Below are 144179 nucleotides of genomic sequence, written 5' to 3' on the forward strand. Positions count from 1 at the left end.
GCGGTGCACCTGTCATTTGCAACAATGTTTTACTATGGGTAGGTGTAAACAATGTGAGGATTTATTCATATGTTGGGAGGTCGACTACTCCCACTGCTGCAGATGTCCAATGAGTCTTTTAATTGTATCTGCCTGTGTCTTAAAACGTGGGATTCAGGCGTCTCCTTCATCCTGGGCTTGGCGTCCTGTCAAGTTTGGCTTTGTCACGTGAGGTGGGACCGTGTTTGAGGCAAAATTCAACACAATTAATATTGTTTTTCCTACTGTGTGCCTGGTTTATCTTGCAGGTGCGACCTTGGCGTCGGCTTGCGGCGTGCGAGATTGCAACATCGTGCCCTTGGCGGTGTGCTTTCGCCGGGCTCCTTTTGCAGGGTCAGCAACCGAGCTCTTGCTCATTCAATGTTCATGGAAGCTTTTGCTTGCGGCCTACTTGGGCCTGGTGCATAGGTGGAACCGTTTGATGCAGAGCGCTTTAGGGTACGGTATCATATTGCTCTATCCTCAGTATCGTGTCTCCGTTATATTCTTCATTATGGTACATGGTTCTTAGAAGAAGCGTGAGCAAGCCTTTTTAGATAAGTTCATTATGCGTCTTGCGTTTCTGCATTTTGAGAGCCTATGTGGAAAATAATAAAGATGCACGTCCGTGGGTATGTCTGTCGCCTACGTCATAGCACTGAGTATGTTCTTCGTGTGGATTGGTGTGGGAGTGTCCGGTGTGCATGTTTGCACAGGTGTGCTGACCGTTGGCTAGGTCGTCATGGCATCTCTAAAGACGTGTCGGTTTAGTCGAGTTGATCCATACCGCAGGTGTCGGCATGGACAGGGCGGGCTGCTGGGCAGGTCGGTGGGCACATCCGTATGTTCCTATACCAGGGTATTTGGTCGTCTGGTAGATAGGCAAACTCCTCTCGTGGCGGGTGTCTAGGCCGTGATCCTCTAGGCCAAGCGCGAGAGGGGAAGGGCGGAGCCTGTTCTTCCATTCTCCCACTTCAGTCCCCCCTCTGGTCGACTTGTCGACCACAAACATATCCTTTTCTTTATCTCCTATTACTCTCCATATTTTAGTTATTCCTCCCAAATGTCCATAGTGGTTAACATGGTCTTCAAATGACCAATACATATATGCACAGGTTCCTCCAGGAGTGCAGTATACCCATTTCCCTATGTAGCTCCTTGGGTTTCTTGGGTTTTCGAGCTTCACAGATGGTGGGTCCAGGTGGTTGGTGATGATCTGGTTGCGCAACTTCTCTCTCTCTTTTATGATTGTGCCTGTGTGTTTGCCGTCATCTGTTGGCATCAAGAGGTGTATACCAACCATTTCGATCATCTCGTCTGTGGTGCGTGCCTTCCGGGCCTTCCAAAATCTTATTATGATCAGTGTAGCTCCAGCCAAAATAGTACATCCAACTATAATCTTCAGTCCATCTGACAGCCAAGATGGCATCCATGACCATAATATTGAAAACCAGCTCTCATCCTTTTTCACACCTTTACTTTCATCCATCATTTTGGAGTGCATCTGGGCCAATTGTGATACTGCTTCCGTGAGTGTACCATTGTCAGCATCGTTAGCAGGAATGAATGTACAGCATGATTGTCCTTTCTTTGCGCAAACTCCTCCTTCCATTGCTGTGAGGAGGTCCAGTACATATCTGTTCTGTAGTGCAACCATTCTTACTGCTCGCAATTCCTCTTTTATTGCGTTGAATCCATTTACTGTAGAGTTAATTGTCATCATTAGTTCCCACCTAGTTATCTGGAGCCATTTTGCGTTTGCGTAGGCCTGCAGTCCAGGATGTATTATTGAGGAGAAGAACATAGCTGCTCTGCTGAATATTCTGTGTTCCGGCGGAATTGAGGTGAGTGCTGTTTCCGACCTTCCCCACAGGTAATTTCCTGTCAGAGGTTCTCCTTGTCTTTTCCTTCTGTTGAGGACAGTGTTGTTGCCGTTGCGTCGGTTCTCTGGCCCTTCCCGAGGCTGTGCAGATCTCTTCTTCCTTTTGTTCCCTTCATCCATCTTGGGGAAATTCGCCATATTCACATGTTTCTGGGGCACCACTAGTGATGGTACATTAACGTGTACTATAGTGCATACACCATTCCACAAAGGGGGCAGTGTGTGGTACGCCTTGTCTCCACAGGCCCAGTAATGGTCCATTACTACTGCTGTTCCTGCTCCCCCCTCAGGTAACTCCATCACGCTTTCACAGTTGGTGTTGTATCCTACGTCCACCTCTCCTTTATGTTGGTAGCATACCTTAGGCGCAGTTAGCGGCAGTATTGTTATTGGGTCTTCATCCTTCTCTATCCACGTGAGCATGGGTACGTACTTGACCCAAGTCATCCAACATCTATGGTTGTGTCCACCAATAGTTGAAATATTTTCTCTTGTTACCATGTTGCTGCCAACCACTCCTATGTCCCATTTGTTGTTCGTGTACACCTTCCCTGTTATTATCACCAGTGGTCTTTCCCAACATCCGTTTTTACCAGGGACTTCAGAGGGGTACCAATCACATGGTAGGTACTGTAGTGTTACTTTCTTTGTTTCACCTTTTTCAGGACCACTTGTTATGTATCTGAATCCTTCAGCATGTAAACTGCTCTTGTGGTAACTCAAATAAGTCTTGAGGAAGTTGTTTTCATATGAATATGTGTCTCGTGTTTTCCACACCAGTTGCACCACTGTCCCTTGAAATCTTCCTTTCGTCTGGAACAGTGCCAGGTATATTATACATCGTGCTATTTTTCCATCTATCTCCGTGGCAACAAATGTTCGAGAAGCGCTCATGGCGTATGGAATTAATGAGCAAACGTAGCAGCTGTCTTCTGTTGTCTGCTTACCTATGTGGGTCATGTGTTGGTACCATATGTTGTTTGAGATGTGTGCTGAATCTTGTATGTAGTTGTCAATACCTTTATTATCTGAGTATGTGCTGCGTTTAACTCTATTTTCCTTGTGTGGGATTTTACTAGTACCACCTGACGTAACACCTGTTGCAGCTGGGGGTGGGGGCGTATTAGGTTTGGGTACAGCAATAATATTGATAGCATAGCCGTACTGCCATACAGAGGCAGCCAAGAACCCGGTGATCATTAAAATCCCTATCAATTTTATTACAAATGGTAATTTCACCGGCATTTTGCTCTTACCTTGCTGCATTCCGGCAGCTTATTCTTGCGACGTTACAGTTGCCCGCCTGAAAATTCTTAATATGCTTGTTATTGGTGTTAGTTGTCGTTTTTAAGCTCTCCCTATCAAGTAGTCATTCGTCATTCAGTGCCCAGGCGAAGAGCTGTTCCCATGCTAATCTAAGCGATCTATCTCTTAGGGCAGGCAAGTATGGTTGGAGGTGGGGCATTGAATGTTCTATGGCCAAGAGGAATGCTGTGTAGTAGACACATACCCTCCTTCTTTTCAGGTACGTTGGCCTTTTTATTTCATATACAAATTGGTGTGACAATTCTTCCAGGTAATTATCGTCTGAGGGTACCATCTACTCCTGGGCAGTGAATTGGTTAGTTATCTACTTTCTTAGTAGTACAATAATACGCTGTACCTGCATGTGCGAGAGAAAAGAAAGAGAACATTCAGGTGTTTACATGTGTATATGTGTAAGACAATGTCCTTCAGTTCAGTTATTACTACAGTGGGTAGGGGGTCAATGGGCAGAGGGTGTGGGGCTCAACTGGCGGAAGTCTCTTTACTCTTTAATCGTGTAACCATGGGGTGGGCGGTATGGGGATCACCCCTTTTTTTTCTAGTAGTTGTCTCTGGGGAATCTGAGGGGTGGCAGGGTATGGGGACACTTAGGCCGTTAGTTGTGGTAGAAGTCTCTTCCTCCGTTGGTGACGCTGTTGTTGTTCTTCCAGTGGCCCTGTCGGTGGCGCTGGGGCGGGTCTGGAGTTTGTAGATCTTTACGTCGTGTAGGTAGTTCAAGGCACGTTTGTCCTGTAGCTTTACTGCTCTCGTTGATACCTCCTCTACCAGATGGGGGCCAGTGAAGCGTGGGCTGTTCCACTTTCTGTTGAAATTGCGAAGTAGTACGTGGTCACCTTTAGCAACTTTGCACAGTCTTTCCTTTTCCAATTCTTTATCCACGTCTTCTTGTTGATCGCTGTTAGACCCGCCCCGTGTGCGCTCGAGCTGTTGAGACACAAACACTACACTAGTAATCAAAGAAGACACATATTGATACATTTCATCACCAAGTACATTTGCAGTACTCTCATGGTCAGTAAATGCTCTTGATGTTGGCGTTAGGGGAAGGCGCATTTGACGTCCGGTAACCACCTCGTGAGGGGTGAGGTGGTGGTCGGAACATGGTCTATTCCTTAGCTCAAATAGGGCTAGTGGAAGGCAATACAACCAACTCTTCTTTGTTGTTTGCTGTATTTTTGCAATTGCCTCCTTTAATAGGCCATTCAGGCGTTCACATACACCATTGGCCTGTGGGTGGTATGCACATGCAAATTTATGCTTGATGTTCAGCAAGGATGTGATGTGCTGGAACATTTCGTTTGCGAAATGTGGGCCATTATCTGACCGCAGTACCTCGCACACTCCCCACCTGGGGAAGACCTCCCTCACTAGGAATTTAGCTGCTCTGAATGCATCTGGGTGTGAACAGGGCCCTGCTTCAATCCACCTCGAGAATGGACATACTACTACAATCATATACCTATTTCCTTGACATACGTTGATCATATCAACATAGTCAATATGGAGATGTCGGAAGGGTCCCTCTGGCCGGGGTATAGTACCTCTTATCACCTTCAGAGTGTGACCGGTCGTAAACTGTTGACATGTGAGACAATTGCTGATAAAATTTGACACATGAGAATTTAACTCGGGGCAGAACCAGTCTTCCCTAATTCGTGCTGCAATTACTTCCTTGCCTGTTTGGGCTGGGTGGTGTAGTTGGCTCAGGGAGGTGTTCAATAGTGCCAGTGGTATTACCATCTTTCCAGTGTCACCCTGGCGCCATAGTGCGTCAGTTGGTGACATTGTGCATCCTCTTTTTACCCATATTTCTTTTTCTGCCATTGGTGCAGCCGCTTGTAGCTCCATTATCTGTGTGGCTGGGAGATGGGTGTACCCTTCTCTTATCAACATCTCCTTAGCCAGTCCCCTCCCTCTCCCTCTCTTTGACTCTGGGGGGTTCCATATCTCACCAAAATATGCAGCATACTTCGCATGTGCGTCTGCTGCTGCATTCCCTTTTGAAATGTGGTCTTCACCATTGGTGTGTGCGGTGCATTTGACCAAGGCTAATTCTTGGGGATCATTTATTGCTTCAATTAGTTCAGCCAATAGGAGGGCATGTTGCACTGGAGTGCCATCAGCTCTCCTAAACCCTCTTCTTCTCCATTTCGACAGCCCTGAGTGGACAGTGGGCGTAACATATGCGCGGTCGGAATATATGGTCACTCGTTTGTCAAAGCTTTCCTTCAACGCCAAAATTAGTGCAATTAATTCTGCTGCTTGAGCGGAATAATGCTGTGGTAGTTGTACACATTTCATTGCCACACACACCGGTACCTCCATCATTTTTACCACTGCTGCCCCAGTCCTCCTTATACCATCCCTTTGGTCGATAGTTGATGACCCATCAATGAACAGGAGCTCACCTCCCTCTAGTGCGTTCTCTTCAATCTTTCTAGTACATGAGTAGATTTCAGTTATTTGCGTACAGTAGTGGGCATAATCTCCTTCCTCAATTACTTCTGCTAGGAACCTTGCAGGGTTGACTGTGCTACATCTAACAATTGATAGTTCAGCTCTGGATAAAATGATCTCATAACCTGATGCCCTTTGCGTGGTTAGGGTGGACTTAGGTTTATTCAATATCGCAAATAGTGCATGTTCCACAAACAGTGTAGTTGGGCACCCCATGGTGATTGCTGATGCTTTCTCTACCGCAAAAGCAGCTGTGGCGAGACCTTGTTCGCAAGGGAAATGACCTAACATCACAGGATCTAAGTGGCTGCTGTAAAATGCTACTGGTTTGTAGCCCATGCTTGTTTTTTGAGCCAACACTGCTTTCATTACTGCTGAGTCGCAATGTGAAAATATAAAGAATTGTCGCTCATAGTCTTGGGTTGCCAGTACCGGAGCAGTTGATATCGCATCTTTCAGTTCATCAAAAGCCTCTTTCATTTCCATTGTCCACCCCAACTTTTTCTCCCCTTTATTAGCTTCCTTTAATGCCTCAAGCAGGGGTCCTATGTATGAACTGTAATCAAATACCCATGCTCTACAGTAGTTGCACAGACCCAGGAACTGCTGCAGTTCCCTCACTGTTTGTGGCACTGGTGTGTTTGAAATGGCCTGTGCTCTTTGTGGTGCAATCTTTCTTCCATGTTGGGATATGAGCTGACCAATGTAAAGTACCTGTTCTTGACAGTACTGTAACTTTTCCAGGTCTACCTTGTAACCTTTTAAAGCCAATATTGTCAACATCTTTAATGAGTCCTCTCTGCATGTAATTTCGTTTGTACTGCACATTATTATGTCGTCGACATACTGCAACACTGTGCTTTCCACTTCAATGTTACCCAAATCCATCTGTATTACTCTGTTGAAAATTGAGGGTGATTCGCAATACCCTTGTGGCAATCTGGTGTGTTTCCACTTTGTGTTTCTGTAAGTGAAGCTTGTCAGATCTTGTGAGTCTGGGTGCAATGGTATTGAGAAAAAAGCATTTTTAAGGTCGATCACTGTAAATCGTGATGCTTCTGCTGGAATGCCACACAATATTGTGGCCGGGTTTGCGGCTATGGGGTATTCTGCTTCTACTATGTTGTTCAAGGGCCTGAGATCCTGTATGAAGCGCCAAGACCCCCCTTTAGCCTTGCGCACTGGGTATACAGCCGTGTTACATGGTGATTCTGAGGGGACCAATATGCCATTATCTATGAGGGCCGTTATGGTTTCATATATGCCCTCATCTGCCTCTTTTGATAGTGGGTACTGTTTCACTCTGGGGAGTATTGCACCTTTTTTCAATTTTATCCTTACTCCCCCTATACTTTTTATGCACCCCACGTCATAGGGGCTAGTAGTCCATAATGATGTGGATACTTTTGTCATATCCTCCTCAAAGAAGGGAACTGGGGTGGATGTGGGTGCCTCAAGTGCCATTACAATTTTCTGTGCTACTTGTTTGTACGCCACTCTTAGCCATATTTCCACACTCATCATAAACACCATTTCACCTTCCTCCTTTTCTTCTGAGAACAGCTCCTCATCTGACACCTGGGTGAGTCTTCATCCTTCTGCTAGTGCTATCACTGCCCTCCATGCTCTTCCTTCTCTGTCTTGGGCATGTACAGCAATGTAATCAGCTGTTGCTATAATGCTCTCAATGTCCACTGGAACCACCTTTCCTTCTGGTTCATTGACTGGTGTTTCTGGTCTGAACAAATAGGCTGCTGGCCTCCTCCAGATCTTTTCCTCTATCCCTGGCATCCATGCAAATGCCATGTCTGTCCCGTACCGGAAGAGTTCGCCATCTACTGGCTCAGCCCTAATCGCTGTCTGTCCGCAGTATGCTTGCATAATCTGTCGTGCTGTGAGCATGTTAATTCCTGGAGTAGAGCAAATTATGCCGTCCTCCGTAAAGGAGATCGTCATATTCAACCTGTTCATTATGTCTCTCCCCAGTATATTTACTGGCGAGGCACTATAATATAAAAGTGGAACTGACATGTCATAATCTCCTATAGATAAGGGAATGTTATCAGTAAAAGGAACCAACCCTCTAGCCCCAGAGAATTCTTGGGTGTTCATGGCTTCGCCTGACATCTTAAATTTACCTTCCCTTATGCAAGACCGGGTCGCCCCGGTGTCAACAAGGAATGATAATTTTTTGTCACCTATCGTTACCTCTATGCGTGGTTCCTCCGCACTATTAGGTGTTACCGACAGGATGGGACACACCAAGGCCGTCTGTGGGCTGTCCTATTGAGGGTACAACGATTGACCATTTCCTGTGTAAGGGTTGTGTCCCAGGACGGTCACCCTACCCAGTTGTGTTTGTTGTGCTTGGGGTTGTTGTGTTATCGCTACCTGTTGTTGTGGCAGTGAATATGTCTGTGGCTGTTGTTGTGTTATTAGCTGTTGCTGATCATTTCCCTGTTGCAACTTCTGCTGTTGCTGTATGCCCTGCTGTTCCTGTGTGGGGCTTGGTTGTCCCTGCTCGCTCCATGATGGTGTTCCTGGTCTTACTCTACACGTGCGTGACATGTGCCCTACTAATCCACAACTCCAACACACCGGTGGTTCCCTACTCTGCCATGGAAAGCTTCCTGTGTTGTCCTGGTATACTGGTTGCCCGGTGGGGTAGGAATTTCTAAGTCCTCCCACCTGCTGTTGTATGTTATATCCGTATCCTCTCCCTCTCATAATTCCTCCTCTTCCCCTGTTGTAATTATAATACCCAGCTCCTGGCATTGAGTATCCTCCTCCCATATTGGTCGTGTATGGTTGGAGTGGCGGCACCTGTTGTGTTATAGTCTGTGAGGGTGGTATTTGGGAGGGATCTTGTGCAGCCACTACTTGTGTGGGGCTTTGGGTCATTGTTGTAGGTGTAGTTATTAGTGCCCCTTCCATTGTGTATTTAGTAAGTTTTTTCTGTACTAGTTTAGCGTCTTCCGTTTTCCTGTCCTCTTCCTTTTGTTTCATTTTTCCTTGCCATGTCCTGCAATGATGCACTATTGTCAGTTGTATTTCTGGCCATGCTTTTGCTTCCATTCCCACTACTTTCTTCAGTTGTTTCTGAACTCTTTCTGGGAGCCCTTGTACTAGTATATGATAAAATATTGCTGGTGTTTTGTCCCATTGTTCTCTAGTTTCCATGCGCCACTTCTCTTGGATTTCCTGGATATAATCAACAGGATCTTCATTCTCACGCATCTTGCGTGAGGTAATTGCTCCTATGTCTGATGTGTCTGGGTACTGTGCCCTCAGTGCCTGCCATAGTGCATGTCTGCAGTTTGCGAATGGTGCCCCATCGTGCGATGTGTTTACTATTGTTACCCCAGGGAATCCCGCTCTCTTCCAAATGTCATCCGCTGCATCCCCTAATATCGATATTAGAAGGCCCTTTACATCGCCCACTGCCAGTTTCTTTCCTGCGGTGTGTTTTTCCATTTCATATATCCATTTACCCGCACCTCCACTTAATGATGGGAGCCTGCACTTTATATTTTCTTTGTCTGTATGCTTCCAAGGGACGTACTGTGGTCTAACCCCTCCCCTCTCCAGAAGTGGCATTAAGTTGTGTCTCGTTTTACCCCTTGGGTTCCATAAAATCGAGTCCTCACACCCCTCCTCTTCTTCCCTCTCTCCTACATCTTCAATTTCGTCCGTATTTCCCCTGCTCGTAACTCTTTCTTCTCCATCTTTTCCCCTTCTTCCATCATTTCCTGTATTTAATGTGGGCATGTGTATTCGTCCTTCCTGCCTGCGTCTAGGGAGGTCTCTAAGCCGACCTACATAGGGTGTCAGTTCGTTTGTGAAGGGTGCAAGTTTGATTGTACGTAATGAGCGTGAGGTGGTTGAGCATGTAGGGTGGGATGGGAGAGGGTGTGATGGTGACGGTGTGGCTTCATGTGTCTGTCTTTCCGCTATTCCTTGCTCTTCCTCCTCACTTCTCTCCAGTTCATCCTTTCTCCTACAGATCCATGGTGAGTCTGTGTTGGTCCGGGTGGTGTATAGTTTATCTAGGCTTTCCCTTTCACTGTTTCTTCCTTCCTTCTCCATTCCTTCTTCCTCCTCACTGCAAAAGCCATTCATAAACGGCACCCCCCACTCTGTCTTTTTTCCCTTGATTGTTACTGTTTTTAAGTCTATTAGGTCCGGTTCTCCCTTTTCTCCTTTACCAACCGCTCCCCTTTGCGCTGATGTTGTTGCTACTTCTGTGTCTCTATATACATACCCCCTTACTTCACTCTCCCTTCTCCTATCTTCTCTTTCCCCTTCATTTTTCTCCTCCATCTCCCTACCATTTTCCTCCCTTTTCCTTTTTAATTCCTCCATTACTTCACTACTCACCTTTTCCAATACCCTTTCATCCTCTTTCTTCCTTTCCCATCTCACCCTCTCCCTTTCTAATATACTCTCTATCACCCTCCCTTCTTTGTATTTCTTAGTCGTTTCTGATAGTAATTTCTTCTTCCACATTGCCATTTCTCTTTCTTTCTCTTCTTCTTCCCTTCTCCTCTCTCGTAGCACTGCTCTTGATACCCTTTCTGCTGCTGCTTTTACCCTTTCAGCTTCTCTCCTTTGCTCCTCAGTTCGTTCCCTTATTTTTTCCAATTCGTTCTTACCTTCTTTCCTTTCCCTCGCTCTCTCTCTTTCCTCCCTCTCGAGCTGTTTGATCAGTTCATTCTGCTCATCCCTTAACTCTGCTAGTCGTTCCTCCAAAATCTCTTCCTTTTGTCGTAACAGCTCTTCCCCTCTCATTCCACTCTACCTGGTATTATCCTCGTCTATTTTACTTACTACCTCCTTCTCTTCTCCTGTTAATGAACCTCGTAGTTTTAATAGTATCTGCGCAGCTACCCACTCATCATGTCCTATTTCCACAGTTTGTTCTTCTCCAGTCCTCCACTCCCCTGCTGGCATCTTCCTATGAGCCACATATGGTGGCGGGCTGTATGCCGTGTTCGAGTACCCCTCAGCCGCCCTTAACTGTCCTCTTTCTATTTCTCCTAATTCTCTTAAAGGGTACAACCCCCCTCCCTCTGTTTTAACTACCTTTGCTAGGGGTATATCGTTGCTCGGTTCCTTTTTTATTTCATTTTCCTTTGAGTTATTATTCTTTTCTCCTCCCTCTTGTCTGTTTCCCGTGTTCTTTGGGTCTTCACTCCCCTTTTTCCCATTCTCTCCTTCCTCCTTAATCTCTTTTTCTTCCGGTATTTCCCCCACAGTGAACATTCCATTTGGTCCTGGTCGGGACCCTTGGAACATCCTCCATAAGTTAAACACCTCCACGTGGTGTGTCAACTTCTTCCCTTTGTATGTATTATGCAGATGGTTTAATAGTGAATGTTGGGTATATGGATCGAAGCTACCATTAGGCGGCCATTGTGTTATCATTTTGTTGTCCGTCCCCTGTGTCCATTCTATGCTATACTTGATCAGTTTCTCCCTATGGGGTGACAGTGTTGTACATATGTGTTGTAGTGGGGTAGTGAGGGTGTTCCCCCACCCTCCCGATCCTGTCCCGTATGACATAGTAGCGCTTCACTTGTTATTCTTCCCCTATTTTGGTAGCTATTATCTTACTAACACTTACAATACACAGCCTTATACCTTTACCTGGCCCCGTAAGTTTGGGGACTTGCGATAGTCCGCTAAGGAAAATTATTAAAATATTGTATTTACATTTGTATATTTTCTTCTTTCTTTCTTCCTTTACACAGCACCCTTACGGCTGCGTACCCCTTGTGACGTTCTTATACAGTCGTCCTATTTTCATTTGCTCCTCCTCCTTCTTCTACACTTGCCGTGGCCGGCGTTCTCCGTGCGCAGCCACCTCCCCCGTTTCGCCTTTCCCCGATCAACTCATTACCGTTTATCTCCGTTTCCACTCCCTTACCACAGTTCTCTTCCCCACCACTCTCAGAAAGAAAAATGCCTTGTGCTCGGGATATCCTATGAAAGCCCTACTGGTGACGTCACCGATCACTTCAAACTACTGGTAAGTTCTTCATATATTCTTTAAGTCCAAAATACACATGCAATCTACCCCCGTTAACCTCACAGCTGTCTTCCTGTCACTCCTGGAACAAGGTAATCAATAATATAATCGGACTGCGCACGCTGCATCGCCTCGCGTGTGATACGCCCCTCGACAGGAGGGCTTAACCAGCCAATTATCTTCCGTATTGGGCAACTAACTAGCTACCGCCTACAGGGAAACGTCATCTACCTATCGAGTTTCTTGCTCGAACAATAGGGATCCTCATCTACTCATTGATCAATAAATACCAACTCGTAGGAAACCACACACACACACCCTTACACGTAGTCGCGACCTAGGCCAATCAGTGTCTACGAGCGGCCGCACGTGATGTTTTCGTGCTCCGCCCCCCCTCTCTCGCGTAACGTAGCCGACTGCTCGCACTCGTTCGGCTACCATTCATTTCATTGCCTACACTAAATTGTCAAACCTTCGCCGCGCACCTGTGCAACACCTCCCACCTCCCGTATTTAATTCCTCCCCCCTCCCTCACAATTTCACATTGCTTGTTGTGCGTGGCATGCTCACCAAGTTCTCTTGATGCGGGGCCGCTCGACTGCGTGCACCCCTCCAAGCGGCTCGCCACCTCCCCTCGTCTGGACCACGTCTGGACACTCACCAACCGCGGGCGGGATACTTCTCAACCGGCTCCCGAAGGCCAATATCCGGATTGCGCTGTCCGGTCTTCTCGCAGTTCCGCGATGGTCCTGTAGTCCTCAGAAGGGGGCAACGGCAGAGGGGGCCGCGCCGCCGGGCCTCCTCGCAACGGGAGTACCTGGAAAAAATAAAAATAAAAAAGCAGATCTTAAACAGATCTCAGCAGTGCCTCCAACTTGTCTGGGGGAAATTCTGCCGGGGTCGGCCGGGCCGTCCGCAGACCTCCATACAGGGAGGCCCCAACTCCTCCCGTATATCCCAAAAGAGATAGAGTATGAGACACACGCAAGAAGCAAGGTGACTCTGCTGTTTATTAGACAAAACGGCAGGGATGGGTCAAGGATCGTACGCGTCCGTCCTGACACACACAATCGTGGGGCTCGCAGGCCCTTTTTACCTTAGTATGACGCGCTACTTGCGTCGTCTTGGAAAGTTTAGCAAAAAACCTATTTCCACTCTGGATTGGTTACTCGAGTGGTAGGGTTAGTATAGCATACATATAGAGAACGGTGTTAGTGGTTGAGGGTTAGTCAGGTGGTATACCTGGGCTGTCCCTTCAATTTGATACATGAAAATTGTTACATGAAGACCTCTGAGGATTGGTCAATGTTAATGGCGTCAGTGATAAGAGCCCCATGTTCTGATTGGTCCGCTCGCGAGCCTCCCAGTCTGGGACTATCGCTGTTCCCAGCTCGCGGTGCACCTGTCATTTGCAACAATGTTTTACTATGGGTAGGTGTAAACAATGTGAGGATTTATTCATATGTTGGGAGGTCGACTACTACCACTGCTGCAGATGTCCAATGAGTCTTTTAATTGTATCTGCCTGTGTCTTGAAACGTGGGATTCAGGCGTCTCCTTCCTCCTGGGCTGGGCGTCCTTTCAAGTTTGGCATTGTCACGTGAGGTGGGACCGTGTTTGAGGCAAAATTCAACACAATTAATATGGTTTTTCCTACTGTGTGCCTGGTTTATCTTGCAGGTGGGACCTTGGCGTCGGCTTGCGGCATGCGAGATTGCAACATCGTGCCCTTGGCGGTGTGCTTTCGCCGGGCTCCTTTTGCAGGGTCAGCAACCGAGCTCTTGCTCATTCAATGTTCATGGAAGCTTTTGCTTGCGGCCTACTTGGGCCTGGTGCATAGGTGGAACCGTTTGATGCAGAGCGCTTTAGGTTACGGTATCATATTGCTCTATCCTCAGTATCGTGTCTCCGTTATATTCTTCTTTATGGTACATGGTTCTTAGAAGAAGCGTGAGCAAGCCTTTTTAGATAAGTTCATTATGCGTCTTGCGTTTCTGCATTTTGAGAGCCTATGTGGAAAATAATAAAGATGCACGTCCGTGGGTATGTCTGTCACCTACGTCATAGCACTGAGTATGTTCTTCGTGTGGATTGGTGTGGGAGTGTCCGGTGTGCATGTTTGCACAGGTGTGCTGACCGTTGGCTAGGTCGTCATGGCATCTCTAACGACGTGTAGGTTTAGTCGAGTTGATCCATACCGCAGGTGTCGGCATGGACAGGGCGGGCTGCTGGGCAGGTAGCTGGGCACATCCGTATGTTCCTATACCAGGGTATTTGGTCGTCTGGTAGATAGGCAAACTCCTCTCGTGGCGGGTGTCTAGGCGGTGATTCTCTAGGCCAAGCGCGAGAGGGGAAGGGCGGGAGCCTGTTCTTCCATTCTCCCACTTCAACCTTCTGCAGTTCATCACTGACATATAAATTAAAAGGGCAAAGGGGCTGATTCTAGGAAAACGAAACAAGAAGATCATTGCCTATTTCTCTGCGTATAGAGCTATTGGTTATATGTCTAGGCCCCATATTGTTGAGCGAATCTTGTCCTTTTCAAAACACTCACACCAATGTATGATATGTTAATTTACTTGTTCGATGTGATGCAAGGTGCACAACCCAGATCTCACTGGCTTCTCAAATATATGAATGTTCACAAACATGTTCAACTTGCATACGGTGCTGAATGTATATAATGCAAAATGGTAAAGCCACACGGCTGTTGTAGATAGAATTCATCTTGTAGCCTGATACTGATGATAACCGTTAACGTGTAAATTATTAAGACCCTAGTTCACATATTGTCCGATGTATCCAGAACCACACCGGCCTAATTCTACCTCGCATTCTAATGATTCCTATGCACCCCCGCCAAGTAGACCAGCTACAGACCACAGGGCCCTCTATCCCTTCTCCTTCAGTGCCGCACACTCAGCCCCCACCTTCCTCCCTCCTCAGGCCGGGCTGACAGCTAAAGGCCCTTGTTTCATTGATGAAGTGATGCTACAAATGTAACCCCTCACCCTTCCGCTGAGCCTGCACCAAGTATCCACCCTCCCCCAAATCCCCAGACCCACAATAGCACCATAAACTTGCTCCACACCCCCAGACTCTGGTTAAAGGAATATGGGCAACAAACCTCTCATCCCACCGCCTTTTGATGTACCGGCTATGTGCCCTTTGACCAGGTAGTATCCCAGCTCACCCCAACCCCGACTGACCATGGTGACAATATAGTTACTCTTGTACTAACATACTATAAAGATGTCGCCGACTAGATCTTATGTAGACGAGTGATAGAGGTATTCCTGAAATGTGCCCCCTGATAAGCCACCTGAACCTGTAAAGGAGTCCATTTATTGTAAGATGAAACACGAACACCTAGAGGTATGTGCTATTTTTCTTGTGATGTTAGAATAACGATTTGTAGGATTTACAGGGCATTATGAATTATAGTCAACAATGAATGAGAATTCGTGGCCACAAGGGCAAATGTTAGTACAGCCGAGATTTATCAATTAGACATCGCCTGACCCAGCGCTCCACCCCGACGAGTCCAGCTGACCTACAAGCATCACTGGGACACCACATGGAGCCTCACCAATCCTGAAGCTTCGACCCTACATATTCCATACTGTCTACTCCTCATTGCCCAATCTCATCGATTCATGTAACCCCTAGTTCCCACGTCATAGGTGACATGGTTTTATAACGAAACGTAGATGATTTCTGTTGTTTGGCAGAGCGCTCTCGGAGTTTGCAGAGTTCACTGCTTACCCTATTTTGGTTTTGGATAAACTTTACTTTTTATCTTCACCCGCACTTGGTCCTGGTCTCATTCCCTCCTGGGGTGTGTCCGTTATTTACTTTCATTGGGGAGTTTGGTATTGCATTTTTGGGGACGCTTACTTTCACTCCCTTAAAAGCAGTCCACCATGCTGTAGCACGTGTTATAACAAGAGCACGGAAAGTATGCAAACTACATTGGCTTCCACTCCAAGCCAGGTTACTGTTCAAGACTGCAAGTGTCCTCTACAAAGCAGTCACGAGTAGCACACCAGTGTACCTGGTGGCTACACTACACATATCTGGTGCCACATGCTCCTCATGCAGAAAATCAACTAACCAGCTTGAGTCACAACCTGTCCGCAATGAGAGGACCTGCAAACAATCCTTCTCTTGTCATGCACCCACCCTCTGGAACTCAATCCTGGTGTCGGCTCAGAATGCCCGTACAATTCTCCAATTTCCCAAATCCCTCAAAACATGGCTCTTTCAACAACACCTGACCAATGACTAATTCCAATGGACGCACATACCGACGGACAGACCTCACAGTACCGTGTTACTGTTAAAAGATGCCAGCTCAAATTCTGGCAACCCCCACTCTGTACAGCGCTCAGCTACTCTCGAGCTAAGTCGGCGCTTTAAACAATCAAATAAAAAATGAAAATAAAATATGTTCCCACTAAATGCCAGTCGTTTAATCAATTTAGGGCTGGTTGTTGAGATTTGCCTTGAACCTGTTGGCCACAAGTTGGAATCCTGGCAGGGGTATATCAACGTTTCATCTTCCCTTCTTTGATAACTGTTTACCATGTAGTTGGAAAATAGTGAATCCTGTTCTTTGCTGCGGTACTAAATGACAAAAAGTTATTATTATTCTTCAATGGGTTGTCAAAAAGCATAGGTACTCTGTAATACTGGAAGATGGATGGTCCATGCAGTAGAAGGCGTCGGTGGAAGGTTCCAGGTAATGCTGCTTTCATCCAGGAGAGAATTTCTTTCGGAATGAAAGCGAGGCATTTATCATGCTTCACTTGCAGAAGCAAATCAATCTTAGCGGAGCATCTTTGATGTCAAGGCTCAGAAAGTCTGTCACCCTCCTGTGGTATATTTCATATCCTTTGTTGTCAGCTTAATAAGGATGTATGACCCCCATGCTCGCACAAATGGCTCAGAAAGGAGGGGAGGCCGGCAACTCTATTTGGAGTGCGATGTGAAGCCGCTGGCGTGGAAGGAGGGCGCAGTTCGGCAGGCGCGCCTGTTTGGGGGCGCTTCAAAATCAGACGCGGCCCTCTGCTTATGAAAGTATTAGAAAAGAGATCTGTTAATAACATGTGACGTGCAGCGGCGCCTTACAGTCACTTGATGAATTACTCTGGCCTGAAAGAGTCCCACTGTCGAAATGTACTTTATTCAATAAAAAAAAGGCTGCGAGTGATGGACGAGCGCCGATTCATCGCTGTTTCATTTATTCTCACATATGTCGGGCTCTCTTTCTTGTACGCGTCCCTCTCTTTGATTACCTGTGTGTTTGTTCCACCATCAATATGCCTCTTTGTCCATCTGTCTCTGCACTTGACAGGCAGATGGACAGCCTGGCTGTCTCTCTGCCTTCCAATCCCATCTGCAGTCCAGGCCTTCTAGCTACCCGTTATATCCTCATATCTATATGTCATCGACGTATCTATCCATCTACAATCTATCAATGCATTCTTCAATTCATCTATTCTTCTGACTACCCTCCAGTCCATCCATCTGTCAGGATTTCAGTCTGTCCATCTAGAATGTGTATGTTTTGGTTATCCTACAGTCTGCTTGTAACGTTTATTAGAAATCTGCGTATCCTCCTATCAAGAATTCAACAATGTTTTGGTCTAGCCTCAATCATTCAATTGATCCTTTAATCTGTCTAGTCTTCTTCCCGCCTTTCACTCTACTCATCTGTTTATCTCGTTATAGGTCGTGTTTTCATAGAGTCCATTTTTTAGGATTAGTTGCAATCTGTTCATAAATATCTAGACCATGTATTGGTCTCTCCTCGATCTTTCAGTTTATCCTTCCATCCACATATTCTCCTACCTATCCTGGAGCCAGATCTACTGTCTGTGTCTTTGTTTAAGGTTTTGATTTCTCTATAGTACATTTGTCTGGTTTACTGGCAAACCATTAGTGGGATGCAACAGTCTCACTGTATGGGAGCCCTACTCGTTTCGCTTTACCCTTCTTTATTTTGTGGTTTGTCTTTGGTGATCCGAGGCACCCTCTGCCACTTCATCCCTTTATTGCCCCTTAGGAGTATGTAGTCCTGGGTCAAAATACAGCTCCAGGCACAAGGATTCTTCTAAGGCACCCCCTTTGTGTCCTAGGGGGATTATTACACCTGACATTGGTGTTAGGGGGTAGGCTGCTGGCAGGTAATATTTAGGTTTGCGTTCATCAGGGATCAAAGCCGATGTATCTGATTTTGTTCCCAATGTACCTTTATGTTAGCCATTAATGTTGTTTTGCGATCCTACCCTCCGCCATTTTGGTTCAGGGGCTTCCTTTGTTCAGAGAAACAATCAGGCTGACCTAATATGACCGTTCTGTCCAAATGGGCCGTTTGTGAGCCTAAGATGGCAGCCTCCAATGTGCATTGAAATGGCTTAGACCGCTTCCTGTGGGGGTGGGTCTAACTATTTTGCAGGTTTTGGGGTACACCTGTTTCAATGGTGACCACAATATTTGCTTTAAAGCCCCTAATGAGATTGTGAATGAAGGGACATATAGCAGAAACCCTTGTTCCTACACTCAGTGCTGCTCGATGTTGGAAGAGGAGCAGGTTAGCTCACCTGCCAGAGGATTGTTCACCGTTCCCACCATTGCCCCATCTATAAACCCTCTAAGGGTCATACTGGGCAGATGCAGTGGTTGGGGCATATTTCTGGTTTGGATTTTGATTGCTGGATGTCCTTCCCGAGTCTTCCTCAGCCTTAGAGAGGGCGCGCACAAACTCGGGAGGATAGCTTAGGGGCAACATGCTCGCCTTAGAAGCAAGACGACACGGAACAATACGGGTTCGATTCCCGCATCCGCACTTAGAAACCTCTGGGTATTAAGCACGTTATAAATAACCAATCATATCATATCTGACACTGGTCTTCCTCATTTTCTGGGGCCAGACCTTTCACCCCAGGACAATGTTTTGGGCTGCTTTACCACTGCTTACTGCATTTTACCTCCAGAGGCTTCCTACGTGGCCTTGAAAGCTGCCATTGCCTGGAAGGATGTTGGGATTCTAGCACCCCGACACATCTTTTTTCTCTGGGCCATCCTGGTTTTCTACTACCTTTGTCCTGCTGCAGGAGACATTTATGTTGGTGTGCCATCCAGGTTTGCCTGCTGAGCCACCAGGGTCTGATGTGGACAAGTTCCTCCGTACTCTTGGATCCATCTCCGGCACTGATTCTGCTTCAGGATGGGAGCTCCCACTCATGTGAAGGATGATAGCTCTTTCTTTGGGTTGTTTGGGACTTCGGGTCCAAGTACCTGTGTAGCGGGATCCTTCTTTCCACGTTGTAAAATGAAGCTTTTATGTAACAGGTTGTTCTGCTTTCCTGGAACAGTGTTTTCAGGAACCAACAGTGTAAGTACTTACATCTGGGCCATTGGTTGTTGGTTATCCAAGACACTATAGGCTTTACTGCAATAAGCTAAGAAAAGACCCCTATACAATATTATCCACAGTAATAACTTCCCATCAGGTTCAAGGGTACCTAGTAACAGGTTTCCTGCTACTCTCGACATGAAAGTATGATGCCTAACGCATATGCACAAATAAAATTATATCATTCAGTGGTAGACACAGGAGAACACAATATTTCAAAAAAGGTAGCAGGCGCTCCTCTCCAGAAAGAACATGGCATGATAACCTGTTCTGAGATGAGAGTTTGCAGCACACGCTTTTTGCTCACTGTACCTTTCACAGATGGGAAATATCCATTTGCATATCAGTCTTTGTCCCGCCCACATGGGCAGTCCAGCACCGAAATGCTATGGCATTTCCTCTCTGAAGAAGAGTACCAAAAGCAACCCCATACACGTGTTTCAGCCTTGTTGGGCCTCATCAGTGAGGCGAAGCTTTGTCTCTGAGCACAGTGAGCAGGGAGACCACGTCTGGTTGCCCCCAGGCAACTCAGGGTGACCAACCCCAAGTTCCTTTCAAATATTTCAAAAAAGGTAGCAGGCGCTCCTCTCCAGAAAAAACATGGCATGATAACCTGTTCTGAGATGAGAGTTTGCAGCACACGCTTTTTGCTCACTGTACCTTTTTCACAGATGGGAAATATCCATTTGCATATCAGTCTTTGTCCCGCCCACATGGGCAGTCCAGCACCGAAATGCTATGGCATTTCCTCTCTGAACAAGAGTACCAAAAGCAACCCCATACACGTGTTTCAGCCTTGTTGGGCCTCATCAGTGAGGTGAAGCTTTGTCTCTCTAAACACAGTGAGCAGGGAGACCACGTCTGGTTGCCCCCAGGTAACTCAGGGTGACCAACCCCAATTTCCTTTCAAATATTTCAAAAAAGGTAGCAGGCGCTCCTCTCCAGAAAAAACATGGCATAATAACCTGTTCTGAGATGAGAGTTTGCAGCACACGCTTTTTGCTCACTGTACCTTTCACAGATGGGAAATATCCATTTGCATATCAGTCTTTGTCCCGCCCACAAGGGCAGTCCAGCACCGAAATGCTATGGCAATTCCTCTCTGAACAAGAGTACCAAAAGCAACCCCATACACGTGTTTCAGCCTTGTTGGGCCTCATCAGTCCAACACAGCCAGGAGGGCTACCAAAGTACAGGTTATATTTTAGTTAGACAGTCCCTAAGCCCAGGAGAGCAGATCACACAACAAGGAGGGAAATAGTAACACCACAGTGAAACCTGCCCAGTTAGGCATATTAAAGAGTTTGGTTGTGAATGGTAACAGTCCCTCCCGCCCATCCCCCTATCACTGGCAATAGTTTGTTTTCCCTGGGTGGCCTTAGATGTTTACAGATTAATCTAAGGGAAAAGGTCTAAAAGTTCACAGTTTATTCGGGTGGCTTGTGTTTGTCAGAACTAGTTTGCCCTGCCCTATTAGAAACATGTATGTTTGCTTCTTTTTCTGTTTCTCTAACTTTCTGAAGCCTCCTTCACCAGTATCTCTCTCCACCCAGTCTTTTTCTCCATCTCTCCTCCCCCGTCGTCCTGCCCCTCCTATCTATCATGCATGTGTTTGTCAGGAAGGCGCTTTGTCTCCTTTGGCGCGCCGTAGCCATTCAATTACTTCTCCCATTTCCTAGTCTGCCAAGGACATTTCCAAGTCACCGCTGGTATTATTATATGTCTGCTCGCAGATACGGTCTGACACGCTTGGACAACAATCCCATTTGCTACTCATAGGAATCCTGCCTTTTTAAAATGACCCCCTGATGGGATGCTCGGTCAAACATTCGAAGCTTCCCTTTGCTTTCTGTCTGAACGGCGGTCTTGTTATTGCCAATGCCTTCTTAATCATTGTCTACCAACAAGTCGATGGGCGGGGAGCCAGAACTGTTGCATTGCAGAGATGCTTAATATATGTTGGAGTCTATGCAAAAAAAGAACCACATGAACCAGTGCAACTATTGGTTTCTTTAAGTTATCGGAAAGTTGCAAGTTTGCTCAGTGGGCTGATTGCCAGCTGCTGAGATCTTTTTCTAAGTTCCAGACAAGAGGTTTGAAGCCCAGAAGGACAAACTCAGCCTTGTTGGATCGAAACATTGAGTTGGGAGAATTGTAATCCATGTCGTCCCACAGTAATGTTTTTAATGTCTGCAATTTCTCCCAGTTATGGCAATTTTTAAATTCTGCACTTAATTTCCGAGGAAACTTGACAATCTCTTTAAACGGAGATAAGGGTTTTTATCTGTCTGTGATATTTATTGAAAGTGACTAATTTCTATTGTTGAGTCTTACTTTTATGGTAACATGAAAGGTACAACGTCCTTTCATCGACAGCTGTTTTTTCGACAGGTTTAACGAAAATATTTCACCGGAAAAACCCATCAAAAAAGATAGGGGCGGTTGGAAATGGCATATAAAGGTTTGGGGGGCCGGGAATAGTACAAAAAATGATAGTGGGGTGGGGGGGAGGGTAACCCCCAAAAATAAAAATAAAATGTTTTCTATTTTTTTTCAGCAAAACATTTTCATAAAAACCCGTTGAAAAAACAGCTGTCGATGAAATGACATGGAACCAAATAAAATTACCTAAATAAATATTTTACATTGATTGATTGAGTTGGGTAACGATAGTACCTGCTGTAGAAACACTAAAAACAAAGACTGTACATTGATGATACTAGTTGCCAGGATAGGATGCCAGAATAGAAGCATTCGGCATCATTCAATGTTATTTATATTTTTATCTCTGAGGCTAAACGTGGGAATGCCTCTGTAAAATGTGCATAATAGTAGCTGCAAGCGACACCATGTCATTTATGACACTTTTCCCTAGTGCTGCATGAAGGGACTTGTAGGCCCGTGTCTAGAAGGCTGAAGAGAAGGAACCCCAAAATGCTACCTGCTGTTGTTTGAAAATGCAGTGCTCCAGAAATATGCCTATGTGTCCACTTGGCCTATATGCTAACTTGAGCTGGAGAGGGAATCATTGAAGAAGGACCATCATTCGCTTACTTGATCTCACGCAGATGCTATAGGTCAGTGGAAGCCAACATGCCACCCTCCCATTGTTTTGGCCTGCAACCCACATGATCCCTCACCACTGACTATGTTGGCTAGGTCTATAGGGATTTGTAGCCAAAACATCTGAAGTAGAGTAGGTTTGCTACCCCTGGTATAGGTAGTACTTGAGTAATTATAATATATACATATGTTTTTGTTTGTATTTCAAAATAAAATTTGCCTAGTGCAACTATTAGATTTCACACAAGTCCAAATATGCAATCAAATCAAAGAGAAGTGTGACAAACATTTTAGATTTGGTCATTAGGTGCTGCTGTAAGCGCTGCATATACGCCAAAACTATTGCAATGGGAAGTGAGGATGTGAAATGGGACACACAGCCTGTAGGAATCGCTTGAGTTTTAATCCACCCACTAACCCCCAAGGGCCATGCTAATCCCATTATCCAATCCCTCCCACTACCTGCCCCTCATCACCCACAACACACACCACTGAAATCCCTTTGAGCTAGATATGTGCTTTAAAGTGAATGCCACTGTTATTTCTAAGAAGTCTTCTGAAATGTAATGGCTTAATTGCAGCTGTAAACCAGCATCTGCTGTAAGAAAAATGCTTAACCATCTGTGCATTTGGCCAATTCATGTATAAACTGCATGGGTGACCTTGCATTTGTTCTTTGCACTGAATGCCTGATAAATCCAGCATTGACAAAGCCAACCGTCTTTGCTCTTCTATAGGCATCAGGTAGACATGCAATGCACTCTTTTATCATACGCCTATGTAACAAGACCATTTTATATCTTCTGTTGTCATCATATGGGTAGGTAGTTGCTTTAGTGTAATGCCTTGAAACTGTCCTTCCCATGCCTACACACAAGCCACAAGTAATGGCTTTGTCAATGCCTTTATTTATTTCCCCTGGGTAATGGACACAGAGTTATCATAGAAGTTGCAGTTGGCTATCTCACCCAGTGCCAAGAACTTGAAACCTTTGTTAAGGTTGTCTGTCTGGAATTAGCTGCAAATTCAGAAAATAGTCTCTGTGGTCTTGAGAGGGGTTGCCTTTAGGAAATGCTCTTACTGCCTGAAAAAGTAAGTGTATTAGTCTTCAGGGTATAGTATAGGAGTTTAAGGCAATATGCCTACGTGATAATGAGTTAGTCACACTAGGCAACACAATTTCATAGCAACATTTCTGAAAACAGCGTTATCACAAAATGTTCTAAAACCAATCTAAAATGTACTAAGTGCCAATAAATGCAGCTTCCTCCAGAGGGGACTGCAAAGTAGAACGATTGTTCATGCATCAAAGATACATTGAACAGTGGCAAAGTGGTCTGAGAATCCATGGAGGTGTCAGGCAATCTGTGGAATGCTTTTACTTGTCCACTCTCGGGTGGCCTCTCCACTAGTCCTGCATCACTCCCTAGCTATGGCTCACTTGACCAATGCCTGAGGACCACGCCCACATTGTTCGTGCACCCTGGTTTTTCTGGCCCTCTGGTCTGCCTAGGGGGCTCACTTTCATTTTCTAGTGCGCCCAGGCAGCTGTTGCAACCGTTCATCAGTTCTTGTGCATCTACATTGATTGCCTCCACTCCATGGTAAGTTGGTGAGTGGCACATCTTTTTTCGCAAGTAAATACAGACACAATATAGTATAGAGGTCTTGCGTTCACACATACTGCTTAGTTTTCCTTGCATGTGTTTCAGGAGGTGGTGTTACCTGACTTTTTACACTTGCATTTCTTCCACTAAGGTGCTGTTCTATACTTTGGATATCTGAAGGATGGTGTTGAGACATTTGCAGAGATCAGCCCCTTTACAATCCTCTGATAGCCTTGTACTTATCTTTGATGCCCCACTTCAGGGCCATAAAGTGCCTTCTCCTCTCTTGTGTATGAGCGCGATAGAAATAAAATATCAATATCAATATCTTGTATTGGTTGATAAATTCTGTCATTGGCTTTGCATATTTTGTAGCTCAGAATCATTTGGAATCAGATTCAAATCGTTGCTGCTGTATGCAGATAAAAGGCACAATGTTGATTATAATTGAGTTGATGTCTGTTTTTCCTACTGACACTACAACTATTGTATATCTGTGTATTGATTCTGCAAGAAAATCTTCCTTCTGCCTCAAAACTGACTCTGCTATTATGAAACTGACAAATGAGACAATATTTGCATGTCTAGTTTCCATATCATTCTAGTGCAGGAATTTGACCATGTATACTGTGCTGCCTACTACCTTTTGGGACTTCATCGGTAAGATATTGTGGAGTTCTGTGATCCTAGTGTAATGCAGAAGTGCTTGTCCTCATGGTAGATTTTAAAATCAATACCCTAAAATTATACATCTCTCCTTAAATTTGAGCTGAATCTATGGAAATGCTCCTCACACAGGCGATGGCCATTGTTTGATTTTCATTTATAATTCCAAATCTGCTTTCTTCAACTATAGCATACAATGCTTCGATTCAAGTAACTCCAGGCGCTGTACCACATCTCATACTCTAGGAAGCAACCACAGATGAGATTTAAGTTTTTTTTTCGGAATCAAGGTGGTCAGAGGCAGAGAGGTTGTTACGGGGGTAATAAGAGAACATATGGTTCATGCCATAAAAACTAGTCTCCTCAGTGAAATAACTGAATTAAATAAGCAGTTGAAAGAATGAATGAATTACTGCTTGACTGAATGAACGAACGAACGAACGAACGAACGAACGAACGAACAATGGGGTGGATAGATAGTTACACAGACTTAAGGATTACAGCTCTACACCATGAAACGTCTCAAGACTCTCTGCCGCTTGAAGGAGTGACTACTGTAGCGGGTTGCAAGATGGAGTCGGACACATTGAGGACATGTTACCTTTCTTTGAAGAAAGTATAAGGGAAAAGACCTACCTCTCCCTAATACTAAAGTTATCATCCTGCCTTTCTAAATTAACTAAAGGTGCTGGTCTGTCATCAGGAATTCAAAATGTATAATGTGTCCTCAGTCCTAACCTAACTAGTGTTGTCCCTACCACTAACATGAATAATTCAAAACAGAATGTCTCTGTTCTCCTGGCCATTTCTCTTCTTGGTTTCTTTCTCTTTGAGTCTGTATTTTAGCTCCTCTGGTTATTGATACTCAAATGCCTCTCTTTAGAATATAAGGTCTCTAAGTTATCTTCCATAATAGTTTCTTGAAGCTTCCTTCCCACATACTGGTGGGCCTTGCATTCTCTTTAATACCAACTTCACGGCACTTTTCTGTGAAACACTTTCTCACAGTCTGGTCTTTACTTGTATATCTGATATATTCTTGAGGGTTAAAAATACCTAGGTTTTGTAAGATCTTATCTAAATTAGGAATCTCCCTCTACTGGGTTCTTGGGAATTCCTTTCTCCTTTTTATGAATCTGTTTGCTTGACTGTTTGGTTTCACAATATTTGTTATACTTATTTGCTGTGGGTTCTTTCGTCTCTTCAACCCTCAGTACCTGGGGCTTCTACCTTCCTTCCAGGGCATTCACTTCGACTCTTTGTCTATTTACCAAATACCATTCTTCGTCATGTTCTGTACGGGTTCCAGATACCTCCAATTCTGTTCATTTAATGTTCAATTTTCATACACGTGACTTTGAGAGGTTTCTTTTGTCCCAAAACTTTGCCCCAGCAGCCAGCCACCTCTCGCATTCTCCCCAGTACCTTTTCTGATGCAGTCGAACCTCGTGGGACTCGGCGTGTACTCGTTGTCTTCTCAGATGCTCTTCCCTGTGTCGGGCTTCACCGGTGTGACGTTCTCAGATCCTGTGATGTAGGGTGCCATTTACCTATGAGGGTAGCAGGGAGCTGCCAGTACTCCCTCCTCCAATGGTTTCAGTGTCATTGGTTGGGTGTCTCACACCACCATCTTGAACCGGTCTTAGCTTCCTGCTTGGACAACGGTTCTCCCGTTGCCTGATTTGTCTGCTCTCCAGTGTCTCACTCAAGCATTCTTTACCTTTCCAAATGTTTCAGGCTCCACAACTCTGTTTGGCTCCGCCTCTCCAAGGCGTAATAACGTAAGGTGGCTTTGCTTGCATACCATACTCTCTCTCCTCACAAGAGCTAATTGTCCCAGTTCTGTGTATGGGTATTTTTAAAGAGCTATCTCTTCCTTCTTGGTATGGATGTTTTGTTTCCACATTGCCTGAAGCCAGACATAAGGATAACAGATTGATCTGCATTGCAGGAAGTCCAATAAATGCAGATATGGTATTGGGTCTCGGGAATTCCTCATCAGAATGGGAGTCCTAGTCTCCTAAGGTAGAGTCACTCCCACTGAGGTCCCACTTGCCAGCCATACCGCTAGAGAGGTTTTTGCCAAGTGGGCCCATTTCCACAGCCTCAAAGGGGGTGGCTTCCCCTTGGGGAAAAGGAATGAATCCCCTCGATTCGGCACACTACACAAAGAATTTAGGAAAGGTATTGAGTTTTCTTTCTCAATGACAGGTTGTGCATCTCAGCGCAGACTTCCACGTGAAGCACAATAGTGTCTGTGCTTCGTGGATCAGATACAGGCCCACTATAAGACTTGTGGTAGAGACAAAACTCCAGTTAAAGGACTTTTCCAGAACATCTTACATGGTTGTATATTGCAGGTTTTATGTATTAAGTTCTTCCACAAGGTATATACAAAGAACAGAAACATATGGTAGCACAGAATGTTGAAATGCATACAGATTCTTATTGCATCAAAATGAATATGAGTACATTTTCACAGATTTTGCCTAGTATAGAGCACCATCTGATACAAGATCAATCTCAAAAGGAGGATTGTGGAAAGTAAGGTCCTTACAATGCTGTATGCCATTGAACCTCATTGGCATGTACATTGCACATAGTAGAGATGATTTGAGGAGGTTCCACATGCATGCAATCACAGGCCCTAGACATCAGGACAAAGCAGACACATGTGATTACAAATCATGCTGACAGCAGAGAGTGTCTGGAATGCCAAAGAAATCCCCAGCCAACTTAAAGGAGATTGTGAGTGGTCTCCTATTTTGAGATGCTAAATGTCCTTAGCATATGTTACAGGCTTTGAAAGAATGAGCGATGATGTGTGGTCAAAGGTTCTAATTCCTCTATTAAAAAAAACATCTCTGGATATTTTGACTCTGACAAATTATCGTCCGATATCGCTGCTCCTCTTCCTTATGAAGGTTTTGGAGGCCGTAGTCACTCTTCAACTGGGGGACTTTTTGGAAGCACAAATTATACTGCATAGTTGCCAGATGGGTTTTTGGACTATGGTGGGTACAGAATCGGTTCTCGTATCAGTGCTCGATGACCTTACCATGATCAGAGACGAGGGCAGCACGGCAGGTCTTATTTTATTGGACCTGTCAGCCGCTTCTGATACTATGGATCATGGGATTATGGTATCTAGATTGAAGGAAGCAGGATTCTCTGGGGCAGTTTTGGATTAGTTTCAGGAGTTTCTGGTTTTCCGTTCTCAAATAGTCTCACTTTCTCTGATGGCGGTAACCTGTGGGGTACCTCCGGGGTCAGCATTGTCTCCTTTGCTTTATAATCTTTATATTCGCCCCTTATTGGCACTCATCTGCCTATTTGATTTTAGGGTGTTTTCATATGCAAATGACACCCAAATTCTGTTCAGGTTGCAGCCAGACCAGCCAGAAATTGCTGAAAGTCTTAGAAATTGTCTAGAAGCAATTTGGGAGTGGATGGAGACGAACTGGCTTAAACTAAATGGCGGGAAGATGGAGGTTTTGATTATCGGCCCATCAGAGACAACTGGTGATTGGACCTCAGCGTTTTGGCCAGAATCATTGTGATCACTCCCTGAGCCAGTTAAAATGGTCCGACATTTAGGCATCAAAATATTGCATTGCTTGTCTATGGAGGCTCAAGTGAATGCAGTATGTGGCCAGGAATTTTTTAAACTTAAGCAATTGAAGAAAGTGCTTCCTTTCGTGTCTGAAAAATGTCATGCTCAGATTGTAGCAGCAGGTATCAACTGCAGCATTGACTACTACAAAGCATTCTACATAGCTCAGCTGTCGTATCTTATCCATCGCTTGCAGGTGCTACAAAATGCAGCAGTGCACCTGGTGAAACATGCTCTCCCCCGGAAGTGGAGTAACCAGGGCACAGCAATCTCTACACTGGCTGCCCATCAAAGCAAGGGTCAAATTTAAATCATTATGTTTGATTCATCGTGCTCGTAATGGCAAAGGATGCCTAGCCATCAAGAGAAACTCTGTAGCTATAACCCACGCTGAACTCTAAGATCTTCCAACACTGCACTCTTGTGTGTGTCTAGATACCGAACGGAATGACTGTGTGGAGGAGCCTTCTCTGTGGCTGGTCCTAAGCTGTGGAATTCTTTGGCCTCGCCACTAAGAAACAACATTGATTTTGCATCATTTAGAAAGGATCTTAAGACCTTCCTTTTCATATAGGTGGCTTTTGTTCCCAGTCTCTCTGTTTTTTTCGCTCTCTCCTGTCAGCACCATGATGCCTTCGGCGATAGTGCGCTCTAGAAGAAACAAGTTGATGGATTGATTGATTGAAGGTGTCTGGTTCTAAATTGCATTAACGGTATGCACTGGTCTGATGACCAGCACCGTCCTATACATAAACCCTAAGGATAGAGGCTTTTACAGGCAGGAAAAGCTGACACAATGAGACTCTGCCTAGAAGAGAGGGGTGATACTGCTTTAGCTATTGCTTTAGCTTGGAAGCATACCCATATCTAGCTTACCCATCTCAACCATCTATTAGAATGGTCTCTTTGTTATCATGATGTTGGTGTTTCTGGGAGATAGGGCTCCTGGGTGGAATTGCAAATGTGGGCAGAAAAAAGGCCACTCTGCCCTTTTTCGATGAGATGAAGCAGGATTCCTTTTGGAATCGCACTCTGCCCTCGTTTTTTGAACACATACAGTCCACCAAAGTAGACGTTAAATTTTCCTTAATGCGGGCTATAGACTTATATGTAGGAATAGTTGCTAGTATTTTCAGTGGATGCATGTGTACATGATTTAAAGGGCTATGCGGGAGATCTAGGTGTTAACCAGTTATCAATGGAGTGCGGGCAGTGTAACAGAGAGAGGTTTCCAGAGCTCCTGTCCTTGCAGCAGGCTGGCTGTAGAATTCTGGAATTCTGTAGTCTAGCCTAGTCATCATAAGAGTTGCCAGGTGCGCTCACATATGCATGTTAGGTCACTCGGGGAATTAAGGGCAATATGTATTGGGTGGCGATAAATGCAGAAATTTATGATTTAAGCAGGAGGACCGATAGAGAAGATATAGTTGTCCTAGTTATGGGTGAGAAAATGTGTTTGCCCTTATTTCAAATCATCTCAATGTTGTCTGATTGGGCAAACTGCATTCTCTTGATCTTCCCACCGTGTTCAAAGTGATTCAGGCAAGTTCAAGATAAAATATCATGCATAACTCGTGCATGCACAGTTCAAGATCAGTTTTGTTGTCAGAGGAAGAGACATTAGGTTGCTAAAGCAGTTGACGGAGGGGTAAAACATGAAAAAAGGATTCCAGTTGAAGGAGTATGTAGACAGCTGAAAGCGAATTTAGTTTGAGAGAGATGTCAAATATTAGAATAAGCTTTTGTTGAGGGACAGGTAGAAAATTGAGATAAGAATTAGAAAATGTAAAAATTTTAGTTAAGGTAGAGGACGAACACTCAGTTAGTTTAGGACACCCTCTGTGACTGGAAGAAAGAATCCAAGACTTGCTTTGAAGCAGGCAGGAGATTGTAGTCCGTGGATATAACTAATTGCCCTTTTCATTGTGTGAGGTCCTTTGGTTTTCTTTGTCATAACAAGAGATTGGGGCACTGCCTCTTTTTGCTCACTTACCTGCGACACTTTGAACATTCAAGTCTATTGGGGCGCATGGTCCTGTATAGTTGACCAAAAAAAAAACCTTTTCACCCTATAACTAAATGTGCCATTATTTAGTGAGAGACAAAATACTACATTCAGAGAAAAAACGTTTATTGTTTCGGGACAGGAGAGTACCTTTAGTGGCTATACCAGGGCATGCCAACATTTCGTGACAACACAAAATTCCAATTGCAAAGTAAAAGTCTTTGAATTCTATGGAGACAGGAGATGCATTCAGTGCTGCAAAAGAGTGTACCAACTTTGTTTGTGGCAGACAAGACTAAATACAAGTTGTGAACTAAAACGTCTTGTATTTTTTTAGCGGGGGACAACCTTCAGTGGGAGTAATAGATAATGCCAAATTTATGTGACAGGCAAGACCACATACGAGTTGCAAATAAAAGGTTTTTGAGTTGTCTTGAGGCAGGCGATTCATTCAGTAGCTGTACAGTGTAGCAACATTTTCTGACAGATGAGCCATAATACTATTTGCAAAGAAAAAAGTCTTCACATTTCTTTAAGGCAAGAGATATGTTGAGCGGCTTTGTCAGAGATAGCCAACCTTTTGTGACGGATCAGACAATGCACAACTTCTGAAATAAAAGTCTGAGAATTGTTTGAGGGCACAAGATACATTAAGTGATTGTAATAGAGTGTGCCAAACTTTTGTGATAGCCAATATAATAGTTGCAAAGTAAAAATGTTCTAATTGTTTGGAGACAGGAGATACACTCTGTGGATTTAAAGGATGGTGCAGCATTTTTTTTTCGACAGACAAAACACTAGCTGAGAAGAAAACATTTAGAATTCCTTTCAGAGAGAAGAACTTCTCACTTATTTAGTATGTTTTTTTCTGCATGTGTCGCATGCCAACTATTTAGCGCCAGGGCACACAGAAAAAATACAGAAGAATTGCACAGGGAATAACATTTTATAATTAACTGCATTCATAACAGTTTGCCTTCCTGGTAATTTCATTGTCTGTTATAAAGTGTGGCCACATTTTTTGATGGGCGTGATAAAATGCTAGTTGCCAAGAAACACTCTGAGAATTGTGAGAGGGCGGGAGGATAAGCAGTGGCTGTGACTGAGTGTTCAAGACACATTTCATCTTCTGTGGCTAGCGAGGAGAATTCACTATTTTAAGTAACCCCATGTCCGGAGCTCCTAAACATGTGAGGGGGTCATGAAGACATGCGGCAAGAAGGTGTTTTACATCAGCAACAGCGAAAGATGTGCTAATCAGAGATTCCAGAAGCATTTGTGGTAACTTGAGTGTATCAATTTCACATTTAGCAGCAGCAACACCCCTTCAAATCAGTAAATCACTCAAGTGTGCAAGACAAAGTAGTATGTGATCATGTATTACAGAGGAGAAAGAGGGAATAGAAGATCAGTCCACTTTATCTAGGGAAGAAAAGGGTGTGGAGTTACATATTTAATCTGGTGATGATCCAGGAGAAACAACACACATTGTAGAGGTGCAGAAAATGGGAGGTTCCGGATCTCCCTATCAATCGCCACCCACATCCCCTGTTAACTCTAAATCTCCCTATCAATCTCCACCCACATCCCCTGTTCACTCTAAATCTCCCTATCAATCTCCACCCGCATCCCCTGTTCACTCTAAATCTCCCTATCAATCTCCACCCGCATCCCCTGTTCACTCTAAATCTCCCTATCAATCTCCACCCGCATCCCCTGTTCACTCTAAATCTCCCTATCAATCTCCACCCGCATCCCCTGTTCACTCTAAATCTCCCTATCAATCTCCACCCACATCCCCTGTTCACTCTAAATCTCCCTATCAATCTCCACCCACATCCCCTGTTCACTCTAAATCTCCCTATCAATCTCCACCCACATCCCCTGTTCACTCTAAATCTCCCTATCAATCTCCACCCACATCCCCTGTTCACTCTAAATCTCCCTATCAATCTCCACCCACATCCCCTGTTCACTCTAAGAACAACGATGATGATACTCAGCAAGATAAAGGTTATAACTCAGTTGAGTTCCATCCACAAGACATGAAAACCAGTGATAATAAGTGGGAGATGGAGAAGGACAATGCCATAGTTAGAGACAGAAAGGGCACAGATGTTCTTCCACCTTTAAATAGGGTCTTAGAAACAAACCCGTGTGGATATAAAAGCTCGATTTGTCAGCGTGCAGCAACCACCACATCAACTCAACCACCAGCATGGTGCTAGCAGATGAACGTTGGAGAACACGTCTCGGCTGACCAAGAAAATCCACAGTGTGTAACTTTTTTTTATAGAAGACACATAATGACAATATCTCACTTCCTGCACTCCGTGTAAGAAAACTGTGTGCCGAGAAAAAGCTGGAGCAAAGTTGGGTGGCAAATCATTGTGGTGCCATGTGACTCAACACCATGCACAGCACTGGCATGAATCCAGAAGACCTCTACTGCAGCCATTTCACCAGAGGTTAATGGTCATGCTATCCGAGCTCATTCCTTCACCCAAAAAACTCGGTAGCTGTGCAATAGCACGAATAAATGACATACAGTGGTGATGTGACTGAATGTGATAACATGAGATGACATAGGCACTTGTTTGACCACTGTTTTTTTAATCTGATTGTATTTCGCAACTACAGTAACATACAAAGAACAGCATGTTGACAGAGCAGACATTACCTCTCGCGAATGTGACCGTTCTTCTTGTTAATTAAATGCGAGTTGCAAACGTGAGAAGGATGTGGGTACTCCCAGCTACACAGCAACCAGAAACATTGGTATTTGAGCGCCTGATGTTCAACCAGCACTGAAGAACAAACTGAATTTTTTTCCAGGCTTGTATTACACTACATGAGTCAGTCATGAAGAGAGGTGAATGAAATGAGTCTGTCACATATTCTCATGAAACGTTATCTAATTTTATAATCCAGCGAGTTTCAACTGAAACAAGGTTTACAGCATTCACTGCATTCCTGTACAGTTTAAAAACTGTAAACTTCTGTTATAGCTCTTATGGCATGCCACCACTGGCGGCTGTATCCACATTGGATACTCTGACAGCCCTTCCCAAGATGGCGCCTGTTGTGAGTATTCTTCAGGAAACATCAGACAACACCTTTGCCGTCAGCTGTTGTGAGTAATCTTCAGGAGGCATCAGATACGTGGTAAAGTTCTTTATTATAAAGAGGGTCGTTAGCAGCGACCTCAAAGCTCGCCATCACCAGCAACAGCCAGCCCCGGAACCTGAAAGCTGCACACTCCACCCACACTCCAGAGGTTTCGGGCTCTATGAATACAAGTCACTGAGCTGTAAATGTATAATCCTGTATATGTATAATGCACACTCCTAACAGCTCCCATGCACTGACGCATCTGCATCACAAATGAGGCCGTGCACCGACAAATCCGCGTCACTAGCACGACATGATGCAAACCAGCAATAAAGCCGGTGGAACTTTCTGCTTGTCATCTCAATGATCCTCTCTTGAAGCGGATATTATACTCCTGGGGTTCCATACTTCCTTCCCTCTATTATCGTCCCAGTCCTTCTGTCTGTAAGGTTCATCCTTCCAGACCCTCCTGTCTTCTCTGCCCTTGTCTGGTTCTTGGATTGTCTTGTGCCAGACTTGTACAGCTCTTCCTTACTCTGTGCTGCTCCTGGCTGCCTTGTTCATCACTCCTTATGGATAACTGCAGTTTTCAGCTCGTTATGGCTCCATGTTGCTCCTTGTTGCCATCCTCACTACTGATGGAGCCATGTAATCTACAGGCCTTCTTCAGTTGTGGAGGTTTTTTGCACTAGTGACGTTTGGAGAGGAGGAGCCAGATCTTAAAAGCCTTGCCTGATCGTGGAGCCGAACGGAGTTGTGAGCTGAGTTGAGCAGTCTGTGCAGTCCGTGCTGCAGCTCTGTGACTGCGGCCAGAGAAGCTGCCCTGTCCTCGTACCACTAAGCAACTGTCTCTGGACTGCTTTTGAATCTTAATGAAGCGTGTCAGCAAAATCTCGTCAGGCATGCAAGGCCGCCTCAGGGTTAAAAGCTTTCGTTATCTGCAATCCACCTGGGGTGAGTAGATGGTGATCGGGCGCCGGGAATGTGGGTCTGCTGTTATCTTGCTTTCCCACGGACCTCTCTTCCTCTTCTGCGACATTAAGCTGCCTAACTTTTATTGTCTATGAAAGAGTGGAGGAGGGAGTGAGTTTTTTTTTCCTTGGGAAAGTTGTAGTCTGTCCCCGGGCACTGGGATGGACTAAGTAAGTAAGCTTCGTTTGGTGTGAGGGGACTACAGGACCTGGTCCTTTGAACCTCACTAGCGATGAGGAGTATCAGCCCCTCCTTTTCATCGACTATGGTGGCCGTTCTTCTCAGCATTCTGTAAGCACAGCAAGGCTCTGCTGATGTTTCCCAGGGTTTATTATTTGGCCACGATGGAAAGCTCCATGGCTCCAAGTGTACTAGCCCTGACCAGTGATGTTGCTCTCAGTACCGATAAAGGGCATGAATCCCCACCTCGTATAGGCATTATTAATTTAATTGCTGCCCATCTGTATATGATGAAATATCCCAGTCACTAAGACACCCTGCTGTAAACAGCCCTGAAAGAGTCACCACGGTGTGTACCACAGTTCATAAAATGCAGCACTTTGAAGAAACTTTAAAGTCTAGCTATAATATTGTCTGTGCTTTTCCCACTCATATTGCCCCATGGGGGTCTCCCCCTATTCAGCCTGAATCTGGTCTTCGGCAGGTGTTCATTTCAAATGAACAGGACCTAGCCTCTGATGTCTCTATCCTTGCTCCCACGATCAGTCATGAATTGTGGAAATGAGTGAGACTCGCCCGATTTTAAATAAAATCAGTGGGTATTTCTAGGCCCCATTGACGAAGAGGATGAAGTCACTGAGGTCATGAAATGTTCAGAAATGTTACAGCGAACCTATTACTGGAAGGAAAAGGCCCATGGGCCTATGGTGATACTCAAGTCCCTAGAAAGGGAGACAGGACGGTTCAATTGTTGACGGCATTAGCAAATCCCAGGAGTCGTGTGCCTGCCCAGGATCAGACAGTGGTCGACGAGCTATCCTTCCCGTTTTTTCCCATTTGTGCTGGACTCCATGGACAGGGGTTACGATACCCTTAACTAAGGGAGTTTCTGTCGATTTTAAAGGTTGTGCAAAGGTTAATTGTATTTAGGATTTTATTACAGGTAACTTGACCTCACCATTGGAGCGAATTCCAGAGAAAAGATATTGCAAGGCTCACAGAGTCCCATTTCGAAAGCCCCAAACCCTGATTTTAATAAGTGGCTAGCTGCTTCGCTACTGTCCGAGAATATCTTGGGCGTTGAGCCGCAAATTCCAACTAGGAGGATGAGTTTTATAAAATTGACTCCTGAGAAGGTGTCTTCCCCCATCATTTCTGTTCTTGGTCAAAATAATTTGGTCCCACAGGAGAGGGTAGGTGAATAAAGTAACAGCAGAATCATGGCCGTAATTCCAGAGGTGATCTCACACACACTGCCAAGTAGAGGAAAATCTAAGGAATGTAATTCTAAAAATCAGGTGATACCCAAACATTAAAAAAATGTGGAGAAACAAGCTAATAATGGCACCAGGAAATTCCTGCATAACTTAAGGTTAAAGGTGGATGAACTAGTTGTGAGTACCAGTGGGGGACCCAAAGTGGTAAAGTGTGGGATGAAATGTGGATCAAAGGGGTTGGAAGGAAAGAGAATTGTGTTATGTCCCTCCAAGGGTACGCCTGCCAATACCCGTGGTTCAATTTCCATTTTTTAGTCCCGGGATCTAAGACAAGTGAGTCTTTTGACTTAAGCAAGATCTCGGTGTATTCAGACTCTGAAAGCCAAGATCAAGAAGGGAACCATGCTCAGGATACTGTCCCGGAAGCGGGTGAAGAAAGTTAGACTAGAATTGGCATAGGGAAATGTCACACTTTGCCTGAATCTCCATTGATGGATGGGAAGGAAGGTTAGAACCAAGTTTGCTTGATAATTAAGGGCTTGAATAAGGAACCCCCCTCCTTTGAGGAAGAAGGTGTTTCCAATATTCAGGACCCTGGAGGAAAATAGAGGGGGCCAGTCCCTAAAATCACCTGTAATGGTTCACCATAAATTTTCAGTGGCATACAGCCCCAGACGTTAGCCTCAAAAAAGGGGGTCAATTCTGGCACAGAAACAAAGATATACAGGGGGTGGTAATTGTCAGGGAAACAGTAAGGTGAAATTTGAAGAGGAGCCACATAATGTCTTTTTGAGGCGCTTGTTTGAGAAATATAATAATCCATTAAATCATCTGCACATATTGTCTGTGTTGTCTGAAGTGCCAAGCCAAAGGCTAATTGGCTACAAAGACATTAGACAGGTGTTTGTTGTCTATGAAGACAGTCTTAATGTTGTAAAAGTGTGTCTACGATCAAACATAGTTAAGAATGTAATTCTTGCTGACGGTGAAGCTTTACTGTCAATGGGTTATGAGATATTTGAGAATGTAGTTGTACCTCCATTCCTACCCACTAGGGACAGTATGAATGCTAATTGGTCACCTAGAGGTCAAACGCAAGGTTTGTCAACAAATGTGTGCACTAAACAGTCCCAGGGGCCACAAAAGTATCAGTTTAATAAGGAGGAGGGTGAGAGAAAAGCCAATTATGACTGGGTTAGGATTGTGAACGCATTGCATGGGGAATCAGTTTCCCCCTATACCCAGGCATGATTGTCTTTAACATCTATGGTGTCTTGGAACTCTAGGGGTTTTACCAATATATAGAGAAACAAAGACAAGTTGAGGGCCTTCACTGTTGTTTGCCTCCAGGAAACACTAATATGTGATGCCCCCATCATGACGAATATGGTGGTGGGCTCCTGACAGCCATTAAGCATAACCAGGGAATTCAGGGCACACTACTAAATTCATCAAGAAAGGACATGCTGATTACACTATTCGCCTTGAAGCAATCAGCTTCTCAAAGTGCCTTATATTTAACATCTATTTCAATCCTGAACATGTAGGTTTGGAGGATTCTTTGTTGAACTTTTCTTATTCTATGCTTGGTGAAACCCCAGAGGATATGATATAGATGTGAGAGATTTCAACTCAGAACGTCTTGAGCAGTCATGATATTAAAAACAAGACCGATCTGATGTTTCAGCTATAAAACTCCACAATGAGAGCCTAATACGGCAAGAACTTCTGACATGAGATTTGGTCCTTTCAATGCAATCTTGCAGTCCGATATACCATCTAGATTTTCGTGGCACAACTCTTTTTGGCACTCGACTATTGATTATGTTTTTGTGTCCTCAGAGCTTCTAGCAAGGGGTGACTCTTTGGAGGTATGGCATGCCCAGTTAAGCAACCACTCTATGTCAGCATATACATTTCCAGCTCTGTGGTCATGATCCATCGGCCCTGAAGAGCTGCCAATATCGGTTTACCCAAGGGACCACAAGATCCATTGGCAACATAGATTTGCATGCCAACTCAATGGGAAAATGGATTCAAGGTTCCAGGAAAATCTTCCCTGACTATGCAGTCCTGAGAGCTTTGTACCCATTGTTCATTTAACTCTGGGTGTTTTATGCTCTGCAAGGTCACTGGCAATAGATGCTTGTTCTCATTTGATAGCGTAGTGATGCTACGTAAGAAAGAGCTGAGGCGTAATGTTACGGGTCTGAACAAAAATAGCCACTCATTCCCCGCCGATAATCAAGCTCAAAGACTAAATTTAAAATCTGGGTCTGAGGTCACAGGTTTCTGAGGTCGATTAATGAGGAAGAAAAAATGTTGGGATGTTTGTCAGGGTCAAATTCGGTTAACTTTTGGCAGCTGATAAGATCAAATGGGATGGACCCTTTTTTGCAGGTACAACCCGTATAGAAGTGAACCTGGGTTGACCATTTTGAAAGATTATACAAGGCAGATAATGAAGTCTGTCCAGCTGACTATAGGGCGTCTTGGTTTGGTGCCCTCATCAAGGATATGAACGACTTGCTGAGCCTTATTCGTTCTAGCAAAAGCTCGAATGCTCCTGGCTCTCATGGATTGTCAGTTATGGCACTGAAGTGTGACCCGATATTGTGGGCAGAGATTAATTCAGCCCTTTTTGCCAATGTGTCAACAGAGAGAAAGATCCCTCAATCATGGAAACTTGCAACAATGGTAGTTATCTTTAAAGGAGGGGATAGATTTTATCCCCTTTACTATAGGCCGATATCTTTGTTGGAAACAAGCTGTAAAAAGAAATCAAAGCTGGTCCTACAGGAATTGTTAAACTGGGCTTGAAACTTATTCCAATCTGGGTTTAAGAAAGGAGTGGGGATGGATCTAAACAGTTTTCTGTTAAACCTATTAGACGCCCAGGTGCGGGACCAAAAACGGGCTTTATATTTAGCATTCCTAGATGTAAGTAAGGTGTTTTACTATGTCAATTGGAAATTACTATGAGCAAAACACAGTTGTCCGAGTGCACTAATAGATATCCTTGTATCACTACATAGGGATACAAAGATTGGGGTCAGACTTGATGCTTACAGGTCCTGTACTGCTTGGATTGCTATGAATAGAGGACTGTGCCCGGGGTGCATACTGGCGCCTTTCCTATTTAATTTCTATATAATGGATATGGGCCTCTGTTGAGAATTTGTCTGTATTAATCCCCCTCTCTAATGGTATGATGGACACCGGTCCTGCTTAATCTTCAACCCATGTTAGTAACTTGACATACTTGGCCCATGACTTTACGCATATGTAATTTACTATTTGCACATTCTTTACTGGTTCATTATTCAATAAGTGTGCAGTGCAAGATAACATTCCTTCCGTCCATCCAGTGCTGGTGGCAACTCGTCCATATAGCAATAGCTGAGGTCCCTGCCAGCATCCTGGTACTCCTGCTTTTTCCTGTGTGTCTTAACATTTAAGCCTCTTCCTTTCAACAACCCTAACTCGTTCTCCATTCAGGGATGAATATGTAAGCATCTAACTCATCCAGCCTATCTCTTTTTCCATCTTTTGTGTTTTCACATAAGCATCTTCTTATGGAAATGATCTCCCTGATCGCCATCGTAGGGTTGTCCATTTTCCTTCTAATTGTTCTCTTGTTGTACACGCTGCTAGATGGCTGAGGCACTTCGCATCATGTGCTGTTATTTCTCTTGCATTTAATGTTATGGCCACGTTCAGGGCGTAAGGGAGGAGAGAACACACGTAACAGCTGTCCTCTGATGTTCTCTTTCCCAACTCTCTCATGTGCTGATACCACATATTATTCTTTAAAAGGGCAGAATTATCAAGATATGAGTTTATATCCTCATTATCTTTATGAGCATCTCTTTTTTAATTTGAACAATATTTTCAAACACATTAGGGAAAACATTGTTTGTACCGTTGCCAGGGATAATCATCAAAGTGTCATTACCTAATATTTCATCAGCATTATTAATGATTACCTGACTAAATTCCATAATAATGAGAAATAGAAACAAATCATGGTACAGAATGCTGATACAATAATCAGTCCAAATGAACGTATTGGTCTTTGTCTCATAGACATAGTACCTCTTGTACTCTGAAATATTCTCATTCTCTTCTTTTCTTTCAATATGTGCTTAAATCACTTTTATAGAATTGTGTTCCCTTCTTACAACATATATTGCAGAATAATTGCAATGACAATTCTGAGAATAATGGGACCATTTTTTCGGATCCCCAAAAAATGTGACAGAATCTACGTCTTGTCTTACTAAAGCTGGGTAAGACGGGAGAATATAGTTGAAAAGAGCAGTTAAAATGTGCACAACATTACAGTTATGGGCTTCATGAAGCGATATTTATATGGACATTATTGTTTTTCTTTCTGGCACATTGTTTTGCAATTGCTGTAATGTTTCAAGCAACGTACAATATATTGTGCACTCTTTGTTTCTTCTTGTTAATGTATAATCTGTTTTTAGTTCAGCGGAAATAGTTTCTGGAACTGCAGCAGGTCCATTCACTTCCTATCCAGGTTTCAGAAGTGTCATTTAGTTCCAGAATATTATTAATTTGTCAATTCTTTGTCCTTGCCCTTGGTAACCACTCTGGTCTGCATGCGTGGAACTTATTCTCTTGCTTCTTTCTCATCGCTGCTGGAGGGATCTGCGTCTCTCCTTTTTAGAGCTTTATCATTTTAATTTTAGCTATCCCCTCTTTAAGGAATACATTTAGACATTTGGAAATCCATTTCGCTTGTGGGTGATAGGCAGAAGAGAATGTATGCTTTATGCCTAATAAAAGAGTGACCTGCTCGAATAGTTAATTTACAAAGTGCTGTCCATTGTCAGACCGGAGGACTTCACACACACCCCACATTAGAAACTCCTCATGCACGAGGAACTTGGCAGCGCATATGGCATCGGGGTGTGAATATGGACCTGCCTCAATCCATCTGGAAAAGGGATAAACATCCACTAACATGTACCTATATCCATTGCATACTTGCAACATATCCACATAATATATATGTAGATTCTGAAAAGGATCATTAGGCCTTGGAATTGCTCCTCTCACTTTTCTCAAAGTGTGTCCTGCTGTGAACTTCGGGCATATAATGCCACATGTTCTAATACATTTGATTATAAAAACAGTCTTCTGCAATCTTAGCAGCAAGACTCTGGGCCTCATACTAAGTATGCCGGTCTGGCAAAAAGGATGCCGGTAAGCTCACCGGAACCCTCGTTTCCGGACAGGCAAACTAAGTGTTTGCCTGCCACAGCCACTGTGTCCTACAGGTCTGACCCGGCCGGGCGCAGCGGGCAGAGTAGGCAAACACTTCACGGAAGCGCCGGCACCATTAGTAATGGTTCCAGTGCTTCTGTGCCCCCACTCCCATAGAGTCCAAAGGGAATGGGGACTTACAATTTACCCTGAACCTGGCATCCCCGGGCCACCGGTAGCACCAGTAGGGTTATCGATGGACTCGTAATGAAGCCCTCTCTCTTGTTGTGCGCTGGGTAGTGAAGCTTCTCCAGAACCACCTTTAATAATGCTAGAGGCATAACCAGCTTTCCAATGCTGTCCTGTCGCAATAAAGCCTCAGTGGGGATCTAGAACACTGCAATTTTTTCTGAAGATCCTGTTCTTCCTGCGGTGCTCGACCTTGAAGTTCAATTAACTGTACAATGTATAACATATTAAATCCTTCCTTCATCATCATGTATCTCCCTGACAATTGTTTAACATTCTCTACATCAAAATTAGAAAGGTTTGGGAAATATGCTGCCCTTTTTGGCTTCTACATCTGTGACTTTGTTAGTGTGAGAAATCGAATCTGCCCTTTTAGTATGGGTTGCGCACTTCACGACTGCAATAGCCAATGAAAGTGTTAGTACTTTAATAAGCTTGTTCAATAGCAGTGCACATTGCACTGGTGAGCTGTCTGCATGGAGGATACCCCTCCTTTTCCAGCGTGTCAATCCTGCTTGTACGGTTGATGTCACATAGGTGGAGCGAGAGAACACTCCTACTTCCTCATCCTCGTATCTCTGGAGTGCAGCAATAAGCGCTGATAACTCTGCAGCCTGTGCTGAACAATGAGAAGGTAGTCTTGCACTTGTCACTACCTCAAATTTACCCTCACGGTTCAGCTTTACTGCTGCTGTCCCAGTATGATATTATAGGTTATTTATAACATGCTTAATACCCAGAGGGTTCTAAGCATGGACCCGGGGATCGAACCTGTGGTGCTCTGTGTCGTTTTGCTTCCAAGGCGAGCACATTGCCCCTGAGTTATCCTCCCGAGTATGCCTTTCGTTTGGTCAATTTTTGAAGAACCATCAATAAAGAGAACCTCTTTCCTGCGGGAGCATTTTCCCTAACATGGGGAATATCATCAGAAAATTCAGTATACATTGTACAATCATGAACATAGTCCTCTTGTCCTACCAATTCTGCTACAAATGTCACTGAATTCACTGCTCTGCATCTAACAATTTCAATTGCTGGATTCAAGATATTCACCTCATATCCTGATGCTCTTTGTATAGTCAATGTACTTTTAGGTTTCTCTACTATGGCAAATAAGGCATGCTCGATGAACAAACATCATTGAGCACCCCATCATAATACTTGTAGCCTTTTCAATCGCAAAGGAGGCAGCAGCTAAAGCTTGTTCGGAAGGATATTGTCCTTGCATTACTGGGTCTAAAATCCCACTGTAATATGCTAATAGTATGTGCCCATGTCCTAAAGTAGTTTTATGTGTAAGGACTGCTGTCATCACTCCTCCATTTGAATGTGAGAATAAATAAAACTCTTCATTATAATGTGGTATTCCTAATACAGGAGCAGTGCAAATTGCTCTTTTTAATTCTTCAAATCTGTCATTTCCTCAGTCCATATTATGTTTTTCTTGTCCACCTGTGCTTCCTTTAGTCCTTTTAAAAACTGTGGAATATATGTACTGTGGTAAAAATAAAACGCAGGCCCTACAATAATTGCAAAGGCCAAACAATTGTTGCATCTCTTTTACTGTCTCTGGTGTAGGAGTCTTTTGAATTGCTTCCGCTCTCTCGGGTGTCACTTTTCTCCCCTCTTGAGAAATCAACTGTCCTATGTACAGGACCTCATTCTGAAAATATCGTAACTTTCTTTTTCTAGCTTATATTTGTTTCTGTGCCAATATGGCCATGAGTTGAATGGAGTCTTCTCTACGTCTTGCTTCTGTCTCACTGCAAACTAATATATCATCTACGTATTGAATTGTTGCTCTCTCCAGCTGTACATTTTCAAAGTCCATCTGAAGGGCTCTATTAAAGATTGAGGGGGACTCATAGTATCCCTGGGGCAGAGGATGTTTTAGATGCTGATTTCTATATGAAAATGTAGTCAAATCCTGTGATCACTCATGAAGGGGAATTGAGAAGATGGAATTTTGCACAAATATTGTAGCTGGATTTGGGACCAGAGGAAGCTCTGCTTCAACAATATTATTAAGGGGGCAGAGATCCTGAATAAATCTCCATGGCCCCCTTTAGATTTCTTTCCAGGGTTCACATCCGTGTTGCATGGGGAATCAGATTGCATGAATAATCCTTGCTGCATTAAAGCGGAAAAGGTTTCAAATATGTCCTTATACGCGTCTCTTGATATGGGATACTGTTTTGCTCGTGGTAGAATAGCCCCAGGCTTAAGCTTACTTTTAACTGCACCTACTCCTTTTAGTATACCTACGTCATAAGGACTATTGGACCACAAAAAAAGGCTTGGCACCTTCTCTAAGTCTTCCTGGAAGAATTACGGTTTCATTCACGCAAAAACCATTCCCTGTGGGTTGTCTCTAATTTCTATTTTAATCCAGTAAGTGAGATTTATGAAAAATACTAGTTCATTTTCTGAATAATCATCTCTAAACAATTCATCATCTGTCAAATGTGTCGGTCTGTATCCTTCACCAAGGGTTCTCACTGCTCCCCATCCTCTTCCCTCATCATCGTTCCCATGAACAACCACTGTTTATTCTACTGCTTCTTCTAACTCTACGGGAATTACTTGTCTGTCTTCATTACCCATAGGTATTTCTGGTCTAAATAAAAAAACATCTGATATACTCAATATTTTACCTACTAATCTGGAGAGCCATGATAACAAAATAGTTGCAACGTATAAGAATACTTCTGTGTCTAAAGGGACCTCTCATAAAGCCTTGTGTTTTGCAAATGCTAATATGAACTCTTTTACATTTAAAGAATGTATTCCTGGAGTGGAACACACAATCCTTTTGTCAGTGAAGGAGATCATCATATTTAATTTTGTCATCAAATCCCATCCTAATATGTTAACTGGTGTCTGTCGAGAGAACAATGGTGGCATAGATACATCATGTTCTCTCATAAAAATTGGTAGCTTTTCAGTAAAAGGAACTAAAGTATTCACTGCAGAGAATCCCTGCTCATTCATGGCAATGCCAGACATTGGGTATCTCCCCTCTCAAACACAGAAATGAGTTGCACCGGTGTGTACAAGAAACAAAAATATCTTGCCTCTTATCATCAACTTGACCCTTCTTTTCTCCTAGGGGTCTGGTGTTACTGATAGTACTGAACACATCAAGTCACTCTGTGGGCTCTGCTATTGTGAATATAAATTCATCCCAGTACCCGTGAAAGTATTTCCTCCTACAACGGTCACACTCCCAATCCTGGGTTTAGGTGCTTGTTGGACACCTGTATTCGTATTCCATTGCTGTGCTGCTACTTGCTGAGTCTGTACTTGTGTCTTTATAGTTTCTCGCTGTAGATCCTCTTGTGGCATCTGTACTTGTGCTGGACCTTACTGTGCTTGTTGTATTTTCAGCGCACGCGTCTAATTCTGTGTGTGATTGTGGGCATAATACTCCTGTGGTTCTTCATTATACTGTGGAGAATAACTCATCCCCCCTCTTGAAACTTGCCAGTTATGTTGCAGGCTCCCTCTACACCTACAGGATCGGGGTTGATGCCCCATCCTCCTGCAATTCCAACAGTGCTGTGGCTGTCCTCCATTAAAACCTTGTCTTCCTTGAACGTTTTGTAATCCCCCTCGTCCTCCTCTAGGTACATTCCCTCTGCCTTGTGGCCAAAGATTATACCCACTTGGATCCATAGGATAACCTGCATTACTTTGCTGTGCTGGCTGTGCTTCTTGTGTTACCACACATTCACCACATGTCAATACCACTCCTTCTATGGCAAACTTGTTCTGAACCAACTTTGCTTCCTCTTGATTTCTACTCATGGCTTTTTTATTGTTCTTCTCTTGCAATAATCGACAATAATGTACAATAGTCAATCGTATTTCTGGCCAGGTCTTTGTTTTCATTCCCACCTATTTCTTTATTTGCTGTTGTACTGTCTCGGGCAACCCATGACACAAAAAATGCTTAAACAATGTCACTGTTTTATCCCATGGTTCTCTCATCTTGAGCCTCCAGCGCTCTTGAATCTCTTGAATGAAATCAACAGGGTCTTCAATCTTACCCATTTTCCTTGTCATAATCACACACCTATCTGATGTGTAAGAATATTGTACTGTAAGCACTCTCCATACATCTACTCTACAGTTATTGAATGGTGCTCCATCATGTGCTGTATTCTGTGCAGTTACACTCGCATACCCTGCTTGATTCCAAATGTTGTCAGCTCTCTCCCCTAGAATAGCTGGCTGCTAGCAGGTCTTCTACATCACCCACTGCTAACTACATTCCTGCTGTCATTCTTTCTATCTCAAAAATCAATTTCCCTGCACCTGCAGTCAAACTAGGCAATTTACATTTCAAAATGCTTTACCAATTTGTGGCCATGGAATATATTGCGGGCGTCCTCCCCCTATCTCTAATAATGGGAATTGTGTGTACCCTTGCCCATAGTCATACACACCTGCGCTTCTCATTTTCCAGGTGGGGCTAGTTTCACCAATCTGTCTTTGTCCTGGCAGTGACCTTAACCTGCTTACATATGTCGGGGATATAACCCCTTTCACTGCACTGCGAGATCGTGATGGTGGTCATTCAGAATATGGTGTCAGTTACGGTGTTTACTCTTTAGGGTCTTCTAAATCAGACAATTTTACCCCTTTTTCTATACTCAGGTCTGTCGAAAACCCACATGCACCTTCTCTTTGTGCCTCATTTTGTTCCCTTTCTTCATCTGGCATCCATATGCCCAAGCTAGTATGGCTATTATCGCTTTCCTCATCAATATGTAGTCTACTTAGGGGCAGCGCTCTATGCTCATCCATTAACGTTTCATCTGTTCTACTTCCTGTTTCCTTTGGCAGAGATCCTGTGGTGCTTCCCATAGCCTCGTACCCATCTTTCTCTCTCATCTGTCTATATAGAGGTGTCTATATAGAGGTGGGGTGGATGAGAACTAGAGATGATGTCACCTGCTCCTCTACCTTCATCTGCTGGAGGGCCACCTCTTTCTTCTCTTTCTGTTGCTCTTCTGCCTCCTGCAACACACACCCTTGCATTTCTTCCTCATTCTTCTCTGCTTCACCCTTTTCCTGCAGAGTTATTACAATCACCTCTGCAACTCCATGGGTGTACAACTCAGATACATTGCCCAGAGAGTTCTTTGGTTTATCTGCAGCTGCCATGATGACATGGCATTTTGATTATATTATTAATGGCCTCCCAGTCTGACTTTCGAGTCACCTCTGGAGCTCCTTCCGACACCTCTAGCACATGGACTCACCTCACTGGCAGGGACCTGAACAACAACTCTGTCTCCAACCATTTTATGCTCTTCCTGTGGCAGTAGCAAACCCTCCTTTAGCATCCTTACCTTCTCTCATCTTCCTGAGAAATGTCCTAATGGCTCTCCCACCAACGACAACACCTTCTGTGGTTGATTAGCAATATTGGCCACCTAAACAATTATAAGAGTCTCACTATTCTCTCAGATATGGAAAAAGGTTCTCGTCCTCTGACACGTGAACTTTCTCATTCTACTACACCTCGCCAGCCATGTACAACACCCTGTCTGGCTTCAAAATTGCAATGCTTTTTCACCAAAAGCAAGTGACTAGGGCATACCTATGGATGCATGTAACACTTGTACAGACAGCTGAAAAGATTTCTCAGACTCACAAACTAATATTTACCCACTTGAAATATTCACTGCTTCACACACACATGTGATTTTTGTAGGTTTCCAAAACAAGCAGGAGTACAAAATTGATTTTCTTTGGGGGGAGGGGTAAAAGGCATGGTTTGGGAAACAAATGGACAAACACACAGACAATTGGAATTAGGTATACAAATGAGCAAAGGCCTTGTTATTTGCTTTTTTGTTAAAATATCAGGTAAACAACGGAAGGGTTCAGGGGACAGGGCAAAGGACGCAGATAACTTTATTTCTTGTTCTGTAAATGTTTTATAAGGAAAACATGTTAAAAATACCGCTAGCAAAGGGGGATTAACACATATATGAGAAACATGAGAGCAATTCAGGATGAACAAGCACTAACAACTCCTACACCTTTTTGAAAAGACCACCATACTCCACAACAGTGCACCAAAGTCCACAAAAATGGATCTAAAACACACATTGTGAGTCTGCACTATACTCTCCCACGTATGTAGCCAAGAAAAAAAACTACAAAAGACAGGTGAAAACGAGTTGCGACTTTTATAGGGCCAACAAACCTCTTCAGAGACAGAAGGGCTCTGATTGGCCTCTCGAGTTTTGATAAGACTCCATAACCTAGGACCCTCTTGTCTAACTTGCGTGTTAGCTTGAACGCTGTTCTTAATCATGCAAGATCTCATCGGTCCACCGAATAAGGGTACGGAATTCATTTCCACCTGAAAGACTGGCCAGGTACAATTTTGACAAACCTTAGTCTTAATGGTAATTGGGAGAAAGGCAAGGAGCTGTAGTAATATATAAAGCGCTTTATAAGAATATATAGCGCTTTACTAAGTGTGATGGCATTTTTGTTGTTGCCAGCGGTAATGTGGCTCACACATACAGTCATTTTTGTGTTGCCAATATAACATGTGAATATGTTGCTGGTGGCATGCAAGGTACAGAATTCATAACACAGCAAAAGCCCAAAGTGAAACTGCAGAGAATAAAGTGCACCATTTTTATTTTCTCTTGAATACCTCATACATAGAAGACTACATTATTTATATAACTGACTAACTTTAATTGACATTTACTAAACACTAACTCTAACTCCCTGAACATTATAATGTAGTCTCATGTACAAAATGAGGTGAAAACACATATTTTGGAATTCGTTTTTAAATGTAAACTGGCATTTTTTTTCTCTTTCTGTGTTAGTGCAGAAAGCAGAGGGGAATGCAAAAGGAAACCAAAGTGATACAGTTATTATGCTCTGAAGCTCTCATTGTTTGGAAAATGAGGGTGGTAACAGAACACATTTTCTGCTAATATGATTGGAAGAAAGGGTCTGCAGATATGCCACATCAAATGTGGGAAGGCTCTGAGTTTTTCTAATGGGAAAAATTACAGAGAGAAGGCAGTCCGGGTTGACTGGGCTTTGAAGACAGAAGTTCATGGTGTCACTGGGCACTTGCTTGAGAATTTCTTGCCGTGCATTCCAGGCACCCAAGATTACAGGAGCAGTTCATGTGGGAGAACTTCAAACAAATACTTCTGGTAAGCAGATAAGTTTAAGTGAGGTCACTGTGTACGGTTATATGGATGACTGAATTAGAATGTCGTGTAGGCAGGATAGCAAAGGAAATCCCCTGCATTTTACTTCGTCATGTTTAGAATGTTAAAAATAACTCATGTTTTCAAAAGGCTTGCTTTCTCTGTTTCTTTTTCTTGTGTTACAGATGATGGTGTAATGTTCATGGTAAGAAATGATAATTGTGAATTGTATTTGCATATAATATAATCAGAATATAAAAACGAATTGTTTAGTGTCATTTTTGCATTTGGGACTTTATATCAGGACATAGGGGAGATTCATTCTCTTTGGTAATACATTTGTCAATTTTCCCATGCAGATAGAATAACAACCCAGAATAAGCAGTGATAAACTGGTCTGTGTGGGTGTGCCCTCCTTGCATGATGTTGGAGGGAATCTAATATAATATATAGATTGCTGGAGGTCCATGAGTCAGCAATGCCTACGGGTGCATAGATCGCTGGTGTAGATAAGCCAGTGATACCGGCCACAAACTGTAGGTGGCGCTCTATATAAAATTGTTGGGTTTCATTGTATGCATAGGTCCAAGGCTCTCTATATATCACTGAGAGATATTCTAATAGAAAGGAAGGTTTTGTTTTATGATTGGGTCATAATATAGGGAAGAAAACTATGTTCACTACTAAATATTGCAAACAATACACTATCACTTAATACCGCAAATAATATATTTCAAGATTCCCCAATATAATATAACAAGGTATGGTCACTAGGATAATATGAGGCCAAACCCAATCTAAATGCGAGGATAATTTACCACCAAACTACCTCTCATATTTTGCCAGTAAGAAAATACAGCCAAACCCCAAATTTACACAAAATATCCGACATATATGGTGCGTTGGCCAGGAAAGTGGCTATTGAGAACCTACTGGGCGTGGCAAGTGTGTCTCACACTACCATACGTGCATTAGAGGGAACCCATTTTATGAGAGCCGTGTGACACTAGAAGTGAATTTCAGAATGTCTCAAATGGAGGCCACATTCCCAGAGCAAGTGCAATATCTGGAGGCAAAGCTATATGCACATGGGACATGGTCATCAAATAATGCCACCGAATGGCATGACCGCATATATGGTCACTACAGTCTGCTATACCGAAGCGTACAGAGACGCGCTGCAGAATTATTGTTGTCCCATTGATGGGAGATAGGCACTGTGTCACCAGAAGACGCCGTTTGGAATTTTCCTATTTTGGAGATACATTTTATGAGTTCCTATGTTAGGAACCTGTAGAGGTCGGCCAATGTATTGGCTCTCTATGGCATATTTTCTGATATTTATTTTCAGTTGACTAGGCTCTCTCCCTCCCATATCTCATTAGCATTATCTGTGTTTTCGTTTGATTTATAGGCCCCATTGTTGTGCCATCACGCGTGCCAGAAACAACCCAGACAGCACGGTGTTGAAGAGATCCACGGTTTTTACTAATAATCACCTGAAGAATGTTCTCCCGAGATTGGGCTTGATGAACAGAATCATGTTGGGATTGATATTTTAATGACACATTGAGTATTTGTATTTTTGTTATTAACATCTTTTGTGTCTTGTTGATTTGTATGATTGTTTTGTGTTATTGTTTGAGATTCAATCGCCTATAATGTATGTATCACCTTGTTGTGTTAGGGTTGTTTATATATGTTTAGGGTTGTCGATATTTAATTGAATAAAAATATATATAATTTTTGTAATTAATCAATGCACCTAGTCCATTTTCTCAGGACATGAAGTGCCGGGAGATCACGCAGAAGTGCTAAGTTCGGAGGTATTTATTGAATGAGTAGAGATAGGAATCATCTGACTCCTTATTTTATCATATCAATCTATTCCCCTGTTGGTGGAGTGAGATGAGTAATTCAGAATAAGGACTTTTTTACCTATTTGTATATACTGAAGTACAAAAAGAACCATTAGACAGCATCTTTGCAGAAGGCAGCCTAATTCAGGTCTGTCTTTTGAGACTATTAAATGCAGCTGATAAACATGCAGAGAAAGATTGTCTGATACGGCTATGTGCCAAGACATGGTTTATACTAAATAGGTCTCTGCGAATGCAAGAAAAGCATGCCAAGATGATTAGCAGATAAGAAATTGAGCTGGATAGAGCTAATGAACAAGAGGAAAAATTAAGAGCAGAACTGGAGGTATGTCAAAGGGACATGCAGTCAAAATGTCAAGGCCTCGACAATCAATTGTCTCAAAGAAAGAAACAGTTTGAGGATAGTGAGCACGAATTAAAACACTTGAAAGCTTTGGTAGATCATATTAGACAAGATAAAGATGAAGTTGTTTTGGAAATGCAGGTTTTACAAAAACAACATTTTGATAAACAAAGTGATCTTCAAAATGCCGAACAGGAAGTAGTTAAAATGTTTCAAGAAAGAGACAAGAGAAACAAAGAATTCAATAAATACCAAATGCAAATGAGCAACATGCAAGATGTGATTAATAAGATGGGTGATGAAAACAAGTATTTGTGAAAGGAGGCAGATGGGCTCCTTAAAAGGTGCAAGTATTTGGAACAGCAAATGTGCATTTCCAGGTCCCAGGACAAATGCAGGGCACCACATTCAGAGAACTAGTGCCCCAGTGACTGGGCCGGTGATTGAACTTGGTTGCAGTGCCCTTGGGGGTTTTGATACACCCATTGGAGGCCGCCACCAATTCCATGCACCTGAAACAAGGGTTGAATCACAAAGTAGTGCAATTCCATGCATAGCAACGAGGAGCCCCATAAAAATAATGAAATCAATCAAGGCTCTGATCAAACCATTTAAAAAAAGAGGGGAGTGCTGTATAGAGGACCACTTAAAAGCAGTGCACAATATATTTAAAGCCCTCCAGATACCTAAGGAACAATACAGGCAATATTTTCACTTAACTCTGGATGCTCCCAGAGACAGTATCATTAGAGGGTTAAATGAACAGCAGAACATGACATGGGTAGAATTTGAAAAGGAAATTAGACGTCATTTTTCTCCTTTCCAATCATTACAAGAGGCAAAAATGGTTGCTTACACAATTACGGCTGGGCCTAATACGTCACCCCGCCAATTTCTGCAAGACTTAAAAATAGCTTTTTCTCGCTTTGATGTATCTTTTGACCCCAATTCCAATGAGTTTAAAACTGCCTACTTCTATGGGCTACAGAACGACATCATATCACAGTTAATCTGTGAATTGGACAGTGATAAGTCCCTTGAATGGATTGTACACCAAAGTACAAAACTATATGAAGCACTCTATTGTCAGGGTAGAGAGTGTGATAAAATGAAAGACGCTAGATCAGGCGTGTCCAACCTTTTTGAATGTGGGGCCGAAGCATTAACTTTTTGTCACCCTGTGGGCCGGTGAGTCAAAAGTCAACAACCTCACAGCAGTATGTTAAAAAGCAATATTGTGTGACCTTTGACACAATAGCATCACAGGCAGTGATGCGCCATGCAGTCCCAAAGATAGCTTTTGGTGTCAGGGGCAGTGAGTATCTAAGGGAGGCCCTCCATCAAATTATCCGAGGTCAGTCGCTTGTGATTTCTTTCAGTGTGTATGTGTTAATATTTTCCTGAAATAGTGGGGGTGACTGAGCATAGCGAGGGAGCTATAGGGATCTATGGAGGGTTTGGGGGGGTTCCCCTTCCAAGAATTATTTTTCAAATATGGGGTTGAAATGGTGCATTTTACAGCAGAAAAAAATGACCATAAAGCCATACGTTTATAATCAGTTCTAAAGGGGCACATGCAAATTCCATGTCACCAACAGCAGACAGAACATTTTACAACACAACACATTTTAATGATCTATGTGTCCACAGTGTAAGACAGCACTGTCACTATTGTAACACATTGTCATGCTGGTTGTGCCCAAAATATGCCTCTGCAGTAACATGTTTATCCTGGCTGTTCCCAATTTAGGCCAACATTGTCCTTTACAAAGCATGATCGATGCTGCCTGAGCATGTGCAGTGTGCCCAATACATATGCCAGCTTACCTCTGAAATACACAGTCATGACACATTCATGACCTCTGTCTTAATGATTGATGCGGCCTGTGCAGTGATGTGCCCAATACATGTGGCAGCTTTTCTCTGTAATACACATTCATTATTTCGGTGTAAATGAGTGATGCTGCCTGTGCAGTGTGCCCAATACATATGGCAGATTATCTCTGTAATACACATGCATTACTTCTGTGTTAATGATTGATGCTGCCTGTGCAGTGTGCCCAATACATATGCCAGCTTATCTCTGTAATACACATTAATTACTTCTGTGTTAATGATTGATGCTGCCTGTGCAGTGTGCCCAATACATATGCCAGCTTATCTCTGTAATACACATGAATTACTTCTGTGTTAATGATTGATGCTGTGTGTATATTGCGCCCAATACATATGGCAGCTCATCTCTCTAATACACATTCATTACTTCTGTGTTAATGATTGATGCTGCCTGTTCATTGTGCCCTATACATATGGCAGCTTATCTCTCTAATACACATTCATTACATTTGTGGTAATGATTGATGCTGCCTGTGCAGTGTTGTGCCAATACATATGGCAGCTTATCTCTCTAATACACATTCATTACTTCTGTGTTAATGATTGATGATGCCTGTGCATTTTACCTAATACAAATGGCAGCTTATTTCTGTAATACACATTCTTACTTCTGTGCTAATGAAAGAAGCATAATCCAATTCAACAGATAAAATGGGGAAAAGCGATCACCCAAAGGTGAACCTAATTGAAGAAGCGCAATGTGAGCACAATCTTAAAGTATGAAGAACTAGACATGGCCAGGTGCCCTCATCTCCCAGTGCCCAGGGGTGGCCGGTGCTCCGGTAATCGGATCACCCCAGCTGAGCTGAGGGCCATGTTGTAGGAACCGGGGAGGGAATTGACCTCATGCTGTCTGCTGTAAAGCCCACAGTGCATTGGATCTGGTGCGCTACGGTGTTATGCGCTCTGAAAATTCACTCCCACAGCTTGCCTTCCTCAGACAGGGGCACAGACACCTCCCAAGGGCTGTTTTGCCTCGTCCAGGTTAGCACTTGACAGTTGCAAAAAACAAAAACTGGATAGAGCCCCAGGCATTTTACCTGCTGTGCTGCTTTTTTTTTTGGATGGCGTGATTGTGTTGCCCAGCCATTTTGGCAAGGAATTAAATCCCACATGCGGTAAAATCATGTGGGAATTCATTTATTTTGTGACGCAATTTGAACAGTACCCAAGGAGTAGGTTTTTTCAAAAAGTGATGCAAATTGTACCCTCACTCCCGAGGCGGAATGTTCAAACATTAAGGCAGCCCACCCAGCTTTTGAACCTCCGAGATACTGCTGGCCAGATACCTTGTGTTTCGGTGTATCTGGCCAGCAGTATCTCGGAGTTTCAAAAGCACTGCATGCCGCAAACATACGTCGTAAAATATGGCAGGCGGTATGTCCCACTGCTGGAGGCAAGAAGAACTAGGCCTCGGTGAGCACCGCACGTAGCACTGTGAACCTGGGCTGGGTTGAGCTGCTGGCTCACGCAGGCTTTGCCCTGGGCTCAGCAACGCAGATGTGTGAAGGTGGCGCTGTGTGCCCGTCACTCCACCCACACACATTACGTGATTATGATTTCCATTGGCTGAAAAACAGGCAATGGAAATACTGTTACCATGCAAGCCAGTTATTAATTTTATTTATTTCCAATACTACAACGTGCCTTGCATGGTAACAGTATTTCCATTGGCTGTTTCTCAGCAAATGGAAATCGTAATGGGTGTGGACTACAACTCCTACCCTGAAACTGCAGCCACAACGCTTGCTGCGTATAAAATAAATACAAAACGTGCAAAAGTAACCCTAATGCTTTGTCTGTGCTCTTGGGCTTCGAGGGCCACAAAAAATGGCTTGAAGGGCTGCATGCTGGACAACCCTGCACTAGACCAAAATCTAAAGAACACTCAGCAACAGTGATGGAGATCAGGTCAGCCAAAATGTTTCTTGAGTCCGCTCAAAGTCCAGGTAAAAATAATTTGACACCTGACAAAGGGGTAATCAACAGAGATTGTCACTCCCTGCACCGATGTTTCAATCACATGATCCTAGTAATAGGGAGAGCTACATTAGCCCTAGGTACTTACGAGACAGACCCCGAGCAGGATATCGGCCTGACATGTCAGGTTGAATAATAATCAGAGAAAAAAGCCAGGATCAAAGGAACAATGGTCCCTACCAGACATTGGAGACACAAAGCAGATTTGATCCTAATACCATGATATATGGTAATCAAGATAGACCCCGATATGTGGATCGATTTACTGAAAATGGGAATCAGCATAGGGGACAATACTCACAAAATGAGAGACAGGACATGAGGCAGAATATGAATTATGCCCCACGTTAATACAATGAATCACCACCACCAGGGGACTACAACCAAAGGATGGGTGCAAATCGCTCCCCTCCACATATGAATCAAGAGTTCAGGAACAATCCCAATAGAAATCACTCTCCTGAGAGATATCAGAACAGATTCAATCAGGGGGAAAACAACCAATATTGATCTAGGCCGCAGAGAAGAGATTCTAGAGAAATTGAAAGATTCCAGTGTGTTGAGGCCCACGTGAAAATGTTGGCTGAACAAAGAGGAAAACTATGTACGGTTCAAAAACAGTCATCAAATGAGGGGGCAGAAGGCCATAGCAATGACCGGGTGGTTCCCGATAATAAGTGACTAAAAATTAATGATACCTGCAATGCTAAAAAGACAGATTGCCTTGATTTAGTTTTGCATAATGACACTGAGGTGCTTAATGATTTAAAAACGAAAATATCTGCAAATGAACAGGTGACAGAAAGTGCAAATACATCTAAAAAAGAAGTTTGGTTTAACCTAGAGTTAAATCAAATGTTGGAGATTTGTACAAATGAAAAAGGAAAACATGAAATTCCAAAAGAACACAAGGACAGATTTAAGAAAGTCAACTCATGCATGGGGAATAAAAGTGAACAGGGAGCAAGTGGGGATGCTAGAACACTTTCCCTGGACAATCAAAACACTAACCAAACACAGGCAGAAAAAATAAATACTCAAAAGGAGGGTACAGATCAATCAACTGAAGAGTTCTTTGAGCCACAGATTTTTGAAGAAGTTATAAAGACTGGTACCATACCAAATAACCACAAATGCACAGAATTAGAAAATGGCAAATTATCAAGTTTTGTTTTTATTCATGTTCAGTGGGAGGATTGTAGTGTGAACTCTGATGATCCCCGGATGGAAGGGCAAACAGTGGCCACATTCCAAAAGACCTCTGAATATGGGGAAATGAATAAAGTCTCTCACACAGAAAAGGATAGAAAGGAGGGAAAAATGTCTTTCTATTTACCAATGTGCTTAGCCAAAAGTGAAAAAGGTCTGAGAAAGGTGAGTTCTGAAATCAGTAAGAATTCACACTTTTTGTGTGTATTAGACATCACTGTGGAAGAGAAATGCAATAAATTTGAGATGATTGACACGGCGCACAGGCCACAATTATGTCCAAAGAATTGTTAAAAAGTATCAATGAATGGAGATCTCCACAGAATCAGATCACAATGCGGCGGAATGAAGGCCCAGTGCATAATTTTAACGGTGAGTAGGTGCCTATTATAGGTGTTAGTGAAGTTGACATACAGATAGGAAAACACAGAATGAAACAGGAAGTATTGATCACATCTATTTTTGAAATTCCATTTTTGATGGGGACAGATTGCCTGAAAAGATTATCTCCTCTTATAGATGGGGTAAATGGAGTACTGTAGTCCTTAACCAAAAAACCACTGAGACCTAAGAAAATAAAATCACAAAACAGCAATATAAATGAATGCCACACTGTTGCCAAAACAGATGATGCAGTGGAGGTATACCTCCAGAATAGCTGTGTACCTAGCGTTACTGTCATTTTGATGTGTCAGGATAAAATGCAAAGTGAAAAAGAAAAACAATCTGTGCAGATTTATTTAGATCCTAGGAAGACATGTCAAACTGAAATAGATGAGCACACATTGTACTTCTATTTAAAAGAGAAGAAATGCGAACAGAAAACAGACACAGAAAAACACATTACCACTCTTGCTGAAATACACATGGAAGAAGAGCAACCATGGGTTCACATTGGTATAAATGATCATTCTAAAATAATAAAAGCCACTTTGGCATTTGAACTGGAAAGGAGCTTTATTAATGAGAAATTACTGCAGAAAATAATGGAGAGGGGAGGAGATCCCAAAATTTAGAATTAAAAACCAATATGTCTCTGGTTTGGGCAATCCAGACTTTGAAAACCGAATTGCAGGAAGATGCATGCTAAAGATTAACATTGGACAGAAAACAATTTACCACATGTGTGGATAGTGAGTGGAACACAAAATGATTTTTACATGGACAATGATATCATGCACAGAATCTGTATGGTGTTAGATTTTCTTAATAAAAAAAAATGCTCTCGGCTAGGTGGGCCTGCACCTGAATTTGAAGACAGGAGAAAGGCTTATCATTGTGCACAATTGGTCCCATATGCACTTGAATTACAGGTGAGGAAGGATAGTATTGTGCAAGAATGGACAGCAAATTAAAGATTCTGATGCATTTGTGTGCTTGAATGAATCCATAAAACAGCAAGGTGTGGATTATGAATACATCCCATTGATAGATGTTGGAGAAGGGTCTATCAAAATTATGGTGAATAATAAAGGGTGTCAGGATATTCATTTAGAGGAATATTCCTCTTTAGAAATGGCCATACAAAAATCACATTATACTGCAGATTTCAATAACATGGTAATCGGAAATATCCCTGAGAGGTATGTAGATGCACAGGGTGTGTTGCCAGAATATCTGGATTCTAAGCCCAAAGGGATCTTTAAAATTCAATCTGTGTACCCTTAGGATTCAAATGAGACAGTGTGCTATCACCAAGAGTATTGTAGAGTATTTGACTTAAATGAAAATGAAATAGAAAATCAGCACATTGAAGTGGAGGCTAATATGCCAAAATATTTAAGAGTGGCAGCTTTACAGAGAGACACAGCCACACAGTTGGAAGAAAGCACAGAGATTCCTCCACTGGAGGATTTCCCAGAATTCTCAAAAATGGTAGAGGAACAGATTTTGTTAGCAGATGCATGTGATAGCGACGAGGATAAAAATGAATTGAGGAAAATGTTTATGGAATTTAAAGATGTTTTTGCTAAAGATGCATATGATTGCGGCCTAACTAATTTACATGTTGCCACATTACCGGAGGGGTGTGGTAGAAATCCAGTATTTGTGCGCCAATATAGATTACCACTAGCATGTTTAGAGTCACTGGCAGAAATAATTAAAAACTTGGAGTCTCAGGGAATTATCAGGCCCATTCATAGTACATCCAACACTCCTATTTTGGGTGTGTTAAAGCCAAATTGTCAATGGCATCTGTGTGCAGACTTGAGAGAGTTAAATAAAAGAGTACCAGTGTCCAGATGGCCACTGCCATTCATTGATCAAGGCCTTGCTCAGGTGCATGGCTCAAAGGTGTTTACTACATTAGATCTCACGTCTGGATATTGGTGTGTGCCACTGCCAGAGGATATTCAGAATTTGTTTTCATTTTCATTTGATAAGACGCAAAACGCATGGGCTAGAACACCATTCGGGTACGTCAATAGTGGCAGTGAATTTGGCATATTTTTGAGAAAGGCTATGCCTGATGCAGCGGAAAGAGGAACTATAGTTTATGTGGATGATGTCCTGATAAAAAATGAAAACTAAAAAAGCCATTTTGATGAAATTAGACATGTTCTTGGCCAATTGCAAAAGGCGGGTGCCAAAATATCTTTACAGAAAGCACAATGGTGCAAGGAAAAGGTGAATTATCTAGGCCATGAAGTGACTGAACATGGACTAAACCCACAAAAGAAAAAGGTGGAGGCTATACAGAAATTAAAAGACCCTAGAAATGTGAAAGGTTTAAAAAGTTTATTAGGAATGACGGGATATAACAGGAAATGTATTGAAAATTATGCTGAAATTACTCAACCCTTAACTAAACTATTGAACCTGAATACGCCCTGGAAATGGGAAAAAGAGCAATCTGAGGCAGTGGCTAAATTAAAGGAAAGTCTCATAAAGGCACCATGTTTAGCATACCCCATAAAATACAGGTATTTCTTTATAGAAATAGGTTTCACTGAACAATGTATGTCAGCAGTGTTATCTCAAAAACATGATTTGAATCACAAAACCATTGCTTATGTAAGTAAGGCACTTTCTCAAGTTGAAATTAAATTCAGTGAATGTGAAGAGGCCCTTTTGACCATGGTGTGGGTGGTACAGCATTTCTGCTCCATTGTTCAGGGAGAAAAGGTAATCATTGAGACAAATCATCAACTATTACAGTTTTTAGAGAGTAAAAGAATTAGGTCAGGCAACCTAGCACAGTCCAGAATTACTTCATGGACATTGGCATTGCAAGGCTTTCCTGTAGAAGTGAGGTATGGCCAAAATAAAAAGAGCCCAGTTGCACAAGGATTGGCAGATCTACATGACTGTGCAGCTGAGCATATATCAAATGAAGTAGAGGTGGAATCTAGCTTGCAGGAGTTTGAACAATCACCACACAAAGCTTTTGATGAAAAAGCATGCAAGGATTTGCCAACTGTATATGTTGACGGTTCTCCCTTTCACATTGAAAATGACAGTAATTTATTTTTCTTTCTTTTTTTATTTAAAATGTTTTGTTTAATTATTCTAACTTTTTATTTACAGTTATTTTACATATCTAAAAAGTGACATTATATGACTTCATTTCAGTCTTTCAAGTTGCTGTCTTCATTGATCGCAGTCCAGAATTTGATTACTGTGAAGATTAGACGTTTGTCTTTTCCTCTTAGTAAAGAGTCCCATCTTTCTTGGGTTGTCATTTGTTTGTGGGATATCTCAAAGAAATCTCTATGTAGATTTCTTTTTTCCTTCAGAGCCGGAAAGATCATGATCAGATGAAAAAGTGTTTCCGGGATATTTACTGATTTACAGAAACGGCAATCAGAGGTTTTATTAGCTGATTTGTCTGTCATGGTTAAGTAATCACGGGTCGGTAGTATATTAAAGCGAAAACGCAAAAATAGGTCTCGGATGGTACGGTACGGAAAGTGGTTCAAGTAGCCTGGTAGTTCGTAGAGAGCCCTTGTTTCAGATTCACATTTGAGATGACGCTTATAATTACTTTGTTCGGCTACAGTTTTGATACAGTCGTTATTCCATAATTTGCGTTTCGCATGCTGTGGTCCATTTATCAGCATTTCTTCAGTAATTTCTTCTGTATGCATTTTCTGTTTAATCTCCGAAGTCCACTTGGAAAGGGCTGTGATTTGAAAGGCTTGTTTCTACTCTTTGAGGATTTCTAGCGATGGTATTTTATCTTGAGAAATTACTATTTGCTTCCAGAGAACTATAGATTGAATGGATTGAAGGGCTAATTCATAGCAGCCTCTTGGCATCGGGAAAGATCTCGGAAGAGCTAGTGTTTTCCTCCAGAATAAAGCCTCATGGCGGGGCCATTTTATTGTTTGCTGGTTGATCAGTGATTCACTGGCATAGATCAGGATCGGAATTACTTTTTGCTTGTACAGAGCAATTGTGGCTTTTATTGAGTTTGTTCTGAATTTTAGATGAAAAAATCGACCTTGCCTCGCAAGGGATCTGGCTTTTTCCTCTATGTGGTCTTTCCATTCTTGTTCGTTCCAGGAGGAATTAATCATTATGCCCAGATATTTCATAGCCTTGGTTCTCACGATCTGTTCTCTTTCCAGATGTATCTTTAGGTTATGTTGTTTTTTGTTTTTTTGAGAGGCTAGTTTCATTACCTTAGCTTTATTCATATTTATCTGCAGCTCAGGGTCTGTCTCATTTTCCATCATGAAATGGCGTGCTTTCTCTAAGGTTTTTTGTAGACCTGATACAGTTTTATCTAGAATGATAATATCATGGGTGTAAATTAGGGCTTGTATTGGCTCGTTGTTGATCTTCGGAGGATTCACCGCTATATTTTGGATCTTTTCTCCGAAGTCACAGGTTTACAAATTGTATAGGCAGGCTGCCAAGGGGCACCCTTGCTTCAAACCGTTCCAGGTGGAGATTGGTTGTATCACCATACCCTCGTTAGTTAACCGGACTTGGACCGAGGTTTTAGAGTAGAGTTGTTTTATCGGGTGCAGGATGGAGGGAGGACAGCCCCCTGATGTTAATTTGGACCATCGTTTTTGTCTGTTGACAGAGTCGAACACCATCTTTAGATCTATAAAGATGGCATATACCTGTTGGGTGTTAGTTAATGCTTCATATTTTATCATGTTCAACAGTAGTAAGTTCACATTGGTTCCTATTTTATTGACAAAACCAGTTTAAACAATTGATATCAGGAATAGGAAATGTCTGTTTGAAATTTAAAGACATTCCTAGTATAGCAAAGAGAATTTGGGCTAGGAGTAGTCAGGTAGTGGAACTGGCAGCCATTTATAAAGCAATTACTACTGCAGTTGATAATACATTCAGTGAAATTGTCCTGGTGACTGATTCTGATTATGCACGAAATTGTTTTGTGGAATATTTGCCTGGCTGGAAAACAAGAGGCATGCTTACATATAATAAAAGGCCACTTAAACATGGAACAATATAAGGAACATTTGTGGACATTACAAACTCCAGGAGAAGATAAGGAGGGAAATGATAAAGCAGATCATTTTGCCAAAATGGGGGCTGTGATGGGAGAGTTACTACCCATTGAACACTTAATTGGTGAAATACAGATTGATGCAGTTACACGCTCTAAGGCTTCAAAAGAGGTAGAACAACCAGTAGTGCAATGGAGTTATGATACACCAGATCAGGACCTGATTAAGGCACAGAAAGATGATCCAATTTTGGGAATCTATTATAATCATTTGATAGACCCCAAACAAAATCCTTTAACTGAAAATGATTGTACGGGAAAAGAAGAGTTGAGGGTGCTATTAAAGAATAAAAAACGAATCAGACTACAGGATGGACTCATGATTAGGGAATCCATAAAAGGACAAATACAGTGGGTGGTGCCCCTTTCATTCAGAGGGCTAATGCTACACCATGCACATGATGCAATAACTGCAGGTTCACAAAAAACATTCGAGATACTGAAAGATTAAGCTTACTGGCCACATATGTCCCAAGATGTGGAATTATATACTAGTGGATGTCTAGTATGTGGCCAATTTAAACCCGCTTCACCAATGCATAGAGCCCCACTGATGAAAAGAGGCTTGGTCAGATTTGCAAATAGACTATGTAGGGCCTGTAAAAAGGTCGAGCAGGGGGAACCGTTATATTTTGAGCGTGGTTTGTTTAATGTCAAAATGGATAGAGTGTATTCCTGCACCAGATTGTAGTGCGCAAACCGCAGCTACATTACTGGTAAATCATATATTTTCAAGATTTGGGTTACCACAAAGAATAGAATCAGATAGAGGAAGTCATTTTACAAGCGCTTTAATGAGTAAGGTGTGGCAGATACTGGGGGTGAAAAGAAAACTGCATATTGCATACAGACCTGCATCTTCTGGGAATATTGATCGTTGCAACAGGTCTATTGTGGAGATATTAAATAAGTTTGTAGCAGAGGCAGGTTCCAGCTGGGATTTACGTTTACCCCTGGTTTTGATGGCAATCAGATCAACTCCTGCCAAAGCAACAGTTATCAGCCCTCATGAGGTATTGACAGGTAGGAAAATGGTATTACCACAACATTTATTATACAGGACACATGAACAGACACTTGTAAGTGCATCTACAGTTCACGAATATGTGGAAGAACAGAGGAAGTATTTACAACATGCCTTTGCTTTAGTGCAATGCAATTTGGAAAGGGCTGCTGACAGTGCAAAATCATATTATGATAGAAAGACATCCGTGAAAGAGTATAATGTAGGGGATCAGGTATATAAATTTCATTTTGGAAAAGGTAAACAGAAAAATTCAAAATTTCTGGCGGCCTGGCAAGGGCCTTTTCAAATTGTAGATAACTTGTCTCCGGTGGTGTACAAAATATTAAAGACAGAGGGTGAAACGGTAACGGTGCAGTTTTTTCATGTTAACCAAATTAAGCCCTGTCATCCCAAACATGAAATCAAGAGACTTGAACAAGTAGAAACAGCTTAAGTATCCTGGAGACATGGAAGGGAACACACAGTGGTGACTGTGTTCATAATATCCCACATCATAAAAAAAATATATACATAGTTATAGTATTATTAGAAATAAAAGTAGATGAAAATACCATATATGGTAAACATTGACAAAAGGGGGATGAAGCAGATGGTATTATTTTAATACAAGGTTGAAATATATTTAATGTATAATAATGTTTTGTGTATATGTTTGTTTTCTCTCTAACATGTGCTTAGTTTCAGAAACCAGAAGAAAAAGGGTGAAATGTTTTGGACTATTTTTATTTTTATTTTTGGTAAAAAGGGTGAAATTGGTATTGTGCTATGTACTTAATCTGTCTCTTTTCTATTTGGTGTAGAACGACTATCCTATATTTTGAGGTCGGAGATCACAGGACCAGAGGACACGAGAGATGATGGAGTCATGAAGTCCACGGGATGAAGATCAAGTAATACCTCCGGACTGAAATATGGAGGTGAAGACAAAGTAACCGGGACGCCAAAAGAGATGACTTCGCTGGAAAACCATACAAGAGTGCCAGAATGAAAGAATTCCACCGAATGAACCAGATGATAAAAGCCAATGATCAGGATATCTTGACTATGTGGCATTCTGAGTGGAGAAGATTATCCCCTATGTGACTGGAAGGATGGCGATGGAGTACCACAACTTTATTATTTTATTTAATTATTTTAATTAATTTTGTTAGTTCTTTGTTTTTTTTATTTGTTTTATTTTATTATTGACTTCAAATATGGATTTCACAATTGAACAAAGACAATTAAATATATGGACACTTCAGTTGGAAGGAAACGTGTACAACATTTTATAAGAATATATGGGCTGATTTGAGCTGAATTTTGATTTTATGGTGATTGAGCAGTGATTTATTATGAAAAATTTAAATGTTCATTTCATGGAATTGCTATGATGTAAAGAAAAAGAGAAGCACACATTTGGGTTTCCTCCAATTGTAGATTTGAGTATTGCCAAATTGTCGGAAAAGGAGGGAGATGTAGTAATATATATATAGCGCTTTATAAGAATATATAGCGCTTTACTAAGTGTGATGGCATTTTTGTTGTTGCCAGCAGTAAGTTGGCACACACATATAGTCATTTTTGTGTTGCCAATATAACGTGAATATGTCGCTGGTGGCATGCAAGGTACAGAATTCATAACACAGCAAAAGCCCAAAGTGAAACTGCAGAGAAGTGCACCATTTTTATTTTCTCTTGAATACATCATACATAGAAGACTACATTATTTATATAACTGACTAACTTTAATTAACATTTACTAAACACTACCTCTAACTCCCTTAACATTATAAAATAGTCTTGTGTCGAAAATGAGGTGAAAATACATATTTTGGAATTCGTTTTTAAATGTGCACTGGCATTTTTATTTCTTCTCTTTCTGTGTTAGTGCAGAAAGCAGAGAGGAATGTAACAGGAAACCAAAGCGATAAAGTTATTATGCTCTGAAGCTCTCATTGTTTGGAACATGAGGGTGGTAACAGAACACATTTTCTGCTAATATGATTGGAAGAAAGTGTCTGCAGATATGCCACGTCAAATGTGGAAAGGCTCTGAGTTTTTCTAATGGGAAAAATTACAGGCAGTTCGGGTTGACTGGGCCCTGAAGACAGAAGTTCATGGTGTCACTGAGCACTGGCTTGAGAATTTCTCGCAGTGCATTCCAGGCACCCAAGATTACAGTGGCAGTTTGCTTACTGGACCTGTCTTTCTGAGGCAAGCAAAGCAAGTTCGGTGGGAGAACGTCAAACAAATACTTCTGGTAAGCAGATAAGTTTAAGTGAGGTCACTGTGTACGGTCGTATGGATGACTGAGTTAGAATGTCGTGTAGGCAGGATAGCAAAGGAAATCCCCTGCATTTTGCTTCGTCATGTTTAGAATGTTAAAAAGTAACTCATGTTTTTAAAAGGCTTGCTTGCTCTGTTTCTTTTTCTTGTGTTACAGATGATGGTGTAATGTTCATGGTAAGAACTGATAATTGTGAATTTTATTTGCATATAATATAATCAGAATATAAAAACAAATTGTTTAGTGTAATTTTTGCATTTGGGACTTTATATGAGGACACAGGGGAGATTCATTCTCTTTGGTAATACATTTGTCAATTTGCCCATGCAGATAGAATAACAACTCAGAATAAGCAGTCAGTAATAAACTCGTGTGTTCGGGTGTGCCCTCCTTGCATGTTGTTGGAGGGAATCTAACATAATATATAGATTGCTGGAGGTCCATGAGTCAGCAATGCCTACAGGCGCATAGATCGCTGGTGTAGATATGCCAGTGATTCCGGCCACAAACTGTAGGTAGCGCTCTATATAAAATTATTGGCTTTCATTGTATGCATAGGTCCAATGCTCTCTATATATCACTGAGAGGCATTCTAATAGAAAGGAAGGTTTTGTTTTATGATGGGGTCATAATATAGGGAAGAAAACTATGCTCACGTCTAAATATTGCAAACAATACAATGGCCCTCATTTAGAGCTAGGAGGTAAGGTAAAAGGTGTCCAGTCAACTGGTCGACTGCAATTTGGTCGACTGCAATTTGGTCGACACCATTTGGTCGAATGCCAAATGGTCGAATTTTTTTTTTTTATATATATATGTGTTTTGTGGGTTTTCGTGTGGGGAAAAAAAAAAAAAAAAAGGGGGGTTGGGGGGGACCCCCCCAAAAAAAAACAAAAAATGGGTAAAAAAAAAAAAAAAAAAATTCGACCATTTGGCATTCGACCAAATGGTGTCGACCAAATTGTCTGTCGACCAAATGTTTTCGACCATTTGACTGGTAACCAAGGTAAAAACCATGCCGGTAATGATTTACCGGCATGGTTTACCGCTCCATGCCATTCTGACCCCTCAGACCGCTAATTACGGCACCGTAAACTACAATGCCGTAATTATCGCTCTTGGGTCTTACGCGCACCCGACCATGCCGAAATTAGCGGCATGGCGTAAACGGGAGCTGATCGCAAGTGAGGAGCACACGTAAATAACGGCCTCCACAAGACCGTAAAGTACCTTACCGGCATGGAGTACATACAGGCATCTCAGAGAAGGAGTAAAAACCCTGAGCAGTGGTTCCCAGAGCCACAGGTGCCCACATTCATCACTGGTGGAGGCAATGGAGTCTGCCACAGCAGAAAAGGAACACACCCACACACCACCCCCCTCCCACACCAAGATGACACCAATCGAACCAGCAAGGCCACAACCACAAGAACTTCTGCAACAACACCAGGCCCCCCCACTGAGGAGACACAGGGGTAGAAGGAGGGGGAGACAGGCCCTGCATGCAGCACCAGTGCAGCGTCCGTCACCACCCCAGCAGCCCCCATGCACACGCAGCATGTCCGGCCACTCAAGGAAAACCCTTAGCAGATAGACACCCCTGACCACCTTGACTGTGACACCGTTACCACCATATTTTGCCAGAGACACAAATAGATAAGTGAGCAGCATACAAATATACAGTGCTAACCTGGCACAAGTGACGGTGTTGCCTGTGCCCCACACCCATGCCACAGGCACCTACCAGCACACAGTGGCGCTCATGCATGGCATGTCACAACCGTCCATTAGACGGCCACATAAACAAGTGCTGTTACACCTCCCCAAGCACCCAAGGGCCTACCACTCCCCAACATGGATCATCCAGGCGATACACAACAGTAAAGCTGGACCTCATGCAAAAGGAGGCATGCCAAGTGACAATGGTGCCCCTGACAGCACCCACGGGTCGCATGTGGACCAGCATGGCATGCAGGCGGCGGATAGAAACTGCAAACAATACCACTCCCCCTACATGCAGATGGAATGCAACTCAACCAAGAACCGCACACATGGGTGGGCCCGACACCAAAGAACTAGACATGACTCAAAGTCCCAGCAGTTCACCACGCCACCGTGCCACATGGTCCAACATGCAGGATGACGTGCCTGGCTGGCTGTTGAGTCGTCTGACTGTGTCATGCAAGTGCATTGGTGCCATGAGGTGGGTGCCTGCATGAACCAACTGGGTCGAAATGATGAAGCCATCGTACGGTGTTCACCCCAACAACAAATCTGCCACAGAACCAGTGCAACGGCACATATGAACAGATTCCCACTTTGATGGAATAAGGCACTCACAATACACTACATCTCCACCATCTGACAAGGGCTAATCACACTACACTTGCACCACTCATTGGCGGCCACCACAACCGTAAGCGCATATCGGAAGACACACTGCATATGCACAATGTGGCAGCCCCCAGCATGGCACCACATCTGAGACCCATCCCTGGGAGTGGATTGAACAGAGGGCAGCAGGGATACCACACCACGTCACCGGCATGGCACACCCATAGGAGTGTTGGGATTTACCACAGTATGTATTTGAGCAGGATGATGACCATGAGCCACGGACTACAGCCATCACCCCCAAAAACGAATCCACACAGTGCACAGCACCACATGGATCTAACATCAGGACAGCAGCATGCAACAACGAAGCATGTACCACGAGATGTCCATGCCATCGTTCACCGACCATCTTGAAGATGCAACCCCCCACAGCATTCCATTGTATTGGACACATGTTGTGTCCATGATCTGCGGAATGCATCCATGTGCATATGGCCATCATTGAAAGCCTGCCATGACAGCCAAGTACTGTTCTCCACCATGACAGTCCAAACACTCACCTTATTTGGCTAGACATGTAGCTGTTGGTGGCTGTCCCTTGACAACATGGTACATGACCCCTGTCAGTAACCCCCTGAACAGGCCCAGGGAGCACTCAAACAATGGCCATACCCGTGCATGCGTGTAGATGAAGCAGTCACCTGGCTTGCGTAAAGCACATGTGAGTTGGCGAAGCAGGACTGGTGTGTGACCCATCCACTGATATCTGGTGTCCAAGAAGCCCATGTCATATGTGTAGCTGAACAAAGAGAACATCCCTAGATTAGCGTCTATCACCCTGACATGGTACTGCTACGACCACATGACGATGCGGTGAAGGTGGAGGGGGAAGTGGCAAGAAAGCATCTTGGAGGCAGTGCACTTGAGGGACATATAATGCGCCAAACTAACAGTGGACAAGATGTCCAGGACACAAGTCAGCAGAGGGTGGCATGACATGGGCACACAGGGCATTGGACGTGTGTATACTTGTACACCATGCATTGGCAGACGTCAATAAACACATGCTCAATGATGAATGTCCACAACGGTTGAACTTTGCGACACCAATAGTGTATTGTGAAAAAAAAATTAGTGAAAACATCATCAGCAGCCCCCCCCAAACTCAACAACAAACCATCACCCCCCTGAACCCCAACTCCACAACAAACCATCACCCCCCTAAACCCCAACTCCACAACAAACCCACACCCCCTACCCCCCCGCCCCAACTCCACAGCAGTGGTCCCATGCAGGGCGTGAAGCACACATGTGGCAGAAATGCCTATTGTTTTTTGCTCTCCTTGCCCGGGGGAGGCATATCCCTGCGACGCATGGAACGCCGAGTGCGTCTCTCTGGCCTGCCTTGTGTGGCCTCACTCGATGCGGCCATGTCCGCCTGCTCTGGCTGGGTATTGGAATGGCCTGCCTCAAGTGCATTCGCTATGCGGCCAAGGACATGACAGAGACGGGTCGTGCTGTCTGTCAGAGTGTCACACAACCGGTTGGTGCAGGTGGTGAGGGCCTGCCACATTTCTCTGACTCCATCATGCCATTGGACCCTGGCCTGGCGGTTGTCCTCCATGAATTCGGCAATGAGGTCTGCCAACTGATTCACTCTGCGCGTGCCAAATGATGGGAAACCATCGGAGAAACCACTTGCCCCAGCATGCACGGGAGAGGGCTGCACAGGTGGAATCGGGAGATCATCCTCATACCCCTGCGGGTCGAGTTGGGGACTTTGGACAGGTGTAGGTGCATCCACACAGTCACTGCATGTGGCCAGGGGTACAATGCAGGGCTCCGGGGTGTGCACAGTGTTTTGGCCCTCCTCCTCGGACGCCCCACAGATGGGAGACGGGCTGTCCACACACTCCTCAGGGCCGGTAGCAGCAGCCTCGCCAGAGATGCTCGACTGTACCGAGTTAGGGGTTGGCATAGTGGCTTGTGCCGATGCTGGGACGGATTGTGGTTCGGCTGAATCCAGTGGCCTTTCCGGAGCCGGGGGGGCAGTTCTTTTTAGGTGCTGGCATTCGCCTCACCCTGCCACGACCCGTGGAGGTGCTTGGCCGGCTTGATTGGGGCTCTGCGCTGTCATGGTCAGTGCCTGTGGGGGTAGAAGAGAGGGACAACATGAGTGAATGTGCGATGTCCTATTTGCATACATGGCTGCATACACATTTCGGTCAATTAAGGTTTGTGACATTTTGGGGTAGCTATGGCAGTGGTACATGTGCATGGTTATGTCATGTACGCATGTTTGGGAGTGACTCATCGTGGCCTGGTCATGTGCAGTTTGGCTAGTGCAATGCCGAGCCGGCTGCACAGTGTGCATAATGGGCTGTGCAGGTTAATGCACTATGGTTGATGTGCGTTATGTACTCGCACTTGGACCTTCATTGCGTGGCACTTGCCTCAGCATTAGTTGGATGGGGGGCCGCATTTAGCGTTCTAACACCAAGCTGGTGTCGTACTTTCCGCCATGCCGGAAAGTACCGGTACTTACCTACTAGCTCTAAATGAGGGCCAATATCACTAAATACCGCAAATAATATATTACAAGATTCCCCAATATAATATAACAAGGTATGGTCACTGGAATAATATGAGGCCAAACCCTATCTAAATGCGAGGATAATTTACTACCAAACTACCACTCATATTTTGCCGGTAAGAAAATAGCGCCAAATCCCAAACTTACAAAAAATATCCTACAGAGCCCTCTGGGAACTCCTTCTGTACAGGCACATTATAAATACCCAATAAATACAATATACATCACCAAAAATCCTTCCTGACCTAGCTGACGCACTCCTTCAGTCTCCTCACCCTACCTGCCTACGCAATGAACAACTAACCTCTGACGCCTTTGACTCATGGCTCTACTCCTCAGTAATGCGGCTCACTCCCTCTTGCAAACCATCAGCTCACTGTGGCCGTTTCTGTAGGTGGTTCACACCCAAATTAAAGACCACTAAACAACTATATAAATCTCTAGAACGCAAATGGGGGCAAAACAAAATGCCCCTGAGCAGATCCACCCTGCCCCGGCACCTTCACCAGTACAAGGCTGAAATATGGAAAGCAAAAAAAACCCACTACAACTCCTGAATCCTAAACTGTAAAAACCCCAGCAAAGAACTTCATAAGATCATCACTGAATTCTCCAAACCGACATGTACCACCACCCTTCCGACCCCCTCACAATCGCTGTGTGACTCACTTTCTCTCCACTTTTACAACACAGCTCTCGAAAGAACAAACGCTCTAACCAACAAATTAACTCTCTTACACCCACCAGGCAATCCACCTACTGTAACAGCCATCCCACCGCCTACGACCACTAGCCAACCAATGTTCGACTCCTTCAGTCCAATATCCACCAAATAATTTCTCAAACTTCTATCTGTCCGCAAACCATCTGGCTCTCCGCTGGACCCTTGCCCAGCCTCAACCCTCAAAGACATTTTGCCTCTACCTGGACCGGAGAACATGAAGAACCATCATAAATGACTCCCTTTCCTCAGGAATTTTTCTCGACGCATTCAAAACGGTTCATGTCAAACCTCTTATAAAAAATCCTTCCCTTGACCCTCTCGAACCGAAAAACTACCGCCCCCATCTCAAACACCATGTTCCTTGCCAAACTCATTGACCGAACCGCCCACTCCCAACTAAATGCCTTTGTCGAAGCCAACAATCTCCTAGACCCCGGTCAATAAGGTTTCAGAGCCCGACACGGAACCAAAACCACCCTAACCTCAATCTGGGATGACCTTAAAAACACAGCAGATTCTGCGGGATGTGCTGCATTAATCCTTCTTGACCTATCCGCCACATTCGACACAATCAACCACTCAATCCTCCTTGACCGCCTCCACTCCCTAGGAATTTGTGGAACTGCCCTCAAATGGATAGCATCCTTCCTCAATAATATGAAACAAATAACCCTACTCTCCTCCTATTCCTCCCAAGCCCGACCAGTCGACACTGGAGTTCCACAAGGAGCATGCCTTTCAGCCCTCCTGTTTAACCTCCACATGGCCACCCTCCCACGAATGATTTTTTTGCACAACATCCTGTACTACAACTGCGCCGATGACACTCAACTAATTCTAAAACTCCTGAACTCAAAACCCAACTGCCGACCTGACCTCACTTCATGCCTCCTTGACATAGATCTCTGGATGACCACAAACCACCTCTTTCTAAACCCCTCCAAAACCGAAATCATGGTATGCAGCAACACCGAACTTCTTCCGCACCCACTACCCTGGCCATCTGCCATGGGTGTCTCACCGACACCCTCTAATTCAGTTAAAAATCTTAGATGCACCCTAGACTCAGACCTAACCCTCTTGCGCCAAGTCAACAACGTCTCAAAGTCCTGCCACTACCACCTTAAAACTCTTAGGCGAATCTTTCCACACCTCTCCTTTCCCAACAGGCTCTCCGCGGTCCAATCAATTGTTATGTCAAGACTAGACTATGCTAACCTCCTCTACCTCGGAGTCCACGCATACCAACAGACTAAACTACAAAGAGCACAATACGCTGCAGCCAAACTCCTACTAGCGCTTGGCCCAAGGGACCATGTAAAGCTCTGCGTTCCCAATGATGACTCTGACATCTCTTGATGTTCCAGTTGTCGCTTTAATCAGTTTCCAGTACATCTTTTATGTTTCATATGTCAAGTTCATCAGAGCTCCAGGCAAACATGCACCAGCATCCTCCCAGGTAGGCTACATCTCACCAACTCTCAACCATACAACAACATTCTCACCAGCAAGATTCCATGTCACTCACTCAGCATACTACTCATTCTGCAAAGACAACATGGAAACCTAAATCACTACATATCTTCCTTCCTTACACCACAACAACAACGCCTACCAAAACCGGTCACACTCACAACACAGTACACACACACACACTCCAACATTCTGCAAAGACAACATGGAAACCTAAATCACTTCATATCTCCCTTCCTTACACAACAACAACAACGCCTACCAAAACCGGTCACACTCACAACACACAGTACACACACAGACTCCAACACATGCGCGTGCATCTCAATCACATGAACTATCACCACACCGGAACAACCTGAATGCGTCACCAGTTCAAATGGTACCATAACCCAATACTAACGATACCCCTCCCCTTTTCTACACAGTAAAGGAAGTACACCTACCAATGAAAATTGTACCACTAGCAATCAATCTTCAACAGCTCAGGTATCTCTCTAACCTCTTTCCTCCTCTACCACACAAAAACTATAACCAATACTGACCTCATAGCCACACCACACACACAACTCCGAGCTGTGCACCACACACACCAAAGAACAAGGCTGGGCATTCCCAACACCCGAGTGAAACGACACAATAACACGTTGCACCCTAAGGTACCTATGCCGCCACCCCCACTTCGTCGCCTGTGTCCTAAAAATCCACCCAAAGACCAAACACAACTATGAGAAAGCATTGTCACACACAACATATAAATAAATGCATCACTTTCACCAGAACAACAGTACTCTTGTTACACTCAGCCACCCAAAACTTCACAGCCAAATAAATACACACCACTATGATGTGCACCTCACACTCAAAGAACCAGGTTGGACGTTCCAAACATCTGAGTGAAACAACATCCAAACAGCACAAATAGTGCGATATTGCCACCCCTTATCTGTCACCTGTGTTCCTTAAAACAAACAAAACCATCACCACTGCTGCGAAGAACCACTTAGAACACACCATGCACTAGGCCACCAAGCCAACAACTACAAAAATCACCAAAATGCTAAAACTCTAGCACACCACAAAGACTCCCTGCTAAAAATTAATAACTTTTCTGCAAAACTCTAACACATCTTAAAGCTCTAACTAAGCTTCTTAGCTCTCATCAAACTTATAGTCCCACTTGCAAAGGAAAAAATTAGTAAGCATGTTCCATTTATCACATTTTCCGTGCCAGGTACTATAACTATATCAGTCCACTTTGCCTATTGCATTGAAAAGTCCATCTGTGGAAAGAATATGCGTTAAACACAACTGCTTCAAAAAACTAACATTGCTCACATCAAATATATGTCTCTCAACAAAGGCCACGACACCACACTCTCCCATCCAGTGTACATTCTCATAAATACTCATGTTGCAATTATAGTGTCAAAATATCACCAATATCACAGGCCTCACATGACAATTAAACCACAACATGTTACATTAAACTCTGCTGTATGCTATCTAATGCACCTATATAACCAAAAGTAATTAAGTAGCCATGTTCCTTCTCCTGCAAAGTAATTCTGTAGCCATATTCCTTCTCCTGCCATATCCATCCATAGGAAAAAGTACCTAAACTCTAAACTCCACCAAAGTCACTTTTGACTCTCATAGAAACACAGTTCTCATTGTGTGCACCTAGCCCCTCTGCCAGATAGCAGTGGTCCCCTAGTCACTCCTAGGCGCAGCTCAGGCTCAGAGCCTCTCCCAATGTTGCTGTCTTGGGCTCCAAACCCCTCAGTTGCACAGCATGACCTCCGGATTCTTCAATCCCTAGGCGCAGCTTAGGCTCCAAGCCTCTCCTATTGCTGCTGCCCTGGGCTCCAAGCCCCTCAGCTGCACAACATGACCTCCGGATTCTTCAATCCCCAGGCGCCGTTTAGGCTCCAAGCCTCTTCTATTGCTACTGCCATGGGCTCCAAGCCCCTCAACTGCACAACACGGCTTCCCAGTTTTCCAGGCGTAGCTCAGACTCCAAGCCTCTTCACTTGCTACTGCCATGGGCTTCCAGCCCTCCATGTCGCAGCTTTGGGTTCCCAAACCCCTTCAAGACAGTCGATGGGCCCTCAGCCCTGCCACTGATACTCTGCCAGTATCTTGGCCCTCTGAGTTTAACCTGTCCAACTTCCGGTTAGACAGGCCAACCCAGATGGCCCTTGCATGACGCAGATCACTGTATCCTGCGCCAGCGGCCACTGCGCTGGGCCCTCCTGCGCCTAAAGACAATAAGCACTCGCCCTACCTGGGAGGGTCTTCTTCTTGGGTTGGGTGTGCGGTGCATGTGCCATCCTCAGTGCTGTCCCCCAGCACAGCCAACATCCTCATCGCCAATGTAAAATTCTGGGTTCCCAATTATGACTCTGACATCTCTTGATGTTCCAGTTGTCGCTTTAATGAGTTTCCAGTACATCTTTTATGTTTCATATGTCAAGTTCATCAGAGCTCCAGGCAAACATGCACCGGCATCCTCCCACGTAGGCTACATCTCACCAACTCTCTCACTCAGAACTCTCAACCATACAACAACATTCTCACCAGCAAGATTCCATGTCACTCACTCAGCATTCTACTCATTCTGCAAAGACAACATGGAAACCTAAATCACTACAGACCACATCTCCCCAGCCCTTAAAACACTGCACTGGCTTCCGGTTGCCCGTAGGGTGACCTTCAAAACCTTATGCATTTCTCACCGAGCATTGCATAAAACTGGACCTCAATATCTTCAAGACAAACTAAAGCCCTATCATTCTGCACGTACTGTAAGATCCAGCTCAGCCGGCCTCCTAGTCATACCAAAAACGAACTCAGTCAGGTTAGGTGGATCATCATTCTCAGCCTTGGACCCCACGCTGTGGAACACACGCCCACCCCACATCCGACTCACCGAGGACCTCATGTCTTTCTGCAAATTACTGAAAACATGGCTCTTCCCTAAAACAGAAACCTAACTCAAACTGGACGACAGCAACTCAATAACATTAGCCCAAACTGCTATGTCATAAATAACAATCCAGCATCATGATCCGAGTAAAAATCGAAAACTAATAACCTCTAAGGTAAACTAAAAGGGCAAACAAAACAGAATGAGTAAAAAGGATCAAAGCAGTGAAGTGGAAATAAAGAATAAGTCGTATAAGAACAGTAAAGTGGTTGAAATTAATTAAATAGATTCAATAAATGTAATGGACAAGAGGAACAAAATGGACAAGAGGAATAAAGTGGATAACAGCAATTCATATTAGCCCAAACTACTAGATCATAAATAACAATAACATAAATAACAATCAAGCATCAAGATCCAAGCGAGAAATCAAAAACTAATAACCTCTAATGTAAGCTAAAAAGGACAAATAGAAAAGAATGAGTATAGTGGATCAAAGCAGTGAAGTGGATAGAAAGAATAAATTTTATGAAAGTGGTAAAGGGGTTGAAACTAATGAAATGGATGAAATAAATGTAAGGACGAGAGGAACAAAATGGACGAGAGAAATAAAATGGAGAAGATTGAAAAGATGAATCCATGATATGAATGAGTGCACAGAGTGCCCGAAATAGGTAGAGTGCATGGAACGGATAGATGGCATGGAATGTCAGAGTGCATGGTATAAATGAAACAATTAGAATAGACGATTCAAATGCATGAGACGAGTATAGTGCCTGGGACAGTTGGAGTACATGGGAAGGATCGAGTTTATGCGACAAGTGACATTGGTTGAACCGATAATGCAGGAGAGTAGATGAAGTGAGTGGAGCAGACGAAATCGGTGGAGCAGAGGAATGTCGGTGAAGCGGATGAATGGCGATCAGGCGGATGAACGTCGCTGGAGAAGATGAAAGCGTAGACCAGATGAGAGCGTAGAATGAATGAGAGCATGGAGCGTATGAGAGCGTGGAGCGCATGTAGGGTGTTGAGCGGAGGTAGTGTGTTGAGCGGATGTAGGGTGTGAGGGTGCTGAGCAGATGTAGGGTGCTGAGCAGATGTAGGGTGCGGAGCGGGTGTAGAGTGCGGAGCGGGTGTAGAGTGCGGAGCAGGTGCACAGTGCTGAGCGGGTGCAAAGTGCGGAGCGGGTGCATAGTGTGGAGCGGGTATGTAGAGTGTGGAGCGTGTGCGTATAGTGTGGAACAGGTGTGTAGAGTGTGGAGCAGGTGTGTAGAGTGTGGAGAGGGTGTGTAGAGTGTGGAGAGGGTGTACAGGGTGTGGAGCGGACGGGTGATGTGGGTGGAGGGAACAGGTGTAGAGTGTGGAGTGAACGAGTAATGTGGTGGAAGGAACCGATGAAGAGGCTGGAAGGTAGGGCTGAAGTATGTGAAAGGTAGGGGTGAAGTATGTGGAAGGTACCGGTGAAGTTTGTGGAAGGTACGGGTGAAGTATGTGGAAGGTAGTTAGGTAGGTGATGTGGGTGGAGGGATCGGGTGTAGAGTGTGGAGCAAACGAGTAATGTGGTGGAAGGAACCGATGAAGAGGCTGGAAGGTACGGCTGAAGCATGTGGAAGGTACGGGTGAAGTATGTGAAAGGTACGGGTGAAGTATGTGGAAGGTACGGGTGAAGTATGGGGTTGAAACAGATGAAATATGTGGGTGGGATGGATGAAATGGTGTGGAACGGATGAAGTATGTGGATGGAAAATATGAAATATGTGGATGGATCAGGCGAAATGGTTGGATGAAATAGGAGGAAGTTGGGTGATTGGAACAGGTGAAGTATGTGGAACGAATGAGAGAAGTAGGTAGATGAAACAGCTGAAATATATGGAAGGAACAGGTGTAGCATGTGGATGGTACGGGTGAAGTATGTGGATGGACAGAACGGATGAAGTATGTGGAAGTAACGGGTGAAATGTGTAGATAGAACAGAGAAAGTGGGATGATGGAACTGTGAGGCTGGTGGATGGAACGGGTCAAGTATGTGGATGGAACGGGTCAATGTGTTAAATGCAAACATGTTCCTCAGTTCTTTCTTTATTTATTGCACCATGCACACCCATGAACATGGTTTGATTCAATCTTTCAATGCTCCCATTACCTTTTGGATGAAAATTGGGAGTGTTTGATTCATTCCGTACTGAGAAGCCGTCCATAATGGAGAAAAAGCATGTTCCCTTATCTTATGGGTGGTGTAACCATCTCCGAGTCAAATCTGCTATAGAAATTCAATCTGCTGGTACTGACATTACATTCAACCACTGCTGCAGGCCACTAAGAGAAGAAATTAATTAAGGCAATGATCGCATTGCAATCCTACCACCAGCTGTGAAATGACATCTATGCCCATACACTCCTAAGGCAACCTGGAAAACTCCAAACGTGTCAGCAGCTCCCGATGTGCCTGCTATGTCTTATCACAATGCAAACTAAAGGTACACTCGCCAACTATCTCTTTAATGTATTTTTCAATTCTAAGTCATCAGTCGTCCAACCTAATTCTGCCTCTGTCTTTGGTAATCCAAAAATATCCTTTATGGGCCTGCTTTGGTATATTTATCCTGTGACAATGGGCCTGTGCCTCGACATCTTCCTACACTGCTGGAGAACAGCATGTGGTCAATAGAATCACAATACAAGTCAAGCAGGTACTTTTGGGCCAGTAATGAAACAGTCACTTTGTCACATTCCAAGCACAATCCGTTGGGTGTCTGTACCTCAAATACAAATGCTGGAGTCCTCGTACAAATTACTGTTATCCTTACACCTTTCTGACAAAATGACCCACAAACTCCATTCAGGCCACAGTTGGCCTTAGCGTCTGGGATTTCTAATAGGTGCAAGTTTACATGGTGTCACATGGTGTCTTTCAGTGCTGCTGGTTTCTGTCAAGTGGAAAGAGGCGGATTGATTTGCCACTAAATATACTGTTGCTGTTTTAAGAGTTTGTTTCCACCCACACCGAGGACATACAGTCTACCTCCTTGCATTTCTGGATCTTTTGAGCTACTGCTTCAGAGGGCCTGGGGCAGACCCTTTAGGAGCAGAGTGCATCATAATGGCCGTCCTGGATATGTCATGTGCTCAGCTTACCTTTGGCCAAAACCTTATATGTGACAATATGGAGAAAGATCCGGCAGGGGGTGGGGGGAATTGGGGTACCGATACAAATTACAAAGGTTTGTTTGTTTGTTTATTTTATTTCTATAGCACTCCGGACACGGGAGTAAAAGGGCGCTTAGTACAAATTAGTACAAATTACAAGGCACAATACATGGTAAAAAACAGTAATGGTAAAGCAGCAGGTATATACAATAAAAGGGCGCTTAGTACAAGTTACAAGGCGCGATACATGGTAAAAACAGTAATGGTAAGGCAGCAGGTATATACAGAATACACAGGCAATGGAGGTGATAGAAACCAACAAAGGCAAAACGAAACATGTGCAATATGTACAGTTTATAGCTCAGTCTAGCTTAAGGTTGCCTATTTGTCAGAAGCCACCCAATGGCAAGTTTCCTGAATGACTGGAAGGATTTGGCAGACTTAATGTTCAATGTCAAGGTGTTCCAGAGTTGGGAGGCGAGGACAGTGAAGCTCGAGCCTCCGGCTCTTTTAGAGGTAAATCTAGGTACTGTAAGACATAAGGTGTTGGAATTTGTTAGTAAGGTATGGGGGGGCTAGATGGTTGAGAGCTTTGTAAGTAAGGCAGAGGGTTTTTAGATCAATTTTATGTTGGATGGTGAGCCATTTGCATGTGGTTCTTGTGGCAGAGATCTGCTCACACCTGGGAATGTTTAGCGCTGCCCGTAGCGCATTATTTTGAAGGACTCGGAGTTTACTAATTATCGCTTGGTTGGCACCTAAGTATAGGCTGTTGCAGTAGTCTAGCTTAGATTGTATAAGAGCTCTAGCTAGCGTGAGGCAGCTGTTAGAGGAAAGAAATGGTCTGCAGGCTCTAATTAGTTTCCCTGTATGGGCAGTGGCTGAAGGGGTCACATTGACTTGTTTAGTGAGGTTGATATTGGCATCGAGATAGAAGCCAAGAGATTTCATGTTTTTGGCGACTGGGATGGTGTTGCCATCAATTATGATGTTAGAGTAGTTGGGACTAAGTTTTTGTAGGTTGTTGGGTGAGCCAACAATGAGCAGTTCAGTCTTTTCGTCATTCAGGCAGAGACCATGTATGGCCATCCATGTCTGAATGACAGAGAAGATTTCATTGATCCTGGCTACATCAGTATTGTGGTTGCCCGAGATGGTGAGGAGTATCTGGGTGTCATCCGAGCTGTGGTTTAATGTGAGCACAGTAGCCATGTAGGATTCGAGCAATGCTTGACACAAGGAATGTTGAAGTGTCTCCTAATTGTGATCCATGCTAGTAAGTTATTAACCTGATGCAATAGTAAGTAGGCAATCATCATTTGAAATGATGCATTTGAGTTAACAGAGAGAAGGATGACTTATTTGACAGACTGTGGCCTGTGGGAGGCAAAGAGAAAAAAAACCTTAAAGTGCTACATCTATTTACCTGTTGTAGATGCAAAGGTTAAAGGCGGGTAAGGGGCACCACCCAATGTATTTATGATGAATAGATTGTGTGCAAATTCCATTCAGAATAACCTGCAATACATCCTTTGAGGTATTCTGCATTGCATCTCTACTGGGTGTCAGAACAACTAGATGAAAAAGAGTAGGTTGCTCCTTTAATAACTTAGCCATTAAATACATCTTTTTAAAATAAGGAAAACCTGTTTTTACACTTGCACGTATGATGCATGTGGGTTCTTATATCTCCATAGTTTTTGCAACAAATTAAAATGTTATAAGCCCCATAATATAGGCCAGCATTCTAGCTGTATATCACTTTGATGATATTGCTCGCACAATATATGCCAGAATTGCCACTGTAAATCAGTTTCACGAAACTGTGCCAACAACAACGCATACCACCATTTCCACTGTTAATCAGTTTCATTAAGCTGGACCCGTCATGTATGCCAGCATTGCTTCTGTAAAACATTTTCATGAAGCTGCAAACACAGTTTATTCCAGCATTGCCACATCTCTTTTATAATGCTGCACCTACAATATAAACCAGCATTCTCACTATAAATCACCTTGATGTCATGCCCAAAATACACATCAGTATTGCAACTGTAAATCACTTTCATGAAGCTATGCCCGCAATAAATTTCAGCACTTTAATTATTCTGCACCAAAAATATATGCCTGCATTACCACTTTAGATCACTTAGATGATGTGCATGAAATATATACTTTCATTGTGATTGTAAATTCACTTTGTGCTGACCCTACCAAAGACACACATGCAGACAGACACACGCACACACACACAGTCAATTATATTCACACACATGCATACATCCACACATTCATCCACACTCATTGGCAAACTCATACAAACATTCTCACACAAGCTCACACATGCAAACACACGTTCAAACTATCTCATTAACATACACCCACACACACACTGCACACACACATTAACTTATGTTCTAATTTACCTCTAATTTACATTGCAATCTGCTGCTATATTCTTCCCTTTGTGCATGGCAGAAACTAATGGATTGAGCCACAGGCAGTGCCTAGATAAAAAGGAACCCACAACATGAACCAGCGGGGATTGAATCGGTTGGTAATTGACCCACAGACAGCAGTGTGCAGTCCCAGAAATTGCTGCCCCGATTATTCTTGTATGCATTGTGTGTACCCAAAAGGTGCTCTAATCTAGCTACAGCCCAAAGAGAGTTGGGGTCACACTGAGCATGGAGTACAGCTGATGTTAGAGGAAACAGACTTCATGACATTTTTTAACCAGACCGTCTCAAAGTGATTAATATAAAAACAAATAATTTGGAGATATTTACAAACGTTAGAGTGGAGAAAAAGAAATTCAGTACCTATGAAGTCAATTTTACCCCAACTGCAGAACCAAAAGATGATTTTTCCTCAGTCAGTACGTAGTTGCACTTTCATTTTGACAAATGTACAAAAATGCATCATAGCAGTCCACAATCTTGTGCTGGAACTTACAGCTCCCTGCAATAATTCAGGGGCCATCCCTCAGTGGCATTGCTGGCACCAGAAGGCTTGTACCAAAATAATTGGTGGCAGCAGAACTGCCAACTAATTCATCAGGGGTGGCAGGGCCTTACTGAAATTGCTGGCTCAGTCCGTTGAAGTAGGTGGGTCTGGGGTTGGCTGCAGAGAAACAATGGCTCATGCAGAATGGGCTATTTCCTGTCTGCCAAAAAAGCCTCTGTGTTTTCAGAAATTGATTCACAACTTTTCTTGCTTGCCAGTTGGTATTTTTAAAGGAAAGAAGCGTCTAGAGGTGATTCTGTTAAATAAGCAGGACTATGCGCCAATGTTGCGCCTTGAAACACTTGTGTCATATCATGTCATATCATATCAGACGAATCTCCACATGAATTCGTAGCACGGTCGGATTCGCCATTCACCGGGATGAAATCGTCCTTGGGGTGTGAGGGCCGCTTTCTGCCATGCCTGGGCCTATTTGGAAGAAATAAAATTACAAAATAAAATATTTTTTTACATTTTTCTTCCAAAAAGCCTTTCATCCTTAGGTCGATAAATGAGTACCAACACAGGCTGGGTGATATTGTATGCATATTTGTTCTATAAAAAAGAGCTTAAGCGTAAGTGCTATACAATAACATATTGTCTATACGCGCAGGTATTAATGATAAATATGGTGATCCATTCTATTATGAAATGCATATCACATTAGTGAAATCATAACCATATTTATCATAGTGTACTTAGGAACAATGCCATTTGATGCCACTTTGTGTTTTGTCAAGGGGTGAAAGGTCGTGTTTCATTGCTTCCTGGGATGTCACTTTGGGGTGGGGTCAAATGACATCACTTGCAGTGATGTCATCAGAGGTCAAGGGTCGTGAGGTGAGGGGTGGGCCACTTTTTTGAGGCGAGGGGTGGGCCACTTTTTTTTGGGTGACTGGGCCTATTTCTTGTCCAAGTCCGACCCTGATTCGTAGAGTGAAATAAAGTTAATCATTAGCAGCCACTAGCCTGGAAGTGAACAGCACTTTCTTAGTGAAGTCTGTTATGCAGACTCTTCAGGTCATTTCCAATCTATAAGTCTCCTCAGTGATGACCACACCTTTCACTGAGCACTTATTTTATCTTAGGGATCACTAGATCATTTTGTCAGTCCACAGAGCAACAAAATAGTTGTTAAAAGAAAGTGTTGGGGCACAGAGTCGGATCCGCTGTCACAAATCCCTCGCACGCTCCGCACACATAAAAAAGGAACATATTTTGGCCATGCTGGTGGCGAACCGCTGGATTCCCACGTAACCCTCCAGGTTTTTAGCACATACCAAAGCAGATGGATTCAATGGAAATCCATTGAAAATGAAGCCAACAACTGTACATTGTGGGAGGCATTTACGAGTGTTTTAGCACCTGGTATGTTTAGCAATAATTTAGGACTTGCTAGTGCAAATGATGAACATTTTACACAGGGCACCAAAGTGCAAGGAAGTGAAAACAAAGGTGGTCCTCCTGTGCAATTTACACTTTGCAGAAATGGGACCCTGTGATGCAAACTGATGTGTTGATGAATATTCTATATGCGCATTATCCCGTATCGCTATGGAAACAAGAGGCTGACGGATTCCCAGAGAAAAGTAATTGACTCATCAGATATTCACCTGGGTGAGCAAGTCAGCATTCTTGCAGATTTGTAGCTTTTATGAGTAAACATCAGGTGGCCTGAGGTTCTGAGACTGGCTATCAGTTCACTGGTAGTATTGCAACTTGTCTGATGGAGACAATGACATCAATCATGCCGCTCTCTCCCACTGGCTAGAATGTAAATCAAAGAGGCTCTTGGTCTTCTTCCTAAGCCCAATAGTAGCATCAACTTTCTGCATTTTTGCAAATGAGGCCCGTAGTGACAGGCAAAATGTCACCCCTGCCTACTTTTGAATAATGCCACCGCTGCGGGTGTCTCCTGTGACTCACCTGGTGTAGTTTATCGCTTCTGAGGATCGCAGTCAGATATTTTAATATTCGTGGTTTTAATATCCCATGTTACCGGGACGTATTATGCGCACTCGGATAGTACAGTACACAGACACGGTGACTGCTATTTGCAAATAAGTCAAACAATGAAATAAAATAAAATATGGTGTGTTTTCCCCATGCATACTGTCTACGTTGCTGAAACCTTGTCAATAAACCTTGCACACTATAGAACTTGTTAAATGAAACTTGAAGAATGTGTTACCCCTTTTCTTGGCCTGCAGCAATATCTGAGCCAATCCTTAAACAAGCATTGGCAAAGCCACCCGTTTGGGCTTTTGTGTAGTTATGGGATAGGCATTTGCCAGGCCTTTCAAATGCATTGGCCTGATTGTCAATATCCTACTTTCCATATAGGATAATGCTTGCAGATGCCATTTAGGGGCTTAGACATACCCAGCTATAAATCAGATACACCTATATGTGGCTTGCATTTCCCCTGCCCTACAATCCTCCCAACAGCACCAGACAATTAAGAATTATCGCTCATTTGGTTTATCCACCGGCGGCAGAGATCGATGTTTAACTGAAAGCTTTCAGCTTCCAATCCTGGACATATTGCTTAGTCAGGTTGCATGACTGCTGAAAGAATATGGGCCTCATTGCGAATTTGGTAGTAATTCAGTGCTTAATCTGCCAAATTACCACCAAACTCGCTTACTGTTACTGACACTTGCTCCTGTGGGATTACAAATGGTGGTATGGCAGTGTTGATCCACATTTTCAGATTCCATTTGACTCCATGGGGATTTGTTCGCATTACCGCCAGCAGTAATTCTGCTGCAGTAATTCCACCAAGATTTGTCCTTAAAGTGGTGAATTTACCTCCAACATGAAGATGGAGGAACATCCTCTACTTGAAGGCCAAACCTCTAATGAAATAACCACCCGTTTTAACTGCACCACCAAACTCATAATGAGGCCCTATGTGCTTAACCCGCAGGTCACAGATGTGCTAACATAGTCTACCACATCTCAGCAGAGTGGCAATACATTCTGCATGCCACCAGAGCCACTTTTCAAGGGGCTTCTTTAATTTGAAATGTAGTGATATTTTATTTTTCTCAGTGTCACTCAGCAGTAGATTCATAGCATAGCAATGCATAACTCAAAAGAGTGAATTCATTTTATATAAGGAATAAAAGGTCTAAAGACAACAGGTCTCTTCCAACTCACGAGATAAGTCTTGGTGAACCAATAGGAGGATAAAAGGAGAAATCTGAAATCAAGCCCTGAAAAGGAGATATTGGGGAATTTTCCCAAACACATAAATGACTGATCCTCTAAAATGAGCATCGTGTACCATTGTTAGGGGCCTGGGGCCCAAAAGGACAATTTACCAAGTCTTTCTGTGACAAATGCCAGAATAGTACATTATTCGTAGCATGTAAGAGCCTCAGGTGGGAAGCGAATGTTGAACATGTGCACCCGAACAGCTCAACCGAATCAGCAAGACTGTAATCCTCCAAGAATGGCTGCTGGTAACTTAGGAAGGGACTAAACCAGGAAATCTCTAGCCATCAAATAAACACTTGCGACTTACCCACAAACTGGAGAGCAAGATGTTTAGTCTGTCATATGCCAAGCGGCCCAGGGGTGAAGGAATTAGCAGGAGTATTACAAGGAGGCAGATACCCTCCAAGTTAGTAGCCATAAATGTGCTGTCCCATATCTCCAGCCAAAGTGTCTGTGTCCTGTGCCCGGGTCTGAAACTGGGTGGGATGCGAGGAAGGCAGATGAAAGGTGCCCCATTGAATTAACTATGATGATATAGACTAATTGATGGCATGGGTAAGATGGTTATCAGTCTAAAGTTGGTCAAAAGATCGGGTCCATACATTGTTTCTGGAGTACCATTACTTCGCAGCAGTTTTTCAATGTTTTTATTGGGAGAGTATGTGTACTTTTCAGAACTGCTCTATCTTTGTTGGAACAGTACCATAACTTGTCATCAGCCTTACCAAAGAGGACATGGATTGTATTGGGCATAACGTCTGAGCTCCCTTCATACCCTCTTAAGCATGTATGGTGTTCAACTTTGGCAGTGGGAGAGGATTGCGTTGCGACCACCGATTCTAACTCATAGGGCTTTTAATCTGGCTCCTTTTGTCAACTCTCCTTTGCCATTCCATACAGGTGACAGTGGGCTATATTTATAGGGCAACAATTAATGCACAGAGTTCCCTCGCCCCAATCAAAAGCGCCATGCCAATATACCTTTTAATATCATTCAATCTAGCCTAGCCCTGGCTAGGAATTATATCATACCACGTAGATGCCTCACTCCGTGCCATAGATAATCAAAGAACCAGGCCAGTGTGTAGAAAGAATGTATATTTATTAATTAATATGAGAAAATTAATATTTTGACCAAATCGCTTGTCATGCCAGCTGCCTGTGTGGGCCAAATGCTTTTTTTCCTAACAATTTCCTTCCCACAAATGTTAGGAAAAAACAGATCACAGACTCTTTAACCTTACAACATGTACAGTTTTCCGTCTTTGGTTATTTCCACACTGGTTAAATAGAAACACAGGCCTATAGAATATTTCAGATACTTGAGTCACTTCACAAAATACACTTAATGTACAGAATTGTCCAGGACATGTCAAAACAATTTAACTTCACAATCTAAAGTGCATGGGGTTTGCTTTAAATAACATGCAACACTTTTCTGGTAGTAATAAGACATGCGGCACGTGTAGCGCTCTTTATTTTAATTTCCCCACGCACTTCGCAATGTAAGCAGTGTTATAGCACAACAGTCATTTAAGAATAACACTGTTTTTATGTATATGGAACCCTTTTTACTTCACCCCTATGCAATGAAAAATTAAAAATGTCTCTTCTCTCGAGCAGGAGTCACTTTCTCAATTTCTGCAGAGATGTTCTTCTAAATCAGTGATTTCACTCAGTTTCATTTGGGGAAGACACATTTCCTATGCCACAAACCCAGATATTCCGTTATGATTTAGACCACCTCTGCTTTAAGGTGGTGTCTGGGGATTATGGAGCAATTGGGGGTTTCATTTTTATGCACCCCCCCTTTAGGGAATTTTGGGGTTGGCAAAAAGAAATAGGAGTACCCAATTACTTTAACAGACTGCTGGCCTCATTGCGAGTTTGTTGGTAAGTGGTAAAGTTGGTGTTACGTCAACTTTACCACTATGCCAAATTACGGGTTTGGGCCTGGAGTGGAGGATTTGCCTCCAGGAGAATCCTTGGGGTAAATCCTCGAATTCACCACTGAAAAATCATCGGAATCGGTGGAATTGCTGCAGCAGAAATTCTGCTGTGGCAATTCGACCAAAAACGCACCATTGAGACCAATGGACTCAAAATAAATGGGGAATTGCACCAACACCACCACTTGTAATCTAAACACCACCACTTGTAATCTAAACACCACCACTTGTAATCTAGCAGAAATTCTGCCGGTCCAAGTGGTGGTAACGGTAATTCATTTGGCGGTATACCAGCAGATTTACTGCTGGGATACCGCCCAACTCATAATGAGGCTATATTTTTATCCACTCCAGAAGAGATGTTGTTGATTTCAAATTTCAACAAAATCATCCCCTGCCAGTTAGCTACAGTGGGATTAATTAAATGAATACTTGGTAAGAAAATGCTAGGGGTCTACTTGGTCTGCCCACCCAATCAATAAGGGAAGATATTAAATCAAACAGATCCCCACAAGATTTGGCTTGGTTGGACAGGCTGCTTACATAGAATATCTCTGGGTTTTGTGCTGAGGAAAAGACACCACCTCAGGGCTCCTGAATCATTGTATGGGCTGCATAGGGACTTGGTTTGATGGCTTCTCCGGGCTCAGTCATGGATACTTCCAGAAGCCCTCCCTTTATTTGCCTCTCCAAGTTCCCTCCAGATTGTAGTCTTCATGCTGGTGTAATGACAAGTGTGGATGGGGTGATTATCAATGGCAAAAAGCTAGTAGTCTAGGCTGAGCTTGGAAAGGTGTGAGGGGTTGCCAATGATAAGGAGTTCAGTTTCTCATCGTTGAGATACGAGCAATGGCATGCCATCCAGCCTTGGATGGTTTCGTATATATGGTGTTGATTTCTTACTCTTTACTGCCTCGACAACACTGCCCCTACTACCTGTCTGAAAGACTTTACAAACCAGTCTCGACCAGGTCTGCTTATGTTAACTTCCTATGTACTCCTAAGTTCAAGCATACCAAAGCTGGAGGCTCCTGCTTCCCCCTCTCCATGGCTTTGTAGAGGAGGTCCCAAATAAAGCCTACACTCCAGTCGCCCATTTTGAAGTACCAGGAACGTTCACTCCAAAATATGTGACATATGATAATCAGAAAAATCAGCAGAGAGCCGTAGTAGGGTTCTGCCCAGTACCCATCAGAAGAGCAACACCTATTGAAGTACTGATACCAAGAAAACCATGGACAGTAAGGTATCCATTGAGAAAACCCTACCAGCAAATGAGACGAAATGAAGATTGCCTAAGTACAGTCCCGGAAGAATCCAAAAAGGCCTTAATGGAAGACGAATGGTGACAGGCATACAGATAGAAGAAATGACGACCCGAAATTGACACAAAGAGATGAAACGCCATGAATAAGGATATTATGAACCTAAAAGGGGAGAACGATGTTGAAATACAAACGAAGCTTAAGCTGTAAGCAGGATGGAGATATTCAACCAGCTAACACCTGTACATATGTTTGGAACCGCAAGAAAGCTAAGAAAACAGTGTGGCTTGATATGCTAAGTAAAAGAATAGCACGTCAAGCGCCATTATACATAATCTACCTCAAAACGAAGCACAGTATTATAAGTGCGATTCCACTTTACATGAAAAGCAGAATCAACTCAGGTCACTGGAGGCCAAACAAGACAACATTCATATTCTAGCAAAACGAGTAGAGACTGCTGAATTGAAACTCAGCAGATGCAACTCGTGCCAGGAGAGCCAAGGTCATACCAATAGAAGAAACGAACAGTAGCTACATATAATTGAAACTTAAGAACAGAATATACCATCCTTGAAAGGTCGAGATAAGGAGGCATAGGCAGGTGGCAAGCTGAATACGAATTAATTGCACAAATTGAGGGAAACTAGATGAATTCACAGTGTGGGTAGCACGTGACCAGCCAAGTGAGAAGAAGCACGGGTTCACACCTACACTTGGCATCCACCCAGGCAGAGATATCAGAACTTTTCCAGACAGAAGATGCAGTTTCGAGGCCAACCACAGTAAAATAATTGACACATAGTTGCTGAAGCGATGATTGATTGTAACCTTAATTGGAGGAAGGCCGGGTAGCTGAGGGGCACCCTGGACCAGGCTGACCGCTCTGCGTGCTGCTAAGCAAAGTAGAAATGTATGCATGGGGTTGATGTCAATCCAATCACAATGGACCAAATAATCTAGGGTCCTATAATTAGTACAACCAATGGGACGTCAAACTTTTAGTGACGTCTACAGTAGTCATATTTGAAGGAAGGGCTTAGACGTCCACTTGACAGTGTTTACCCAATCCCCTCACTCTGTTACCATATACAGATATAGTACCTTTTTTAAAATGACCTTTTCCTAACCAATAGAATTGCATGTTAAACTCTTGAGTGTTACACGTCCATTATGACGCGTATTGAGTATAAAAGTTATGATTTTTATGAAGTTCATTGGAGTTGAAGCGAGAAGGACGATCGCATCACTGCTGATTTCTATGTCTCCCCGTTTTTTGTACTTGTCATTAAATGGACTTCCTTTGCCAAACAATTGAGTTGTCCTTATTGATTGGTATTGGAGTAATACATCTGCACCCCCATACATCTCAAGGGTGCAGCTATCTCGTCTTAAAGTACTTCAGAGCAAACCTCGGCTCTATGGGCCGGCCGGGGACCTTCAGAGTACACTTGGTAGCAGAGATTGATGGTTTATCGATTATCGATTGTTGATTAGAATAAGACACCCATTGACCATCGACATAAAGTAACTCTAGGTCTTCGGCAATATCACAAGTCCTTTGCCATTCGGCTGAGTAGACCGTGAAGCTCCCGGTAGACAGTGGTAGTATAAGAAAAACTGCAGACCAAGCCGTGTTCCCTACACAGTCCTTCCCATTCCTACAGGCAGCTGAGCGGGCGAAAAATCCAAAGAAGGCGGTAACGAAGGCGGTGATCCCGAGGTTCCAGAGAGGAACCATGCGAATGGTGAGTGAAAAAGACTAAATGTTCTGCAAAAGTGCATGCTTTAGAACAAGTAAAGGGAAAAGGTAACGACGGAGGGAAGTGGGAAAGTTAGAAGTAGAGAAAACTGTTTATATATATATATATATTATATATATATATATATACATATATATATATATATATGTAAAGAAAAAGAGGAGAGGGGACGAACCGCACTCTCCGTGAATCCATATCCAAAAAAAAAGCGCAGCTCACATAAATTAGAAACAAAAGAAAAATTTGTTTAATAAGTTATAAGCTGTGCATAATGCACAGGACAAAAGGCTGGGGAAACAGCATATACAAACAGAGGCAGGACGCCTATAGGCACGGCCCGCTTACAACGCGTTTCGCGCTCAACTGAGCGCTTGATCACGTAACACAAACAAAGGACAAAGGACATGGTTTTAAAAGTGTACAGTCCATCTTCTATGTCAATTATGAAAGATAGGTGGTGCATTTACATGGTGATTCAACAGTGGCCATTTTGGAACGGAAAGACAAGCAAATGCCTGACATACAGTAGGTCATAATTAATAACAACATTTGATTTGTGTAAATGGTTTGAGTCCATGTAGGAACAGAATTGTCGAACATCTCGATCATTTTTATGAACAAATGCCACAAAATTGTTAACAATGCCAAGTGTCAGATATCGTAATTTCCACCATACATTTCCATAATTGGCTAGCCAAGCTAGATTGGCATTTGATTACAATCCAGTGCATTAACTTACGTCAAATAGTGTCTGATACAAATACAGACAACCATTTATTTAAGGCAATAAATTCATCATGGTACCAATTTTAAAAGAGAGAAAATGTAGTGTCATCAAAAAGGGGGGGGGGGGGAAGGGGGGGGGGGGGAAAGGTTTTTTGGCCAGGTCAGGCTGTGTCCCTGTAAGAGGTTTATAAAAGTAGCCTCCAGTTTGGCCTTGTGCAAGTACGCAGATTAGCAGCATCAATGTGCAGAAATGGCATCTAATTACTGAGATGGAATGGAGCCTATGTCTTGTGCAAAATTGCAAAGATAAAAACACATATAATATGGTTAAAAATCCAATATGATTGCAATATAAAAATAGACATGGAAATCACAGTTCAAGTAACAAAAAAATGCCCCAAAATTATAATCGTCAAAAATTAATTACAAAAACAATTATTTTTGGTATCTGGCCTAAACATGTTTGAGAAGGAGGTAAAGTGCAAGTGCAGGTCCATCAATGGCAAGCTATATTGTCCCGGCCTCAAATACATGAATATAGTTAAATTTGGATGACGATTACTTTTCTAACCGTATTGTCGGAATAGATATATGTGAATCTAAGATCTTATGTAAAATGCACCAGTAAAAACATATCTGGACAGGTAAAGACCAGGGTGGAACTATGGACACAAAATATCACATTATTTACCAATCCAAAGTCCTTTAGGTCGTGAATTTAGCAACATAAAAGGGGAAATTAGTCTTTACCTTTACCCTTATCATCCCTATTATAAACCATAATGGCAATCTCATCATAGGCACGGTGAAGGGAAAAGGAAGGTCAATACTGAAACACAGGCCAAGGAACGATCAGCGAGTTTAAGATACACAGTGATAATCTGTAGATTGTTGATTAACCCACATTTAAAAACCATAAATTGATTGCACATGGAAAGATAGTAGAGGGAAATGGATCAAGAAAAGCATAATGGCAAGTAAGCATATTGTTATATGCCTAAAAACGTATATAGCTCCTCATCAACATTGTGCCCATTGGGGGATTTTGTGTCAAAATCCAAGATAAAACGGGTCTCCAATTGTCTCAATTTTAATGTACGATCTCCACCTCTCGGGTGAATCGGAACATGTGCCACCGCAAAGAATTTAAGAGAAGTAAAGTCATTGTTATGTTCTGATCTAAAGTGCTTAGCCATGGGGTATGCGGGATCTAGGTTTTTAATTGCCCTAAGGTGCTGTAATATTCTAAGCTTCAATTTGCATGTGGTGCTTCCCACATACCATTTCATGCAAGGGCATGAGAGGACATAGACCACAAAAGCGGTGTCACAATTTATCGAGTACTTAATAGGTTGTTTACATTTGGTGACCGGATGCACAAAGAATTTACATGTAGTAGCATGGGCACAAGCCTTGCATTTTGAGCATTTTGTAAAGCCTATGGGAGATTTCATTAGAGATTGCAACTGAGAAGGATTAGTGTCATTAGATGGTAAAAAGCTGGAAACCAGTTGATCCCTAAGTGAGGGTACACGTTTATAGGTGATAGTAGGACGATTGGCCAGCAGAGGGCATAGGTCTTTGTCCACAATAAGGACCCGCCAATGTCGCTCTATGATTTTGCGGACATGGTTGGAGGCATTATCAAAAGTGATTATAAGTCGTGGTTCATCATTTATAGCGGTTTTAGCAGGTTTGTTACCATACAATAGAATATTCCTGCTTAATCCGCGAGCTTTAGTATAGGCCATTTCTATCACTCTGCGTTCATAGCCTTGTTTGATAAAATCTATAGCCGCCAGGGAACAATGATGGTCAAACGATACTAGATCGGTGCAGTTTCTACGATATCGAATAAATTCACCATATGGAATGCTGCGTTTACATGACGTGGGATGGCAACTTGTTGCATGCAAGGGTAAACCAGTGTTAGAAGGTTTTTTGTGTAGTGCAGTCTTAAACCCAGTTGTTCCAAGGGTCACGACTACATCTAAGTATATAATCTCAGTCTTGCTATTACACTCTGTAAAACGTAGGTTGAATGTATTGGTATTAATATGTTTTACAAATGATAGCCATTCAACTTTGGTCCCATTCCATATGACGAAAACGTCATCTATATATCGCCACCAAGCGACGATATGCGTAGCAAAACTGGATGCAAGTAGGTCACTAAGGAAAGTAGCCTCCCACCAACCCATTGTCAAATTTGCATAGGATGGTGCAAAAGTACTCCCCATGGCAGTGCCCCTCACCTGATGGTAAAACGAACCTTCAAATAGAAACACATTGTTGGTTAAACAAAAAAACAACATTTCAAGAATCATAGAGCTATGGCCATGAAAGTTCAGTGAACGGCTATCAAGGAAAAATTTACATGCTTTCATCCCAATTTGATGGTCAATGGAGGTATACAGAGAGACAACATCAAGAGTTGCTAAAATCAAACCATCCTCCCAAGGTGTATTTGTAATGTGTTGCAGAAAATCCTTGGTATCCCGTAAGTAGGAAGGCAAAGCTGATACCAGAGGAAATAATGTTTCGTCCACATATTGAGCCATGTGTTCAAGGAGAGAGCCACATAGAGTGACAATAGGTCTCCCTGGTGGACGGATAAGAGACTTGTGAGTTTTTGGTAAAAAATAAATAGTTGGTATAGTGAAAAAGGAGGGAACAAGAAATTTAACAAACTCGTCATCAATTAGACCATTATCCACCCATTTTGTACAAAGATTTGTAACTGCCGATTGTATATCACCAAACGGATTTTCTGAAAATTGGGAATAGCACAATCGATCCTTTAGTTGACGATTAGCTTCTGCCACATAATGTATACGATCTTGAATGACTATGTTGGACCCCTTATCAGCTGGTTTAATGATGATATTTGATAAACTTTGCAGTTCGCTGATAGCCACACGTTGGGCGGAAGTGAGGTTTTGTTTGTTTTTGATGGTACTTCTCCTTAGTTTTCTCAAGTCGCTAATACATAGATCATTGAAGGCTTCAATGCATCCACCGACGGGGAACTGGGGATTAAATTTGGATTTAGCCTTCAATTTTGTATGTACATCCCAGTCCGGGTCAATATTGAAAACAGAAAGGCAAGAATTGGAAGGATCAAAATCAGAGTCTTCAAGACAGGCAAGATCCATTAGGGATGGAATATCTGAAATCAGAAGATTGGTGCGACCCAAGCGCGGTGTAGTAGGTTTGGGCACGATGGTATTCAATGAAAAGAATTTCTTGAGTCTAATCTTTCGAATAAACTGGTCAAGGTCAAGGCGTGCTTGGACATAGTCAAATGCTTTAGTAGGACAAAAATTAAGTCCGAGTGAGAGGACAGAAGTTTGTGCTTTAGTGAGCACATGGGAGGAGAGGTTGATAATTTGGCACAGCTTCATATTGTCAACAATTATTTTTTGGTCCCAGAGCGCGTAGCTCTGCTCTCTTGACATTACTGCTGATTTCTATGTCTCCCCGTTTTTTGTACTTGTCATTAAATGGACTTCCTTTGCCAAACAATTGAGTTGTCCTTATTGATTGGTATTGGAGTAATACATCTGCACCCCCATACATCTCAAGGGTGCAGCTATCTCGTCTTAAAGTACTTCAGAGCAAACCTCGGCTCTATGGGCCGGCCGAGGACCTTCAGAGTACACTTGGTAGCAGAGATTGATGGTTTATCGATTATCGATTGTTGATTAGAATAAGACACCCATTGACCATCGACATAAAGTAACTCTAGGTCTTCGGCAATATCACAAGTCCTTTGCCATTCGGCTGAGTAGACCGTGAAGCTCCCGGTAGACAGTGGTAGTATAAGAAAAACTGCAGACCAAGCCGTGTTCCCTACACAGTCCTTCCCATTCCTACAGGCAGCTGAGCGGGCGAAAAATCCAAAGAAGGCGGTAACGAAGGCGGTGATCCCGAGGTTCCAGAGAGGAACCATGCGAATGGTGAGTGAAAAAGACTAAATGTTCTGCAAAAGTGCATGCTTTAGAACAAGTAAAGGGAAAAGGTAACGACGGAGGGAAGTGGGAAAGTTAGAAGTAGAGAAAACTGTTTATATATATATATATATTATATATATATATATATACATATATATATATATATATATAATATATGGGGATAATGACGCAAGAATAATTAAGCAAATAAAGGTTACCGGGAGGACACCGGAGAATTGAGAGGTTACCGGGGAAGACATCCGAGAAGTGAGAGGATTTGCCTTATTCCTATGCTTATAATACAAGCGGCTAGAAGAAACGTGTACCCAGAGTTCCAGCTAAAGAGGGAACGATTAGACTACCACGACCGTTAAAGTCGTAGTGAAAGGAGTACGTTTAGACTCCATGAAGGGGTAATGATTAGAGCCAGCTGGTGTTCGTCTACTCTGTCAAGCGTCTGTCTTACATGTTTTTTGTTGTGACGTCATATATTGAACATTTTCTTTGAGAAAACTGTTTTAAATTTTATGCGATTTAACAGCTGAGATAAAATCGCATACAAATTGATGTTTTTTGAGTAAATTAGAAGATATAAAATGTTGTGAAAAAATTGGATTGGAGCTTGCAGTGTTTGGTGCTCGCTCATATTGTTGGAAATGGTTAAGTCACATAAAAATGTTGACAAGTGTTATATAAGAGGAAAAGGAACAGATTTGAGCATGGAGGACATAACTCCATTGGCACACTTATGCAAACAGTTGGCAAAACACACACCCAAACTGAAGAAATACCGCACAGAGTGGATTAAAGGGTCTGCCCACAAAATATTTATGCCATGGCTACAAGGTGGGTCCTTATCTAAAGCCGTCTTGCAACATATGACGACATATTTGCATGCCACCTACACGGGCAAAAAGCTAGAAAAACGCCTCTCTGTTCTGGAGCTTTGGAAAATGTATGAACAGGGAAAGGAAGAGGAGCTGCCAATAGATTGGATACTTAATGTATGCACAGGGGGGTTGAGATGCCTACCGCGCCACCTGCCCCATCCGAAATGAAGGTTCAAGAAAGTAAGGACGAGGGATTATACCCCCTGAGAGAACTTAAAGCAGCCACAGGTTACAGTAACCCAGCCTATGAGTCACCTACGCAAAGTGGTGATGAAAATTAAGTGAAAGATAAGGATAAGAATATTACCTCCACAGTCCCACGGGAAAAGGGGAGACGCGATGATGAAAGAAGAGATCAGGCACTGACAAGTGCATCTCCCAACAAGGAGAGAGCGGGGAAGAGATGGAAGGGAAACAAAGATAGCATTCGCAAAAAACAAATGGATGGGAGGGCACATTTTACTGAAACTTGATGGCAAGGGCATTGATGACACGAAGCAAAAGGAGAGGTTAGATGAGGCACAGAGAAAGGGGAAAGAGAAGGAATTGATAGACGAAAGAATAAGAAAGTAAGACAGACAAAGGCGAGAACAGCTATATCACGAAGAGCAAGAGAGACATATTGATCGCAAACCAAGAGCAGCCAATAATCAAGACAGACAGGAACATCAAAGGTTAGAGGAAGAGCAAAGGATACGTAAGAAAAGAATAAAGAGACAAAGAGATGAGGAAATTTGAAGGGCAGATGAACAAAGAAATGAAAAGAAAAAGGAACAAGAAAGAGTAAGAGAAGAGGTGAGGAAGCACGAGAATTTGATGACGACATAGAAAGTAAGCAGAGACAGAGAGCACGCGATCTTGAATATCTGGGAAGAGAGGTTAAAAAACCTGATCCAGTAGTAGACTGGGAAGATATAGAAGAATTATTTCCTGCGTATGATTCAGTACTAGGCACGTCTAGGGCAAATATGGAAGATGACATCTACACCAGAAGCATCAGAGAAACAATTGATAGAATATATGATGAAATAGGGTTAGAACAAACACCCCAAGGGGAGGGGGAAGGCGAGCGCCTGGAGAGCACTCAGCTTTACGACACTGAGGATGTCTCCCGAAGTAGTAGGAATGGAGAACTATCCCTGGATAGATTAGAAATAAGTAGGACACAAGAAGTGGCGTGAATTGGGGACAGACAATGTCCGACTCGGAAAGGGAGGAGCGCGAGGAAAATGAAGAAGGGAGGCGAAGCGAAAGACGACTCCCAAGGGAAAAAGGAATAAGATGGTCAGATACTAGCGAGTCTGTACCAAGGGCATCAGAGTCAGCCACGCAGTCTGACCGACATGAAGAAGTATCTCATGGTCAAAGGGGGGGTGTCTTCACCATCCTATGTAGACAGGCTCAGGACATTGTCAGAATGACAGCGATGTGGGAATATTACCCCTGCAATAGACAGAAGAACATTGAGAGAAGAGAGAGAGGGCTATGCATCCCAATTTCCATTGCTCGAGAAAGGGGGAGTAAGACCGCAATATATTCCATGGCCACACATTGATCGAGAACATTTGAAAAACGAGCTTCCAATACTGACATCGGGAGCCGGAAAGTGGATAAATGAGTTAGGAAAAATGACAGGGGAAAACACGTTAGCCGTAGGGGACATCAAAGGTCTACTAATCACCATAATTGGTGAGAGAGCAGACGATGTGTGGGCACAAGAAGGCTACCCTCGTGTAACCAAAATTAATACCGTGCATGACAGAGCTCCATTTAACAATTGTAGAGCCGCAGTATGGAAAGAGTTACGAGTGCTGTACCCAGATACTTCCGATATCGGAGCTATAATGACACGAAAAATGAAGGAGCCTGAGGATCCGTTAATTTACATACAGAATTTTCAAGCCGCTTAGGTGCTCGAGACTCATGAATCTTGGACAAAAATCTACATCTGTGTTTTACCATATATTGTGCCAAGGGCTGCCAGAGCCGGTGAAGAAACAACTCAAGAAATTGGTGGGTATTGAGGCCAAGCCTTGGGCTGAAATACAGTTGACCATCGCACATTATTGCAGACTGCTGCAAGAAAAGAATCGCAAAAAGGAAGCTGCACGAAAGGGTGAGGAAGCGAAATTGGTGCAAAAGAAATTGTCAAAATATGCTCTTGAGGGAGCCATGATAACTAGTGCAGCTGAATCAAGCATGCAGCAGGTGACTAACCCACAGCAGAATAATCAGGGCACTACCGGGTTTTAACTCAGGGGAAGAGGATTTAGGGGAAGAGGATGGCAGAGCAATCAGGGAGGTTTCCAAAATAATCGAGGAGGTTTTCAAAATATGCAAAATGATAACCAAGATATGTCAAATGGACAAATGATCCGACCACTGCCAGTATGTTAGCTTGGTGGAATGACAGGACACTTGGCACGCACATGCAGAAACCAAGGCATGATGCAGAACGGCCAAGGGACAGGAGCAGGCATGACAAATCCACCTGCAGTTTTACAGCAGGGTATTGCACAGAATCACACAGTGCAACAACAAGCACCAGCAGCGGTGTGCAACCTCAGAGCATGGGGAATTTTCCTCAAGGACAATCCCAACAGGTGTTGTCGCAATTATCACAGACGATCAGCACAGGGCAGACTCTGAACCCTGGAATGGGAAGTAACAATGGACATGGGGGAAATCCACAAGCACACAGTGGGCCAAATTTGTATATGGACTAGGACAGCTCAGTGGGACCCCTGATGTGTTCTATCCTATCAGTGACACCAGACCCTCACAGGGAACCTTGGGTGGATGTCATTATAGGGGATAAAGATTATTCCTTCTCAGTTGACACGGGTGCAACACGCTCGTGCATAAGTGAAGGCAAGTTTTCCTTGTCCAGCGAGGCCATAAATACTCAGAGTTTTACAGGAGCTATCAGTCGTGTTCCAATCACAAATGCACTTCCAGTCTCCATAGGAGAATGTGAAATGAATGTACCTTTATTATATTCTCGACAGACCCCAGTAAACATTTTGGGTCTAGATTTAATGACAAAGTTAAACATGACAATCTCGTTCACGGAGGAGGGCATAGTGTATTCCACTCCAGGAATGCACTACTCAAATGTATGCAAAATGATTAGGGCATACTCAGGACACATAGCCATGAGGGCCATACCATTAGAGCCAGAAATGTTCGCATATGGTATGCATGTGCTTGTGGCAGGATTACCAGGCCTTGCAGACAAAATCATGAGAGCCCCTGATGAGTTCTTATTCAAACCTAGAATACCGATGCATGAGGAGAACGGACAAGATGATACCCACAGCTGCAGTGTGAGGGAGAGTGGTCTTGATTGATGGTTATGACGATGAGGGCCGACAATGGGGCGCAGTAATCGCCATTGAAGAAGGATATCGATTGACTGACGTCACCGATGACGATCTGTTTGAAGAGCAAACAGATATAGGAGAGACAATGGTGGAAGTGAGTCTCACCTTTTGGGTAAAAATGATTAAAAGAGAAGTACCTCAGAGAATGATGTTGGCACAAAATCGTCCTGAATATTTTGATGATGATATGGCCAAGGTGCCTTTCTCAGTATGGACTACAGGACCTTATGACGTAGGCCTCTTGAAAGGGGTTGGAGAAGTGAAAATCAGATTGAAACCAGGAGTGATTCTACCAAAAGCACGACAATATCCCATGTCCAGAGAGGCAGATGAAGGGATTTTTAAGACAATTTTGGCTACGATGGAGCAGGGCATCTTAGTGACGTCAGAGTCGTCATGCAATACCGTGGTTTATCTGATCAAAAAATCAAGGGGAGGGTCGTGGAGGCTAATCCAAGATCTAAGGCCAATAAATGATATTGTTGAGGCAGAGTTCCCTCTAGTCCCTAACCCTTGTACAATTCTATGTAATATACCCATTGAGGCAAAGTATTTCAAGGTGATTGACTTGAAAAATGCATTTTTCTCAATCCCGTTGCACCGTGACACACAAGAAATGACATCATTAACGTTCAGACAAATGCATCTCAAAAGCACAAGGCTGCCACAGGGGTACTGTGAGTCCCCTTCTATTTTCAACCGAGTTCTGCAGATGAGCAATATTGCATTAGTAAGTGTCGTCCTGGAATATGTGCAATACGCGGATGACATCTTAATTTGCAGCACCACAGAAGAGCAATGCAGGCACGATTCTGTTCAGCTATTGACCATACTGGCTGAGAAAGGATATAAAGTTGACAAGGAAAACTTACAATATTGTCAACAAGAAGTGCTGTACATAGGCCAGCTAATCTCACATGAGGGAAAGAGAGTGACCACAGAAAGCGCTGAAGCCATACATAACACGGCTAAGCCACACACGATAAAGCAGATGCAGAGCTTTTTAGGCCTATGCAACTATGTCAGGGCATGGGTCTTCCACTACAGTTCTTACACTAAGCCTTTACTTCAGGCCCTAAAGAAGGACCAAGTGACGAAAGAAAAGATTGAATGGTTTGAAACCATGGAGAAAGGGTTTGCTGAACTCAAAAGAGCTATTTGTATAGCTCCAGTTCTTGGGATTCCCAACTATGCTGAGGAATTTTACCTGTTTTCACACACAAATGGCAGCGTTATGACTTCAGTACTCACACAGAGAACCCAAATTGGGGTACAAGCCCCTGGCATACTACAGTGGGAATTTGGACCCAGTAATGAAAGGTAATTTTCCTTGTGAATAAAGATTAGCTACCTCCGCGTTCGCCATAGAGAAGGCTACAACCATTGTTATGGGTTGCTCAATGATGTTGTACGTCGAGCACTCACTATTTGCCATTCTAGAGATACCAAAGGGCACAATGACATCTCAGAGGGCTTCTGTTTATGAAGTGATCATATCAAACCCATCGATTCAGGTAGTCCGATGTAAGATAGTGAACCCAGCTATGTTTATAGCAGAGCCAGTCACTGAAGGGGAGCCGATACGTGACTGTGCAAATTATGAAGAATTCTATGATGAAATTCCCAGGGTGAAAGAAAATGCCTTGGCAGAAGGAGACATCGCCTTCATTGACCGGTCTTCTAGGATCGATCAAAACGACAGGCAAAGATATACAGGCGTTGCTGTAATGAAGCACACAGCAAATGGAGAATTTCAAGTGCTTCTTAGTGCACAAACAACATCCCATTATTCAGCACAGGCTGCAGAATTATTGGCGTTGATACTCGCCATTGGGAATCACGCAGACCAGGAAGTAACGGTGTACAGTGACTCCGCATATGTGACGTCAACAGTGCACGCAGGACTAGAGTGCTAGAAAAGGAGGGGCTACCTCCGAGCGGACGGTACGCCAGTGCAGCACGTAGCCTTATTGGATAGACTGCTAAAGGCACTACAGCTCCGAGTGGGCATAGTGGTCGTGAAATGCGCCGCGCACACAAAAGGGACAGATTTTATATCACGCGGGAATCAAGCAGCAGACACGGAAGCCAAGCGTAGGGCATCCAAAAGTGAGACGATCATTGAAGTGGAAGCCAACGAGCGAATGATGGTTACACAAACTGCACCTGAGAGTTACAGTAATTTGGTGCAAACACATATAATGGAACTCCAAGGGGAGGCATCACAGGAAGAAAAGAACCTGTGGAAACGTTGAAGGTGTTCTTTAAACCCCTCAGAAAGCTTGTGGCGACAAGACAGCACTGGATCTGTGAAAAGCTCAACGGCTTGTAAAATGAAAGGATAGCCAAGTTATAGCTTACTCTGAAGAAGGGATGGTTGCACTGCCTTCCTTTGGCACTGTATGCACTTTGGAACCAACCCGGGTCCGACCATCATTTTACACCACACGAGATAGCCACAGGAAGAAGAATGTGAACTCCTCTGACACCCTGAGATAGAGCTAGATGTGATGCCCAGTCAACAGGAGAAATGTTAGGGTCTGAAATGCAAAACTATCTGAACTGCATGATATCTTGCCTCATTGTAATTTCAGACCAGCTGCAGCGACGATGAAAAGGATGCAGAGCAGCACAGAACACAGAAGGAGACACGACAACAGAGCAAGTTCAAGGTTTACGTGTTCCATCTGTCTTCCCTGGAGATGCCGTCCTTGTGAAAAACCATACAAGGAAAAAGTGGAACAAGCCAAGATTCAACGGTCCTTTTACAGTGGAGGACTGCACTCCATCCGCAGTGAAACTACAAGGCAGGAGAGCCTGGATTTTTCTCGCCGATATCAAAGCCTACATCAGAGAAGGCCCCCTGCCTGCACCCCAATGAGAGGAATCGTTGAGCGACGGGGAAGAACCACAGCACGTGCAGACGAGATCCATGACAAGGAAGAAGGACGCGTGACCAGCCAGATAAAGACAAAGAACTTTCTGCAAGTTGTGGCTTAAATTGGACACTTCCTCTAAGCAAAAAAAGGAGATAAGGACATAAAAAACAGATACTCTGTGCATCCTAGTTGCAGGGTGAAGAAGAAAATTGCACATATAAGCCACAACATAGTCTGCAAACTTTGAACTTTGGACTGAGGCACATTTAAGACTTGATGAGAAAAGAACATGCCAAATTTTGACAGAGGACACTTACATTGGAAGCAAATACAGTATCCCGACTCATTCCATACCGAGATCCTATTCAGAATCACTTATGGTGTCCTGCAGTAGCAAAATCGCCAAGGATGTGGTAGGGAGGCTCATCAATGTCACCAACTTTCTTCAAGATCCTGAAAACGAAAAGACAATAAGACAACTGCTCACTGTCATTGCCGAACAATTTCTCCTGCTTCCTGAGTACAGTGAGGAGAACCCAAATGTCCCAAACACAGGCGGACATCAATGAGCTTATCAACACATTGTTCTTCCGTATAATCGAAGACTGTCCAACTCTTGTCGGAAGAACAACAGACACACGTTTCTTCGAGACCCAGCAAATACAGAACATCTAAGCCAGCTTTTAAATAAAATAGTGATCCTAGTCGCACTCCACGTGACAGGACAGTGCAGACATTGTTTACATTAAGGAAAAGAACACATAATCCTGAACCTCAGCAAAGACAGGACGGATGTCCCTGTCACCAGAGGAAAGCAAGTTGGCACACAATGTCCTCTTTCATCTAGTCACTGACTTCAGAGCTAGTGGGAGACCAATCAATGTTGATGTCCTCACATTCATTAGAGATCCAGCTAATATTGCACCGATGGGAATGCTCTTGCACGAAATTGTTCTCCAAGTGGAACTCTCTAAACATCAGCAGAGCTATCTGAGGAGATTCTAAAAAGCATTCTGCCAAGGGACTGATCGAGGAGGCAGTGTCTAGAACTTCACTTGTTATATTTGTTGTTATTATTTTTCCCTAGTTCTTCATACTGATCAGTGTACAATAAGTCCACAGGACTGAAGCAAATACTAGGAGTGGATTGGGAGCTTACATATTTCGAGCATGCACAGTAAAAGTAATTCCTGAAGTGTTATTTAATTCGATTTTTCCCATAGTCTAGCAAAGTAACTGTATCCTGAAATAAGAGACAATTTGTCACTCGCAAGAGGAGGGGGACACTTGTGGAGCACTGACGCTCTTAAACACAAAAATAATAAACATTGCCATTTGGTGAATGATCAAGATGGGGATCCAGAGCAGAAATTCAGTCCTCCCACAAGAGGAGAGGCACCCCCGCTTCTCTGGGAGCAAATGCTGCCTCCTCACATACAGAACCAAAATATATTTGTGTATCATATTAATCATTGTTTTACTGTCATTAAAGATAAGAACTGCAGATAGTGCCACTGGAATGCCCAAAATTCTGCTTCAAGAATAATGGCACTAGAAATATGGGAGAGAATAAGAACTATGGATGAGTTTTTGACGCTCCAGGAATGGTGCATGGAACTGCAGTAATTATGGATCATTATTGGGCGTGTGGATCCAAAGCATACATCAGACTGCCAAGACTGGGAGGGAGGCATATGCACAATAGTGAACGTCCACATTCAGCATTGGTGATCCCGAAAAGTGACCTGAATATTGACAGTTTCCCGAAAGCAGATGCTCACCTGAGGAAGAAGAGATCTGTGGAACTGCTGATGTGAATGAAGAGAGAAAATTATTTCTCTGCTAAATCAGAAGAAGCATTTCATGCAATGCCATACGAACACAGGTTGTTCCGCCTTACCTCATCAGTGTTCACAACGATTTTTATGCCAAGAATCCAAGTTGGAGTAAATACTAAATGGTTACAGAGTTGGAGTAAATACTAAATGGTTACAGATAACCAGATGGGAGTTACTGCAGACGATCAACACGACCATAAAAGGATTCAATGCGATTAAGGAAGAGTTAAGAACCATCCGACTGATGACTCTTCAGAACAGATATGCCCTTGACATGATCACAGCCATGGATGGAGGAGATTGTGCAAAAATTAGAGAATCATGTTGCACATTTACACCTTCTCACGACGAGGAAAATTGAACTTTAACAGATGCCATAGGTATGCTGACGAAGCTACAGAACCTGATGATCGACGAAACTGATGAAGTTGATGATGACAGCTGGTTTGGATCACTATTCGCTTGGGTCCCACCATGGATGGCAGACATATTAAAGTTTCTGGATGCCCTGCCAGTGATGATATTACTAGGATTTTGTGTTATCAAGATAATAATGTTGCAATGCCAGAAAACTGCAAAGAAAGCCATAGGGATGACGGTCATGATTGATGTCAAGCCAGGATGGAAGCCCAAAGACCTGACTGATGAAGAAATAAGAGACTTTGTGAAGGCCAGCATTCACACACCAGAAGGAAGCACAGAAATTATGTGGGAAGATTAGGTTACTGTAGCCCAAATGGACAATGTCAACTAATGGACTCCAAAGAGACACTTCTTCAAACCATCATGTGTAGACATCGCAGAAGATGAAGAAGGAATGAACACAGGCTATGGAGTGAAGATAAATATAGAAGAATCGAGTGAATTGGATCCAAAAAAGGAGGCGAAAGTGGTCGATGAATCGCACTGAGGGGGAGTGTAGAGGAGGTCCCAAATAAAGCCTGCACTCCAGTCACCCATTTTGAAGTACCAGGAACGTTCACACCAAAATATGTGACGTATGATGAGCAGATAAATCAGCACGGAGCCGCAGTAGGGCTCTGCCCAGTACCTATCATAAGAGCAACACCTATTGAAGTACTGATACCAAGAAAACCATGGACAGTAAGGTATCAATTAAGAAAACCCTACCAGCATATGAGACGAAATGAAGATTGACTAAGTACAGCCCCGGAAGAAACCAAAAAGGCCTTAATGGAAGACGAATGGTGATGTCACAAGGACCCGGACAGGCATACAGATAGAAATAATGACGACCCAAGAATGAAACAAAGAGACGAAACGCCATGAATAAGGATATTGGGAACCTAAAAGGGGAGAATGATTTTGTAATACAAAAGAAGCTTAAGCTGTAAGCAGGATGGAGATATTCAACCAGCTAACACCTGTACATATGCTTGGAACCGCAAGAAAGCAAAGAAAACAGTGTGGCTTGCTATGCTAAGTAGAAGAATAGCACAGCAAGCGCCATTATACATAATCTACCTCAAAACGAAGCACAGTATTATAAGTGCGATTCCACTTTGCACGAAAAGCAGAATCAACTCAGGTTACTAGAGGCCAAACAAGACAAGATTCATATTCTAGCAAAACGAGAAGAGACGGCTGCATCGATGCAACTCGTGCAAGGAGAGCCAAGGTCATACCAATAGAAGAAACGAACAGTAGCTACATATAATTGAAATTTAAGAACAGAATATCCTGTCCTTGAAAGGTCGAGATAAGGAGGCCTAGGCAGGTGGAAAGCTGAATAAGAATTAAATGCACAAATTGAGAGAAACTTGACAAATTCATGGTGTGGGTAGCACATGACCAGCCGAGCGAGAAGAAGCATGTGTTCACACCTATGCTTGGTATCCGCCCAGGCAGAGATATCAGAACCTTTCCAGACAGAAGATGCAGTTTCGAGGCCAACCACATTGAAATAATTGACACATAGTTGCTGAAACAAATATTGATTGTAACCTTAATTGGAGGAAGGCCGGGTAGCTGAGGGGCACCCTGCACCTGGATGACCGTTCTGCGTGCTGCTCAGCAAAGTGGAAATGTATGCATGCTGATTATAGATTAAGTCTACAGTAGTATTATTTGAAGGAAGGGCTTACCCAATCCCCTCACTCCATTACCATATACAGATATAGTACCTATTTTAAAGTTACCTTTTCCATACCATTAGAATTGCATATTAAACTCTTGAGTGTTACACGTCAATTATGATGCGTTTTGAGTATGAAAGTTATGATTTTTATGAAGTTCGTTGGAGTTGAAGCGAGAAGGACGATCGCATCACTGCAGATTTCGATGATTCCCCGTTTTTTGTACTTGTCATTAAACAGACTCCCTTTGCCAAACCATTGAGTTGTCCTTATTGGTTGGTGTTGGAGTAATAAATCTGCACCCCCTTCCATCTCAAGGGTTCAGCTATCTCATCTTAAAGTACTTCGGAGCAAACCTTGGCTCTATGGGCCGGCCGGTGGTCTCCGGAGTACAGCTTCGCTTTGAAACCTCTTCCCCCTGCAATGAGATTTGAGCCCTTCCACATGGTTTGAAAAATCAGGCCGGGCCTGCTAACTGTTTGCAACATACTTGGCTGTATCCAGTACCTAGATGCCCACAGGAACACTGTACAACTGTATAAATAAATAAGACAGGGAAGATCCCAAAGTCATGGCATATAAGTCATATTCTAGCAGTCTATAAAAAAGGTGCCTTGGACAATCCTGCAAACTTTCGGATGTTGGCTATGTTAGACGTTCCTTCCAAAATCTTTGCACGAGTTTTGCTTTGGGAACTAAATGCCTAGATAGCGGAAAATGAAGTGTTGCCACCAAATCAAACTAGATTTAGATCAAAATCAAGCACTATTCGTAACTTGATAATGTTAACATCGGCAATAGAACATGCATGGAAGCAAATAGAACTTAATGTTTACTGCGCCTTCATTGATTTCTCCGCCGCATTCGATACGGTACTGAGGAACCGTCTATGGCAGAAGTTAAACTCTTGGAATATTCCTAAAGGCTTGTTAATAATGTTCATCTTACTTTATTTGGACACGTATGTCTGTGTGCGATTGACTGCTATGGGTAGACTTTCTGCACTGTTGCCTACTAGTAGCGGAATGAAGCAAGGTTGCATAGTGGCACCCACCCTCTTAAATCTTTATTTGGCAGATATGCAAGAAGCATTTACCATTACAGATGCCAACCCAGTGAAGATAAGCACAGTGGTGCTAGGATGGCTTGCATAGGCAGATGACTTGCTGATTATAGATTATACTACAAAATTACAGAGTATGCTCGATGCACTGACTGCTTTCTCCAATTCCAATGGATTGATACTCAATATTGAGAAGAGCAAAGTGATGGTATTCCCTGTGGAAAAAAGTAAATGTGTGGGGAAGCTGAGTAATAAGATATTGAAACAAGTCTCCACTTACAAATATCTAGGCATAGTGATAGATGACAGGCTAAATTGCGATGCCCAGTGGACAGCACTAAAATCTCATTGTCTAATATCAGCTAATGTTCTTAGTGTGTTTATTGGTAGAAATGGGGGATATTCAGCAAATGCTATTCTTACAATATATACAGGGAAAATAAGAGCTGTTGTAATATGGGGACGCTGTCATGGCCCTTGCCACTGGCCCTCACTGGCAAGTCGGCCTTCCAGTTAGGGCCAGGTCAAAGGCCTTAAAACCTCATCCAAGACTCTCTTGGAGTCAGTCCTGGCACCTATGGTGCCAGGCTCATAACCATCATGAAGACCAACATTAGAATGGGACTATTTAACTTGGGGGGTTTCAGCCAACATGGAGGCACACACATAGCTCTGTTGCAAGGAACTGAGCTATGCGGTCTAGTCTTTTGGGTGTGACAGGCCTGGGACTACTTTACCTGGATTACTTTGGGTGTGGCAGGCCTGGGACTTTTTTACCTGGACTACTTTACCTGAGACTATTTAAACCACACCCAAACAGCAGAACATGCTTTGCATTATTCTGCTGTGGGCAGCGTAACGCTCACCGTGTCCAGTTCTTTGATGCCAGCTTACCTGAAACCAAGGACCTGCAGAGAGAAAAAGAACACTACGAAACTTACCTAGATCAGTATCCTGTCTTCAATCCATCGCTGACTTCAGTTCCACTCACCTGAAGGGACGAACTCCATCATCCGGCACTGCATGCATCCTGGAATACCATAACCTGGAAAGAGGAGAAAGAAAGACAGCATTAGTAAGCGTTTACTCACGTTTCCTCCCGAATGAAGAAAGCCACACAATTCTTACCTGGGTAGTCATCTCCTGGTCAGTATTATTGCTGGAACATTACGGCACTCGGCGAGGAACATCGCAACCTGCAAGGCAAGAAATGACACAGGTTAGCAATATGAAGGCAAAACAGCGCCGCGCATCGCGCATTACTCACCGGTCAGCATCGCGCACACCGCAATTTCACCTACTGGCCCATGCTCATCTTCAAACTGCATGACAACACCAAAATACCTTTCCATACCTAAAAGGAAAAAAGCAAGACATTATTATTCAAACTAAGAGGAACATAAGAACTGCATATAAAGGCTGTAAAGCAGCAAACCTACGGAGTCGCAGCAGGCCTGGATTCCGACAGGGGGGCTTGCACCTGTGAAGTACCTTGGTCGCTGCTCGCCCCCCACATCTACGCGCCCCTGCCACGAGGAGCAGGACGGATAATCCACCTTTTACAATATTAAAGTGAGGAGAAGGCACAATTGGGAGGAAGGAGTTGAGCCCAAGGGAGGTCGGAAAACAAAGACAATCTGGTATTGATTCCAGCTCTCCTATAGTGCAGACCCATCTTTAACCAGAGGCCTTACCAAGGACCGGGATAGGGTTCGAGAGTGCAAATCAACCAGGGCTGTGTGGCATCCCCATGGATACCAGGTGAGCGTAACAGACATAAATATGGTCAGAGGTTAGTCGCATTTTAAGCTAAATTGCTTTGTAAATGACTGCAGTTGCCTCAGAATGTCTCTGTAGAATATCTTTATCTGGAGTTTGATCTAAAGGGAGTAATAACTTATGTAAATTCAACACTGATACCATGATAGCATCCTACGTCCAGGCGTTTCTGAGGTTAGATGATAGATCGACCATTGGGACAGTGGGCATAATTAAAGCAAAACATGGGAAATGGATAGTTGGATACACTAATTCCACAGTCAAGGTCGGACTTAAGTCCTGCCTAAAAATGAAATTGCAAGACTAAACCAATGAACAAAATATGACCGATTTAGCTACTAAAGCATATAGTGGGCCATATTGCCAAGCTAGGTTAATTCGGACATCTTAACCCAATTATATCAAGGCATATCCTAGTGTAACAACATTTCATACCTGTCTGATAGTGAAATGTAATTCCTCATAGGCACTTGAGACAATAGGAGCAAGGTTGGATATGCGCTATGAGTTGCGCTTATGCCGACTATGTGGCAATGAAGTGATTGATTCTCTTCCCCATTTAATAATTGATTGTGAAAGTTTAACTGAGCTGCGTTACAAGCTTTTAAAATCCTATAGTAACATAATTGATCTTAACAAGATTGCTGATCTATGGTGTAAATTCATGATGGGTGATGATATAAATCTTATCTATTTTTATAATATTATTATATTTGAATCTTGTGGATATTTTAAGGTGCCTTGTGTAAGGTTGTAATGTCTTATGCTTGATACATGATTTAATATGTAATTATTTGATGTTTGGACAAGGAATGTTTTATTATGTTATCTTTATATACAAGGACAACTAGGCTATAAGTGTATTAATAAACAACAACAATTACATCTTCCAATAAATAAATACATACATTTGCATGATATGGTGCCTGCTTCAATGTCTTGTATGCCATCCGATACATTTTGCTTCCATCTTCCCTCTCACGGCTTTTTAAAAACTGTTTTACTATATCCATTAGTTTCCTTACTGTGTTCCTTTGAATTTCTTTCTGCAGTATAGTTTAATATTTAAAATATTCCTTGTTCCAAGCTGCAGAATGCACACATTTCCATGGTCTTTTTTATTTTAGCAAAAGAACCACCATTTATATGGTTTTACAATTGAAATCAACTGCTGGCCTTTTCTCTGCCAGTCCACAGTGTGCTTTGCAATTACTAGAAAGTATTCCTGCACTTTAGGCCCAATGTGGCAGAGGGCAGTTCATATGTGTTGAGGGTATATTTAACCCACCTGACATAATACGTTTTTAATGGTATTGATCATTTTTATAAATCATATTTCCATGTATGATAGAATATCAGATGTTGTAACAGAGACAACCATACATTGAGTATTTCATGTGAATGGTGCTATCCCCATCCTCCAGAGACATTTGACTATTGGGAAATGTAGAACAGCTGGTCGAAACGCCTGTTGTAGTATTTAATGTTGAACTTGCAGGACCCAGATTTGAATACCAGTGATATAGCTTGGTGGTAGGCTTCATTATGAGTTTGGCGGTGTGGCCAAAAAAGGTGGTAATGCAACACAATGCAGTTACCACTGCATTACCACCACATTACTATGGGTTTGGAGGTAAGGTGGAGGAAAAACCTCCAGCAAAATGCTAAAGGTAATTCTGCCACCTTACTGCCATAAAAAGTGCCATTCACAAGACTCAGGAAAGAAGTCTGAGAAGTGGGGATACTCAACCCCCTGGCCCCCAAGACTGTGGGTGATGAAAAGTAACAGTGAATCCCGAAAGGGGTCCCTGGATTGAACATTACACAACACAGAGAGTTTTGCCTTGTTTATTGTTATGGGGTTTTGACCAAGACAAACAACTCTGTTGATTCCCAGTGTTATTTACTTCAGGAAAGTTCATGGGGGTCTGAAGAAGTGGCTTCAAGGAGTATATTTCTTATGGTCCAACATTACTACCGTTAATGATCCTTTATGAAGTCTAGATGTGAGTCAGTGTGGTGGTGATGCGACACAGCACTGTGACACATACCTAAGATACTGATCCATGGGACCTTGGCCCAGGATATCCGATGCAACGGTCACATCAGCACCTCATTGGGCGGGGCATGTTCCCAGAAAGACCACCTTGATAGAACAGGCAAAAACAAGGGCAGATGGACGACTCACATGTGGCTGACCTGCAATCCCAATGGCATGAAATAAAGGAGCTGTGTGACTATTACAAAGGCTACCAAGAGCTCTGTTTCAAATGTAGCAGAAAAAGGTTGCAACATGTGTGTTATATTTGTTTCTTTCTGTTTTTATAGATGGTGTGTGCGACAGCACGCTAATAAGGTGTGGTGAACCAAACTTGTGCGCTGGCCCCCGAATAATAGGGCCCCGATTGTTTCACTGCTTCTCGTCCTGATAAAGCACTTAATATTGTTACACCTATAAGATAGTCAGTTTATAACAAGCGGTGGGGGTGCCCTGAATATTTTGTGACACCCCATGGACAATACTATGTTTTTAAACATTAAGCAGCTCTGTACTACGATCTTGGTTTCCACTCCGTAGCTTCTGATACTCTGCGTCATGTCCTGAAATCCAGGTGGACCACTTCACCTCAATGTAGGGCCCCTTGGGCACTTGCATGTTAGACCTGGGTGATGGCAGGAGGTAGAGCTGGGAAATGCCAAGCTGAGACCCAGAGATTCTGCCAGGACTCAAGAAGAGTGGCCTACTGTATTCTTCAGCAGCTTGGGTCTGACTATGCTTTCTGCCTCCCTCTCTTTGTGTCCTGGCTCTGTTCCTCAACATCCTGTTCTCATCTACCTTCTCAATGGGTCACAATTATTTCATGCATAAAGGCACCTCTCCAGCTCATTCTAGTTTTTTTCTCTCCTCTCCACTAATCTCTGTCACTTTCTCCTGTACCTCCTCACACTCTGCCACATGCTTGTAGCCAACGTCCTCAACTTCCTCCTGTCCAAACGTAATCCTTCTGCTCAACTATTTCCACCTCATTTCTGCTAGTCCTCCTGTAGTCCATGTTCTCCTTCTCCCCAAAATTCTATTCCTCCTCCACCTTTCTTAGTCCTACATCCTCCATGCACCTCATTCAACTTTGTTGTCAATACTCATGAACTCCTTTCTGAAGAAGTTTCTTCCAGCAACCTCATTACTGCCCTTCACCCCTCCTTTTGTAATTTCACCTCCAACATCCTCCCCAACAGTCGTTTCCCCACCTTTCTTGTTGTCACCTTAAACATCCACTGTTCTCTTTCCTTCCCCTGTTCCTCCATTAACCCACTATAGCCACCTCACTCCTTCGGATGTGTTTCCTCATCATCTCCTCACTCTTCGCCACCTCCTTGAACTCCACGTCCCTTTACTCCTCACAACATCCTCAGTATTCACCACCTCCTTGTTCTTTACCGCCTTCCTACTCCACAACACCTCCTAACTCTCCACCACCTCCCTACTCCTCAGCTCATTCTTATTCTCCATCAACTCCAGCCTCCTTCCCAACCCTTGGGCCTCCTTCTTTCTACTCCAACTCAATCTACCTCTGCTCTCACCTCCAACAATCTCCAAATCTGCACCTCCTACGCCTCCAAACATCCATTGCATTATGGAAAAGCCAGAATCTTACAGAGTCACGTGCCTGCCCCCGCAGACCACCTCCACTTAAGGATATTCAGGTGTTGATGGTTGTCATGTTCAAAACTCTATTCGTTAGATGGTAATCTGTTGCTGCTTCTCTGCTTCCTGTGAGGAAGCACCCACCTTAGCTTGGGATGCAAATTGAGCTTTAATTATGGTTGGCTGACATCCTTTGTGCCTGTGGGAGCAGGGTTGTTGCAGTAGGGCTCTCTGCTCAACGGTCAGCCGAGTACTGTTTAACAAATTACGTAGATCAGAAGAAGGAAGGTTTCTTGCTAAGAGATTACTTCTGCGCCATTTACCTGTTGGACCCCATATTCTTGAAGCTGCCCAAAATCTAACATGTCTGATGCCTTTCTATCTTTGCAGGCATGCTTTGGCAATCATATCCTATCCAGTGGGTCTTACATTACCATGCTAGGAGTTATGACTCTCCTGCCAGATCACCCCTTTTTTTCTTTAGTGAAGATCCCTGGGGTACAACTGCACCAAAGAGTGCTGTTGGTTTAGATAATCAATCATTGTTGGGAGCTTCATTGAAACACAAAGGTTTATACTCTTGCTCTTTGTGAAATTCCGCTGCCAACTGATAGGGTCATGTGTGGCAAGGCCAGAGAATCCTCATCTTCCTGCCCCGGGCTCCGCATCATGCAGCTGGTGGCAGCCCCTAGCCCCAATTCCCACCCGTCTCTTTTCCCAGGACTCTTGAAGGGAATTTCATCACTGTGCCCAATAGCAACTTAAAAAACACTTCTTCATTTTGACTTTGCCCCACATATGCCAGCCTTAGCGCCAGAAGTACCCTTTTTCATGATAGTTGTGCCTACTATCTGCAGATTTTGGCATTGTAATCAAACATATTCATCCTGGTTGTACCCATCATAATACACGATTGCCACTGTAAACTTCTGTGCCCAATATTTGGCAGCATGCAATCGTAAAACATATTTGCATGCTAGTTGTACCCAATATTTACAAGTATGCCATTGTAAAATCCTTTCATGCAGCCAATGTGCCCAGCATATGTGAATATGCTGTTGTAAAAACATGTTTTAATGCAGCTGCCAAGCCCAGTATATGCCAACATTGCCCTGTAACATACGCAGTCTTTTCGCAATGCAGAGAACCACTACCACCATGCACAGAGAGGCACTGACATTGTCTCTCATATATGATGCTCCTAAACTGTGCACGGCAGTACACACAATTCACTTAGTGCCTGCAGTGACAGAGTGTCTGCAGACCGTCGTGGGGGGCAGTTGTTCAATTGCGGTCAACATTCATGCAATTTACATCACAAGCTACTGAATCTTATGTATCACATTGTGCTTCCAAGTGGCTTCTTGAATTTCACTATATGGCCATACTCTATTCAGGTAAGGAGGCTAGTTTGGCAGTGCAACATCACTGATAGGTTGTGTAATGTGTGCAAGCCAGTTATTATTATTATTATTATTATTATTATTATTATTATTATTATTATGCTGCAAATGTGCTCACAGGACATGTTGAAAAAGCACCTCCCTCACAGCTATGAACATTTCAAAATAGATCCTTGCAAATACGCAATATTTACCAGTGCAGTAATCCAAGCAAAGGACAAAGAAATCCTATTTATACACATCAAAATAAAGCCTACCTCGTAGAATATCTGATTTTGTTTTTCTATAACAGAAACCGGGAGGGAGATAGAGTTGAGATACGTGTTTGTATTAAGCATGAAAGGAAATAGCATTCTAATCTGGAAGGCCTGAATAAAATATTTTATTTACACCACATTGAAATTTAAGGATGTCGGCATTAACACCAACCTTCTTCTCTCCTTTTCTGTGTCTCTCTCGCTCTCTTCCTCTGAAGAACTTTGTTGAGGCTCCAGATAATTGTTTTCTAAATGACCAGAGTGGTCCAGCACTGTTTCCAGTAATCTCTTGACAACATGTGCTTATTGATAAAGTGCTTCCTGTGGTCACCCTTTCATTCTTCCCACTGTTGCATTTCACACTCCCATAATCACATTAGGCATGGCCCAGCCGTCTGTGGCAAGCCTTGTGCTACTCGCGGAAAATCATAATTTCAGGAAATTCTACTGTTTCACCACTCAGAAAGTCTCTTGTGTGTCGTAGAATATGGACGGATAATGCCTGCAAATAACAAAGCAGCAGAACTCCCCCAAATGCAAAAAAGAAAGAAGACATCTCTTGATTCCTCCCTCTTGCAGACCCACCGTCACACGGGCACAAGAAGAGCATCAGAAATGACACGCTCAGGGCCTCCTATTCCCACCGACTGGTCTCCCATATGATCAATAGCAAAGCCCTCTAGTGAAAGGCATAGTGACACCATGGATGGGGCGTTCAACCAATCAGGCCACACTAAACAAGTGCTGTGTTCACTGGTACAAGACTCCGTGCGTAGCAGCTTGTGAGATCTGCACCACATCCTGCAGCCCCCATTAGCCACATGCCTCCCTTCCACATTGTTGAGCACTGTTGTGGGGCAATCCCTGGTCCCCACTGTGATGTTCCGTGAGCCCCAAGCCCCCCTCTGCTCCAAGCATTCACACAAAGATGATGCATCAGGCTCGGGCTCCCCGGTCGCAATGCCGTGGCCTCGAATGCCCCTTTTATTTGTAGGGCAAGCAGCGGTGTGCAACGTCATGCTGCCGCGTGCTATTCCCTTAAAGGGCCAGCACCACACTCCTCCTTTTTCATGAGGACAATAAACAATAACACAACACACTGCACATCTACAATAAACATCTACAACACACTAACACCCTTAACCCAAACAACTAACTCCCCAAGGAGCCCCTTTATTCACAACCATCCCCCTTCCCCGCTTTGTAGGTATCTCCATGTCGGGCTCCATCATGAGTCCAATACAAAGTCACTGAAACAATCAGGTTTCCCTCGCCCTGTCCTCAGGGGGTACCGCCTGCTCGCCTCAGGGTTGGGAGTTGTGCTGTCAGTTGGCATCCTCACAGGGGATCGAGGGAGGAGCTCTGCACCCCCGCCCTTGTCAGGTATGTTTGCACAATCCTGGTCCACGGGCACCTCGGCCGTGGGCTCACCCACCTTCTTGAAGAAGCTAACGTTCCTGGTGACGAAGCTTGGCCATCTGACACAGTCACCATGGACCCCTTGACTGCTATCACGTCCAGCGGCTCAGGCTCATAAGTTAGTGACAGTTTCCCCCGGGGGTGCTTATCAGCACTTCATCCCCAGGCACAAGTTGTTATTGGAGTAGACCTCTCCTATCATTCTCTTGCTCAGTCCGTAGTTGCCGCTCCATCTCTAATTGTTGAGTGTCGCTGACCGCTGGCTCTTTCTCCCCCACTTCCGGCAGCAGACCTCTTGGGCACCGCTTGAAGAGGGCTTTAGCCGGGGCCACTCCCGTTGAGGTATGCGGTGTTGTTCGATACACCCGCAGGAATTGGTAGAGGGCCCTCTCCAAACACTGTCCTTGACCCTGCGCAATCCGAAAGACCTTATTTAATGTGCGCATCATCCTTTCAGCCTCTCCATTGGCCCTTGGCCACAGGGGTGTGACCTTCCTATGGTGTACCCCATAGCCTTCCATCAGGGCCGCAAACCGTTCTCCTTGAAATGGAGCCTGATTGTCCGAGCAGAGTACTGTGGGGAGACCATGAGCCGGGAATACCTTCTCCACTGCCACCACCATATGCTCGAAGGCCACCGACAGGATGAACTCCACCTCTGGGTATCTGGAGTACTCATCTACCACCACCAGGAAATGCGTTCCCTGTGACGTGGACCCAAAGTCAGCATGGACCACCTCCCAGGGCTGCGTGCCGCGTGGCTTTTGTCTTTGCGGCCCCTTGATGGCCTTGGTGTGCCATGCCTATCACCTCCTGTACTTTTGCCTGCGGGTACACGATCCGATCACCTCTCAGCAACAGGCCCTTTTCTGAAAATGACAGCTCCTCCCGCACTCTCCACAGCTGCTCGAGCACAGTCTTTGCTTCCTGTGTGCGCCCAGCTAGTGACTCCAGGACAATCTTCCATGACCCATGCTGCAGTGCCGCTCTGAGTATGCAGAAGCACTCATCGTTGGCAGCCGCCACTTCCAGTTCTTCAAGCGGTAAGGCATTCGGGAGGGCCGCTTCAACCACTAGTTGTATATGGTTGCTGGCCTCTTCCGCGCAGCCGTCCGCTCCTCTGTCCTGGTTATTCCCCAGATGGTGAGAGAGGTAGTCGGCTGCATATTTGGCACCAGGTCGATACACCAACGAGACAGAATCCTGTGCAGTTCCCTTGGGGAACACTGCAAAAAGATTAAGACTACAGGAGTAAGCAGTAAACCCAATTGGTAGCAGTCTGCACCACCAAGATTTACCTGGTAGCTGTGGCTGAGCAGTCAGACCTCTCTCAAGAAGAGTAGGGCAGTATGCAGAGTATACACAATAGGGCCAAAACACAGTAGAGCAAACAAACACTGACCAGAGCTTTGTATAAAAAGTATATCATTATTTATTTAAAACACACTTTAGGTAATACACTAGCACTCTCAATGAAAAGTAATTTTAAACACAGTCAGGTAAGTATACACACCTCCCTTGTTAACTATCAGACAAGTCAGGGTTAAAGCACAACTATTTGTTAAGACAGAAGTGAGCGCTTAACCTAGATGGCACTCCAATAGTTTAGGTTAAAAAGGGAGAGAAAAGGCAGAGCATAAAATAAAAAAGTTCCCAACACTTTTAAGAGTTCTGAGCCAGGGGAGAAAGGCAGGTTATACTGTAGAGCCAAAGTTCATAGGCCAGGCCCACTTTAAATGGAGCAGAGCAAAATGTGCCCAGGATCACACGGTTTAAAGTGCACTGAAAGTCTTTGCAGAGTGTTAAAAAGAGGTTGGGGTGATTCAAAAGATATAGGTAGAAGGCCTGGAGCCAACCCAGTTTAGAATCCAAGGATTTAAGGGTCACCTTTAGCAATCTGTAGAAAGGGAGGCCAGGCGGGACACAGTACCTTAAAGAGAAAGGAAGCTCCAGCGGGGGCAGTTGTTCCTGGCAGTGGTTGAAGTTCGTGGTTCCAACCAGGGGAAGAGAAGATCTCGTTGAGGAGGAAACATGGAGTCGTTGCACTTCACAGGGATGAAACCAGCCGCGGAGTTCCCGATTAAAAGGTGCAGTCCTCTTATTTACGGTCAAAAGTGGTGAGCTTCGCTATACGGCCGCTGGGGTGCTTGGCACGGGCGATTCAACCAAGTGAAGTCTTTGGAAGTGAAAAAGGGCGAACTGGTTGGTTCTACCAGCTCAAAGGGAGAAGACTCTCCAGCAGAAGATCTTCTCTTGTCGTTGGAAAAGTGATGAGTTTGTTGCAGCAGGGCTTCACCGGTGGTGTCGTCAGTTGCAGGTGGCTCAGCTTCTTCCCTCTTCGGATTCTTAGGTCCTGTGGCGACTTCTGAAGTTCCAGTCCCAAAGTCCCTGCTTTTATGCAGAAAAACCCCCATTCACCAGCCTAGCTGTCAATCACAAATGCCAATCAGAGTAGAGTGCGACTTGGGTTGCTAAGGCAATGCAGTCCAGGGTGCCAATTCCCCCCTCTACCCTTCCTGTGGAACCCAGACAGAGTGGCACTATTTGGAGGGCTTCTGTGGAGAAGCCCACCAAAATAGTGGAACAAAGGGCTCGACCTTGGTCAGAGTTACAGAGACAGACACAAACGCCATTTTAGAATCGAGTTCTGGCAAAAAGACCCAACCGGTGATTTAATATTAAATAAATAAACCGGCGGTATCTTTAACATTGCACCAAAAAGTAGTGCGTTTAAAATCAATGGGAAAATTCCATAGAGAATATTCTGGTGGAATATTTTGCGTGCTAACCACTGCCACCAGCCAGAAACTCGACGAGGAGGGACAGGACAGTGCCCCCTCGAAAACAGTCCTAGGGGCAATCGAATTACCCCTTACCAGTACTTCCACAATATGATGGTTTGTACTGGTTCTGTTCACAATTTTGGACTATTAAAGCCAATGGTGACTTTTCATGCCCTGGGAGACAGTAGTCAGTCCCAGGGTATGGAGTCTATGTTTGGGGGTCACTGTGACACCCCTGTGGTACTGCACCGAGGGTGCTGTGTACCACACATACAGAAAAACAGATGATACCCTATGGAGTAAAAAGAAACCCCACAGCCCATAAGCACATACCAAGTCAAAGACATACCTCATATCATGTCTAAGAGTGGGAGTAAAAGAGTCTCACTCTTAGCAGGAGAAAAAAACAAACCCCAAAAATCCAGCAAAGCTGCTGGGGGACTCACTAGGTTTGGGAAATTAGCCTTATAAGAGAATTCTCTCTAACACCCCGTATTCCAGCAGGGCCAGCATCCACCTCTTCAAGACCATACGGGCTCGCGTCCACCACAATCTCCGACTGCAGGGCCGGGTCAAAGAAGGCATTTGTGTCTTCTTCAGTGAGGGCACTTTTAATGTCCTCGAACGTCACCTGTTCCAATAGTCCCCACTGCTATGCCGTCTCTTTCTTAGTGAGTGCCCGTAGCGGCTCCGACCTGGATGCCAGTAGGTGACCATCCCAAGGAAGCTTCTCACTTCAGACACATTTTCCGGTGGTTTCGCTTCGAACTCACATTTTTCACGGTGGAGTGTTAGGCCCAGTGACTGAAGCCTCTCGAAGGTCTTCGCCAGTCTCTGCAGATGGTCCACCTCTGACTTGGCGAACACCAGGATGTCGTCACTGATGTTAAGAACAGCCTCTAGGTCTGCCAGCGCGCCCCTGATAATGTTTTGAAATACCTCAGCCGCAGAGGAGACCCCGAAGCTGAGTCGCTTGTACCAGTATAGACCTCGGTGAATCATGAAAGTCGTGATGTATCTCGACTCTGGATGCAGCAGGACTTGGTGGTATCCCGCCCTTAGTTCGAGCTTCAAAAGGAAGCAAGCTCCCTGCAGCTCTGAAATGATGTTGTCAATCGTGTGTGTGAGATGGCGTTCCCTCCTGATGGCCTTGTTGGGAAGCCTTATGTCTACACAGATTCTTACAGAGTCAGGTTGCTTAGGTTTCCTGGCAACTACAATTGGAGACACCCAGGGCGTCGGACCTTCCACCTCCTCTCTGATGTTGAGGTTCACCAGGTTGTCAAGTTCTTTGTCCACCAATTCCCTCAGATTGAATGGCACCCTGTGTTGTTTGAGGGCAATTGACTGCACCGACTCATCGATGTGAAGTTGTACTGGATCCCCCGCCATACGGCCATTCCCTTGGAACAGGCCTGCATACCTTTCCAGCAGCGTTTGCATATCTTCCACATACACGGAGTATGCGAAGCTCACCAGTCCCAGGGCTTCGGCCACCGCACAGCTCAGTAGGGTGTTGGTACTGACAGGGGTGACATAAAAACGTGCTTTGATTTTGGAACTTCCATGCCCTACCCGAGCCACAAATGCACCATCCAGAGGAATGGGATGTGATCCCCCAAATGTGGAAATGCGAGCCTTCGGGGTTGATAGTCTGGGGGGGCAGGGCATGGCATCATAATGCTGACGGGCCATAAAGTTGACTAAGGCCCCCGTGTCCACCAGCACTGATACTGGAGAGTCATTGACTGCCACGATGCAACTTGGCTGTCTTCGGCCCTTGGACTGGAGGGCATCAATGCTTGACACAAAGAAGATATTCTCCTCTTTCTCCTCTTCCTCATCGGATTGGGCACCTTCCTCCCCTTGTTCTACTTGTGCAACATTTGGAGGGTGAGATTGTCTCAAAAACCCAGATTGCACGGGGCCTCTTGGTATCAACACCGGCAGAGACGCTCTGCACACCCTTGCGAAGTGGTCCATCAGGCCACACCGTCCACATGGCCTCCCTGCAGCTGGCCATTCACCGGGGTGGGGCATGTCGTACCCGCACTTTAGGCATGCTTCACCTGGCTGCTCGCCCCCACGCCAAAATTGCCAGCCGGTCTCCGGGCACCCCTGCCACCACGACCCACAACACAAACCTCTTCCGACTTGGCTACGCGGGACCCCGCCTCCATCCTAGAAGCACGTACCTCAGAAATCTCCTGGCAGCGGCCCACCTCCAGGATGCGAGAAAGGGTGATCCCAGGTTATCTCAGCACCTGTCTCCTCAACTTGCCTGAGGAGCACCCTTGAATGAGCTGATTTCTGATCATGTCATCGGCCTTGTCCCATGCGCAAGCCAGAGAGAGTCTCCTGAGACGACCATGGAAGGTGTCGAGGGTCTCATCTTCTTTCTGTTTGCTAGAGAGTATCACAAACCTCTTTCAGTCCGCATTAGCCAGTGGAAGGACATAGTTGTGCAGGGCAGTCTTTGCTGCGGCATATGAGTTGTCCGTGGTCTGAAGAGAGTCAAAGATCTTGTATAGGCCAACTTGCTGTCATCGCTGGTTTCCATCGTTGCCCGAAAGTACATGTCAAGGCGATAAATCCATCACCTCCACCTAGGCCCCAGGCTCGATGGGGGGCCAGATACATCAAACTCGGGTATGGGTGGGAGCGCCGCCGTGGCCCTCATCTGGGCCTTTGCTGGAGGTGGGGTTGGGGGTGGTCCTTGCTGCTGGGGCACTCATGTGTCAGAGAGCACAGGCACCCCTTCGTCTTGCACAGGGGCCGCAACTCACCCAGTTTAGCTCTTCTTCACCCAGCCAGCTTGATCTTCCACCTTCCAAACCAGGATCACAGGCTTCAAGGCCTCCTTGATCTTCAAAACTTCCCACCCGTCCTTTGCCAGTGTACATAAACACTCACCAGCTCACAGCAGTAGTGCAGGACCAGTGGACAGTCAGCAAGATTGTCCAGCATTGAGGAGTGTCCAAAAATGGAGCCAGTGAGGCCTAGGGTAAGAGTTCCAGAATAGCTAGGCTCCCCCCCAGTGCCTCCACTTCACTCGGTGAAATACACCTAAAAATTTCAAGATTCTGCCGAATGACTCCAAGAAGGTACTGAGAAGAGGAGATACCAAGGACTCAAGCAATATCATGAGACAGGGGAGCAGAGAAATTGGTAAAAAAATGGACAGAACTGCCGAGTCCAAACCAGGCTTTCTCAGCAACGGCATGACAAGAACATGTTTGAGATTATCTGGAATGATCCCTGAAGAAAAGGAGCCATTAACTGTCTTAGTGAGCCACGAAACAATATCATTGGATATGTTCTTTAATAAAGAAAGCGGAATAGGGTCACTAGGCACCGGAAAAGAGACCGGACACCAGCCAGGGAGTCTGCCAAAATAGTCGGGGTGGGATGGAGCCCAGACTGCACCTCCAAAGGGCAGGACACGCAAATAACTTTGTGAATAGTGACTATCTTCTCGTCAAAAAAAGAGGACAAGGAATCATAAAATTCCTGAGAAGGTGGCACAGAGGACTGGGGTTTAGCTTGCACAGTTAAAGCTTGGACAACCGCAAATAAAGCTCTAAGTTGGTTGATGACCTGTTCAATCTTGGCGCTGAAGTGTATTTGCTTAACAGCCAGAATGGCTTTATGATATTCTAGAGTGGCCAGACGGTATAGAACTCGGTCAGCGGATGAATAGGCTGACCTCCATTTTCTTTCCGCCTGCCTGCGATGGAATCTGAAATTGTTTAGTTTTGCGGTGAACCAAGGCTCTGAATGGCGGGTTTTCATAGGGCAGCGCTTGCAAGGGGCAAGAATATCAAACACTGAATTAAATATCTGGGAAATAGTCGTAAGTGTGCAAAGAGGGGCACTGATACACTCCTTAAGAATCAAAGAAGTAAGATTAGAGGGAGAGACAGAGTGCCATCCTCGCTTAAGGATGAACTGCTGAGAGCGAGGAGAAGTCGAAACAGCCGCCATCAAGGAGAAGGGAACAACCATGTGATCAGACCAGATGATGGGAAATGCTGGAAAAACAGACAGCATAGCAGGTGGGGCAAATATAAGGTCCATGGTCATTCCTAACTGATGGGTCGAACAGGTTAATAGCTGGGAATGGCCCAAATTGGACATTGAGGCCATAAGTTGCTTAGCAACAGTTGGCTTTGTTGGTGGGTAAATTGAACACTAACAATAGCCAAATTAGAGTATTTTTGGCGCAGCATAGTAACAAGCCCAGGGAACCCATCCCAGAATTTACGATCGTAACCCGGGGGGCGATAAATCAAAAGCACATGTAGAGTGTTAGTAGCTGATAAAGGAATGCAAATCAGAATCCCATCCATATTGAGAACATGATTAAATTGAACAGGAAGAACTTTAAGATCTGATTTAAACATAACAGCAACCCCGCACCAGAACGAGGAGGGGTGCGATCACACCACAGCAGCTCGTAGACAGGGGGGAAGAGTTGAATAACAGCAGGTTCAGAATGAGGACCTAGCCAGATTTCAGAGATAAAAACAAAGTCGGGAATGTGATCTTCCACCAAATCTTTGCAATTTAGGGCATACGCCGCCAAGGAACGCGTATTCAACAGGAAGCTATTCAAGGTAGACTTTCCATTGCTGGTCAGAACAGTCCCATGAGCAGGCATCTTATTAAAATTCATAAGGAAGATAGTGGCATCTGGGGCCAGGGCAAGAAGCTCCAGCCGCGAAAAACTAAATACATGGGAAGGAGAGCTTGCACAAGGCAGCAGACATGGCCCAGCCTGGGCACGGATGGGGATAATAATGTCCTCTGGTATTTCAGTGCTCTGAGACCTATAGGTGTGTAGCGCTATATAAGAAATGTATTACTATTATATACAATTGGGACTCTACAGCAGTTTCAATTGTTGACAAGCGGGATGAGAAGTGGTTGTTGCTTGTGGTCCCACACTGCATTCAGCCACCGGTGTGACTCCTGTGTCCTAGTAAGATAGTGCATTTGAGCTAAAAACCTTGACATGCGAAAGCTGCACCCAGTAACCTTCCCTGGAAGTTCACCTCAAGTTCAGAACCACTGAGCATTGCACAATGAAATCAGCAATATTTGTTACAAAAAATGTTCTTTGTTGTATAAGTGTTACTGTACACAAAGCATATAGTCAGCTTTCAAGGATACAGCCAGCCATATTTGCATTTCACCCTCATTAGTGACCATGTGTGTGGTATATTCCCACCTACTTGTGGTTGGAGCGTTGGGTTATTTTTAGGAAACACCATCAGTGTTAACGTGTGATTAGAAATGCTTGAAAAAAACCTTTTACTTGAAATGCTCAAGTAGACTAGGTCCTTTCATCTAAGCAGCACATTCTACAGCGCCATGCAGGTGCTATCGATGGACGTTTACCTCTAGTTCACAGACACTGAGGCATTGTGGGTCTGCCACATAAGTAAAATGCAAACCTTTCTCTCCAGTAAACGGTCTTGACCTTGTGGGACCGTGCTATTACATGGTTTGATTTTATATCTATATTGCGCACATCCAATGGAACCAAGCAGAAACCTGCTTCTAGGCGCAGTGTTTATTTCCCAGAACAACAACTTACGACAGCAAACAACAGAGTATTATTGGAACAAGTAGGTTTTTATTTATTTCTCAGAAAAGATTCAAAAAAGATGTCTTCCGAACTTCGGCAGGCAAAGCATTCCGAAAATGGGGACCTTTAATTGAAAAACCTCGACGCATTCCATTCCATTATCAAGCCAAGACAGACATCTCTCAAGCATGCAGACAACCACATATGCACGTCACCCTTTTGCATTATGGAGAGGTTGGAAGCTGGGTAACAGATTGAATCCAGTTTTGATGGAGTCAAGTAAACGGTCCACAGTGAGCGTGGAAGAGGCGGTGAAGAGTGAGGTTAACTCAAGAACAATATAAACAACAATGATGCATGCAACAATGTCGAACATGGAATATCAAGTTGTAGATGGTACTGACTCTCATACTACTTTTTCAGCAGAGCAGTCGGCGGGCCCAGACGCCATTTTTAAAGATGGATGGATGGATAATTAAAGTCCATAGATAGATGGAGTTTTCATCTCTTCTTACATGACATTAGTCGTCACCATTGGGTATTGTCCCATTTCAATACAAATGAAAATGTGGAGTTTTTCCATTAAGATCATACCAAGCTACTAATCAGCAAAATTCACCTGTGGGTGTCCCTTCTTTAGGTACCTTGTACCGCAATATTGTTCTCTAGCCCCTGAAGGAAATCACTCCACTTCACATGAGGGATTGAAACGCATAGGCCTATTTTGAAGGGTCTCTACTCAGTGAGAAATAGAATTCATAGTAATACACCAGACCCACAAAACTTTACCAAACAGCTGTATATATTGTAAGATGTATTGTTAAATTGCGTGGTGCTTTAGGTGTCATAGGAAGCAATGCACTATATTTGTGAAATGTCCTTGGGCCTCATTATGACTGAGGCGGTAGTCGTGCCGATAAATACTAGCACGGCTGCCGCCGGAGTCATGAAATTACCAGCACCCCGCAATGGGGATCTACCGGGCCATACCAGCCCCAGCAAACCCGGTATTTCCCTTTACCGTGTGGCAGTAATAATTTCTCCCCATTCCCATTGAGCCCCATAGGACTCAATGGGAATGGGGAGGCCGGATGCACCGGCACCATTCGTGAATGGTGCCGGTGCATCGGACATGGTTTGCTTGCGGGTGCCAGTACGCCCACCAGGTCAGACCTGGCGGGTAGGAAGGCACCCGCAAGCAGAACTCGTAGTTTGCCAGTCCGCTAACAATGGTACCAGCAAGCTTATAATGAGGCCCATTATCTTGTTGTATTTGAATATTGGTACCTGTCATGTTAAATGTTTTATTACAATTTGCCATAATTGTAGGTGGTGTGTCATAAGAGTTTAACCTTTTTGCAATAAATGTATTAGTACTTTTTTTTGAGGTGTCCAGTTATCATACGGGACTCAGGGTCATAGGGTATTTTTTCAACCCAGACACTGTATGGAATTGCTCGATGTGTCTGCTATTGCATTGATCAGCCTCATAAAAGTAGACGTTATCAGGTTCCTAAATACCCCAGTATGTTACATGGGGCTACCAGTGCGCATCCCGCCCTGAATGTGTTCATGGCCAGCGTTCTGGTGGATGGAGGATTAGAGAAAGAGTGATGTAATCAAAGTCAAACGCTCAAATGATGTCGACCAATACCAGCTATGAGAGAAACACAGCAGTCAGGCTGGAAGGGCTACTGAGTCAAAAGAAGTTGGGCTAGAAAACAGCAGCAGAAGGGGTGTTTCAAGGGGAATGAAACCAATATTGTTTAATGATTGCGTGCCAAGTGTATTCCTCATGCCTGGTGGAAAGCTCACGGGCTATCAGCTCGCCTCTTACATGTGGCAAGCTTGTACCTTGTAAATTGGAATTATAGCTTGGCAGACTCAACTCTTCATCATTCTAAGGTTGATAAATTGATTACCATTCAATTGAGTAATGCTAATAGCTATTATTAATGCACTTAGAAGTGGGAGGAATCCAGTATGACGTGTATAAGCAACCCGATGTTCTTATTGTTATTATTAGTAATTAGCGGAGCAGAATCTAAACGACCCTACATTTTGTTTTAGAATAATTAGATTTGTTAAGACATATTCTGTTTGCTATGTTAAGGAGTAAGTATTATGGAAAGCAATATGTGCATACACGATCCCTTACATGGCTTTGTTTCATGTCATATGTTGTATGATCTAATATGTTCCTCATAATATGCGACTAAAGCGACATTTTGCAATGTGACTGTGTGCACATCCTAATTGTTTTGCTGCTGTTTTACACTTCAATTAGGCTCAAGAAAAAGAGAAGAAAACCTCGAAACAAGTCAGCCAATCATATTGAACATCTGGATGTTATCTTTTGCTATTCCCTGATATCTTTTATGACATCTACTGAATCATTAACTGTCTAAGGACAGTACATTATAGTGTGCAGGGGACGGGAGGGTCCCAAGTTTGGATCCTCTTATTTCCTTTCCATAGTCAGCCCCAACACACCTGCTGAGGGAAGGTACAGCACTGCCCATATTGCAAATCAGGGCATAGTGGAGGCAACTTTCGGAGTGCTCAAGTCAAGTCTCCGCTCACTTGACCACTTGGTGGTGTGTTGCTATACGCACCACCAGTAGTCTGCAGGAACATTGTGGTAGCATGTGTCCTGCTTAATGTTGCAACACAGTGTGGCGTCCCAGTGGACATGGTGGTGGCACACCATCCACACCCACAAGCACGCCGCTTGCGTATGGCGTATGGCTGGACAAAGGGCACGTGGACGATGAGCCACCACGTACCCAGCTTGTGCAATCTTTTTTCACCTAAAATCCTTCCCCTGCGGAGTGCACACGATCCCACCAAATCCCAGGTGCCATTCAATGATGATAATGGGCCAATCCACTGTGCCCACAAAACCACCCTGAGAAAGTGCCCTTGGAAGTGCAATTCTGTGTGCATCACTTAGAACTAAAAACACATTTAATTTTGGGTTTACAAAAGAAACACATTGAAGAGGGAGCACACCACTACCATCATGCCAACCATTTAATTAAATCACCCCTTTGGCACAAACAACATCCCATATGATTAACTAACATACCTTCCAAATGTGTAAGCAGCCATACATCCTGAAACATCATGTCAGAGCTGCAAGCCATGCATGGCCTCAAAAATTAACATGGACACAAAATACAACACGAACAATGGCATATAGCTGCACACATGACCCTAAATGTGTACAATGGGCACAAACATGTCCCTATTGTGGGGTATTGAAAAGCAGTGCAGTAACGATCCACATGTGACACAATCTGGCAAAATGACCACAATAAACCCCATCCCAAAAGCACTAATTAACAAGAGGCAATTGACAATTGTGACAAAGAAGGTGCCACACCAGAATGGCCACATCCAGACATGCAGCAACTAATGTAGCCATAACAATCAAGATAAATGCACATGCATGCAGTCGACAGTCACATTTTCCCAAGAAATAGCCATAATTCCCTGACCGAATGATCTGCAGACAGTGAACAAAATGAAACAGAGTGCAGCCAACATATCCATGCACCCAAATACTCAAGACCCACGGTCCCCCTCAGTGACATACAACACATCCAAACAACAACTCACAAGACAATCATCAACATGTGTCCCAGGCCACATGCAGCAACTCCTGCACAGTGCATGCAAACCAAACACACATACTGACAAACAACAACCCCCACACTGCCTGTCCCCCTGATTGACATGCAGCAAATGTGCATGTCAGCGATCCCCATTCCCAAGACGTTGGCACATACACAACGCACTCATCAGTGAACATGCTGCATGAAAATGAGAAGACATCGCATATACAGACAATTGAGCCCCAAAAAAAGCAGGGACACCCCTGGAAGACTATCAATGACATGACAAGGCATGCCATCACCTACGTAGTATTGGGACAGTGCAGTGAACACAGTAATTCGAGCCCATGATGCAAAGAACAAGAATGCCACTACATAATTATTCACCTCTTGCTCTCAAAGCAGGATCATGCTTGAGGCAGAAAATCACAGAGGCCAATGTCAGACTGGAAGGCTGGGCACCAAGGCAAATGCCATGGAAGACATATGCAGACAAGACAAAGCAATGTGATACAGCAAGCAAGGATGAATGCATGCTATACGTAGGGTGCAAACTAAAAGTGCAAGGTCAATGCAGATTTCATAGTGACAGCAAACAATTGGTCCAATTGTGAATTCAATTGGATGCAGCAGTACCATGCATCCAGCTGCGGTCAACTTGAAGCTGCAAACACCATGGTGCAGCATGCATGGGACATGCATGTGAAAACACCAACACCTCACAACGTAATGTGCCGGTTCACAACATAGCTTCCCAAAATTGTGCATCAATGGTTCCGTGGTTGTTGCTCATAACTAGGGCTACACACCATAATTGGGGAACCCTAAGCAAGAGAGACCAAATATGCCATTGAACCATTACCCCACAAACATTGCAAGGGATGTGGAGTGTCACTCAGTACACATGGTCAAAGTGCAATGAGACATACACCAGCACAACCATCACCACCTCTCACAGGCCACAAACATCCAGCCCTGCCACCCACTCCCAACCACCCAAGAAAGGCCCACACAGTTGGAACTCCCACAATTTGGAATAGGAAACCTATGGCCCCACTAATCCATAGAAACAACACCATGCCCAAACCTATCACCAGTACCGCACCCTGTGAAACATACACCCATGAAGTAGTACTGGTCCCCCACAAGACAATTCAATCCAAAGTGATCACACACAGCGCAAGACTCCCAGCCAAACACCACACAGGTATCTGCAAATGCCCTTCACTTACCTGCACAGGCTACCCACCTGACTCGCATAAGATGCAACCCATTGGGAGATGCATCCGTTAAATGCAATGACATGCATAGTAACAACAGAAAGAACATGCACATCCATGGCAACACATTACTGGATCCTGGAAATATGCAGAGCACACACTTCAGAAGCACCACAGGGTGCAAGAGGGTGACAGGACATAGATTGGGATCTGCTCATGAGTGCAGCGTAGCACAACAGAGAAAGGGAGAGAGAGTGACAGTGAGAGGGAAGGGTAAGTTAAACACACATCAAGGCATACACAGCCAGGATTGGAGATGGCCAATGACATGCACTACACCACAGTAGGTGTAGGCATAGAGGAGTTGACCGAGGGAGGTAACACAGTGACATGTGTACCACTTAAAAAAACATCCTGGCATGACAGCATGCAAAGCACATATACATAAACTTCCACATGCAGCAAACATGGGGAACAATGACGCATGCTCAGCATGCAATACAGTGCTCATGTTTACCCGCTGACTGCACAGGCATGGTGTGAATCCTGCATCACCTTCACCAGGAACTGTGTTTCCGAATTAGTGACCAGAGTGTGAGTGCCTGGTGGAAGGCATGGGGAGCATGGATGTCAAAGGGTGAAGGGTGTCTCCCCCAGGACAGCAGTCATCGTCACATTATGGAATACTGAAACAACATGGGAGAACACATTACAACAGGCATAGTGAAGTAGCATTCACACAGAACACGTGTGCATGGATACACTTAACCCAGATTTACCTGCACATACTATCCTGCGCACCACCATGCAAACATGCAAATGAACCTCACTATGCATGCCTGCATGTCCACCACTGCAAACGTCATGACCTTGAGAGGGCAACTGCACAACTCAAGGTAAAACCTAACCCAAAATACAAAAAAAAACTGGAAAGGGCAAATCAAAAATAACATGCCAAAATCTGGACCTTGGGGTCTACAAAAGTATCAAAAAATGTAAAAGAAAAATCAACAATGTCCATCATGTACCGGGGGTTCCATCAAGGGGGGGGAGCAGGGTGCATGTCAACATTCACCCAGGAGGCATGTCTGTGCTGGCACCCCCATCCTGCGTTGAATCTGAAGGGGGAAGTGGTGCTGGAGGCTCACCACGCAGTGCCCTGGCCTGATCATCAGTGGCAACCGCAATGCGTGACACTGATGAATGCACCAGCAGACTGAGGGCTTGGAGGTCACTATGCACATTGTCTGCCTCAATGCTAACATCTCCTTTCGGAATAGTCTTCTGGTGGCTGCATGTTCCTCACAGATTGCAGTCCTGTGTGCCAACAACACGAGGCTCAGGGCATCCCTGTTTGCCTGACCCTCTGAAAGCCAGGATGCCTGCAGACACTGCAGATCTTACCTTTGGCTCCTGATGTTGGCCTCCATGCGCAGCCTGTGGGAATGGCATGTTGACCGCATGACCGCAGCTGTTGCTCCACCTGTGTTGCTGGGGGGATCATAGAAGTGGCCACCCTATCCATGCCCTCAGCCAAACTCTGAAAGGCAGCAGAACCCTGCTGGTGTGCAGAACGCAACATCTGCTACTCCCACTCTGTCTGCCCACTCTGCACACGTCCCTCACATGTGCGGGCCCCACGCCTGCCTGATGCAAGTGAGCATGGCTCTTGTTGTGTTGCCCCTGTCCCTGGCTGCAGGACTGCAACACTCCCTTGGAAATCTGTCCCAGGACCGGAATCCAATAAATTGGAGCATGGCCTTGCAGCCATAACCACCACAGACTGGCGTGGCACCACTGACTGGCCTTGTGAAGGCACCTGCCCCCCTGCATATTCACGGGCCCAACTGCTCCACCCATTGGTGCACTCACCTCTGCCAGTATTGAAGACTGCACATCCGGTTCAGCATCAGAACCAGTTGAGTCCAAAGAGTCAGAAGTGTCTGCAGCACTGCTCAGAATGGTCTGTAGCACCAGTGTGTTCTCACGGCATGCCACGTCCTCCACTGGTGGTCGGAAGCATCTTGTGTCTCCTCACCTGCACATGGACAGAAAAAGACATTTTGAGTTATGTGCAATGTGGTTACAGTAAACCTGTGTATCACATTGCTGTCATGCAACTAAATGCCGGGCATTTCACCATAAGAAATACAGCATCCACACACTATGGACCACAAGCTATCAGAGCATGGCATATGCAGACTGGCAACAATGTTTTTAGTTGTGTGCACAACCTGATTTTTGCTGCTGTTTTAAATAACTTTTGGCTGTGTGCACATCCTGATTGTTTTGCTGCTGTTTAAAATCGTTTTTAGCTGTGTGCACATCCTGATTTTTGCTGCTGTTTTAAATTGTTTTTGGCTGTGTCCACATCCTGATTGTGTTTCTGCTGTTTAAAATAGTTTTTAGCTGTGTGCACATCCTGATTGTTTTGCTGCTGTTTAAACTCGTTTTTAGCTGTGTGCACATCCTGATTTTTGCTGCTGTTTGAAATAGTTTTTGGCTGTGTGCACCTCCTGATTGTTTTGCTGCTGTTTAAAATCATGTTTGGCTGTGTGCACATCCTGATTGTTTTGCTGCTGTTTAAAATCATGTTTGACTGTGTGCACATCCTAATTGTTTTGCTGCTGTTTAAAATCATTTTTAGCTGTGTGCACATCCTGATTGTTGCTGCTGTTTTAAATCATTTTTGGCTTTGTCCACATCCTGATTGTGATGCTGCGGTCTAAAATCGTTTTTAGCTGTCCTCACATCCAGGTTTTAATGGGAATGTGCTGAAAGGTTAGCCCCTCTATCCTCTGACTGGTCTGTTATCTGTTCCCTTACCCATGTCATCTCCCATTGTTTCTTCTGTATCCTGTTTGTGTCTCCCAGCGACCTGCTCCCTTCTTGCCTACCTCTTCCCACGTACCTCAACTGCACTACCTGGTTAAGTGTACACCACTCTGTGCCCCTACTATGGCACTTTCTATCCCCAATCTACTCTAATTACTTCTCCATCCCCTATCCATCACCTCTCACTACGTCTTGCAGGAAGAAACTCAAGAAGGACATAGTTGCCTACAACCCAGGCCTTCCTATTGCTGACACCTACGCCAGTACTTCCAGCAGTGAGACTCTCACCAACATCCTCTTTGGTGTTCCTTCTCCCGACCTATGGAATCTCCATATGCCCGCTTTGAAATCTCCTTACTCTTCCTCAAACATAAATGGTGGCAACCGCTGGGAGGCCCTTCTGGCTTCCTTTTCCACCTCCAGGGCCATCATAATTGTCTATCAAAATGGTACCATCCTGCTACAAGAGCCTCAACTCAACTTCCTACTTTTTGATAGGCTCCTTCCTCACCTTATCAACTTTGCTTTTTTCCTCCTCACTGTATCCCCTGCCACCTATTTCAACAGCTGTTAAGGCTCCCCTGTCAACTGTACCCACCTTGGCTTCCTTGCCACCTACTTTCCTCACCACATTCCTCACAACTCCTCCTTGTCACTTTCAATTGTCCATCCTCCCTTACCTACTCTCATTACACTGACAACCTTGTCATCCTTTCTCACCCTGCTGCCCTGACCACCCACTACCACCATATCTGGAGCCCTTTTGCCTCATTCATACCCTCCCATACTAGCTACCTTTCCATCTTCCACTATCCTGGCTCCCTTGCCTGTACCCTCCTTACTGAAACCCTTGTCATCCTTGTTTCCTCTGCCTCCCCCTACCTCTATCTCTCAGACACTCTTGTCACTTATGAGGGGACCTCTGTCCCTTGCACCCCCCAAAAGTACTTCAAAAGTGGCAATATGCTCCATGTTGCCACACTAAAATCTCGCTCTTGGCTCAGAGTTGGCTGCAGAGTTGCAGTCTGTGGCATTCACTCCATTCCTCCCAGAGACCGGAGTCTCTCTACAGTTTCCAGCCTTTCATTTTGTGGGTGGACCCATAAAAACCTCATTCAGCCACGGAGCGGCTGCAGAGTTGGCTGCAGAGTTGCAGTCTGTGGCAGTCTGTGCACAGCTGAATTGGCCTCAACGCCAGCGTGCTCACCCTCCATGGCCATGGACCACGAACCAGTGGAAATAGAGGAGGGCCACCTGAGGAGAAGCGCGTGCCCACGCCCTGCTGCAAAAGCCCTACAACAACTACACCATCTGCCGAGTCTGTCACAAAAACATCTAAAAACCCCAGCAGCAACAAAAGTAATCGCCCGCTTAAAACGGGACTTTTTTTAACAATCCGTGGCAAAAAATTCCAAAACATCAACAAACTTGCCAAAAACAAGTCTTACAGAAGCAGAGGACACGCATCAACATGTACCTGGTCCCTCGCCTCCAGCGTCGGATCCGGATCTCGACGGAGCCTTGCCAGCGCTCCCTCACCCGCGACAACACGTTCCTGCTCCTCTGCATTCTGCTTCGGATACGGACCTCGCCGCCATCCGGCCAACGCTCCCTCGCCCGCGACCCCCACCCTCACAGCTCCGGGACCCGATGGCCTCCGGAGGGAGGATCGAGGACCGTGAGCGGGGGGGTAGCTCGCGCTTGTGGGGAGCACGGAGCAGATGCCGCGAGCCTGCCTGGGGGGAAAGCGAAGTCCTGCACCCCCGCTCTCGGCAATGGCTGCACCGCAAATGGTCCAGAGCGAGGCCACGCAGCCGCGGGCCTTTCGGGGGAGGAGCCTGGCTCCATCTCTCCTCCCCCTGCAGGACGTGATCAGCACTCGGATGGGCTCGGTGGTCATAAGGCCACGCCCCCCGCCGAGGAGGACTTGCATCTAGTATTCTCGCAACCAAACGGAGCGAAAGAGCCCTCTGGGGAGGAGAGAGTTCTCGAAAAGCATCCAGTTTCCACTACGGCAAACCCAGTCACCAATGTGTCGCTACAAATAGTAGCCCAAGTGCACTCTAGCATGCCACCCAAAGTTTTTCCTTGCCATTCGGCAGACGAGTGCAGGGTCTTAGCGACCCCAGGAAATGAAGACCAGGACTCTGGCCTGGGAAAGCCCACGACCCCTTTGCCTAACCCTTTGGCAGGCCTGATAAACAAAAAAAAACGCAGTAGGAAAGAGGCGGAGTCCCCCGACACAGGAAACACCAGAGCCTCCAGGAAGAAAGTACGCCCAAAAACTGTCAACAAAACACAAAAACGTACAAGCAGGCTACAAATGCCAAAAAATAAAACAAATGGTCAACCACCAAAAAAAACAGGGATCTCAGAATCCATAAAGCCATCGGTTGCCAGCCTCGTAACTGACTTTTTCCATGCATTCGCACCAGATTCCCACTCCAGGCAAACTGACCTTACCGATGAGGAAATCCTGGAAGCAATTAAAACCTGTCAACCTTCAGAAAAAGTGAGAAAAATAGGCTCATCGAGAGACCTGCGTGCTCAGCCCCAAAATTCCACAAATGACAAACAATCTCCTCCATCCCCAAAACGGCCTCCGCAGGAGAAATCATTAAAGCAAATTGACTCGACCCCCCATCTTGATTTGGGGCCCCAGATCGTATCTGAAAAGGAGAAACCACCAAAACAAACACCAGTAACTGACCGAGACATCCTAGCCACTGACAAGCTCACCGGCGTGACGCAATAGCCTCTCCTTTGGAAATCCCCGCTCTTGTCAAACTTAAAGCCATTCAAAATCACATTGAAGGTTCCTTAAAATCAACCCTGCCGAAATCTAAAGCCTTCCCTGCAACCTCATGGCAGGCAGGGATACAGTTGCCTCAGGAACAAGCCTCAGAAACCCAGAGGTCAACACTACCTTTAAATGGACAGAAACCTGAAACTCCCACACACAACGCAGGCTCACCCTGGACAAACAAAGACCGGCCAGTCGGCACCCGGCAGGAAGGCGATCCAACCGTCCTTCTACTTAAACCACAGCCTCCGGGGCGACTCAGTGGTGGCCTATCTGACCTACCATCTTCGCCGGTAGTAAGACGGCTCCTAAACAAGTCCTATTCACCTTCTCCAACTCCCAAACAGCGCCCCCTCCCCCAGGGCGCGCCAATGGATTCTCCAGCGCAACACAAGAGAGACCTTCTATCAATAATGTCAGCAGTCACCATTTCAATGAACCCATTTACCAAACTTTACGAAGGTATCAACGAAAACTTGAAAGACAACACCTCGATCCAAGCAACAATGCTCTCGAAACTAACTTTCCTGGAAGGATACATCACAGCCTTAGACGATAAATTCAAAGGCCTAAGGCTGGACGTGGAACAAGGACATAAAGATCTTGCGAACCTTCTCACTACATCCCTCTCGGGGATCAAACCGGGAGGCTCAAACCCTTCAGTGCAATTTTTATCTCCTCCTTCCAGCGCCGTCGCCCATCAGTCATCGAACCTCGGCCTGCCAAATTCCAAAATGCACGAGGTGATTGACATTACAGACGATACTGCCAATGCCCCGCTTCCCCTGGAACCGCCAGTGACGGTGGAAGACCCTTCGTACCCCCTGTTCACAGGTCAGAGACCAGAAAAATCAGCTCCCGAGGGAAAATCCAAACCCCAGAAACTAAACTCAGCCAAGCAACAAAGTACATGCTCATCCAAAAGAAAAGAGAAAGTAAGAAACCTGGCCCAGAGTCCGGCCGCAAGCCAAGAAATATCAAAGGCATCAAACGCCTCCCCCAGAACACCAAATGATTTCCTGGCAGACGAGGCCTTGATGAACATCTCTTAGCACTTAGACGTCACTCAAGATATATCACCAGACAAAAGCGGAAAAAAGCCCCAACCATCTAATCCGCAGGCTTCTTCACTCGAATGTGAACAAAGAGCTGAGAAAGAAACCTCTGAGGAATCGTCTGAAGAGGACTTTGCACACAAATTTACCACTCTGGAAGAGCGCAGGAAAATCCTCCAAAGTCGGAAACCTTCTAGCCCCTGTAGCCCTCCGAGCTCTCGTGTGGTGTCGTTCATATCTCCATCAGCCTACGAGCGGTCAACTCGCAAAAAGCCAGCCTCTGGCGTCCAACATCTTTAACAGTCCACGAGACGAAACCAGGACCACCACTCAAAGCCTAAAGGAGGCTCATCTTCGGAGTTAAAGAAATCCGACAAAAGGGGGCAACACTCGCGACCCCACTTCACTTCAAGGACTGAGCAACACCGAAAAAGTCATGACTCCTTTAGGGAATCTCCCATCAAGCTCGAACAGCATTCTGAAAACGACGATGACATAATACTGAATAGAAGAGGGATACTCACGTTATTCAGCCTGATCCCAGCCCTCAGGGAAATAAAGTCCTCAAACTTATAAATAGTCGACCCATATCACTGAAACGACAGAGCGAAAGCCTATATCCACGCAGCGTCAAAGCGCACCAAGACGGTAATTGCGGGAGCAACAAACGACTTGGCTGCGCTAGGATACATCGTGCAAAGGGATCCTCAAAAAAGCCAACATCTGGAGAAGGTTCGCTCGGAAAGGAAATCGGCTCGTAAGGGCAAAACCCCAGACAAAGAGAAGAGAGTGGAGCATCGAAGAACTTCGGAACTCACTCGAACAGTGGTAAACTTACACTCTAAGACACAGGCGAGCCCCTGTGGAAATACACAAGATAAACCCAGGCGCGACAAGCCGACAAAGTCCATCGATGCGACGACCCCAAAGCCCAAACAGCCAAACACAGATCTTCCTAACTTGACCACGACCGTGCTCACGGCGCAGAGAAACAGGTCAACCACCAGAGCACCAAAAGAGAGTGTTAATACGTCCTCAAAATCAGCTGCTAAACTACAGGGGCTGTGGGCCTGGCTCCCAAAGGCTCTGTCCCAAGCGACAAAATAGCAATCCGCAGGTCGGCTTGCTGAGTCCCCGGGAAAACGGAAAGTTGACCACTTCATATCTTCACTACACTTTCTGCTCATGGAACACGAGAGGGCACTTACACCTTACAACAACGGGCGACGCAAGCCTAGCCTCATTTGACATCATCTGTCTCCAAGAGACCTGGCTCAGGCAAACCCCGGCTATGGATGGATACGACACTATCTTGGCCCTAGCCAATAAAGGGGTTTTGGGTCGCCCGACATCAGGTCTCCTCTTGGCCTGCCGACAGGGAATCGGGCTGACACTCAAGTCCACTCTTCAATCAAACCTCTCAATATTAGCAGTATTACTCGACTGGGCTGAAAAACCCCTTTCCAATCCATCACAAATAGCGCTGATTAATACCTACTGGAACCCAGCTGCCATCAACCACCAGACCTACCTCTCAATGATGGAAAACCTGGTTGACGAAATTCAAGCAATACACCAGGTCTCTTCAATCATAATCTGTGGGGACTTGAATGCCAAATGCTCCAAGGAGTCGCAAATGCCAGATGCAACCTCTCAAACAACAACAGCAGTGAAGAGAGGGTGTCTATGGTCCTCTTTGATGTCCTCCAGAAAGTTCGATAACCTGAATTTCGTTTTCCCAAACGATCAGCGTTTGCCGACTTGGGAACAAGGATCACTAAACGCGACTATAGATTACATCTACGTATCCAGACCCCTCCTGAGCAAAGTAAATACCTTTGAAGTTCGAAAGACCACAGCCAGCTACCACAACCAGCTGACGATGTCTCTGGCAAATCACTTCAAGGAGCCTACATCGTACGCCATGGAAGTGGAACCAAACGCCCGTGCAAACCGCCTAAACTTGACAACTCGAGCGGTCAAATCTTTGCTGGCAAATTATACCGGGGAAGGAAGTCCCAAGGGCGCCAACTGTCTGGACTACGTGCCTTTGTTGCTAAAACATGTGGTGAAATCAAAACAGAAAGTCCCGTCCTCCATCTCTCCAAATCACACTTACGACATCATCCTGGTGGCAAAACGACGGGAACTCCGTAAACTTAAAAGACAGCTGGGAAACCATCCGTCGAATAAAGAAAAACTAAAATCGGCAATCTCAACCTACAAATCATGGGTGAAAGAACATCGACACCGACTATACCAACAAGACGCGGAAACCATGTTAAAAGCCATCTGAGGCAACAAAGTCAAAGAATTTTGGTCCTTGCTGAAATCTGTGGCGCCTTCATACAACAATTCGACAATCAACGCTATGCCGGAGCACAAATGGATCACACACTTCACCACGGTCTTCCAAGCCCCCGTCCCAACCGCCCTCCTGAACAACACATCTCAGACGACAGCCTGGATCAAACTGGATGACCAACAAGAAATCAGCAATCACATCAAAAAACTGAAGATCTTCAGAGCAGCTGGCCCGGATGGGATCTCAAACATCGATCTGAAAGCAAATTGACCGGAATGGGTCGCGCTGATAGCGTCTATCTTCCAGAAATGCTCTGAGCAGAAATCTTTGCCGCCGTCATGGACAAAAGCCATCATTGTCCCCATCTACAAAAAGGGGGACATCACTGACCCTCTAAATTATCGTCCCATAGCACTGTTAGACTGCATTGGAAAAGTCTTCGGGAGTTTGCTTCTGAACCGTTTTCAATCTTGGGCCGAATCAGCCCCATGCAACGACAAGTTCCAGTCGGGCTTCAAGAAAAACATGGGCACGGCGGCAAATATTCTAGCGATCAGTACCTTGAAAAGCAAGGCTTGGGAAAGAAAATCTCGGATCTTTATTGCCTTCATTGATCTCTCCCAGGCTTTTGACCTTGTCGACAGGTCTCGTTTGTGGAAATAATTGGAGGGGTGGAGCTGCCCACAGAAAATACTACAACCAATTAAAGCCCTCCACACGGACACCACCCTCAGGGTTCGCCTTTCCCAAAGAGGTACCCTATCAGATGAAATCCAGATAGGACGGGGGGTAAAACAGGGTTGCCCTCTAGCTCCTGCGCTGTTTCTTGCATACATTGGCGACTACGGGGCCTCAGAAGATTCGGAGCATACTTTGCCACCGTCACTTGCATCCTTGAAAATAAGCCATCTGTTATACGCTGACGATTTAATACTACTGGATCAGACCCAGATCGGCCTCCAGAGACAGTTATCCAATCTCTTGAGCTACACTGCTGAAAACAACTTAAAAATAAACCAAGAGAAAACAAAAATCATGATACTGGAAGCGGGCCTGAAGAAGAACAAAACCTCAGAAAAATTCAAATGGTTCCTTGAGAAAAATGTGATCGAGAGTGTCACCGATTACAAATACCTAGGCGTCCAGATCGACTCCTCGAAAAATGAGGCATCCATGCAAAACGCCCTTCAAATCAAGCTAAAGGAATTAGCCTCTCAAGGAAAGGCTATCGATTCAAAATTCGGAAAATTTTCTTGCATTTCTGTAATAGAATTTTACAAGAAGAAAGTTGTCCCTTCGGTCACCTACGGAGCCGAGGCTATGCCAACGATCCCAGAAAGAACCTGGCAAAAATTGGAAAGCAGGTTCTGAAAAACGGTCCTTGGTCTGCCGAATTCTACATCTATTGCTGCAATCCGCCGGGAGCTAAGCCTTTTGTCACTAACAGCAACAGTCAACTTAAACTCACTCAGGTTATTTAGGAAATGCATCAAGGACGATAGTGAGCAAATCGTTGGCCTGTTGAACAAAGAACTACAATCTGGCAAAGTCAAAATGCTAACAAGCTGGAAAGATAACAACATGTCCCTTCTTGATTCAGTCATGTGCTCGGAAGCTGATCTCATTACAAACCCGTCGAGAGTCTACAAGAAGATGAAAGAAACAGACTGGATCCAAACTCAAGACTTAGTAACCAGAAACAAACTCCTTCTTCACCTACCTCCTTCGTTCTCCAAACTAAACGAGCCGATGCAGTACCTCCAAAAATTCCCAAACAGGGGGGCACGCAACTTCATGCTAAGGACTAGGTTGAACCTGCTTGAAACCAACGAAATTTTAAACATCAGAGGCCTATCAGACTCCAGTACTTGTCGACTGTGCAAAGCCAAGACAGAAACCATCAGGCACTTACTGCTGTCATGTCCGAAAACTCTAGACTTGAGATTGGCCTACATAAAGCACTTCAGCCTAGAGGAATGTGGGTGGGATGAAGATATCTGCTGGCAAAGACTGATCGGAGGAGACCGAACCTCCTGGCTCCTAGCAATCATCAAAATACTCCAACATACTCTGACAAGGATAGAGGGATGAGGGTCCCACCCTTGTGTAGTCACTGCACTTTTTTGTTTTCTCTGCCCAACTATCTTTTTTGTAAAGTTCTTATGAACATACACAAATAAAATAAAAATAAAAAATAAAAAAATCTCGCTCTGCTGTCAAGCCCTCCTCTGACATCAGCCACCTCCTTGAACTCCTGGAACTTGATGTTCTTGCTCTTACTGGGACATGGTTTAGGGCAGCTCTGTCATGTGTTTTGATACACTTTTCCCTGAAGGCTACAAGATCCTCTCCGGGCCCAGAAACAACCAGCCAGGAGGTGGAGTAACCCTGATCTTTCCTGAGTGGATCCCTGTTTCCATTATCCCCACTCAGGTCTACTCCTCCTTTGAAAGCCTGTTCTGCAGGCTCTCTCTCTCTATCCTGTCTCCTCTCTTACTCTGGCTACCTTCTATCAGCTGCCGGGCCAGTCCACCCTCTTCCTCTCGGAATGGGCTGACCCGACCTCCTCTCTCCTCTCCTCCTCTTCCCAACTCCTCCTGCTGGGGGATCTTAACATCCATCTTGACTCTCCGGACTCCTCAGGACCTTTCCGTAACCTGTGTGACTCCCTTACTCTGTCCATTCCACCCTCTGGTCCAATTTACACTGCTTGGCCACACCTTGGATACTCTCATCTCCACAGACATCCCACTCTTCATTCCTCTCACTCCCCCACTCTCATGGACTGATCATTCTCTTCTCTCTTCTCACTTGAATCTTTCTCCTTTTGCAATGGCACACCCTACACCACCTCTTGTCTTCAATGTCATCCGACCCATGCAAAGAGAGTCAGCGGCTACCATTGCCTCCACCTACTCTCCTCCTTCTACTCCTGCGGCTTACTCCCACCCAGATACAGCCCTCTCTAATTTTCACTGTTCCATATCCAACACTCTTGACATTCTTGCCCCTGTCATGAGGGTCCGACTGAAACCTGCCAAAAAGTGCAACTCTTGGTATGACTCCAATCTGGTTGCCCTTAACCGCAAGCGCAGAGCAGCAGAACGGAAATGGGGATCTTCAGGTCCACCCTCTGACCAACTGGCCTGCAGCCTTCTTCAAAAGCAATATAGACTCTGCATCTGCTCAGAGAAAAGAGTCTACATTCAAGCCTGCAACTCTGCAGTATCTAACAACATGGCTGAAATTTTTAAAGTCTGCAGGGAACTGGCCAACCCTACTGCAGCCGCATCCTCTACTGCACCCACCCAGGCCCTTTGCTCAGCCCTGGCCACACATTTCACCACCAAAACACAGGACATCCTGTCATCACTCTCATCTACTCCCCCTCCTGCACCAACATCTCTTGGGCCCCCTTCACCCCCCTCTGAGCCCTCCTCCTCTTCTCTTCTCCCTCTCTGCATTCACATCTGATGAGGTCACTAGTCAAGTCCGGTCTATGAAAGCCTCTTCCTAACACGTGGACCTTTGCCCCTCCAAAACCATCAAGGACAATATTGACACTCTCTCTCTTGAGCCTTGGCTGACCTCTGCAACCTCACTTCTACCACTGGTGTTTTCCCCTCTCCTCTCAAGCATTCTCTTGTGCATCCTCTGCTCAAGAAACCGTCCACCGACCCGTCAATTCCGGCAAGCTCTCGCCTGATGTCCATCAATACTTTCCTGAGAAAACTCCTGGAGAAGCTGGCTGTTACTCAACTTACCCTCCATACTGAATCTGTTGGTTGTCTCCATGACCATCAGTCTGGCTTTAGAGCATCCAGAGGCATGGAAACTGCTCTTTTGAACACCTGTGAAGACCTGCTATCAAATCTTGACACTAACTCTACCTCTGTCCTCATTCTTCTCAATCTTTATTCTGCTTTCGATATGGTCAACCACAATATCCTGATCACCAGCCTCCGAGATACCCTGGGCATCAGAGATCAGGCCCCGGCGTGGCTCGCCTCCTTTATCTCTGATTGGCCCTCCCAGGTGGAACTCAGGCCTTTTCTCTCCTCTACCACTCTCCCTACCCCTTTTGGTGTGCTCCAGGGATTTAACCTTTCCCCCTGGTTTTTCAACATCTACATGGCCCCCTCAGCCCATGGGATCTCTACCTTTACCTCTAACTTTCAGTGTCATGCAGATGACAAACAGGTCTCTTTCAGGCTACCCTTGGCCTCCACCTCCTTCTCACTTATCCCGGATTGTCTATTTGCAATTCAGGCTTGGTGTGCTGCTAACGATCTCTGCCTGAAGGCCATTAAGACAGAGATCATACTCATTGGGACCCCTGCTGCCGCTTTCCCACTCTCTCACTTGCCTGCCTCCCTTGGCCCTGCACCCTCGCCTAGCAATGAGGCATAAAATCTTGGGGTCATCTTCGACTCCACTCTCTCCTTCTCTTCTCGCATCTCAGACATCTCCAAAAAAATCTGCACCTCCTCAGAGGTATTCTATCTTTTCTCACTTTCCCCCAGAAGCTCATTATCTCAAGAACCCTAATTCTCTCTTGTCTGGACCACAGCAACAGCCTCTTTCTCGATCTTCATACTTCTACTCACCGTCCTCTACAACTCATCCAGAACAGAGCCGCAAGACTTATCCTTGGCCTCAAGCACTGGGGCTGCATCTCTCTGGCACTGACATCCCTCCACTGGCTGCCTGTGGCTGCAAGGGTCATGTTCAAGATCCTTTGCATAATCCACAAGGCTTTCTGGGGCCAGGGCCTGCACTATCTACAACGCACTCTTCCTAAATACTCTCCCTCTAGAGCCCTGTCGGGGGGGATTCTGCCGGGGTCGGCCGGGCCGTCCGCAGACCTCCGGGCAGGGAGGCCCCAACTCCTCCCGTGTATATCTCGGATCGAGACAGAGTATGAGGCACACACAAGGAGCAAGGCAACTTCTGTCGTTTATTATGCAAACGGCAGGGATGGGTCAAGGAGCGTACGCGTTCGTCCTGACACACACACAATAGTGGGGCTCGCAGGCCCTTTTTACTACATTATGACGCGCTACTTGCGTCATTCCAAAAAGTTACCAAAAGAACCTATCGCCACTCTTGATTGGTTGCTCGAGTGGTGGGGTTAGTATAGTACGCCTATAGAGAATGATATTAGTGGTTAAGGTGTAGTCAGGTGGTATATCTGGGTTGTCCCTACAATTAGATACATAAGAATTGTTACATGAAGACCCCTGAGGATTGGCTAACGTTACTGACGTCTGAGATAAGAACCTCATGTTCTGATTGGTGCATCCGTGAGCTCCCCAGCCTGGGACCACCGTTGTTCCCAGCACACGGTGCACCTGTGGTTGCAACAGTGTTTCAATATGGGTACGTGCAGGCAATGTGAGGATTTATTCATAGGTGGGAGACTGACCGTTCCCACTGTAGCAGGTGTCCATTGAGCCTTTCAAGTGTGTCGGCCTGCGTCTCGTAGCGAGGTACCCAGACGCCTTTTCTCTCCTGGGTTTTGGCATCTCGTCAGGTTCGGCTTGGTCACGTGGGGAGGGACCGTGTTTGAGGCATAATTCTGCACAATTAATATTGTTTTTCCACTGTATGTCTGGTTTAATTTGCAGATATGATTTTAACATTGGTACGTGGAGTGCGAGGTTGCAACATCGTGCCTTTGAAGATTTGTTTCTTGACTGTGGGTTTGCAACATTACGACCTTGGCTGGTTGCTCCACTGGGTTCTTTCTGCAGGCTCAGCAACCTGACTTTTGCTTTGTTAATGTCCACGGGAACTCTTGCTTGGGGCCTACTTGGGCCTGGTGCACGAGTAATCCATTTAGTGCATGGATGCTTTAGGTTATAGTGGCATACAGTTTCATGGCCAGTATCGTGTTTCCATTATATCTCTCATGATGGTAACGGGTTTCAAGAGAAGCGTGAGCAAGCGTTATAAATGAGCTCATGGTGCGTCTTGCGTTTCTGCATTCTGAAAGCCTATGTAAAAATAATAAAGATGCACGTCCGTGAATAAGCCTGTCGCCTACGTCAGAGCACTGAGTATGTTCTTCGTGTAGATTGGTGTGGAAATGTTCAGTGTGTATAATAGTTCAGCGGTGCTTCCCGTTATCTAGGTCGTCATGGCATCTCTAACGATGTGTAGATTTCAGTCTAGTTGGTCCGTGCCGCAGGTGTCGGCATGGCCAGTGCGGGCTGTTGGGCAGGCAGATGGACACATCCGTATGTTTCTGTACCAGGGTATTTGGTCATCTGGTAAATGGGCAAACTCTTCTCGTGGCGGGTGTCTGGGCCGCGACCCTCTAGGCCAAGCGCGAGAGGTGAAGGACGGGAGTCTGGTTTTCCATTCTCCCACTTCAGTCCCCCCTCTGGTCGACTTGTCGACCACAAACATATCCTTCTCGTTATCTCCTCTTACTCTCCATATCTTGGTTATCCCTCCGAGATGTCCATAATGGTTTACGTGATCTTCAAATGACCAATACATGTATTCGCATGTTCCTCCAGGAGTACAGTACACCCATCTTCCTATGTAGCTCCTAGGGTTCCTTGGGTTCTCGATCTTCACTGATGGTGGGTCTAGATGATTGGCGATGATTTGGGTGCGCAACTTCTCCCTTTCGTGTATTATCACACCTGTGTGCTGGCCGTCATCCGCTGGCATCAAGGGGTGCATTCCCACCATTTCCAGCAACTCATCAGTTGAGCGCGCCTTCCGGGCTTTCCAAAATCTAATTATTATCAGTGCAGCTCCAGCCAAAATAGCACATCCCACTATTATTTTCAGTCCATCTGACAGCCAAGATGGCATCCATGACCATAATAGTGAAAACCAGCTTTTATCCTTGTTTACGCCGTTACTTTCGTCCATCATTTTGGAGTGCATCTGGGCCAATTGTGAAACTGCTTCTGTTAGTGTACCATTGTCGGCATCGTTGGCAGGTATGAACGTGCAGCATGATTGTCCTATCTTTGCACAAACTCCTCCTTCCATTGCTGTGAGAAGGTCCAATACATATCTGTTCTGTAGTGCTACCATCCTTACAGCTCGCAGCTCCTCTTTAATTGCGTTAAACCCATTTACTGTCGAATTTATGGTCATCATTAGTTCCCATCTGGTTATTTGCAGCCATTTTGCGTTTGCGTATGCCTGCAGTCCCGGATGTATTATTGAGGAGAAGAACATTGCTGCTCTGCTGAATAGTCTGTGTTCTGGCGGTATTGAGGTTAGTTCCGTTTCCGACCTTCCCCACAGATAATTTCCTGTTAATGGCTCTCCTTGTCTTTTTCTCCTGTTTAGGACAGTATCATTGCTGTTGGTCCTGTTTTCTTGCTCCTTCTGGAGTGGTGCAGATCTCTTTCTTCTCCTGTCTCCTTCATCCATTTTCGGAAATTTCGCCACATCGACATGCTTCTTAGGTACCACTAGTGATGGTACATTGACGTGTACCATTGTGCACACACCACTCCACAGGGGAGGCAGTGTATGATATGCCTTTTCTCCGCAGGCCCAATAATGGTCCATTATTACTGCTGTTCCCGCTCCCCCCTCAGGTAACTCCATCACACTTGCACAATTGGTGTTATATCCCACGTCCACCTCTCCTTTATGCTGGTAACATACTTTGGGCGCAGTCAATGGTAATATAGTTATCGGGTCTTCATCTTCTTCTACCCACGTGAGCATTGGTACGTACTTGATCCATGTCGTCCAACATCGATGATTGTGTGTCTCGATGGTTGAGATAGTTTCTTTTGTTACCATGTTGCTGCCAACCACTCCTATCTCCCAGCTGGTACCCAGGAACACCTTTCCTGTTATCGTCAGTAATGGCCTCTCCCAGCATCCTTGTTTACCCGGAACTTCCGTGGCG

Source organism: Ambystoma mexicanum, chromosome 12, assembly GCF_040938575.1.
Source record: "Ambystoma mexicanum isolate Mex_15411 chromosome 12, UKY_AmexF1_1, whole genome shotgun sequence".
Classification (NCBI taxonomy): Eukaryota; Metazoa; Chordata; class Amphibia; order Caudata; family Ambystomatidae; genus Ambystoma; species Ambystoma mexicanum.